Source organism: Chrysemys picta, chromosome 25, assembly GCF_011386835.1.
Source record: "Chrysemys picta bellii isolate R12L10 chromosome 25, ASM1138683v2, whole genome shotgun sequence".
In the NCBI taxonomy this organism is placed as follows: Eukaryota; Metazoa; Chordata; order Testudines; family Emydidae; genus Chrysemys; species Chrysemys picta.
In genome coordinates this window covers 12204886-12345838 of record NC_088815.1, presented here as the reverse complement: position 1 = coordinate 12345838, position 140953 = coordinate 12204886, and the positions used below count along the sequence as shown (strand labels likewise).

General features: G+C 52.7%; 3 protein-coding genes and 1 long non-coding RNA gene across 8 annotated transcripts; 1 reads left to right on the top strand and 3 right to left on the bottom strand.

Moving 5' to 3' along the window:
• Positions 1-10479: 10479 nt before the first annotated feature.
• On the bottom strand, positions 10480-16706 carry ATP5F1D (ATP synthase F1 subunit delta). Its single transcript, XM_005302333.4, has 5 exons — positions 16460-16706; positions 13553-13706; positions 12731-12819; positions 11597-11724; positions 10480-10601 (listed from the first exon to the last, which is right to left on the bottom strand). Exons 1-4 carry the CDS (start codon positions 16601-16603, stop codon positions 11602-11604), a joined length of 510 nt encoding a protein of 169 aa, XP_005302390.2. The 5' UTR covers positions 16604-16706; the 3' UTR covers positions 10480-10601; positions 11597-11601.
• Positions 16707-19246: 2540 nt separating this feature from the next.
• LOC101934254 (uncharacterized) lies at positions 19247-23900 on the bottom strand. The gene is made up of 2 exons (XR_010594927.1): positions 23771-23900; positions 19247-22059 (listed from the first exon to the last, which is right to left on the bottom strand). It is a non-coding gene; the product is annotated as an uncharacterized LOC101934254 (long non-coding RNA).
• A 7896-nt stretch (positions 23901-31796) lies between these two features.
• On the top strand, positions 31797-58125 carry CBARP (CACN subunit beta associated regulatory protein). Of its 2 annotated transcripts, none has more exons than XM_024101001.3 (10): positions 31797-31924; positions 41539-41611; positions 46732-46877; positions 48697-48758; positions 49467-49632; positions 50542-50716; positions 51114-51266; positions 52390-52597; positions 53250-53433; positions 55013-58125. In XM_024101001.3, exons 2-10 carry the CDS (start codon positions 41564-41566, stop codon positions 56139-56141), a joined length of 2271 nt encoding a protein of 756 aa, XP_023956769.2. In that variant the 5' UTR covers positions 31797-31924; positions 41539-41563; the 3' UTR covers positions 56142-58125. The 2 variants fall into 2 exon arrangements, with proteins under 2 accessions (XP_023956769.2, XP_005302389.2); XM_005302332.5 differs by lacking the exon at positions 31797-31924 and adding an exon at positions 40822-41082.
• Positions 58126-60717: 2592 nt separating this feature from the next.
• Positions 60718-134991, bottom strand: STK11 (serine/threonine kinase 11). Of its 4 annotated transcripts, none has more exons than XR_010594925.1 (11): positions 133196-134991; positions 110927-111010; positions 104573-104662; positions 103710-103817; positions 102451-102583; positions 101522-101658; positions 100892-101019; positions 88451-88508; positions 77535-77728; positions 65175-65404; positions 60718-61142 (listed from the first exon to the last, which is right to left on the bottom strand). XR_010594925.1 is itself a non-coding variant. In XM_042861902.2 (11 exons), the coding sequence occupies exons 1-10, from the start codon at positions 133483-133485 to the stop codon at positions 65201-65203; spliced, it is 1431 nt and encodes a 476-aa protein (XP_042717836.1). In that variant the 5' UTR covers positions 133486-134989; the 3' UTR covers positions 60718-61142; positions 65175-65200. The 4 variants fall into 4 exon arrangements, 2 of the variants coding, with proteins under 2 accessions (XP_042717836.1, XP_005302388.1); XM_042861902.2 differs by having other exon boundaries at positions 65175-65409; positions 133196-134989; XR_010594926.1 differs by lacking the exon at positions 103710-103817 and having other exon boundaries at positions 133196-134989.
• Positions 134992-140953: the final 5962 nt, after the last annotated feature.

The window sequence follows — 140953 nt, the reverse complement described above, 5'->3', positions numbered from 1 at the left end:
ACCCCATGCCCCCTGCCATGCACCCCCCTAGACCCACACACACCCCATGCACCCTGCCATGCACCCCCCTAGACCCACACACACCCCATGCACCCTGCCATGCACCCCCTGGACCCACACACACCTCATGCACCCTGCCATGCACCCCCTGGACCCACACACACCTCATGCACCCTGCCATGCACCCACTAGACCGACATACACCCCATATACCCTGTCATGCCCCCCCTGGACCCACACACACCCCATGCACCCCGCCATGCCCCCTGCCATGCACCCCCTAGACCCACACACACCCCATGCCCCCTGCCATGCACCCCCTGGACCCACACGCACCCCATGCACCCCGCCATGCCCCCTGCCATGCCCCCCCTAGACCCACACACACCCCATGCACCCTGCCATGCACCCCCTGGACCCACACACCCTGCCATGCACAGACTGTACCTACTTACAAGTGCACAGCTACATGCGTGCGTGTGTGTGTGTGACCGGAGCAGTGTGCCTAGATCAGCCTGTGTAGGTGGGTGCCCACTCAGAAAAGCTTCCAGGCCCAACCTACCCTCCTCACACACAGCAGACCTCTCCCTGACCTAGTCACACAGATGCAGACACACACTAATACACTCCTGTGTGATGGCATCCCTACATATTAGTGCATAAACATCCATAGAAACACTCATCCTTTGCAGGCAGACGACAAGCACGCAGCTACCCTGGTAAAACACCCGCCACCCGCCCCTTTGGCCTGGCTGCTCCCCTCTCAGATGGAGTTGGGTTTTTTCATCAGGAACCCGTGTGAGTCATCAGTCCCTTTGCTAGCAGCCAGCCAGGGTTCACCTGGGGGCTCGGGGCCACAGCCCCTCTGGCAAGACAGGATGTGCCTCTAGGAATCAGAGATGGAAGGGGGAGACAAGGGGGGGGGAAGCCACAGGGGTGGGGGACGGGAATAGGTAGGGCAGCTTGCAGAGAGCACAGAACGAACTAATCCCGGCACACCCAGAAACCACCCCCTCCCTTCCTGGAACCGGGTCCAGCCCAGAGCCCATCAGGCCTGGTCACAACAGCTCCCCCTGGGCCCCCAAACCAACCAAGCCGCCTTCTCTAGACACTGGTTCCAGAACACAGGCAGGTTCCCGGCCACACGGGGGCTTTTAGAGCCCCCGCCTGGGGCAAGGGGCACCCCTCACCCAACACACCAGGTGCATACGGCCTGGGTGCCCACAACCCCGCCAGGTGCTGCACACACAAATCCAGCTCCTCCCCTCACGGCCAGGTGCAGCACAGGGGACTCTCTGCCCAGCTTCATGCCCCCCTGGCAGGAGAGCACAGGAAGCCCTTTCCATGCAGCTGCCTGTCTGGGGGTGGGTATCTGAGCGGTGGGAGCCTGGTTGTCAATGGGACAGGAGTGGAGCTGGGCCCGGGGCGCTGGAGCTGGAGCTGGCGCATCACCCTGCCCCAGCCCGCGCGGGTGTGGCCAGCGAGGCTGCGGTGTAGAACCCAGCCCCAGCTGCCGCTCCGGCTGTCTCGCTGGGTGGCAGCAGCGTGAGTTTATCCGCTCCACCCCCAAAGCAGGCACACCCTGTCATTAGCCAGAACACCCCAGAGCAGCTGCTCCACTCTGCCCGGGGAGGGGAGGGGGCGGCAGAGCCGGGGCAGACCAACACGGGCACTGAGGAAGCTAATGGGGGGGTGGGGGGAGAAGAAGAGAGAGGTAAGATGGCATCAGGGAGCGATTTCACCCCCGGCACCAGGAGAGGCAGCCTTGCCAGCTCTAGGGGGCAGCTGGTGGGAGCTACCCCCCCCCAAGGGGCCACCCCTCTCCAAAAGTACAGCAAAGGGCATGTGGGTTACAACAGCACAATGCCCCACAATATGTGCCAAGCCCCATAGAAGGGACCCCTTCCCACAGGGCAGAGCCCCCCATATCACATCCTATGAGATACCTGGCCAGGGAATGGCACCCCCCTCCAACACCCTCCCCACAGTGGGGTCAAGCCGTTCCCCTCCCCACAGCTCAGCTTGGCAGGCGACCCCAGGTGCCATTCAAGGCTTCTGTGGGTCTTAGTGCTGCCTGCTGCTGGCCTCGACTCTGGTAGGTCCCAGCCGCTCAGGGCCCAGCCCACCCAATTACCTCATTCAGGTCCCCACAAGGGGAAGGGGAGCAAGGAAGGGCCCGGGGGTGAGGACAGAGAGCAGGCGCAAGCCTGTGCGATCTCAGCACTGCCCCAGGCCTCCAGCCCTCTATTTATACCCAGCCCACAGGAAACTGTTACTCTGCGCAAGGGCTTTTAGGAAGCCAGGAAGAAAGAGCCGTGTGGCCCCTCTCCCGGTGCTTATTTCGGGGGCATTCCTGAGGCTCCCCCCCTGCCTGGCACCCCAGCCTGGCATCAGCTTTCACACAGCACCAGCAGCCAACCGCCCAGCCACCACCCACGAAACAACTGCCGCTTCCCCTGCTCCACGGCCCAGGAGAGAGCGCAGAACCTGCCCAGCCGCCCTGCTCTGGGGGGAGAAGGCAGGGACCCTGCAGGGCAGGACCGAGCAGGGATGGGGGGAGCAGGGGATGCTGCAGGGAGGGCATGAGGAGGGGAGGAGAGCATTAGAGAGGATGAAGCCGTTGAGCTGGGGGGACCGGGTGCCAGGACTCCTGGGTTCTATTCCTGGTTCTGACTCCTAGCTTTAAAGGGCTTGGTGTCTCAGTTTCCCCTCCCAGTAGCTGCCTGGGAACCTCCCAGCTTTACCAAGGGCAACGCACCTGGAGATCAGAGCGGAGGGCGGCGCCGGAGCAGCCGCCTCCTGGAGATTCTTTGCTCCAGGTGGAAGCTGCGCCCTTCCTGCTCACTTCACTATTTGACCTTCCCCAACGGGAGTGGAGCCACAGATCAGAGCCACCAGCACCCCAGCGGGCAGATGGGCACATGCAGCCTCATCACTGGGGTGCAGCTCCCCAGCGCTCAGTCTGTCCCCCCTCCCGCCCACCCCCCACTTTGTGAAATCCACGCTGGTGAAACCTGCCGCTGGGCGCACCTGGGGCCGACCAGCTCCCCCGTGGCTCCCGCCGTGGCGTGGCAGCCGGCCAGTTGCCATGGCAACCGCCATCAGCTCTGCGTGTGTTTTCTTAACCGGGGCCTCCGTGGGAACCTGGCCGGCTGCCATCTCATTCCGCTCGGGCTTTGTGGCAGGCAGTCAAGCCCGGCCGGCAGCCATTTCCTCCGCGCGTCCCTCCCTCCGGCCCTGGGCAGACCGCTGGGCCCCTGCGGGCGCAGGCCATGCAGCGTCTCTCTGCCCTGCCACCTCTCCCTCCTCTGAGGAGGGATAATCTCTGGGTGTTTGTTGGTTCCCACTCCTTTGCTCCCATGCCAGCAAGGCACGGAGCAGCCAACCGCTACCAGAGCCTCACCCGCTCCTCACAACACACCCCTGACGTACCCAGCCAGGGCACCGCCACCGTGGGCCAAGCTCCCCTGGGCTCCCACTTACAGCTCTGCTGATGACCCTCAATCCTGAGCCGTATCCCCCTGCAGCTATTCTAGCCCTGGGCTCCTGTCCTCGCCAACGGCATCCCTCTACCAGTCCATGCCTAGCTTGCTTTGCACCCCTACCGACGCCCCGCAGCACTGCTCCAGAAAACTCCCGCGCTTCTGCTCCGGGACCCAGCCGAGCCCCCTTCCCCTGGGGCTTGCTCCAAATTCCAGGCAATGAGATCACGAGCTACTGCAAAAGGCTCCTTAACCCTGATCCACAACCAGCCCGGCTCTTGCAGGCTTTCCCCGCACCCCCTCGCTACACGACTCTGGCAGTTCAGATCTTCTGTCTGGTGCTACCCCGGGCATCCCTGCAGTGCCTCTGCTCTTCTGGTGCACCTCAGTCCTGCCCTACAGCGCCTCCTGCCTCTCCAGAGCCACCCCCACCCCTGATCCAGATGTTCATGCATCTGTCCAGCATCCCCAAAGTAACAGCTGGCAGGATACCTCCAAACCCCAATTCGATATCACCAGCTCCTTGCATGGCAACCTCCTGCTTTGGCATGGATGCATCCTAAAGCCCATGCATCAGAAACGGGGTGATGCCCCTCAGTCTTGACCTGCACCATCCCCTAGTGGGAGAGCCCCAGTGCCCAGGAGAGGCATGGTGATTACAGCAGGGAAGCCAGGACTCCTGGGTTCTATCCCCACCTCTGCCTCAGCATGTAGCCTTGGACATGTCCCATCACCAATCTCTGCCTCAGTTTCCCCAACTGGATAATCACCCCAACCCAGAGGGTTTCCAAGGTGTTGAGATCATTGGCCAAAAGGCATTCTACAAGTGCAAGTCGCTTTGGCAATGGCGCTTCCCCCCTCCCCGCCCCCCCACACACACATGCCACCGACAAAATCCAGCAGGAAGGGTGGGGAAAAGAAGGAAAAAACCCACAATCTCCTCACTTTAGCAGCTTAACTGCTGACAGGCTACCAGCCTGCGGCCTTGAAACACTACAGCTCCAGCGCCACCTATGGGCATGGAGAAAAACCAACACCAAGGGAAATCCAGTGACCAGAACCAAGAATCCATGGGAATGGAAAACCGAGAGCATGGCGTTCAGAGCCTCGTATTAAAACGATCGCAGGCAGACACACACGCAGTGTGTCCAGGTGACGAGCTTCCCTCTCCGTCCCTGCTTTGCAGGGCCTTTCAAACACCGCCTGGGATTTTCCACTGGGCTCCACTCCACCACCGGTTCCCAGGAACAGAGGCCTTCTGTGAAGGTTTATCTCTGTCCCCTGCTGTGTGGACAGGGTGGGGTGTGTGGGTGGAAAGGGGGGAAGCAGTATTTTCCAGGGCTGGAAACAAGGCAGCAAGGCTACGTGGATGGAACAATTAACGAAGCAGAGGTTAATCATTAAAGAAGCCAATGGCCCATGGAATAGCAGAGCCCAGCATTCCCTTTGGAGGAGGGAGTGCCAGAAAACTCCTTCAGAGCTACCCAAAGGTGCCTGGGGACACAGATACTGGTTAACACCCTAACCTGGCCTTGCTGTGCCACCGCACCGCACACCTGGCCTTCCCAAACACACCAGCCAGCACCATGTTTTGCTACCCCCAAGAACGCAGAGGCCCCGTTGCTTGGGCCTTTTGGAGCAGGGCTGCGCTGGCCGGCGGATGAAGTAGGAATTTGCCCTGTGGAGTTACTATGAAAAGCCTCAGCCACGCACGGGTGGAAGGGCTGCCACTGGGGAGGAAGTTTTCAAGGGAGAGCAGGGTCCTGAGAACAGCATTCCCAGACAGCCTCCCAGCCCTCCCTGCTCCACACCTCATTACGGGAAAGGAGCGCCAGTCAGCCAACATCACACTCAGCTGCACAGGGGAGCAATGGATGGGGGGGGGGTGCATAATAGGCACTCCCCTCGGGGAGGCTGCGATCATCATTGAACTGCTCCTGTCCCACACAAGATATGCAGGCGGCGCTCCCAGGGTCGGTGCATAGACACTGGAGTAGGAGTACTACATAAGAACGGCCAGACCGGGTCAGACCAATGGTCCATCTAACCTAGTATCCTATCGTCCAACGCTGGCCTGTGCCCAATGCTTCAGAGGGAATAAACAGAAGAGGGCAATTGTTGAGTGATGCATCCCCTTTGTCCAGTCCCAGCTTCTAGCAGTCAGAGGTTTAGGGACACCCAGTGCATGGGCTTGCATCCCTGGCCATCTTAGCTAATAGCCATTGATGGGCCTATCCTCCAGGAACTTCTCTAGTTCTTTTTTGAACCTTCACAACATCCCCTGGCAATGAGTTCTGCGGGTGGACCGCGTTGCACAAAGTACTGCCTTATGTTTGTTTTAAACTTGCTGCCTGTTAATTTTATTGGGTGATCCCTGGTTCTTGTGTTACCGGAAGGGATAAATAACACGTCCTCATTCACTTTCACCAAACCACTCGTGATTTTAGAGACCTCTGCCCTATCCCCCCTCAGTCATCCCTTTTCTAAGCCGAACAGTCCCAGTTTTTTTAATCTCCCCCCATATGGAAGCTGTTCCATACCCCTATTCATTTTTGCTGCCCTTCTCTGTACTTTTTCCAGTTCTAAAATATATTTTTGCAGTGGGGCGACTGGGTCAGAGAGGGTGTCCCCTTCTGAAGCGTACAAGAATGACAGGACGCGGCAGCATTCAGGGCTAGCACGGAGAGCACGGCGGGTGCGGGGAGAACGTAGAGGAGTCAATCCAACAGCAACCGGGGAGTTCTGCTAAAACCACCGCAGCCACAGAGCAACGGTTCTGCCTGTTCAGCCTTTTCCCTGCATTGGAAATCTGGGTAGAACCAGGGAAATATCTTCCCCCCCCTCACCGTCGCTCCCAACTACAGGGGTGGGGAAATCGGGTGCTTTGGAAACATTCCCTAGCAGGATCCACCCCGTTGTAAATTATTCCCTGCAAGAAGGGACGCCAAATCGGCTGCCACCAGGCCCTTAAGAGACGCTGATGTTTCAGTTTCCAACCGTTCCCTCTCCGCTGGCTCCCCCATCCCTGCGCAGCAGCCATCCATCTGGCTGAGATATGCAAGTCATGACCGAAAGCCCCTAATGGAAATAAATGACATGCTCTCCCTGCTGCTCCAGCGTGCAATAAATTCCTCCCCAGCCGCCCCACCCCCACCGCTGCTCAGGCTTTTTTCCAGTCAGCCCTTCATTCCTCATTAACATTCCCCTTTCATGCCCACGTAAAGCCCCCAAGGCAAAGAAATTCCAACCCGCCCCATAACAACGATGCTTTTCATCTATCCACCCCACAGTGCTCTACAATCTTTTACAGATGGGGAAACTGAGGCAGAGCAGGGCCGTGACTTGAACAAAGTCACACAGCTGGCCAGAGGCAGGACTAAAACGCAGGTCTCCCAAGTCCCAATTCAGTGCCCTAGCCCTTGGGCCACGCTGGCTGACAGCAAGGGGGGCCCCTTTTCTCCCTTGGACCAGCCTCTGATCCCTTCCCCTTGTCCTCATGCCCATCCCAGGAGAAGCTGAGACATATTTTGCTGGAGTTACAGCTATCATAAGCACCTTGCCTGAGCTACCGCCTGTCTTCCTAGGAACAAAGGAGTCCCATGTCCCCACCCCCCGCAGCAGCCAGCAGCTGCCGCCTTCAAAGCAAGGTGTCACCACTTCTAACAGGGCCTCCACAGCTTTTCTTTAGCATGGATCCCATCGTCCAGCCAAGTTGTCTCATGGGCACCCCGGCACTTGTCTCCATGGGGAAGGAGTTACCCTTTAATGCAAGTCAGCAGCAGGAAATTAAGAGAACCATGAACATGCTTGCCCCCACCTCTCTGTCCCATGATCCAAGCACGTACAAGGAAGGAGATTTTAAACTCCCTGCCATGCCCCCACTCAGTTTAGACTCCAAAGCACTAGGGCAGGTTCTTTGAGTTTGGGTAAGATACGAGCGAGATCGTTGAGCAGAAGAAATCAGCCGTAGCTCCCGGGCAAGCAGCAGCCAGCGCCCGTGGCAGCAAAAGGATGGGACAGATGCTGGCTTCCTACGTGGGCAGAAGGCTCAGCTGAGAATAAGCTGGGGGACAGGATAACATTGCTATATACATAGCAATCCTGGCAATCAGTGCTGACGGGGAAGGAGAGACAGGTTAGCAGAGCCTGGGCCGGGGGGGCAGCGGGCTATGGGGGAAGGGGCAGAGGGGTGGCAATTACTCCCAGGGGACAGAGAGAGTGGGGGGACACTTTTGCAAGATGCAAGGTGACCAGTTTATGGGAAGACAGCTTCCAGCACTGCCCGCAGGGGGCAGTAGTGAGCAAGGTGGGATGTACACACCATGTGGCCGGAAGTATTTCTGGCCAACCAAGAGAGCACACAGATCTAGTACTGCTCTAAGGGCTGAGAGCCTTCCAGTCCCCAAGCAGCCCAGGCCAACGTTTACCGGGGCAGCCCGCTCATGGTGCGCTAAAATCCTAATGACCACACACCCGGAGCAAGGCGCTCGGACCAGCACGGAAGTTCTCAGCTCCCCCTCTCCATTGTCAGCCATCGCAGAGGGATCTGGGGCCTGGCTGGTCAGGTTCCTGGGAGGGCGTCGCTTGTCTGATAAGACGAATGGAGCAAGCCGCAGCTGCCCAGAAGTGCAATCTGCGGAGACTACAATTCCCAGCATCCACCGCTTTACGCAAGAGAAGGGCAAGCGCAGAAGTGGACGCTGACCATCCTCAGCCATATAGAGAGGCACACACCTCCCTGAGTCTCTATCTCAGACAGCCCCTGCGCCCACCATCACTCTGCACCTTGGCCATTGCTAGCCGGAGCTGGCAAGAGACGCTCTGAATAGCTAGAGGGGTTGCTGATGGAGACGCTTTTCCAGTCCTAAAAATAGCAACTGGCCATTTCCACAGCTTCCCGGCCTCGCCAATGCTCTTCATTAGACGGAAAGAAAAGAAAAAAAAAAGCCACCTTCCGCTGGAAGGAGAGATGCAGGCATGCGGCAAGCCAGGCACACACGAGCCACAAATAGAAGCAGGGGAGAGAGCGCGGAAGAGGAATCAAAGCGTTTCCAGCCCCAGTTACTCCCGAGACATTTTAATTAATACTCCTTCTGACTTTGAGTCTTTTCTTATGCACAGCGCAATGCCTGACCTTTAAAAGGAGCAGCGAAAGGGAAGGGAAAAACGCACTGTAGCAGCACAGGGAAGTGGAGAGGCTTTTAATAAACCACAGTGAGGAATTTAACACCATCGGCACTATTTCTGATGAGGGGGGAAAAAAGAGGAGGGAGGGGAAGAAGAGGCGGCAGTGCTGAAAATAACCATGTTACACTCAGGCGGCATTACTGCCCAGAGTGCCAGTGGGGGGCACATCGCAAGGAGGGGAGTGAGCCGTTCACTCTGCCGCCCACTGACCTTTCCTAGTCTCAGCCAATGGAGATCACCAGCGACATGAGTTGGATGGTCTCCAGGGGGTGGCAAAAGACTGAGAAAAGGTGATGAGAGCACAGGAAGAGGGAAGGCCGACTGTGTGGGCGTCCTTGGCCAAGTCACTCCCCTCTCTGTGCCTCAAGTGGGCTTCAGGATACTCCGCGACCACCCAGGAGGCTGCGAGGCCTCACCGAGAGAGGGCTTTGCGATCCTTCCCCCGAAAGAGCTAGGAGGTCAGTATCAGATTAAGACCCTGGAGGCAGATGGTGCCATTTGTGAGACGGGCTTCCTAGCACAGGCTCTGGGACAGGAAGGAGGAGAACCAGATTTTCCCCTCTGTTCCAGCCCACTCCTCCCCCTAGGTGATGCTCATCTTCTCCCGAAGAAGTGGGCTGTAGTCCACGAAAGCTTATGCTCTAATAAATTTGTTAGTCTCTAAGGTGCCACAAGTACTCCTGTTCTTTTTGCGGATACAGACTAACACGGCTGTTACTCTGAAACTCATCTTCTCTGCCATTTGAGGCGGCAGGTGGGGCTTAGCTAGCCCTGGAGGGGGGGGGGGGGAAGGGGGAGACAATAAGCAGCTCACTCCTACTCCCAGCTGGAAGGCGGAGCACAGCCCCAACCCAGCCTCAGACACTGGCCTGAGCTAAGGAGCCTTCATCAAAAATCCCAGGGATGGGCCACGGCCAACGGCCACCCCAGTACATGTAAATATAGTGTGTACTCCCAGGCCATTCAGGAAGGATCCCTCTCCCAATCTGGGAATGAAACCACCTCAGAGCTCCCATGTTGGGAGGATTGGGAAGATCTCGACTCACTCGCAGGATGCCTGGTGTCCAGGGAAGATGGAGCAGCAGGCTCCAGGGAGGGGGTCAGACACTTTCTGGGCAGCGGCACGCTCCTCCCAGAAACGCAGACAGTTGCAGGAGCACGGACAGGAATCCCTCCAGCCGTATGCAGCCGACCAGTTCACAGGGAGGGCTGAGGTTGGTGATCAGGGCAGGTGAGGAGCAGTGGTTTGGTTCTAACTCCTTGCGAGCCATTACCACGCAGACGGAGATAGGAGCCGAGGGTACGTCTACACTGCGCAGTTGTTGCCAAAACGTTTGTCTTTCGTGGGTACTTAAAAAAGCCCCCCCCCCCCCCCGCGAAAGACAAAAGTTTTGCCGACGCGGGGCTGGAAGTATTTTGTCGGCAAAAGTGTCGACACAGCCTTAGCGGTAAAAGCTGCCTAGTGTAGCCAAGCCCTCAGGCTGCCCCACTGTGCCGTTGGCACCTAGGTTTGCACAGCACTAATCCTTCCATTCAGACGGATTGTTCCACACGCCGGTGCCAGGGGGTGAAGAACGTGACTTAGAAGAAACCTTCAGCATGGGTCTCCATGGAGATGCAACCGCCTAAGGGGACCCCTTACAACCCTACACACGTCTGGGGCGACCGCTCCCAGCTTCACCCGGCCAGACCACAGCTGGGACAGGAACTTCCCCACAATTGGCACGTCACCCGCAGAGGAGCACTGTGCAAACCATGGGCTCCGCTCCACAGGTGGAACCTGCCTCAGAAGAAGGTCACGCTCAGCAAGTTGGGGCTTTTGTTTTCTTTAATTGATCAAAGCGAATGTGTCTCACGCCATCTGTACAAACGGGTGGTGGGGGGAGGGGAGCCGGGCCCAGCCCCAGTCCATGGCTTCTGCACATCGACACCCTGCAATACAGACAAGTGGAAAGGTTTGATCCAGGCTCAGGGAGCAATGAGGAAGGCTTGGAAGTTGTTCACGGCCGACAGGCATTTTGGGGCCAATGTGAAACAAGGCACTGAGGACCACGAGCACCCTTGACAGCCCCAGGAGAGTGGACAAGGAGCAAACCGGCCATACAGACCAAGCGCTCCTCTCATCCATGAAGATGACCAGGGGCTAACAGCTGGGCAGCCCGCCCTCTTATACCCACTCAGGTGGTCTCCGGGGCTGCCAGTGCAGCCCCTTTCAAACCCAGCAGGCACTCAGCCAAGCGCCAAGGCCCAGCATGCCATATGCTGGGAGGATCGGGCACTGAGCTCAGGGGGCACTGGGAGCACCAGAGACAGGAGCAATCCGTTCTCACTGAGGAGATCAGTGTCAAAATGGGAGGGGGGGGGAGGCATGTGTAGCTATTTAGCTTAGGATGGTGCAGCTTGCCATACCCCCCACCTGTAAGTCAGACTCCCAGTACCGCCCCAGCCCCGAATTTGCCCTGCCGGGTCTGAGGCTATATCTAGAAGCCTTCAGACCCCACAGCGAAGTCTGTTAATAGCAGTGACATATTAACCAGAGTGCCACTATAAATGGGGAGACTCCAGCTTGGGTCAGGAACCGACCGTGTCCAGGCATTAGCTACCTTCTAGTAATTTGCTAACCAGGCACCTTCTCCTGCCCTCAAGCCGTGATCAGAGACTGACCTGGCCCATGCTGCCATCTAATGGCAGAGGCCTGCTATGACAGGGGCATACCCCCAACTGCTTTAGTGTCTGCCTCTGGTTGCAAGTGGGTTCCCTCCTCCATCAGGGCAGTCAGGGAAGCTTGGCTGTGGAGACACCAATCTCCCATCGGGCTGAGTAGCCCTGCGCAGCCTCAGTCCTTCTAGATGGGGCTTCAAAGAGGACTGAGCTAACAACAAAGATCGGGAGCTCCCCACCAGGCCATGTTACAGAAGACGCTTTACCCTAATTACTCCAGGGCTTTCACAAGGGCCTCACTGGCTTCCACGTTAATCTGGGCTTCTACTTTAGCCGTTTCGTCAGGTGCTGCAGCCAGTTGGGATAAGGCCTTATCCAGATTCGACTTAGCAGTCTGTAAACACACAAGCAAGGGGGAGAGCGGGCACCAGGGGATTAGGAGCAGGAAAGTACGTCAGAGCACAGCTGCCTCCGGCACCGCCGGGGATTCTGGGGCTGGAACAGCTACACCCTCAAGTGCATCACTGAGCTGAGCAGGTGGTTGTTACTACGGGGGCTGGACTTAATGAGCTGGGCCCCCCAGCGGCACTGGGTGCCCAGGGTGGGGTGCTCAGGGACATGCTGCTCGTTCAAGTCAAGCCCCTTTTCAAGCCCACAATACCTACAAGAACAAATTTGTCTCAGCCCAGGCCATGGAGACAGACCAAGTGACCTTCTCAGTCGGGCCATTGTCTGGGGTGTCCCAGGGCAGTGGTTCGACAGGACCTGCTGCCCCAGGTCAGCCAGCCAGGCCCCTTTCCCCAGGGCAGCTGGCACTTTAAAAGAGTCAGTAGCGCTGCAGTAACGAAGGGTGAGGGCGTACTCAGCAACGCCACAATAGGCAACTGCTGAGCCAGCAGCACTGAAAACCTTCGTGGGAGGGCACCAGAGAGGCTTGTCCTTGGAAGCTGGAGCAAACCCCGTAGGCCAGTCCTGCATCCAGATGCAGAGTGTGTAGAGAGGCCTGGTCCGTGGGTCTGAGGCCAGCCTGGGCATTTGGACAGCCCATTAAAGGGCCCCATGATTAAAAGAAGCAGGTGTGGAGTTGCGAAAGATCACTAAACACTCCAGGACAAAGGGATGCAGCTTGCAGGGGGGGCTTAACTCAGCTTCCTCCCCCTGTATCCTTTAAGGAAGGTTTAACTCTATGATCCTGGGCAGTGGGTGGAGAGCTCAGGGTGAGGAAACAGATCTGCGAAAACCGTCCTTGGCCACAGGCAGCCCACGCAGGAGGAATAAGGAGTGAATCTCCTGCAGCAGACCTCAGCTTATAGCCAGATTCCTTGCCCTGCTAGCGAGCGGGGCCCAGCCCAGCCTGTTCCTCACCACCCAGCGCAGGCAGGTGACCGCAGGGTACTCACAGCGAGATCCAGCATGTCCAAAGTGGCCACCTCTTCTGCCAGCAGCTGCACCGAGGAGTCAGCATTGACTGTGATGGAGCCACTGCTCACTGCAAACACAACAGCAGGGGACTGAGTCAGCGGGTGCGGCGGGCGGCCCACGGGCCCCAGGTACAGGGCAGGGCTGTGAGCTAAGCCTGGTTTGTGGGGCCAGGTCACAGGATAACGGTGGCGGGAAGGAGTCCCAATGGCTGGTACCCCCGTCTGTACCTAGTGGAGCTTACACATTCTTAGCCCTCCCCCGCAGCAGCATTGCGAGGTCAGGTCTGTTGTCAGCTCTCACCGCCCCAGGCCTCAGGCGCTCTAGTCACCAGGACAGACTACCTGGACCTGCCAGGGGACTGGCGCACGCTCCAGTGGTGAATCTTCACTTGCCACTCACCCAGTCGTAGGACTCCTACAGCACCCGCCAGCTGAACATCTCAATGCACTTCGCGGAGGTTTCGTAAGCCTGCCAGACTCCCTCCCCAGCCCCAGGAAGGAGAGATTAGCCCCATTTTACTGACAGGAGGGCTGAGGCAGAGAGATGATGTGGCTTGCCCAGACTCACACAGTGCTAGAGCCATAAATAGGACTCAGGAGTCCAAATTCCCAATCCTCCATCCACTGGACAACAGCCCCGTCCCAGACCCACAGACAGAACCCAGGAGTCCAGGCTCCCAGGATCAATGGTGAAGCAAAGATTCTCCCCCATGGTAACCCTTAAGGGGAGTCCTTTCCAGACAACAATTCCTCCCTGCTGCCTCCTCTCACACTTTCAGGGCCCCACCCAGTTTCACACACCAAAGTACTTGGTCGCTGTGCCGTCCTCGGCAAAGACCGTCACAACTCCGGGTTTAAGGACCTGCAGGGTGGGAACATGAGCCGCCAAGATGCCGAAGGAGCCGCTCAGCGTGGGGACATCCACCTGCTTCACGGTGGCGCCGTTGTACAACACCTGAGAGACGGGAAGGGCAGTTGGAAGCAGTTCTCTACCCCGACAGCAGGAGGCAGTACCAGGCAAAGGTCCCTTCCCTGATCCTGCAGCTCATTGGTTGAGCAAGGGCCAGAAGGGACCCAGGGAATCTGCTCTCACAACATGGGCACGACCTGCTGAGTTAACAGAATCCCTGCCCTGCCCTCCCAGGCTGAAGGGGCGAGTGGGTTCAGTGTAAGCGTACAGCCAGAATGCTTCAGAAGGGTGGGACTCGGGAGGTGGGGAGGGAGTGGGCCTGGCAAACGCTGACTGGGAAAGCGCTCCAAGCGCAGGGGGGCGGCGTGAGGAGTCATGGAGTCGGGAGTGGGCGAGAGAAACAAAGGGAGCGGTTTGGAGAAGCTTGGGAAGAGCGTAGGGAGCCCTTAAAGTGAACCTTGGCCGAGGAGGCTGATAGGAGAGAGATAGCGAGGCAGGCTCCTCGCAAGCTTCCCACGCAGCTCTGCCAATGCAGCACAAGTCCTGCCTTGCAGGGCTAGTGCGCTGTTCCAGCCCTGCGGATTCCCCCCCAGCGCTCTGCCCAGGCAACCGCGGATCTGAACTGCAGCACCCCCTGCTGGCTCAACACTTGGGCTCCCACCCCACTCCACCCATGCACCTCAATCCTAACCTGCAGCACTCCTTGCTAGCCCAGCTCCAGGACACCCCTCTCACAACTCTGCCAGTGCACCTCAATCCCAACCAACAGCACCGCAGTTAGCCCAGTCCTGAGGCCTCATGCTAACCCTGGGCACCTCCATAGCAGGAGACGCACGCCATGCCAACACATGCACCATTAGGAATCAGACAGACCAAACATCTCGCTTGTGAGCCAACCCTGACCACACAGGTACAGGGAAAACAGCCGTCACAGCAGCTCCACAAAGGCAGGACGGGAGCGTCAGGAATGCTGAATGTAAGGGGTGGGGCAGAGCGGAGAAGTGTGGGTGCAGAGCTGACATAGCAGGGGGTGCTGCAGGGTGGAGAAGGTACTTAGGCTGCAAGATCCCCAGGGAGGAGCTCACCTTTTCGTTGTGTGTGCGCGGTGCCCAAAATACTGGGGCCCTGATCTATGCCTGGGGTCCCCAGTGCTACTGCAGCACAAACAAACAACAGAGCTGGGGAGCTTCAGAGCTGGGTGCTGAAGGGTCAGGTTAAGGTGTCCTGGGGGACCCAGGACCAGGCTAAGGGTTCAGGTTCAGGTCGGCGGCCTGGAAGATTAGGCCATAATCTGCTAATCCAGTGTATTGTGCCTGAACTACTGTGTCCGGCTCTTAAAATAAAAACACTTCTAAATCCCTTCCATCCTCAATGGCTGCTCCTTAGGGCCTGACCCCTGCCTTCCCCCCTGCTTGCATTGGGCAGCCGGGGCAGATAGTTTGCCCAGCACCTACTCGGGCATTTCTCCCCCTTTAGCAGAGAGTTTGTGCTGGATTGAAACAGGCCGTGGACAACATTTCTCTACCAGTTGGACACTCTTTTCAGGGTCTGTTATCGCTATGTAACAATCCACAAACAGAGGTTAGATGCATAAATGGCATTTTCATGGCTCCCATCAGAGGCTCGGGCTATCCCCCTCCCCCCAGCCCTGTGAGAGCCCCTTGCTCTCACAGGGCTGGCACCGCATCAAGCTTCAGAGGGATCAGACACAAATCGTTGCCATCACACAACACCAGGATATAACATTCAGGAAACCACCTGCATTTAATGGTTCGAGCAGCCCCCTGTCTGCCGTGGAATGAGCTGTGCAGTCAGACAGACACTGGGCCAAGAAGAGGTGCCCTGCACCATGCTCTGAAGGTCACTACACCCAGGCTCCTGTGTGTGTGTGTGTGTCTGTGTGTGTCGGAATTCCACATCTGGGGACTCTTCCTTGCCATCCCCACATGGCACAGCCCCCGCACGCTCTAGGATGGGGCGGCATGTTCAGGCACAGATCTAACTGGCCCATACCAGCACCCTGCAAAGAACACCCCTGTGCCAGCCGCAGGGCAGGCTCCAAGGGGAAGCTCAGAGAGGAGACAGGAAAACAAACAGCCCAGCCTCGAAGGAGAAGAGACCTGCCTGGTTGGGGACGCACATCACCAGCTTTAACACTGCCGGTGTAGGCCCAGCCTAAGACACCCCCCCACACACCCTTCGTACCCCACCCACGCACAGCCTAGGACCCCCCCACACACACCCCTGGTGCCCCCCAGGCCCGGCCTAGGACCCCCCCCCCACACACACCTGCTGCCCCCCAGGCCCGGCCTAGGACCCCCCCCCACACCCCGCTGGTGCCCCCCCAGGCCCGGCCTAGGACCCCTGGTCCCCCCCCAGGCCCGGCCTAGGACCCCTGGTGCCCCCCAGGCCCGGCCTAGGACCCCCCCCCACACCCCGCTGGTCCCCCCCCAGGCCCGGCCTAGGACCCCTGGTGCCCCCCAGGCCCGGCCTAGGACCCCTGGTGCCCCCCAGGCCCGGCCTAGGACCCCTGGTGCCCCCCAGGCCCGGCCTAGGACCCCTGGTGCCCCCCAGGCCCGGCCTAGGACCCCCCCACACACACACCCCTGCTGCCCCCCAGGCCCGGCCTAGGACCCCCCCACACACACACCCCTGCTGCCCCCCAGGCCCGGCCTAGGACCCCCCCCCACACACACCCCTGCTGCCCCCCAGGCCCGGCCTAGGACCCCCCCACACACACCGGGGCCCCCCAGGCCCGGCCTAGGACCCCCACACACACCCCTGCTGCCCCCCGGCACCTGCGTGGGCGAGGCGAAGGTGAAGGACATCTGGGCCGGGCCGGCGGCCGTCTCGGCGTAGGAGCGAGCCGGGGCCCGGAGGCCGGGCAGGCGCAGGCGCAGGGCGCGGGGCCCGAGGGCCAGGAGGCGGCGAGCGGGCAGCATGGCGGGGCCGGGGCGGGCGCGGAGCGGGCAGGCCACCAAGGGCAACGGGGCCAGCGCGGGGCAGCCTGGGAGACGAACGGACTGCAACTCCCACAGTGCACCGCGCGGTAGGCCGCAAGAGCTTGTGGGAATCGCAGGCGTGATAGCGCTAGAGACCACAAATCCCATAAGGCACCGGGGCAAGCTGGGGGGCGGGGCTGTCGCCGCGAGGGCTCATGGGAATTGTAGTCCTGAGAGCGCCACAAACTACAAATCCCATGATGCACCGGGGGGCTGCTGCCGCGAGGGCTCGAGGGAATTGAAGTACTCATCAAAATAAAACTGAGGCTATGAAGCCCACAATGCACCGGGGCAGGCCTCCACTGCCTCTAGGACTTGTGGGAGGTGTAGTCCCATCGCTTCTCGGCTCTCTATGAGCTAAGATCAAGCGTAGTACCTGTTCTTATCAGTTTTCTCCTGCGCCCCACTATTTACTTCCCACCTGTTTGTTTATTGTAGGGTCATTTTTTTCTCCTATCTCCCCACAAAACCACGCCATAGTATTTATGACCAGTGCTCCTTGTCCCAGCACCCCCATCACCTAGCAGGTAGCTGCATGCACGGGGACAGATGCATGCAGAGCAGAGCCCATTTTATTAATAAAAGCAGGTAGTGGAGTTATGTATAAAGAAATTCTGTGACTTACAGCCATGGAACAGGACTCAGCCGGCTTACCCTGCCAACTCTCTTGGGAGGGAGAGTCCCTGTGCCATTGTTTTGCATTCATTTTTAGGCAGTGTTAATAATATTAATGTAATTAATTAATAGATATACTTAGCTCATGTCCAGTGCTTTTCATCTTTAGCTCTCAAAGCCCTTTACAGAGGAAGTCAGTATCACTATCCCCATGTTATGGATGGGGAAACCAAGGCACAGGGAGAGAATGACTTGCCCAAAGAAAAGTATCTCCCTCTTGTGAGGAAAGCTTTTTAAGTGTGTGTGTGTGTGTGTGTGTGTGTGTGTGTGTGTGTGTGTGTGTGTGTGTGTGTGACAACATCTCTCCGGTATATTTAAATCTCACTGTTTCTGTCTCTTACATCTCAACAGCCTGGAAACGCAGCCCCCCATAACCAAAAAAGTGCAACAGGGAAAAAAATATCAGTTTAGTTTAAACTCCACCAATTCCTTCGCTATTGGTCCAATATTCTCTAGAGCCACCATGCCCCTAACAGTGCCGTGAGACTCAGCAGCTGCCATCTACCTGTTCAGAAACGGTCACACGGAGGGACTGTGCTCTGTGCATGTTATCAGCTCTTAGCATGGAGGCCTGAGAAATAGCCGTCTTTATGCCCAATTCTGAATCATGATAGAATGAACGGAGGGGAATGTGAAGAGGGCCTCACAAGGAGAGAGAGAGAGAGAGAGAGAGAGAGTGTGTGTGTGTGACCTTGCAGTGTATACACAACCACCCTATGGCACCAGAAGAGGGCACTCCATGCATGGAGATACAATCCATTCAATCTTCTTGCCCAGTGCCAGGCATTTTCATATACCACAAGGAAACATCAACAGGAAAAGCTCCATCTTTAAAAGGAAACCCAGTTTGCCCATGCATGACTGACTGGTGGGAGTGTTTGAGGGCATGTCTCTAGGTATGAAGGAATCATAGAATATCAGGGTTGGAAGAGACCTCAGGAGGTCATCTAGTCCAAACGCCTGCTCAAAGCAGGACCAATCCCCACCTAAATCATTCCAGCCAGGGCTTTGTCAAGCTGGGCCTTAAAAACCTCTAAGGGTGGAGATTCCACCACCTCCCTAGGGAGCCCATTCCAGTGCTTCACCACCCTCCTGGTGAATAGGTTTTCCTAATATCCAACCTAGACCTCCCCACCTGCAACTTGACACCATTGCTCCTTGTTCTGTCATCTGCCACCACTGAAAACAGCCGAGCTCCATCCTCTTTGGAACCCCCCTTCAGGTAGCTGAAGGCTGCTATCAAATCCCCCCTCACTTTTCTCTTCTGCAGACTAAACAAGCCCAGTTCCCTCAACCTCTCCTCGTAAGTCACGTGCCCCAGCCCCCTCATCATTTTTGTTGCCCTCCGCTGGACTCTCTCTAATTTGTCCACATCCTTTCTGTAGTAGGGGACTCCAAAACTGGATGCAATATTCCAGATGTGGCCTCACCAGTGCCGAATAGAGGGGAATAATCACTTCCCTCAGTCTGCTGGCAATGCTCCTACTAATGCAGCCCAGTATGCTGTTGGCCTTCTTGGCAACAAGGGCACACTGCTGACTCATAGCCAGCTTCTCGTCCACTATAATCCCCAGGTCCTTTCCTGCAGAACTGCTGCTTAGCCAGTCGGTCCCCAGCCTGTAGCGGTGCATGGGATTCTTCCGTCCTAAGTGCAGGACTCTGCACCTGTCCTTGTTGAACCTCATCAGATTTCTTTTAGCCCAATCCTCCAATTGGTTTGGTCACTCTGGACCCTATCCCTACCCTCCAGCATATCTACCTCTCCCCACAGCTTAGTGTCATCCATGAACTTTCTGAAGGTGCAATCCATTCAGGGCAAGCTTTAGGAAGTGCGGGGCCCAATTCGAACATTTTCAGTGGGTCCCCGGCAGGGATAACTAAAAAAAACTATGTAAAAAAACCCTCTCATTTCTTCCATGTATTATTTACTTTCCATAACTCTATCAATATCAACATTGTATATTACGTACATTGCATCATATATTACAAATATCAAGTTGGTTAAGAGGAACTTTATTGTACACCTCACCTATCTGTTTTTAAAACTTTATCTTCCTTGCTTTTTGTTCAGCAAAATCTTTCAGTATCTTGCCTAACTGTAAGCTCTTCATTACTTCGCATTCAATTGACATGATTGCCAAACTGTTTAATCGGTCTTCCTGCATTGTAGATCGCAGATATGTTTTAATTAGATTTAACTTTGAGAAGCTCCTCTCTCCTGAGGCTACAGTTCCTGGAATAGTCAGGAAGATTCGAATTGCTATAAATAAATTTGGGAATACTGTTGATCGGTTATTATATGCAAGAAATTGAAGCATTTTTAGGGGGTTTCTACAATCAGACGGAAGAATTGGCTTTAATGCTTCCAGTTCTTCACAAAGCATGTAGCCATTTATGTCAACTGATTTTACAGTTGAAACTTCTTCGTTTTCCTGCACCAGTTTCACCTCTGTCAATGCGAGTTCCAGATCTGCAGCAGATTTTCGTAGGGTGTCCTTGGGAAGATTTTTGAATTCACATAAAAATCCAAATAAACTCACATGCTTTTGTAACTGTTCAAACCTCGGTTCAAGTGACTCTAAAGCTTTGTCTAAGACTTGATTGAAGCATTGTACTCTGTAAGCTTCTTTTGCATCAGAAAAAGGCTCGTCTGCAGATTCGGACTCCAATTGTTTTCGTTTGCGCAAGCTTTTAGTCTGGAATACTGGAGTCACATCTAGATCTTTGGCGAGTTCATTGGCACCAATTAACACTTCTTGAAAACCCTGCTCTCGGTACGTTTTTAACCAGTTACAAAGCTTTTTGAATGAAGAAATTCCTGCAGAAATATCCATTGGATCACTCTGTAGCTCTTTGCTCACAAAATTCACTTGAAAAAGTAAATCATGCCAGAAAACTAGTGAAACCAAAAACTTATAATTCTTCATTTGAATAGCCAGCCATTCAGCTTCATTTTTTGCTTGAGCATCATCAGTTGTTTCTGCTACCTCTACGAGGGCATCATAAAACTCCCCTGCTTGGTTCCGCAGAGCCTTAACGCTTTGCATTGAACATTCCCATCGTGTTTCGCAAAGAGGCTTTACAGAAAAGCCAGTAACATGGTTTCTAAAAATAGTCCATCTTTTAGTAGATGCAGAAAAAAGGACGTAAATACGCTGCAAGGCTCCGAAGAAACTCATCACATCTGGACATGTTTTGGCCACGTCTCCCAAAAAGAGATTATAGTTGTGACATGCATGACACGGTGTAAAAAAGGCTCTTGGGTTTGTTTTCAAAAGTCGTGCTTGTACACCTGACATGTGTCCCTTCATATTTGCGCCGTTGTCATAGCCCTGCCCACGAATATTTGCAACGTCCAATCCCAGGTCTTCGAGTTCACTTAAAAGGATATTGTACAAACATTCACCTGTGCTGTTTTCTACTACTATGAACTTAATGAAATGTTCGTATACTCCTGCCGGAATATTTGGTGATACACCATCGGCCACATACCTAATTGTCAATGACATTTGTTCTTGGTGACTAATGTCAGAAGTGCAGTCGAGTATAATAGCAAAATACTTAGCAGCCTTGATTCGAGCTATTATTTCATGTTTAACAGCATTCCCTACAATACTAATAAGTTTGTTTTGAATGTTTTTCCCTAAATAATGGTCATGTATTTCTTTGTTCTTGATTCTTTGTAAATGTTCCTCCATCACTGGGTCAAACTTTCCCAATAATTCAATAACTCCAAGAAAATTTCCATTGTATGATGTTCCCAGCCGCTCATCAGATCCATGAAATGATAACTTTCGTTCTGCTAGCAACTGAACGACAGCAACTAGTCTCTCAAAAACTTGATGCCAGCGTTTTGCTTCTTGGTCAATAAGTTTTTGTTGTATTGCATCAATGGTTTTTCCAGCAGATAACCTTTGCTGAAGGTCGCAGCAACTGAGCACAGCTTGTAAATGTCCTTTTGAGTTTTCGTGCTCGGCCAATATTGTATGAATATTAGACCAGTCATTAAAGCCATTAGATGCTAATGAACTTGTCACATTATTGCAAAAAATCTTACAGTAATAACAAAAGATCTTGTCGGCTGACACGGAGTATATCACCCACGGACGAGGTACAATTTCACCATTTGAAAGTTTCCTTTTGCAGTGAAAGTTTGAAAAGTGTTGCCCAATCTTATTTTTAGGGAAATCTTCTCCAATAATTTGAGGCGGCCCTTGTTTTACTAAATACTCCCTGATATGCTGGCTAATGTATTCTGGCCAAGTTGCAGGATCATCAGATATTTCTATTTGGTCAGCCGAGTTGAAGTTGCCTTTCTGTTCTGGATCTAAACCACTCGCATCTTTATTAGCAGAAAAGCATTCTTGACCCTCAGTACCTTCAGCATCAGTTACAACCCTTTTTGCAGTCTTCTCTTCACCTTGCCTGTCTTGAGTGTCTTCTTCAGACTGATCTGGCTCTTCGAATTCTTCGTCATTGCTGTCGTTCTCTGTCTGTGTCGTGTGTTCTACTGGAGACTTTTCAACCATAGCTGCATCTTCACGGAGCTCTTCTGTCTCAACAGTAGAATCGGGTCTGCTAAAATACTTGCTTAAAGCACCCTTTTGCTTCTGTCTTTCAAATGCCTTTGCCTTGTATAGGGCTCTTTTCTTACTCCCACATGGGTACTTTCTACCCATGTCTCTTGATCTCTTACCCATATTGATAGACGTCACCACATTCTAAAAGAATATTAATCATAGATTTTCACTTTCATATTAGGAAAATAATTTGTGTTTTGATAGTTGGCTGGCTGCAGGCAGGGCAGGGGGTGTGGGGCTGGCTGCAGGGGCTGGTGCGGGGCTGGCTGGGTGCGGGGCTGCAGGCAGGGCACGGGGTGCGGGGCTGGCTGCGGGCAGGGGGTATGGGCAGGGGGTGGCTGCGGGCAGGGGCTGGAGGTGCAGCAGGGAGTGCGGGGCTGGAGGCAGGGCAGGGGGTGCAGGCAGGGGCTGGCTGTGGGCAGGGCGGGGCTGCGGGCAGGGGTGCAGCGGGGGTGCGGGGCTGGGGCGGCAGGGCAGGAGCTGTGGGCAGCAGGGGGTGCGGGGCTGGGGTGGCAGGGCAGGGGGTGCGGGCAGCTGGGGCTGCTGTGGGTGGCTGCGGGCAGGGGCTGGCTGGAGACAGGGGCTGGGGCTGCAGCAGGAAGTACGGGGTTGGAAGCAGGGCAGGGGGTGCGGCAGGGGCTGGCTGCGGACAGGGCGGGGGTGCGGGGCTGGAGGTGCGGGGTTGGAAGCAGGGTGGGGGGTGCAGGACTGGCTGCGGGCAGGGCGGGGAGTGCGGCAGGGGCCGGAGACAGGGGCTGGGGCTGCAGGGGGTTCAGCAGGAGGTGCGGGGCTGGAGGCAGGGCAGGGGGTGCGGGGCTGGAGGCAGGGCAGGGGGTGCGGCAGGGGCTGGAGGCAGGGGCTGGGGCTGCAGGGGGTTCAGCAGGAGGTGCGGGGCTGGAGGCGGGCAGGGGGTGCAGCAGGAGGTGCGGGGCTGGAGGCAGGGCAGGGGGTGCAGCAGGGGGTGCGGGGCTGGAGGCAGGGCAGGGGGTGCAGCAGGGGGTGCGGGGCTGGAGGCAGGGCAGGGGGTGCAGCAGGAGGTGCAGGGCTGGAGGCAGGGCAGGGGGTGTGGCAGGGGCTGGAGGCAGGGGCTGGGGCTGCAGGGGGTTCAGCAGGAGGTGCGGGGCTGGAGGCGGGCAGGGGGTGCGGGGCTGGAGGCAGGGCAGGGGGTGCAGCAGGAGGTGCGGGGCTGGAGGCAGGGCAGGGGGTGCAGCAGGGGGTGCGGGGCTGGAGGCAGGGCAGGGGGTGCGGCAGGAGGTGCAGGGCTGGAGGCAGGGCAGGGGGTTCGGCAGGGGCCGGAGGCAGGGGCTGGGGCTGCAGGGGGTTCAGCAGGGGGTGCGGGGCTGGAGCCAGGGCAGGGGGTGCAGCAGGAGGTGCGGGGCTGGAGGCAGGGCAGGGGGTGCGGGGCTGCGGGCAGGGCAGGGGGTGCGGCAGGGGGTGCGGGGCTGCGGGCAGGGCAGGGGGTGCAGCAGGGGGTGCGGGGCTGCGGGCAGGGCAGGGGGTGCAGCAGGGGGTGCGGGGCTGCGGGCAGGGCAGGGGGTGCAGCAGGAGGTGCGGGGCTGGAGGCAGGGCAGGGGGTGCAGCAGGGGGTGCGGGGCTGCGGGCAGGGCAGGGGGTGCAGCAGGGGGTGTGGGGCTGGAGGCAGGGCAGGGGGTGCAGCAGGGGGTGCGGGGCTGCGGGCAGGGCAGGGGGTGCAGCAGGGGGTGTGGGGCTGGAGGCAGGGCAGGGGGTGCGGGGCTGGAGGCAGGGCAGGGCAGGGGGTGCGGCAGGGGGTGCGGGGATGCGGGCAGGGCAGGGGGTGCGGGGATGCGGGCAGGGCAGGGGGTGGGGCAGGGGCAGGGGGTCGCGGACTCACCGGGAAGGCGCCTTGGAGCCGCAGGACGCAGCCGGGGACCCACCAGGCAGCAGCGGGAGCCCTAGGGCAGGCGGCGGCCCACGTGGCTCCCGCAGCGCAGCGCCCCCGGCGGTCGGAGGAGGAATTACACACAATCCCGGCCGCAGCCCATCAAAGCCGCAGCGCCCCCCTCGCAGGGAAGCCGGTTAACAAGCGGTTCTAAAACCGCTTCCAAATGTAACAACCGGTTCGTGCGAACCGGCTCCAGCTCACCCCTGGCTGAGGGGGTCGGAGCCGGCCCCAGCCTGTAGGGGAAGTGCCCCTCCGGGGCAGTGTCGGCAGTAGCCCGGGGCTCCGGCGGCTATTTAAAGGACCAGGGCGGTGGAGGCAGCTGGAGTCAGGGGCCTTTCAATAGCCCCTGGAGCCCCCCCCCCCCCCCCCCGCTACCCCAGGGCTCCAGCAGTGGGGGGTCCATGTTGACTGTTTCTGATCACTTTCCTCTCCTCCAAATGCTTCAAAATGGATTCCTTGAGGACCTGCTCCATGAGTTTTCCAGGGACTGAGGTGATGCTGACCGGTCTGTATTTCCCTGGATTCTCCTCCTTTCCTTTTTTAAAGATGGGCGCTATATTTGCCTTTTCCAGGCGTCCAGGCCCTCCCCCGATTGCCACGAGTTTTCAAAGATACTGGCCAATGGCTCTGCAATCACATCAGCCAACTCCCTCAGCCCCCTCGGATGCATTAGATCCGTCTCCATGGACTCGTGCCTGTCCAGCTTTTCTAAATAGTCCTTAACGTGTTCTTTCACCACTGAGGGCTGCTCACCTCCGCCCCCTACTGTGCTGCCCCAATGCAGCACTTTGGGAGCTGATCTTGTCTGTTTCACTCTATATGCATCCGAAGAAGTGGGTTGTAGCCCACGAAAGCTTATGCTCTAATACATTTGTTAGTCTCTAAGGTGCCACAAGTACTCCTGTTCTTTTTGAGGATACAGACTAACACGGCTGCTACCCTGAGACCTTGTCTGTGAAGACCAAGGCAAAAAAAGCTTCGAGTACTTCACCTTTTTCCACATCCTCTGTCACTAGGTTGCCTCCCATACTTTCCCTGACCTTCTTTTTGTTGCTAACATACCTGTAGAAACCCTTCTTGTTACCCTTCACATCCCTTGCTAGCTACAAGGGCAGGCAGATGATCAGATTAGATGGGATGAGTCCCCAGGACAGTCCCAGCCATTGGGTCAGATTTGTATGAGTACAAATTAGATTCGAGAATTTCATATGAATTTCAGATACGTGACATAGCCTCAGAACTGGCCCCCGTGCTCCCTCCTGCCCGCCCATCCTTGACCCCAGAAAACCCCATCCACGCCTTCATCAATTGTCATCCGCTCCCAACCTCAGACCCAGCTCCTTAGCACCCTCCCTCTGCACCCGTCAGTGCCTGGGTTTCTATTGGTATTTGTTAGATACAAAGAAAATAGACCCAGTGTTTCCAGTCAGAGAAGAGATAGAGAGCGCTATAGATCCATCAAGGGAGTTTAGCTGACACCATGGCAATAAACCAAAGCCCCAGTGGCTTGCAGTGGCATCAGAAGGCAGAGCTGTTTTACTAGCCTGATTCACAGTTTTCTTCCCCTGCTGTTGCATTCTGTGGGCCTGAGTCTCTGTCACTCCTATCCTGCACTTGGGGTGCTCTGTTGCATTCTGAGGCCCTGCCCAGCCCCCAGTGGAAGTAACTTGTACTCTGCTTCCCTTTGTCCCTGAGAAGCAGAGAACAGCTGTAATGCAGTGCGCTCTGGCCACACACCCTACATGCACCCCACGCCAGGGAGCAGGGACAGTGAAAAACCCTTGTGGCCATTCCACACTGGCCAGATTCAGAGAAACCTGCCTGGGCCCCAGCCCCCTACACCCTGACTCTTCCACACGGACCGAGCCAGGCCCTAGCGCCAGCCGCTGGCGCCCCCAGGCATCAGGGCAGTCCAAACCCAGATCCCAGTCTTTGGCGAGACTCCGTTGGAGTCATTGGGGTGGTACCAGGACACGGGTTGGACACAGGAGGATCAAGAGGGACAAACAGAACCAACAGGAGTAAAGGTTGCAGGGGGTTAAGTGCAGGGCCGGCTCCAGGCACCAGCTTAACAAGCAGGTGCTTGGGGCGGCCAAGGGAGAGGGGCGGCACCTGCGGCAATTCGGGGGCGGCAGGTCCCTCACTCCCTCTAGGAGCGAAGGACCTGCCGCCGAACTGCTGCCCCCAATCACGGCTTTTTTTTTTGCTTGGGGCGGCAGAAATGCTGGAGCCAGCCCTGGTTAAGTGTTTAGACCATGCTGGGGGTGGGGGGAATTGGGGCATCAGAGGGGACTCAGCCAAACATGCAGTGAGACCACAGGGTGTCTGAACAGGACTGGCCTATCAGGGCCCGATCCTGCAAAGTGCTGAGTCCCCTCGACTCCCAGTAACTGATGGGAGTTCTCGGCGCTGAGCCCCTTGCAGGACTGACCCATGTGCCAGGTAGAGGATTCCTAACCCAGTTACAATCCGGAGGAACAAACCTTGATTAACCCCCCGCCCCCTACATGTAACTGAGTGTATGGGGTGGGGGGAACCAACTTCTATCCCAGCCCTAGAACCTCCAGGGTTGTCCCTAGAACCAGCTGGGTGCTACACCAGTGACACCCAGCTGGTGTCTGCCTCTGCCCTGCCCTGCCACCACTGCCTCCAGCGGGCAAGAGCCCAGATCTGTCTCCCAGGCCCCATCCTGTTGATTGCAGGGTATTCCTAGAGGTGCCCATCACCGGGGTATCTGGCCTCTAGGTCTGTGGTAGCCTGGGCCTCTCTGCAGGGGCGAGAAGATGGAGCTGAGCGAAGGGAAAGGAAAGAAGACACCCCGGAGTCTGCTGGGAGAGGGTCTCTGCCCCCTTTCTGCCAGCTCTGCCCCACCCCTCGAGTCCTGGCTGATTCCTCCCAGGGCAGCAGGCTAGGGGGAAGGGGGGCTCTAAGGGCAGAGGCTAAATCCATTGAAGCCAATGAGAGTTTTGCCAGAGACTGCACTCGGGGCGGGCGGGAGGCTGGGGGCTGAGCAGGCTCCCCAGGGGGCCTGGGGAAGGGGGCGGCTCAGCCCAAGGAGGAGTTTATTTCCCCCCCCCCAGGCAGTGCTTTGCCTCCCGCCTGGGCCCCCTGCTGAAGCCAGCTTCTGGCCGCCTCTTAACATTCTCCTCAGCGCCAGCTCCTCCACCAAAGGCATCTGGAGGTGTCGGCATCACTGCGTGGGCACCGCACGTCAGCGGGAGCCGGGGGGGAGCGGGAGCCAGGCTGCCAGGCCTGCCCACCCCCTCTCATTAATCCTCTCCTTCCAGCGAGCCCCTCCCCCTGCCATTAATCCCCTGCCACCCCCTCCTCTCTCCATTAGCCTCCTCTTCTCCCCTCGCCCCTTGGCTTTCCCATTAAACCTCCTTCCCTCTCTCCCCCGGCTCTCCTTCCTCTCCTTCTCCCCGTCCCCCCCTCCCCTTTTCATTTAGCCAGGAAGCCAAAGGCCCCCCTTCCCTCTCCAGCCCCACTTGGGGGCACAAACACTCAGCCTGCTCCGCCAGGCTCCTGGTTTGTTATCAAAGGGCTGGGGGAGGGGGTTGATTGTCTCCCCCCCACACCCCTACGCACACATGCACTCTGCACTGGGGGCTGGGAGCCCTGTACTGGGGAAGGGGGCATGGCCCAGCGGGACCGGTCCAATGGCTGAGTTATATGCTGCCTCCAGCACTCTTTGAACCTGCTGCTTTCGTTCAGGAGCATGTCGCCACCTAGTGGTCAAGCTCACAGAGACGGTAAAGGACCTACTACGACTGCCGGTGCAGGGAGAGCTCCCTGCGCTCAAGGAGCTGACGCCTGAGTTCGGAACTGCAGGTCAAGGGCTCTCGTCCCAGCTCCCACGGGGACAGGGGGGCTCAGTGGGAGGGATGACCTGGGCCACTTTAACCAGCGCTGTGCCTCACTTTCCCATCCAGCCCAGCCCTTGTTATCTCTCAAGCCAGGCCCCACACCCTGGCCAGCCGGCTGGGACAAATGGAGGAGGAGCAGGTGGTGCTGTTGCTGCTCTGAGCCGGGCTGATTTATTTGATGTGGGGGACAGGCTGCAGAGCCGGGCGGCGGGAGCACCCGGTCAGTGGCCAGACCACTTTTTGGCTGGGGTAAGCCTGCATGGCACTGTGACCCCGGGCGCCAGGTAACAATGTCACTCACTCCGATTTGGAAGGGGCGGGTATAGGGGTGAGACTGCTAGTGGAGGGCACCGGTGAAAGGAAGAGGATGGTCAGGTGGGGGGGGGAGCCCTAATCTATGGCTCCCCACTTTAAATGTTGCTCCACAGCCCCTGTGCTGGGGGCAGGCGTTCCCTAATGAGTGCCCGGGCTCGGCTCCCATGGGCTCCCCTTCCTTCTGAGCCCCTCATCACCGAACGCTGAGGGTGGGCGGGGAAGGGGCTCCCAGGGCCTGGAAGGCTGCGCCCGCTCCAGATGGCTGGCAGCGCATAGTGCTTCCCTGAAGCATGGCTCCTGCAAGCCCCTGGCCAAGCAGGTCTCTTCCTCCCCAGGGCAGGGGCCTTGCTAGCAGCTTCCTACCCACTGTCTCACACTCCCTCTGGGGCAGGATTGGCAGCCTTGCGGCGTGCTGGGGAGCAGAGCTGCAGCCAGTGGCTCTGGGCTGCACCGGGCTCCCTGGGGAAGGGAGGTGATGCAATCCGTGTGATTGGATTTAGCCACAGGGCTTCCAGTTGGCAAAGGGAGGGGAGCCTGGGTGGATGAGGATGATGCACTCATTGAGGGGGATGCTGGAGCCCTGCCCCCTCTCCAGGCTGGTCGGTTACTTGTAGGAGGAAATGTGACCTTGGGGCACGGCACCCTGGGAGTCATTCTCTTCCTCCCGGGCCGGGCTCCTCTCAGTTCAGCCCATAATCGCCATGTCCAGGCTGCCTGGGATTGCCAGTGGGGCTAGAACTGAGGGCTGTTGGACCTGAAAGCCCAGGCCTCCCAGACCTTGAGCTAAGGTAAGAGATTTTGCTTCAGCTGAGCCCCCATCTACACTGGGTGTTTTGTGCACTGAAGTAGCGACACCCAGTGCCAACACCCAGCATAGACAGGCTTGCACAGGTGTGAGATGGGGCTGCACGGGTGTGACATGGGGCTTGCACCAACACAGTGGGCCTATGTGAGGGGTGTAGTAGGGAAGGCACAGTGACTGGGTCACACCAAAGCCAATTCTCCTAGTCTAGACAAGCTGGTTTTCCAGCAGCCAACACACCTCCCCTGGGGATGGAATCAAATGTCCCTGTGCTGTAGCTTAACCCCTGGGATGGGGCAAAGGGAAAAGCAGCCAGTTCACGTTACACAATTCCAGGCTGGGATATGTTGCCAGAGCTGTGCCTAGGTTTGTGCCAATGTCATTCACTCTCCTTGATGCCCCGGCAATCCCAGGATCTGCGTCCCAGGGGAGGGTTGCCTCAGTGCCTCCTGGAGCCAGACATGTGCAACCCATGCCATTATATTTCCAGCACCCACATAGAAGAATTAAATAAAACCCTACAATCCTCTTGCTGGAAGGTTGTGATGTAACACAACTTTATTTCGTAGAATCCAGAATGATAATACAGAAGAACCTAAAACAGAGAGAGAGAAAACAGGCTGCTCCCGAAAACAGAGCGGCACAACGCACCCCCACCTTACACTAGGCTGTCTGTCTATAGACTGACTGCTGCTAGTTGAGACCCAGATCTCCCACTTCCCTACAGAGCCCCTAGCTTGTCAGCAGGACCAGGAAACTCCCTGACACTTAAAGTGATAGCTTAAAAATGTAACAGTTTCTATACTTCCCATTCCCAGCTCTCTCTCTCTCTCTCTCTCTGTTCCTTTTGTGACTTCAGGCCTGGTCTACACCTAAAACGTAGGTCAACATAGCACTGTGGCTCAGGGGGGTGAAAATTCACACCTGTAAGAGCCATCATTAAGCTGACCTAATCCCTGGTATAGACCCCACTGGGGTGACTGAAGAATTCCTCTGTCGAGGGGGTGGATTTACTACAGCACTTGAAAAGCCATTCCTGTCTCCACAGTGAGAGTTTATACTACAATGTTCCAGCACTCCTCCCTTACTGCAGCCCCCCAAACCCTACTTCGTGTCTGTATCCATGGTTATTAATGATCGCTGTAAGGGTTTGCCCTGCTGTCCTCTCCCTGCACATGCTGTGTGCCTGTTGGCTGCTGCACTCCTCCCTAGAGACAGCCGCATTTCCCTGGTGCTGGAGCTCCATCTAGATTAGGAAGCACTTTGGGATCCTTCTGGGTGACAGGTGCTTATAGAATATTGTCGCCCTCCTGAGAGGGTCTTCTTCAGCCCCTTGCTCAGGGGATCCCTGCAGGTTATAGACATCTAACCGGTGAGATATGGTCTGGGCAAGGAAGTTTGCAATCAAGGGGAAACAGCTTCCAAACTGCCTTGCCCCTGTTGCATTTTCACCCCCGCTAGCTAGTGCAGCAACCACCCCAGCGCTGCCGTTGCCTTTGATTTATTGGGTACCTGCAATCTTCAACACCGTAGCGCAAGGCTCCATCACTTGAGTTAAAGGCCAAACTCCAGGAGCAGTAGAAGGTTGTTATCCTCTGTGTAGCCCACCACACCCACCCGGTGCGGCATCTCTAGCGGTGGCTGGGATGCGTATAGAGGCTGACCAGCCTGCTACCGCCTTGGCCCACAGAGATGGCGCTTTGCTGCATGATCCTCAGGCAGCAAAGGCTCATGCGCTTAGATCCAGAGGGCCCATGTTCCATCCTTGCTACTAGTGTTACAAGCGGTGGCCTGTACGGGGATAAAGCATTGAGCTGCAGGCACCCAGCCACTAGGGACGTGACACACGCTGCCGGCGAGTCACGCCATCCGTCACGGCCCCTCACAAGGGTGATTCTATTTTTGCAAGCGGCCCCCAAAAGGCGTCCTTCCCGCCGTGCTCTCTTGCGGCTGAGGAGCTGAAATCTTTAGCTGCTGCTGACGTCCAGGAAGAGCCCTGGCAGCCCCAGCCCAGCATCAGCAACTTGTCGCTGCTTATTTTGCAATAGAGGAACCAGAGTCAGCAACGATTCCAATGAAACCCTGGCGGCCTATGGCCCCAGCCTAGCCAGCGCGGAACGGAAACCCGAAGCACATCTCGCCTAAAGGATTACGTGGCGCTGGGAACACGGAGCCTGATTCTCGGTTACCGCGTCCCGCACTCGGCACAGGGGTGAGGGGGTGCCTTGAAGCCACCTGTGCACTCTATATTCAGGGGCCATGCAGAGCCCCTCCTGGCTTCGGGGCTGCCCTGGCTCCCTGTGGGCACTGGGATGCAGAGAACTATCCCAGTGCAATGCACTCCGGTCACTGGGCCCAGGCCCAGAGCAGAGCCTTTGCACCAGCTGGGGACGCCCCCATGGGCAGAATGGGCCTCAGAGGCCCTTTCCACTCGCAAGGCCTCTTGGTGCTGAGAGAATGGCATGCAGCCGAGAACAGGGCCCACGGGGGCTGAGGGAGTCTCCGAGCTGGGTCTCCTGACTCTGGCTGGCATGACAGGACTAAGAATAGCGGTGTAGACGGTCCTGCTTGCACTCCAGGCTCTAAAACCCAGCAAGGGGGTGGGGAAGGGGGGCTCCCGTGGGAATCCCCAACCCCACAAGCCAGAGTCAGATGCCCCCGGCTCTGAGACTCGCTATCATGGGGTGGTTTTTTGTAGTGTAGACGTACCCTGGGCCTCCCTTGGAGTGGAGTCATGCTGGGGTGAGGGAGAGAGGAGGACCATGGTTTATACAGCTGGGCAGCCGGGATTGTGAGGGGAGAGGCAGAACATCCATTATTCTAGGCAGGTTCTTTTGCAAAACGGTTGCGCTACATAATGGGGGGGGGGGTGTCTTTTATATAATTTTCTCCTCCCCCCCCCATGATGTGCAATGCTTTCAGCATCCCCCCTCCTTCACCCTCCCGCTGCTGTTGTATGAGCGTTCCATCACGTGACTCTCCCCCCCCTCCCCTGCTCAGAGGTGGGTGGAACCCGTTTCATTCATAAATCCTCTGGCTTTTAAATCAAAATTAAGGTGCTGGGGATCGTTGGGAGCTCATTGGTTTTCCCCGTATATGGAGCCCATGAATTGCAATTAGGTGAGTGCCTCCCTACCCCGTCCCCCAGCCGTGATTCCGACCCGCGGTCAAAGCTGAGGTGGTTGTCGCCTCTTTGCAAACAGCGATGCCTCAAGACTGTGATTTTCTCTCTCTCTCTTTCAACCATCGGGCGCTTTCCGTGGACGAAACAGAGTTTAAACAAATGGGAAGGCAGCAGGGTCCTCTCTTGCACGGATCAGGTGTCTGGCTGAGGAATTGCATGCCTTCTTGTGCGGGGGGTGGGGGGAGTAACCAGGCAGAAATGTTGTTTACAGAGGGAGGGTGTGTGTGTGTGGGGGGGGGGGGGGCTGCATGCCATTCCTTCTGGCGATCGCCTTGTTTTTAAAAGCTTGTTTGGACTCGAGGGTGACCCTAAAAGGGGGGAGGGGGCTGGCTCGCCCCCGTCCGAGCGATGCTGACCGGACTCAGCGCATGAACCCGATTTCCGTGCACACGAGCAGGTGAAACTGACTCACAACGCTCAGGACGGGCTTTCTCGCCCACCGCCGGGCAGAGCAGTTTGGGAAGATCCCGGGTGACCGCGATGGGAAAAGATCCCGAGGGAGCCGGGGTGGACAGGGAGCAACGCGGCTTGTGCCAGCTTAAAGAGGGGGCGAGACAGAGCAGCCGGGGGCGAAGGTGCCGCGGAGACCCGGCTGTGTCTGTTTGGTCTGCATGCTGCAGGGCGAGTTCGCTCTGGGGGGGTTTCACCCCTCGGCCCGAGGGACCAGACCCAGATGCAGAAGTGTTTAGTGACACCACGACCGACCCGCCATCATCATCATCTTCATCATCCTCACAGGCAGCTGGCGAGACATCCCTTATACTAGTACATTAAAAGAAAAGAAAAAAAACCCCTCCAAGCCCCAGTGAAAAGATAGCGCATGGCTGGCAGAATTAATGGATTAAGATTCTGATCGGCTGATTGTATTACTACTGGTCCTCTGCGTGGGTGATGCAGTCACTTCCGTGTGTGTGGGTGAGAGAGAGAGATGGGAGTCGATCGCTTTTGTGTGTGGGGGGGAGAAAAACCCTCCAGGGGTCCTGCTGGGGCTGGGGCGAGCCGGGAGGGGTGGGAAGCTGCCTGGCTTTCAAAAATTCCCTCTGTGAAAGGAGACCCTGTGCAGCAAGAAGGCAGCCCCCCCCCCCCCCCCGCCCCAGCATCTCGCGATTGATTTTTGACATCTGGCGAGAGGCTGTTTAACTATCCGCTGAAATCATGGGTACAGAGGAAGCCGCGGAGCAGGGAGTCGGCTGAACGTAGGTGCTGGAACTAGGGGGGCTGCCCCCCCCCCTCCCCCGGCTTGACGTGGTTTTCATCCTAGCCAGGGTTTTCAGTTTGGTTCAATGGCTCTCAGCCCCCCTTCCCCGCTCTGAGCGAGATGCTATTTCTGAACCCTCTCCCCAGGGAGGAGAGATCGCTTTCTTTTTTGGCCATGACGCTAATGGCAGCATATTATTTGTAATGGTCTGTGACCGGCGTCTGTCCACCCCTTTCCTTATTAGCGTACTCGGTTATTTTGGTCTGGTTCAAACAAAAAAAAAAACCGGCAAATACGTCTTCGCCTATATTCACCCTGTCAGCTGACCTCGATTCTTTCTCTCCCAGCTGGAGAGAAAAACGAAATGTCAAGTAAAAACCTATCAGGAATCAGAATGTTAAAAAAAAAATACGAACACAGATTTGTATGTGTTGGATTCATTTGCTAACACAGAGAGAAACCCGCACACAGAGGAATACATACTCAGGTGCAGACACAGAGGGACATATGCACACAGATCTGCATGCATATCACACACAATACGCAGAGTCACTACACACACACACACAGATCTGCATGCATATCACACACGATACGCAGAGTCACTACACACACACACACACAGATCTGCATGCATATGACACACACAATCTCACAGTATGCACTGAAGGCCACAGACACAGTTCCACATTCATGTTACACACATTAACACAATACACTCAGAGGGACACACACAGATCTGCCTGCATATTACATTTAGTATGCATGCATATTATAGACACACCATACACATGCTTACACACAGACACGCATGCATGTTATGTCCCTTTACTGCCTGTCACTCACACCACACACACGTGTCCACAGGCGCACACACACTCCTCCTTTACACATCCCCTCCTCTGCCTACATCCATGCTCACGTTCTCAGGAAGGAATTTTGCTCCTCTTAAGCCCTGAACTGCTCTGCTGGGAACCCCTTGCACACAGCTCTCCTACCAGACCAAGCAACCCCGGTTGCATCATGGCTGGTGGCGCATAGTGGCTCAGAGCTGGCAGGATCAGCCTCCTAGCATGAAGGTGTGTACGTGGGTATGAGTGTGTGCGCATTTGCATGTCTGTGACTTTGCTCCTCCCTTTGATCTGTCCATGGTTGAGGTTATTTCACACCCCCGCGAGCGTGTGATGCCTCTGGACAGGAAGTGAGGAATCTTCCACCCTCACCAGTACGGTCTCAGAGGCAGACTGGACAGGTGAACCAGCTCCCCACACCTACCTCATAGGGGGTGTTAGTTCCCTGAGGCTGGTACAGGCCTCCCTTCTGGCCCCATTGCTGAAGGAGGGCAGGCTATGAAGTGCCCCCCCTGCTGCCAGACATGGGGAGCTTCGGGATATGAGTTGTGGCCCCTTTTGATCCCATTACAATGGAGGTACGGGGTGCATGAGCACTGAGCTGTCCAGGCTACAGGAGTAGGTAGGTGGATAGATCCACCCATGACAAGCAGACCCCAAACTCACTGGCCTTGCATCTCTCCTCTGAAGCCCCGTTGCTGGGGATTGGCCTGGGTCTGGAGACCAGTCTCATACACGCAGCACTGATGCTCCCCTGAAGATGATGGGGAGTTCGGGTTTGCGCCACCCATGGCCTCTTGGAAACCAGACCCCAGAGGCCATGCAGTCCCCAGAGAGCCCAACTGAGCTGGCAGCTGGCTTGGTGCATACACGGCCCTTTGTGCGCGTAACGGGTTTTTGTAGGCCGGCAGAGGAAGCCGTCCAAGGTGCTGGCGGGGGCGGATTGTAAGGAATCAAACAGCGCCGGCTGCCTGGCTGGCAGGATGCTCCCACGGCAGATGCAGCCCACCATGGCATGTTTACTTCTGTTTATCAAAACCTGGGCTGGCCTTGGAGAGAGATGGTGGGTGTGTATGAAGGCCCCAGTGTGGGATTATTATCATCTGCACGATGGTAGCCTCTAACTGTGGCTAGGTGCTGTACAGACAATGTTTTGCAATAGTCCCTGCCCTTAAGAACTGACAAGCTCAATAGACTAGACAGAATTATCCCCGTTTCATAGGTGGGGAAACTGAGGCATGGAGCCAGTAAGTGACTTTCCCACAAGTGTACAGGGTAGGAACTGAGCCCACATCTCCAGAGTCTTAGTCCAGCACCGGAGCCACAGCTTTCTCTCCGTGCTCAATCCGCCCCATCTCTCACCAGCTGGCCTCAGCTCTATAGGAACAACCAAAAGGCTGGAGTCATGGGCTCTGCCACTGGCCAGTTGGGTAACCTTGGGCAAGTCACAGGCCCGCTCCGTGCCTCAGTTTCCCCACCTGTAAAATGGGCGTAGCGATACTGACGACCTTCGTAAAGCGCTTTGAGAGCCACTGCCAGATAAGAGATACTGGATCCTTGGCTGGAATTCTAGACAGCCAGATTCAGGCTGGGCGTTAATGGCCAACGTGACTCCACAGCAGTTTGGGTCAGGAACTGGAAGATCCTCTATCCGAAGGATCCTGGGTCTGCCCAGAGCGGGACTGAGAGGAGTAGGATTTAAGCAGGGTGCTGTCGTTAACGCTCAAGAAGCATGGGGAGGGATATTTAGTTACCACGAGTGGCCAGAGCCTTGGGGCGAGGCCCCCTTTGAAAGAGGGGTGCTGGGCCCTGGTGCTGTCTTCATGGAAGCTCAGAGCTGATGGCAGTTTGCAGAGCGAGCCTGGCGCCAAATATACCCCAACCTTGCCAGCCACAGGAAACCAAGAACCCTTCCAGTCAGTAAGCACCAGGGCTCCTTGCTTATCATTGCCAGATTCCTTCATTCCTCCTATCCCCTCCTCCTCCTCACATTCCTGCAGCTCCATCTAGCCCTCTGCACGGAGAGGGGATATGCTGGAGGGACTTGGGGTTTGCTCAGCCCCAGGGCTTCCAGACAGGCAACGTATCCCCTGCCCCACCTTGCAGCCCGTCTTGGCAACCTGCCCTGCTTCAGGCTGAGGGCTGTCCATGCAGCCACAGCAATCTGTGTGTTGGGGGGGGGGGGGGGAAAGTCGCTTTGATGCCCCAATGCCCTGGTGATGTGCTTGTTAAACACATACAGTGAGAAGGAGATGGCCAGAGCCTGTTTTATGTATCATCCACATGGCACTGGGGTCCAGCCATACCGCACGCTGGAGTGTCTCTGAGGATCCCCACCCACCTTGGGTTCCCCAGAGCCCAGCTGGTAGGGGGGCAGCAGCCATTCGCTCACTAAGGCATGGTGGGCCCAGCCCAGCCCCAGGCTCCGCCCTTCTTGCCCCACCAGCTCGTCCTTTCTCCCCCCCGGCCCCTGCAGCAGGCGGCGTCGACTGAAGCCTGGGTTTCCACTTGCAAGAGTGTGAAGCGGCCTCTTGCCACGCCCCCCGCCCGGGCCCCTTTCATCTGGGGCCAAACATCTCCCGGGCGGCGCCAGCCCAGGAACCTGTCTCCTTACAGCGTCCGGGCCAAGACAATGGCGGCCTTGTTCCCCCTTTCTGTCACCATGGAGACAAAATTCCTCCATGATGGGGGGGAAACAGGCCTGACATTCTTCCCATCTGCCTTCAGCTCCCTGGTCACCACAGCCCCCAGGCCCTTCCCCAGCTGCCCCCTTGCATGGAGGAGCGGGGGGCAGGCCAGCCCAGACCCAGCTGCTACTAGGATTGGGGTGGGAGTTTGGCACCAGCTCAAGATGCCCTGGGCATGGGTGACCTCAGGCCAGTTGAGGCAGGGAGGCCCGGTCCTAGCATGCTCCACAGGGCTGGCTTTGCTGTCTCCACCACAACCTGCCCTCTCCCTCCATTCTGCTCTCTTCCTTTCTTTCCAGTCCCTTCTCTTTCCCCTTTTGCTGGGGACCCCAGGGTTTTGGGGAGTCAGGGGGTGGGTGGGAATCTTATTCTCCAGCACAACCTGAAAGCCCAAATCTCTCCGACCCCGCTCAATACTAAGTTGACTGGAGCCAAGGGTTGGATGGGAGGGCAGCCAGCCCCTCCCCCAAGAATCTAGAGCCCTGTGCTGGGGGCACCAAGGGAGTATGGCCAAAGGGGCACAGTGAGCGGATGCTCCCACTGGCACAAGCCCTCCACCCGGCCCTTGGAAGCTCCTGGCACTGACCAGGATGATGATCCGGGCAGTTCGAAGCAGCTTTCAGAGCTGGGAGTGGGAGGCAGCTGGGATCTCCCTCCTGGGGGCAGGGGAGGACCTTGCTTGGCTAGGCTCAGGGTGCATCTCCAGGCAGGGATGGGGCAGAAGGAGCAGCTCCCTGATCTGGGGCCTCCTGCACTGGGGCTGGACTCAAGAGGCTCAGAGGTGCACAGCAGCCACCCCCAGGATGGCCCATCGCTGGCTAGTAAGTGCCTGGCTGGTGGCACCACTTGGCTAAGAGAGTGGTGCTGTTTAACTCGCTAAGCTGCTGCCACCTTTATGGGCACCCCTCCTGCATGCTCCCCCTTCCAGGATGAGTGGTCTCATCCACGCATGGGGGGAGGGGGGAGGGAGGCAGATGGGAAAGACCCAGCCCCTTCTCTCACCCCACCCCCTGAGCAGCTGGTGGAAGAAAGGTTGGTCCAGTGGCTAGAGCAGTGGGAAGCCCAGTTCAATTCTTGGCTCTGCCACAGACGCCGCGCGTGACCCTGGACAAGTCTCATAGCCTCTCTTTGCCTCAGTTTCCCCATCTGTACAATGAGGATAATAACACCGCCCTACCTCGTGAGGGGTTGGGAAGGTACATTAGAGATGGGGAAAATGCACAGGTGTGATAGTAATAAAGACCAGATAAGTAGCAGAGACAGATACTGACATTGGGTTGGGGAGGCCTTTCCCCCCCTGTTGCTCATAGTGGTACACAAATAGGTGCATAACTCCTTCTGAAATATCCAGGATTGTCCGTGGGACATCACCACAGCCTAGCTGGCCCAGCTGTTCCTAAATATCTGTACAATGATGGAGTCGTCCTAGGGGAGGTAAAGGCCTCTGTGGCTGAGAATCCCAATCCGGCTCTACCTGAAATCAGAGATCTGCCTCTTTAACTGTTACTATTTGTATGACAGTAGCACATGGAGACCCATCCAAAAGGGGAACCCTGTTGTCCCAGGTGCTTCACAGACATTCAGAGAGAGTCCGTCCCGGCAGACAGGACATACGAAAGATGTGAGGGGAAACAGTACCAGCTGCTCGATGAATATTTTATTCCTGATCTGATTTCAAATGGATTTTCAAATAGCCCCAACCGTCACCAGAGGAGAGCAGAGATGGGGGAAGAACTCCCTGTGGTTTGAAAACTCCTGTGCCTGGCAACAGGCCACGTGGCTGACGAAACAGACCCGTGGCCCCAGGGAGAGGGAGTTCCAAGCCTGCGCTGATTGTTAGAAGACAGTTCTCTCTAGGGAGGAAGGCTCAGGTACAGATGTCTGTATTTTAACACTCAAAATCCAATTCAATCCCTGCCTCCCATCAAGCATCTAAATACCCCCCTCAAGTCCCACCCCCACCATACCTGCCAAATATCCCAGAGATAAAATTAACTTTGCAGCATGCTCAGGAGTTTAACAGGGCCAGGCTCCGCTTGTGCACTGAAATGCAGCCCGCTCTGGGGTAGAACGTTAACAGCACACAGCAACACTATACATCCGCTTTCAAGGAACTAAGGAAGCAGAATGTAATTGCAACCACGGAGCCAGGTTCTCTCACCCCTGTGCTTGTGGAAAGCACCAGCAAGTCTTTAATGACCCTGAGCAATCAAGACATCTTAGTTTCCAATCTGATCCTAAAGAGGGCACCAATATCCCATTGACTCAAAGAAGGGCACGGCTTATTGGCACTGAGTCACTCCCACCACTCCCTTCCTCTGCTCCGCTCTAGGATACAAGCAACATCCACTGACAATTACAAGCTACAGCAGGAGAAGAGGCTACTGTGTTTCTCCTCTACAGGTCTCCTCTTCCAGATCTGAACAGGCCTGATTCTACTTAGCTTATGAGAACTGACAAGATCACAGTCAGGTGGCAGCCGTGAAAGCTACAGTGCCCCTCTCCCTTCTGAAATGTTGTCTGGTTCTCTTCAGAAGTCACCCCCCAGCAATTAGCTGCAATGTTCTTCCTTAACGTTGGATGCAGGCTTGGGAGAGGCCCGTGGGGTGGTGGCTAAAACACTGCCTGTGAACCTCACCGCGGTGACAGCTAGGGCAGTGAAAGCAAGGAGACCCAATTGTGTTAGGTGCTGTACACACAGATAGCGTCTAGACAAAGGGCTCATTTTACAGGACGGCAGCTAAGGCCCAGAGAGATTCAGTGACTCTCCCACGATCACGCAGAACCGGTGGGAATCAAACCCAGTCCCGCCTAAGTTCCAAGCCAGTACCTGAAGCACACAGACAGTTTTCCTCTCCTAGCTGGGCCCCCTGAATGCCTTTCCCTTACACTGCCACCCTTGCTGAGCCGGGGTGGCTGTAAACCAGGACGCCTGAGAATTAAATCTCCATGGACCATCACCAGTACCCTGAGCCATCCATTTCTTTCCTTTCTGAGCCGCTGACGATGGCCGGAGTGGTTCTACAATCACCCGCCGTTTCAGCTTTGCTCGTGGTAGCATTGGGGGGACCCCTACTGAACAGAGGGCTCTGGGGGCAGCTGGTGGGGCTTCATGCACCAGGCCGGGGTGTTTCAAATGCTGGCACCTTGTCTACTGGAGGGCTCCTCCCAAGGCTGGTGCCGTCGCAACTGGAATGGAGGCTGATTGGGGAGCAAAAAGCCAAGTGCGGACAAGGTCGGAGAGGGAGTTTGTGTTGGCGTGTGTTGCTGTGTGTGCATAAGGAGGTGACCTCACCATGTAGGATGACCAGATGTCCTGATTTTATAGGGACAGTCTGGATTTTTCGGTCTTTTTCTTATATAGGCTCCTATTACTCCCCACCCCCTGTCCTGATTTTTCACATTTGCTGTCTGGTCACCCTATCACCATGTGACTCATCTTAACCTTTGATCATCCACGCCTGGGGTGTGGAGGCTACTGTTTGTGTGCGTGGAGCAGGGACAATGTGAGGATGGAGCGTGAAAGAGAACTGGGAAACTTGGTATGCCCCATACAAAGGAGAGGAGGCCATGGGGTCTAGTGGTTAGCGCAGGGGGCTGTGTCAGGACTCCTGGGTTCTACTCCCGCCCTGGGAGGGGCGTGTGGCCCCACCCACCTGCTATCCATGGCACGTCTAGCTCCCAACCCAAAAGGGAAAAGGTGGCCCCAGGACCAGTGAGTGAGAGTGGCTAAAGGAACTGCTGAGGTGTCCTGGGGACTCACCCGTGAGATGCTGCAGCTCCTCTCCCTCCACAGGGCGGATTGCTCCCGGGGAGGAGCCGGGGCAGAGTGGGAGGCAGTGAATGGGTCAGTGGGGGCCGCTTTCCCCAGATCCATTCATCCCCATATGTCCCCCACCCTCTCATCCCCATCCCCATCTATACACCATCCATTCCTCCCTCCGTCTCTACTCATCCACCCCATCTCTCTCTGGCTTGACCCCATCAAGCTGTCTCTGTAGCCTCCCCCCAGCCCAGACACTCCCCCTCTCTAACCGAGCACCGTGCCAGCCCAGCCCCCCGGCCTCGCCCTAGGGCCCGGGTTAACCCCTCCCCACGAGCCCCGGGGCGGGTGCCACACGCCCTGGCCAGCGATCTGAGCTGGGAGCACCCGCCGCCCCGAGTCACTTTCACGCGTGGGCTCGAGTCAGGGCTCTCGGCTTGCAGCGGCTGGGTGGGCGGGTGAGCTCATGGAGCCGCGTGGGGAGGGGACGGCGAGGGGGAGCCGGTGTCTGCGCCGCACCAGCCTTCAGAGCACAGGGGCTGGCGGCTTCCCTGCCGGGCAGAGGATGAGCGAAGCCCCCGGCGGACTGGAGCAGGCAAGAGGAACTGGGGGGTGGGGAGGGAACCAGAGTGAGAAAGGGGACGGGGGGGGGGGCGGGGAACCGACCCCATCACACCCCAGTGTTAGGAGCCCCCTGACTCCTACCAGCCTCCGGACGATCCGCCTTGGATCCGATTCTGCCTCCCTTTTCTAATTCGATTTACCTGGGCAGGCATTAGCCGAGAGGAAGTGCAGGGAAGGGAGGAGACGGTGTTGCGATGGGGCGGGGGCTGGACACAGGCAGCATCCGAGCCCACCCGCGATTGGTGCTGCCGCCCCAGCCCGTGTGAACGGGGGGCGGCGAACCGGGATCAGATCCGGAGCGAGGCGGGGACGGACCTGCCCAGCCCAGCCCCAGCGCGTCCCCTTCACTTCTCGCCTCCACGTGCGGGATTTTCATTCTTTTGTTCCCGGGGTGTCATTTTTGCCTCTTGCTCTTCCCGACTCCCAGGAGGATTTTCCAGCTGGGACAGACCATGAGCAATGACTTGACTGCCTGGGACAACACGACCGAGAGCACAACGGTACGTGCCCCAAGGGGGTGGGGTGGGGGGGAGCTGGATTCCCCACATCACTCCTGGCCCCTTGCCCTCGGGCCCCTTGTCCCCCCTTGCACTGGGGTCCCCATGTGAGGCTTTGCACCTGCCTCCTTCCCAGGCAGGAGACCCAGGTTTGAGGCTGTTTGAGATCCATGCCATACCTGGGGGGCAGGACGGCCAGAGCCCCTGGCTTAGCTAAGTCTTCCCCTCCCCGGCACCTCCTGGGAAGCTGTTCTGCTCGGGAAGCTGGAGGGGATCTTCCCCTTGTTCTCGGGAATGGGGGGAGACAGATCTCCCCGTGGGCATCCCAGCAGATTATCCCGCAGCACCTGTCTCCCATGAGCCGCACCTGCTGCTCAGAATCACTCCCTTGCTGTTCCGGCCGGCGGGATGTGGGGCCGGCTGCTCAGGGTGTGGGTCTGAGAGCAGTGGGAGGGAAAAGGCCAGGGGAAGCAGCAGGTCTGGGAGCTTTGGTACCTGTCGATATTATTCTTTGGGGGTGGGGTGGGGGGAAAGGGACAGGTCATTTAACAGAGCTTCCCCATCCGTGATAGACACAGCCCTTCCTCTGGGGGTCAGCGAGTCACACACTCCGGCCGGTCACTTGGTGATGGATACGGACATCAGCAGCTAAGCCACCGAATGACCATCAAAGTTCATGCTCCAGGGCCTTGGATGGGCATTTGACCACAGGGGTCAGGAATCCCTTTAACCCCTCCACATGCAACATTGTCACAATAGGCCTAGTGCATTATGGGAAGTGAGGGCCTTTCTGTGATGCCCGGGGTACTGTCCTACCAGATGGAAGTGGCCAAGAGGTGGGATTCTGTCCGTCTGGCTAGCCAGGTGCAGTTCCCATGTCCCTCTATCCATAGAACCTAATAGCAGAACTCCCCCAACTATACCAAGGCCCGGATTTGGCCTCATAAGAACGGCCATATTGGGTCAGACCAAAGGTCCATCTAGCCCAGTACCCTGTCTTCTGTCAGTGGCCGATCCCGGGTGCCCCAGAGGGAATGAACAGAACAGGGAATCATCAAGTGATCTATCCGCTGTCGCTCATTCCCAGCTTCTGACAAACAGAGGCTAGAGACATCATCCTTCCTTCCTACCCTGTATGAGGATAGCACCAAGCTGGGGCAATCTATACCTGCTTCTGGTACCTCCTGTTAGTCTCATTTGCACCATGACCTGGTGCTTAGGTAAAGAGGAAAATAAGCTTAAAGCCCCCCACCCCTACCCCGCAGTACCTCACCCAGGTACATCCCACAATCAATGGACATTGCTAGTGCAAGGACTGCAGGGCTGGGCCTTCTACCTTCCATCCTGGGCTACGTCGGTCATCGCTCTGATGAAGGACCGGGCATGCCACCCCGATGTTTTACAGACCCCTGAGGCTGGGATCAAGGGAGGGATTGATTCTGTGCCTGGTTTTGTCAGCTCTGCTGGGTTATAAAGTCACGCCGCGAATGGAAACACCCCACATCGGGCGTTCTACACCTGCTCTGCTGCTAATAATCAGTCTGTGCTCACGGGGACCAGATCCTGGTCTTTGACCAGAGTAAATCCAGTTTGGCTCCGATGATTTTAGTGGGGTCACTCCGGAGTCACCCTGACGTAGCTGAGAGCAGAGCCTGTCTTCCGTGAGTGTTAGTCGAGGGAGCAGCCAGGGGTCTCCAGACGAGGGGGCTATTCCAGCTTATGCTGGAATCCGGCCCCTGCTCAGATCTTGGGGGCGGCTTCAATGTTCTGTATCCAGCCGGAGGCCCCTGGGGTTTTTCCACCCCTCCCACCCCAGGGCTAGCCCACCCCCCAGGGTATTGGGCACTCCCCTGCCATGACATCAGAGCAAGCCCGAGAAAGCCAGTTGGCTGCCTGTGTCATGTCACACAGCAGCTCCCGCCCAGCACAGAGTGCCACCTGCGAGCGGGTATTTCCAGGGCAGGAAGAATTCGTGTAGCCAGACTGGGAGGCGGGTGGCGCGTGGTACTGGGGTCACTGGCTGTCCTGGGAGAGAGGGAGGAGAGGCCAGACTCTGCCAGTGACAGAGAGACTCAGGGGGAGGAGTGAAACAGTGGAGCCAAGGCACAGGAGAGAGAGATGATGGGGGTGAAGATACCCAGGGCCAGGCGAGTGGGAGAGGGAGCCGGAGGCCGTAAGACACAAGGGGAGCCGCAGCAGCGGCCACCCACTCCGCAGTGGACATCTGCTCAGTGACTGCAGTAGGGAGTTTAAGAGCTCACAAGCAAAGTCCGTGAGTCATCCACCTTCATGCTGGGCCCTGGGGAGATGACTCTGCAGGAGCCACGGAGGAGGGCTGGGCCCAGATGGGTTCCTAGAGCTTAGCTAGATAGATGCGGGTGTATCGCGACGGGTGGGTATGCTGGGGGAGGGACAGACTGAGGGAGGGAGGGGTGGGGATGTGGGGAGATGGATGGATACACAAATAAGTGTGTGTGGGGGTAGAGGGATGGATATACAGATGGGTGTGTTGGGGAAAGAAGGGGTGGATGGATACACAGATGGGTATGTGGGGGAGGGATGGACCGAGGGAGGGAGGGGTGGGTATGTGGGAGGACAGACCGAGGGAAGGAGGAATGGGTATGTGGGGGGGAGGAACGGACAGAGGGAGGGGTGGGTATGTGTGGGGATGGATGGATGGATGGGTGTGTGGCAGGAGGGAGTGGTGCATGGATACACAGATGGGTGTGTGGGGAGGGATGGATAGATACACAGATGGGTGTGTGGGGAGGGATGGATAGATACACAGATGGGTGTGTGTGGGGGTAGAGGGATGGATATACAGATGGGTGTGTTGGGGAAAGAAGGGGTGGATGGATACACAGATGGGTATGTGGGGGAGGGACGGACCGAGGGAGGGGGGGTGGGTAGGTGGGAGGACAGACCGAGGGAAGGAGGAATGGGTATGTGGGGGGAGGAACGGACAGAGGGAGGGGTGGGTATGTGTGGGGATGGATGGATGGATCGATGGGTGTGTGGCAGGAGGGAGTGGTGCATGGATACACAGATGGGTGTGTGGGGAGGGATGGATAGATACACAGATGGGTGTGTGAGGGAAGGGTGGGGTGGATGGATATACAGATGGGTGTGTTGGGGAAAGAAGGGGTGGATGGATACACAGATGGGTATGTGGGGGAGGGACGGACCGAGGGAGGGGGGGTGGGTAGGTGGGAGGACAGACCGAGGGAAGGAGGAATGGGTATGTGGGGGGGAGGAATGGACAGAGGGAGGGGTAGGTATGTGTGGGGATGGATGGATCGATGGGTGTGTGGCAGGAGGGAGTGGTGCATGGATACACAGATGGGTGTGTGTGGAGGTAGAGGGATGGATATACAGATGGGTGTGTTGGGGAAAGAAGGGGTGGATGGATACACAGATGGGTGTGTGAGGAGGGATGGATAGATACACAGATGGGTGTGTGAGGGAAGGGTGGGGTGGATGGATAGATGGGATGAATATCCCATCATGCCTTTGTCCGTCTCTGCCAGGGCAGGGGCTGGAGCATCAGACTGGCTGGGCAGGAGGCCGGGGTCCCCTCCCCCATACCATGTGTGATTCCTGGTACCCCCAAGATTCTCCCTTGCACCAGGGCAGCTGATTTCAAGCTACGCCTGGCCCAGCTTGCTCAGAGCCCCCCCGGGCAGCAGCGAAACCCTCAAATGTGAGGGTAGGAAACAGAACAGGATTAGCCAGGGTCACCCTCAGCTGCGCTGCAGTCTGTGGCTGAGAGCACTGGGATTCAGTTACCGGTCCCCCCCGGCCTCCCCTCGGCCCAGAGGAGTGGCTCCCGGGGGCATGCAGCTCGGGTTCTCTCTCTGGCTGGTTATCATCCCATTTTCCAGCTGAATTAAAAAATAGTCACGTGACTTTGGTTTCCTCCTGACATCACGATGCGTTGCCATGGCAAAGGCTCCCCTGTCACCTGACCAATTTAATGTTATGTTCCTCTCCCCCGCCCCCTCGGCCTCACCTCCCCTGACAGCCCCAGTGCTCCCCCTTTTCCCACCCCCCCACAGCTGTCACTTCCATCCAGTGAAAGAAGCCCCAACTGATCCACGCAGCAGGGATGGGCTAAACTGGGGGAAGTCCAAAGGGGGAAGCCCCAGTGTCCCCCTGCCCCCTGGGTTTGGATTAAGGGTTAATGGCCTCGGTCTGGGATGCAGGACTCCTGGGTTCTATTCCCCGCTCTGGCTCTGCAGGGAGAGTGTGATCTAGTGGTTACAGCAGGGGGCTGGGAGTCGGGACAGCTGAGTTCTAGCCTTTCCGCCCACTGTGCCCCTCCCCACCCCACTGCATGCTGCCTGCCCTCAGTGCATGCATGTCCTTGGCTAGGGCCCAGAGGCTATGGGAGGGAATCTCATCCCAGCCAGACTCTGTTCCCAGGAGGGCACATGGGGACCAAGGGGTGAAGGGAGGTCAGTAGGGATCATTGGGGTGAAGTCAGGTCAAGTGAATGCTCCCAGGATCGTGGCTGGGGTGAGACTTCGGCCAGGCAGGAGTCACTGTTCCCTAGGAGTGTCCTGGCTGCAGCCAGGGGGAGACACTGGCACCTGGGAGCAGGGATCAGTGGATGAGCCCCCTGGGAAATCGCAGCCATCGCTCTATGGAGCAAACATGCCAGGGTCTGGGGGGAAGGTGGTGGAGCAAACTGGGCTTCTCCCAATGCAGGAGCATCAGCTTTCCGAGTGTGGGGGGGATAAACCTCTAAGCCCCTGGGGGAAGAAGAGACGCCTTCAGTGAGCAGCTCAATGCAGAATGGCCCATGCACGGCCAGCAAGGACTGGACGCTGTCAGAGATGGGCCTCTGCTCTGCCTTCCCAGCTGCCCCCGTGAGCCTCTTCCACACACACTTGCACACGGCCATCTGCTCGTGCCACAGGCGTGTTTCACGAGGACCCACTGCCGCCCAGCTTGGGGGGGCGAGGAGCTGTCAGAGCGTGGGCCCTGCTATCCTCGCGTGCCCCAGGCCTGTGAATGCCTTTACCATGCAGCCACTGGGGAGGCGCCTGCCTGAGCCCAAGGGAAAGCCCCTGCACCGCCGGTGGGAGTGCGCCGGCCCCGTGCTCAGTCTGCTCTGCCCACAGACAGTGCCCGGCGAGGTGAACACGCAAGATGGGTATGTGCTGCTCCTCGTGCTGCTCTCCATCTTCATCGGAGGGACCCTGGTCCTGCTGTCCGGGATCCTGATTATCTGCCGCCGGTGCTGCCAGACGGACCGCAGGCACTCCAGGTAAGGGGGGGGGGGCTCTGCCATGCACTGCACCACCCACAACCCCCGGAGCCCGTCTGCTTGGGTCGGAGTGGCCAGAGCTTCTGCCTCGGTCCCTACAGTGCCCCCTGGTGGGAGAGGCTGGGACTGGCGTAGCTGGGAGCTCAGTAGCTGGGGTCTCATTTTCTCTATAGTGACTGGTCCAGCACCAAACATCTGAGTTCAGCAACCGCATTGCCAGAAAACAGTGCGAACGAAGGGGCTTCTGATCAGGATCCATCATGGCTGCGGAGACGCCAGTGGAGCAGAAGAATTTAATTCCCTTGATTAGCAGCTCCGTTTCGCCCAGCGACAAACAGCCCTGGCCTCTGAGCTGGAGAGACGGGGAAAGCACCTCTCCCAGCTGCCAATGGCTTGAAGCCAAGCCCCGTGCTGAGCCGTCCATTGAGCCCGGGGCCTATCCCTGCACCCAAGCTGGCACCCTTGTGCCCCTGCACTGACCCCAACCCTCATCCCTTACACCCAGCCTAGCATCCGGGACCCGTGCCCCCGCACCGCGTCCGCCCAGCCTGGCATCCGGGACCCGTGCCCCCGCACCGCATCCGCCCAGCCTAGCATCCGGGACCCGTGCCCCTGCACCGCATCCGCCCAGCCTAGCATCCGGGACCCGTGCCCCTGCATTGCGTCCGCCCAGCCTAGCATCCGGGACCCGTGCCCCTGCACCGCGTCCGCCCAGCCTGGCATCCGGGACCCGTGCCCCTGCACCGCGTCCGCCCAGCCTGGCATCCGGGACCCATGCCCCTGCACCGCGTCCGCCCAGCCTGGCATCCGGGACCCGTGCCCCTGCACTGCATCTAGTCCCCAACCCAGGTGCCCCAGCGTTTCTGCTCTGCACCCCAACCTGCTCTGTACCTGACCCAGCACCCCAGGCATGCACCCTGTACCCAGCCCAGCACCCCAGTTCCCTACATCCAACCTGAGCCTCGTGTCCCAGTCCCTGTCCACAGCTCTGCACCGAGCCCTGTGCCAGCCCGGGTCCCATGGACCACAGCCATCCTAGAGACAAGCGGGTTTTCCTAATACAGATTAAATCCCTGAGCAAAGGCCTGAAATCTCCCACTGTCTCCTGGGATGAGAGACCCCCCAGGGATGCCAAAGTGAGATGCCCCAGAATAGCTTCCCCCTCCCCTCCCAGGGACAGCTGGACTCCAGAATCCAGTCCTAAGACCCTGTGCATGGAGATGTGTACATAATGTGTGTGTACTGTATAGACCGGAGCATGGTGTGCATGTGTGTGCCATATGGGCTGGTGTGTGTGGGGGTGCCATATAGACCGGAATGTGTGTGCAATGCACGGACCAGCACACTGTACGGCCTGGTGTGGACCAGTTTGGGGGTGCTGTGTAGACTGGCAGTGGGGTATGTGTGCACCGTGCCGACTGGTGGTGTTTTTGCACGTGGTATGGACTAGCAGAGGTGTTGGGGTGTGCGCTGTATGGACTGGCATGGGTGTGGGAGCATGGATGTTCCCTAGAGACTGGCGTGGGAGCTGTACTGAGTGCACCAGTCTGTGAATGTGCAAAGCCAGCCCGAGTGCTGCACCGCACTGACTCCCCTGCCAATGGGGCCCGTGGCCCGGTGTCTGGCTCCCTGCCTGTGTGTGCATGTGAGGGGGGCAGTGATGGCTAGAACAGCCCCTTGCACCATTGGCTTGTGGGGTGGGGGACACTGTGAATAACCCATCTCCTCTCCTTTCTGTCCATCCTTTGCCCCCTCCCCTCTCTGGGCCCTGCTCCCTCTGTCCCTCCCCATGCGTCTGTCTCTCCCCCTCCCTTTGCAGAGCCAGTGATGACCCTGAGAAAACCAATACCACGTACCTGGATGACTCTCAGCCTCCGCAAGGTGAGCGCCCCCCCAGCCCGGCCAGCCCCAGCCCTGCCCATGGGGTCGCTAGGGCTGGCTTTGTGTTGTCATGGAAACCGTTTCCCTACATCTCAACCCCCATCATGTGCAAATATACTTGCTGTTCACTGCGGGGGGGTGGTGGTGTAGGAGGCTTTGGCTGCCCCCATGGCACTGAAGGACAGGGGTGTGGGGAGTCCCAGGAGCTGCCATCCTAAAGTCACTGGGGCCCTCCGTGCCTCCCCCTGCAGCCCAGACGCCAAGGCCAAGCCACGGGGGCTGTTCACCCCAGTCAGCTGCCTAGAGCGATCACTAAATACCCGCCATGGGGGAGCAGTGCCTTCTGCTGGGAGGGGCCGGACCGGGCACATATATCCCCTGCCGACACCCCCCTGCCCAAGCGCTGCTGGCGGGGACCTGAGTGTGCTGGCCCATGGGCTGCTTGAGCTCCCCTGGGTGGAGCGAGTTTGCCGAATCTCAGCCCAGGTGTCCCACACCAGCCTCCCAACTGTTGGCACTAGCTTGTGCTTCTTCTGCTTCACCCCCTCCTCTCTCCACATCTCGCTGCCCCTCAGCCGTGGGGCCGCCAGCCTGGCCTCCTCCCGAGGCTACTGAACCAGCCGGCCCCTGTGCCCACCAGAGGGGGTTCCCCCGCCACCCCCCTGCCTGGTGAATGGGGTCTGAACCTCCCCTCCCCCGTCTCCACAGAGATCACCATCAAGGTGGACGACCCAGACTGCCTGTCGGCCTCCAGCTACCGGGATGTGGAGACGGAGCGTTTCCTCTCGTCCAGCTCCTCCACCGGGCGCCGCGTCTCCTTCAACGAGGCCGCGCTCTTCGAGCAGAGCAAGAAGACCCAAGAGAAGGGGAGGAGGTATGGGCGGGGAAGAGGGGGAGAGGCTGGGGGAGGGAAGAGGGGTGCAGCGGGGAGAGGGAGGGGGTAAAGGCTGGGGGGAGGGGAGGAGTGGAAGGGGTGGGTCAGGTTTGGGGGAAGGGGGTGTGAGGGTATGGGTCAGGGTTGGGGTGAGGGAAGGGTGTGGGGGATGGGATGTGGAGGAGTGGAAGGGGTGGGATATGGGTGAGGTTTGGGGTAAGGGGGTGTGGGGGTATGGGCATGGGGGAAGGGGTGTGAGGAATGGGTCAGGGTTGGGGTGAGGGAAGGGTGTGGGGGGATGGGATGGGGAGGGGAGGAGTGGAGTGGAAGGGTGGGATATGGGTGAGGTTTGGGGTAAGGGGGTGGGGGTATGGGTCAGGGTTGGGATGAGGGAAGGGTATGTGGGGGATGGGAGGGGAGGAGTGGAAGGGGTGGGATATGGGTGAGGTTTGGGGTAAGGGTGTGGGGGTATGGGTCAGGGTTGGGATGAGGGAAGGGTATGTGGGGGATGGGAGGGGAGGAGTGGAAGGGGTGGGATATGGTCAGGGTTGGGGTGAGGGGGTGGGGGTGGGGGACTATGGGTCAGGGGTGGGGTGAGGGAAGGGTGTGGGGGAGGTACGGGGCAGGGCAGGGGAGGAAGTGCAGGTTCCCCAGGTGGGCACTGAGCCGGTGCCCCCTGCAAGGTGGGGTTCAGTCTATCGCCCAGCCGGATGGCCCAGCCTGTGCCCCGGCTCCGTGGGGACAACGCGCTCTGAGGGGCAGGGCTGAGGAGCTGGGCCAATGAGGGACTAGGCTGGGCGAGCGCCTCGGGTTGGACCCGTCCTGGCATGTGTGGCACCGGGGCTGAGGGGAGCGTTGGGAGCAGGGGGCCGGCTCCGGCGACTCCCCGTCACCCAGTGCCCGTGGCAGGTACACGCTGACCGAGGGGGATTTCCACCATCTCAAGAACGCCCGGCTGACCCACCTCCACGTCCCGCCGCCCGCCCTCAGAATCATCACCATCCACGAGTGTGAGTCGAGCGAGAACAGCCTGGCCATGTCGCCCCGCCTGCCCCCACCCAAGCCCGGCCTCGCCATCTTCCAGGTGAGCCAGGGCTGGGGCAAGCACCCGCCCCCGGGGGGCAGGAGAGGGGGGATCTGGAGGCAGTGAGGGCCCCTCCCAGGGGGGCAGGAGAGGGGGCTCTGGGGGCAGTGAGGGCCCCTCCCAGTGGGAGAGTCTGGGGGCAGTGAGGGCCCCTCCCAGGGGGGCAGGAGAGGGGGGCTCTAGGGGCAGTGAGGGCTCCTCCCAGGGGGGCAGAAGAGGGGGGCTCTGGGGGCAGTGAGGGCCCCTCCTGGTGGGGGCAGGAGAGGGGGGCTCTGGGGGCAGAGATGGCCTCTGCTGGCATGGGGTAGGAAGCACCTTGGAGGAAAAGACAGCCCAATCCCACCTCAGGTTCTGTCCTCTGACCCCCCAATGGTTTCTCTGTGTCTCTGTCCCACAGCCCCCAGGGGGCACCCTGCCCCAGACAGCCCTGACCGCCCACGCCATGTGCCCCAGTTCCGCCCTGCCTGGCGACACCTACAACTCCACCGTGGACACCAGCTTTGCCGAAGCCAGCCCATCCATCTCCTCCTCCTCTGGAGAGAGCCCTTTGGTGAGTGCCCCCTCTCCCCCCCCCCCCCCCCGCAGACTGGGAGAGAGATCTCAGCACCCGTGGGTGCTGGGGGAGCCGGGGGAGTGGGGGCAGGAGGGTGGAAGTGGGGGCAGGAGGGTGGAAGTGGTGGGGTGGGGACTCTCTCAGCCCCTTTGCACCCCACACAGACTCAGCGTGCCCTGGAGGGATGACTTAGCAGGCCAAGCATTGGGTGCCGCCCCCCTCGGCTGGGGATCCCAGGCAGGGCTGGCTCAGCTCTTCCCTGTCCCAGCTGGAGACCAGCCCAGGAAAAGCCAACGCCCCTCTGGAACCGTGAGGGGGAGCCCTTGGCCAGCTCCCCCCTCCCCCTGCCTGTTGTGCTGGGCACTGCCTGGCCCCCTCCCTCTCCAGAGGTGGCTGCATTTCTAGAGTTATGTACAGAGTTAAGCGTTTTGATGGTCTTTGGGAGGCAGGGGCATTAGTTGGGGTAGCGACCTCCCCCCGCAACCTGAAGGTTGTGGGACCATCCCAGTCTTTATCGCAGTGTATGGACCCAGGGCCGGCTCCAGGGTTTTGGCCGCCCCAAGCAGCCAAAAAAAAAAAAAAAGCGGCGATCGCGATTGCGATCTGCGGCGGCAATTCGGCGGGAGGTCCTTCGCTCCGAGCGGAAGTGAGAGACCGTCCGCCGAATTGCTGCCGAATAGCTGGATGTGCCGCCCCTCTCCGGAGTGGCCGCCCCAAGCACCTGCTTGCCAGGCTGGTGCCTGGAGCCGGCCCTGTATGGACCCCCTCACACACACTGGGGGACCCTCGCTCTGCAGCAGGGTGAGCTAAGACCCCTTTGCTGGCGCCGAGGGGAGCTGGGAATAGACCAGAGTGGGCTCTGCCTCCCACTCCCCTTTGTAGGCCCGTGGGGGGTTGGAGACTCCAGCACTCAGAGCACTCCGGGAGCGGGCCGGGGCAGGCGGGAGCTCTGAGGGCATTGTTCACGGCTGGCTGCCCAGGCGGCCCCGGCATTGTGCGTGTCCGCTGTGCCGTGCACGGCTCCCTGCCGCCCCGTCGCCTCCAATCGCTCTCTGTGGCACTCACCCCCAGGAGTCACTCCTCCTGCCTCCCTCTGTCCCTCCCCTTCCCCCGCTCCCAGTTTGAAGGGGCTGCCAGGAGTGCGAAAGGCACCGGAGCGGGCGGCGCCGGACCCGGGGAGCCCCCCCCACCCCCTGCCCAGGGCACCGTGCTGCAGTTCTTCACCCGCCTGCGGCGTCACGCCAGCCTCGAGGGCGCCAGCCCCTACTTCAAGATCAAGAAGTGGAAGATTGAGAGCAACCAGCGGGCGTCCAGCCTGGACACCAGAGGTAGGTGCTCCCCGCCCAATCCTCGGGGGAGTGAGGGTCAGTCCTGGACCCCGGTGGTAGGGGCCACCCATCCCCCCACCCAGTTGAATCCAAACTCAGTGGCCACTCAGGGGCCCCGATGAGCCTTTGGCTTCTCCCCGCGGCTGCCAGCCACAGGGGCCGGCGGTCCCAGTGTCAGGGGTGCTCATTTCTGTGCCTCATGCGCCCGTCTGCCCAGCTCCCATCCCCTGGCACCCCCTGGGAACGGCTCCCGGTCACTGGCCAGGTGGTTCTGTCTAAGGCCACCTCCGCTGTCAGGAGTGGATCCCACAGCCCAGCTGGGTCCCTGGCACATGCCTGAAGGCGAGTGAACAAGCCGCAGGAGATCAGCCCTGTCCAGAGGGGTCAGAGGGGTTAGCCTGGGCGGGGTCCGTTACCCAGCATGCCTAGGGCGCGAACCCCATATTTGCCACGGGAGGTGCTCAGGGTGGCGGCTGTAGGATTAGAGCAGTGAGGTGATTCCTGGAAATGCCAACGAACGCAGCAAAAATGACCCAGAGCCCATTTTGCCTTGTAATTACGTCCCCCCTGCTTCTGCCTCCACCCCCCCAGCCCCTCCCCTCTCCTGGTGCTCCCCCCTAACATCTCCCCCTTGCCTTTGCCTGCCTTTCAGGCTCACCCAAGCGGCGTCAGTTCCAGAGGCAGCGGGCGGCGAGCGAGAGCATGGAGCAGGAGGACAGAGACGCCCATCAGACAGGCATCATCCAGTACATTGCCCGGACAGATGACATAGCCTTCCGCCCCATGGCTGGGCCCTTCCTGCCATCCCCCTCCAGCCCCCCACCCTCTCTCGGCAGGTATTTTTCAGTAGATAGAGGGGATAGGGATGGCTGGGGCAGGGGACACTAGCCCAGGGGGTGGGATGGATGGTCTCATTCCCAGATGTCAATGTCCACCCCCAGGAAACCAGGTCATAGGCGGAGAGAGATTTCAGCCCCCATTCACACTTCCCTTTGGAAGGGCCCTCTCATAGGGCGCTCCTACCCCCCCCCCCCCCCCCCACTTCAGGGACCCTCTGGCATGACAGGAGCGCCTGTCTCCATTTCCCCTCATTTCAGCCGTACCAAGCACGCAGTCTCTCACTGTCCCATGCAAAGTTGCACCCCTGGGCGTATTTTATTGACAGGCACGTACAATCGTCCGGAGAGTGCTCACTGTGAAACCGCTCTCCCAGTTCCCACAGAGGAAGATACTGCAAAAAGGCGGGGAGGGATAGCTCAGTGGTTTGAGCATTGGCCTGCTAAACCCAGGGTTGTGAGTTCAATCCTTCAGGGGGCTATTTAGGGAACTGGGGTAAAAATCTGTCTGGGAATTGGTCCTGCTTTGAGCAGGCGGTTGGACTAGATACCTCCTGAGGTCCCTTCCAACCCTAATATTCTATGATTTTCCACACACCCTCTCCAGGGCCATCACTTCCAGGTTCCCACACCTGGGAGTCCCCCAGTGCTCGGTGCCTGGTTCCTCTCTGCCCTTGTTCCAGAGCCCCCCGCCCCTCCCTGCAGCCCATCACCCTCAGAGTGACCAATCTCATGACTCCTTGCCAGCCCCCTGGCTCTGATCCTGCAGCAGGCCAGCCCCTCTGCTGGACACCTCCCCCTTTGCTGTGCTCCTCCCATCTGCCCATGCCTGCCTCTGGGTCTCTCCCTTTGCATGGCCCACCTGGTGCACTGGCCTCTTATTTCTTCAAGTGCCAGAGTCGCGCCAGAGTCGCCCCATGACAGGCCCCCCCATAGGTCTGGGGTGAGGCCCCCAGTCCACCCAGGGAGACCTGGAATTCTTCCTCAACAGCTCTGGGGCAGCAGCTGCCTGGGAGGTGTCATGCTGGGTGCAGGGCAGGGGAACGGGCTTGGCAAGGAAAGGGATGCTGGCGCCGGACACCCACCCTCCCTCCAGGGTGACTGCCCCCTGGTGCTCTTAGTGCCATCAGGGCCACGCAGGGCAGAGATGGTCATTCCCTTTGCCCGGCTGTAAATGTTGGCACATGGAGCTGCGTAGCGGAGAGTCAGTCCTGCCCCCAGGCGTGGGATTGGGGCTGTCTCCTGCTATACCTAAACCCCAGGGTCAGCTGGAGAGATACCCAGGGCAACCTTTATCCTCTGCCTAGGCTTGGACGGGGCAGCAGGGTCAGAGAGGGAGGGGATGCTGAGGGGGGAAGGCGGGGTGGGGGAGATGGGGATAGGGGCAGAGAGGAAGGGGGCTGGGTGTGTGGGGACCAAAAGGCGTGGGAATTTCTGGTTGCAAGGACATGCAGTTGGATTGTAAGAAATGAAAATGTCCCTGGTGCCAGCCCAATGCTGGTCCAACGCCTGTCTGCTGCTTCCCGGGGCAGCCCCTCTGCCCTGCCCGTGCTATAACATTAGTGGGTTTTGCCCCCAGGTTAGAGCCAGCAGAGGCGGGCGGGGGCAGTGTCCCCGAGGCGCCCAGCACGGAGCAGCAGACCATCTACCACGACATCTGGAGCCTGCGGGCCTCCCTGGAGCTGTATGCCTCGTCCGAGCAGAGCAACGACCGGGACTCCGTGCGCAGCGACGGGGGTGACAGCGTCTGCTCGGCCGGGGGCGGCATCCCCGGCTTCCCTTCTTCCCTGGAGGAAGCTGAGGGCCTGGACGAGCGGCCGTGGGGCCGGCCCAGGCAGGAGAGTGCGGAAGCAGAGCCGGGCACACGCAAGCTGCTGCAGATGGACAGCGGCTACGCCTCCATCGAGGCGCCGAGCCGGGCGGGTGAGGACGGGCGCCCCAAGGACCAGACGGCCTCAGAGAAGCGCATCTGCTTCACCAGCGCTGGGCGCAAGGGCACCATCTTCGAGAGCTTTGAGGGGCATGAGCCCGAGGAAGAGGAGGAGGAAGAGGGGGCGGTGGGGGGGCCACTGCCCCACAGCCCCCTGGCCTGGTCCCCCTATGGGCAGATGTTCCCAGCTCGGGACGCGCTGCCCCGGCGGGACTACAGCATCGACGAGAAGACGGACGCCCTCTTCAACGCCTTCGTCCGTCACGACCCGCAGTTTGACGACTCGCCCCTGCGCGCCAAGCACCGCTCCCGCACTCACTTGCGCAAACAGTGGCAGCGCTCCAAGCAGTACAGCGACCCTGGCGTGCGCTACCCACCCGCCCTGGAGCGCCACCGGACCCCGCTGCGCCGGGGAGACAGCCTCAACTACCCACCGGACAGCCGCTACCACGGCACTCTGCCCCGCATCGTCAGCGCCGAGGAGGCGGGCGAGGCCGGGGACGGCTCCGCCGTGGCTGACGCCGACGCCAAGATCCAGGTGATAGAGGAGGAGCCGTCCGAACTGGCTGGGGACCCCAAGCTGGCTTCCGATCCCTATGACGAAGACTGCCCTGGCAATGGCCAGGGCCCGGGCTGCGGCCCCCAGCCCCTAGGGTCTGAGCTGATGGACAAGATCATGGGGGGGCTCGAGGACAGGCTGTACGGGCACTTGAGAAAATCGAGAGAGAGTCCGGAGTGTCTGGTGGCCGTGGCCTCTCCCGACCACAGCCCCGTCTAGGGGGCAGGGGAGCGGACCGAGCTCGCTCATCCACTGAGTCAGGCTTCAGGGCTTCAACCCCTTCCACAGCTGGCACTGCCACCACGTTCAGGGCGTTCGAAGGGTGGCAGGGGGGTGCGGATCTGCCTGGACAGACGTGCCCCGTTCGAGGGGATCGGGCTCTGCCCGGACGTTCCCGTCACCTTGGAATGGTCCAGGGCGGGGGGCAGGCTCAGCCCGCCCTGTTTGTCTGGAATGGGGGGTCCACTTGGATGTACCCACTGCATTCAAGGGCTTTGAGGGGCGCAGATCCGTACAGAGGTACCCGCCACATGGGCAGGGTCCAGGGGGGCACAGATCCACCCAGATGTACCCACCCCAGGGTCCTGGGGGGCACAGATCCACCCAGACACACCTGCAATGTGGGTGGGTTCCAGGGGGCACAGATCCTCCCAGACCCACCTGCCCCATGGGTGGGGTCCAGCGGGGGATCCCCGGTGAAGCAGCCCCTACCCCCGGGCAGGCCTGGCAGCCGGAAGGGGTTGTTACGGAGGGGAGGAATGTTTGCCAAAGCAGGCGACTCCTTTCAAGGCACCTGTATTAATAACCCCCCAAACTCTTACCTCACGCCGTAGAGCTGTGTAGCACATACGACACCCCCCCCCCAATCCTGGGGCACGGCCCCCTCCCCTGCACACCCCATGCCCCCCCACCCTCCTCTCTCTCTCTCTGATTTTTTACAAGCAATAACGTCTCTGTCCGGAATCGTCCTCGCACAGAAGGGACCGGGGCTGGGATCCGTGGTGCTGGGAGTGGATTGGGAGGGGAGATGGGCCAAGCCCCCCCGGAGCTGGCAACAGAGCCACCCCTGGGCTGGCGGCCTCCCCCTCCTTTTGATTTTGTCCACACTGAAGGAGGGGGAGGGCAGCTCCGAAATCGCTCCTGGAGGGAGGAGTCGCTCGGGGCAGCAAAGCATGGGGGGGGGGGGGGGGAGTTTGAGGGCTGGGAAAGCTGCTGCCCCCCTTGTGCCAGTCACTTCCCTCCTCCCACCCTGGGGTAACCTCGAGCCAGGGCAGGGCTCGTGGGCTCTAAGCTGGACGCTCTGGTGCTAGGACCCACAGGAAAGGGGGCACATGGAGCTGGAGAGGGGCCCAGGCGGTGATGGTCCATAGGGGAGGAAAGGGGGAGTGAAGCTGAGGCTTCCAATGGGACAGGCCCTTCAGCAACTGCTGCTAGAAATATCTCGTTCTCCAGGTGCCAAATTGAGGGCGGGCCGGATACCCACACAGTGCCATGGGAGGGGGGGTGCAGGAACTAGAGCCTATCCCAGATGTGTCTGCTTCCTGGGGGAGGGGGGAATGCTTGCTCCCCATTCCCCCCAAAACTAACCAGCTCCCCCTTTCTCCCTCCCTAAATTACTGGGCCCAAATGGGAGAGGGGCCTGGATCAAGCATGCCTCGGTGTGGGAGGGGGTGGGGGGGGGGAGGGAAGGAAGTGGTGGTAAGATGGGGCAAAGGGGGAGTCAGATCTCCTAACTCCCCTTCTCCCCCCAACAACCTTATACCTGGAAAGCCAACCCCCCCCCGCTCCTCCTTGAACTGCTCCCTGCCCCCAACTGGCTCCCCCCGATCTCCCCCAGGGAGCAAAGCGATGGGTTTTATTTATTATTTATTGATTTTTATAGAACTGGATGGATTTGCTGCTCCACGGGGGGCGGGTTCAGCTTTTTATTGGGTTTTGTTCATGTCTCAAAGGATGAGAAGCAAAAAGCTTTATTATCCATAAGACTCGGTCAGCGCAGGGGCGGGGCGGGGCAGGGCGGGGAGACGCCAGCCACATGTGTATCCCCCCCACCTTGGTGCTCTCGTCACCCCCGTTCCCGGCTGCGCTTCGACCTTTGCATGCGATCAAAGAGGCCGGGTCGTTCCTCTGCAGAGTCTGTCCAAAGCACTAACATGAAACCACAACTCAGCCTTTTTAAACCTATAAAGAAAGACCAAGTGTCGAGAGTTTGCCGCGCTCTGTTATTGCCTAAGCGCCTTCCTTCAGCCCCCCAGACGTGGCCAGGGCCAGCCCCTCGTTGGGCCAGGGGTGGGATTGGTTTTTCCAGAGTTTATTGTAAATGACATGGCCCACGCTCCAGTGGCCTCCAGGGCAGCGCGAGGGGCACCAGACGGGCTCCCAGGGCAGAGGAATTCTAGCTAGGACTAAAGTGCCAGGTTTTGACAGCAAGGAGGGGGAAGTCTTGCCTGGGGCAACTTCCTCAGGGCTGGGACCCCTGGAACTTTCCAGCCTGGAGGATCCATTTGCTCTTGTTGTCATTTACCCCCCTACCAAGGGGGGCAGGGGGCTGTTCTGCTCTGGGCATCCCCCACTGCCCTGGGGTGAATGATGGCACAGCAACTCTAGCCCTAAACCCGAGGAGAGGACGCCTTCCGAAAGACCCATTTTAGTCCAACCCCAAATTCCTGGGCCAGAAGCAGGACTCTGGCCTATGCTCTGGGGTTCAGAGTGGATGAGCACCCCAGGCCCTTTCAGCCGGCAGAAACTAGGACGTGCACATCCCCTCTCCCCTGCGACCCCTTCCAGAGCAGACAACACCAGCATTGGAAGCAATTCCTGCAGGCAGGTAGCAGCTTCCGCTCCTGCAATGGGGGCCCGGGAGCACAAGGCCTCTGCCTGGGCTGAACCTGCCTTTCTACGGACGACCCATCCTAGCAGAGCCTGTTCTGACAGCTGGAACGGAGCCCCGTGAGGCTCAGGGGCTGACAGCTCCTTCCAGGGCTGGCGGTGAACGCTGGGCACTCCACGGTGGGCCTAGGAGGGGTTGGGCCCAGCTCCCCGGGGCTACCCTCTCCAAGAAGCTGGCAACTGGTGAGCACCACAGGAGGAGACAGATGGGCAGGGCCCCCCGGCCCTAGGAGTGCAGCCGCTGAGGGAAGCTGGAGGGTGGGGCCAGGACTCAGCAAAGGCACCGGAAGCCGAAATACATCCAATGCATGGAGAGATCTCCTCCTCCAGGAGGATGGAGGACGACACAGGCAGCCAGAACCTGCAGAGAATTGGGGGGGGGGGGGGGGGCGGAGAGGGGGGGCAAATGACGACTATTTACAGTTCGCTCGACCAGGGGTCTCAAAGGTCATTGCATCACAACCCCCTTCTTACAACAAAAATTACTGCATGACCCCAGGCGCGGCGACTGGAGCCTGAGCTCACCCAAGTCCTGGTGAGAGGGCCAAAGGCTGCCCCAGGCAGGGGGGCGCATGAATGTCAAAGCCTGGGGCCGACGCCCCAGGGGGTGGAGCTTGGGCGTCAGCCCCAGTAAGTCTAAAAGCCAGCCCTGGCGACCCCCTGAAACCAGGGTTGTGACCCCCCGTTTGAGAAGGGCTGCGTTAGACCCGGCAGCAGGCAAGGCGCGGGATAGATGAGCAGCATTCCTGCGAAGAGCAAGTACAGGGAAGGCCAGGCCCAGCTTCCGCGGCAAAGGCTGATTGCAGGGACCAGCTGCCCTGCTACCCCGTCCCTTACATGGGGACAGCCCTAGGCCCTCAAGGATTCAGCAGCAGCACTGGCCCCTGCGGCTGGCTCAGGGCAGCTTTGGCATCAAGAACAGCCGCAGGTTGTGCCCTTTGCCTCCAAGTGTCCAGGGGGGTGCGTTCTGCTTGAGGAGCTCGGGCTGAGCTGGGGGGGCTCCCCTGCCACAGCCACCCCAGAACAGCCCCAGCCCCAGCCTTGTGCTGCAGGCTTTTCCACGAAGGAGGAAGCCAGAGAGGAGAGATTCGTCTCTACACCGGCTCAGGCCTGGACTCTCTCGGGCCTGGCAGGAAGCAGAGAGCGCCCGAGCGGTGCGGTGCCAGAGACACCATGTGCATTTGGGGACCAAACAAGGGCAATGCCAGAGCTTAGGGGGAAGTCAATGCTCCACCTCCTGAGACTCTGCCCATGCCACTCAAATCCCATCCATCGCTCCCCTCGGCCCCCTTGCTCAGCTCTGGTGGCAGCAAACTGGGCGCGGCTGCTGCAGTGGGAGAAGGAGCCCAGCCCAGAACGGCACCACTAGGGGCTGGGGCTGGGAGCCCAGGCCAGAGGGGGAAGACAGCGGTACAACCCCCTCATGCCGAAGGCAGGAACGGGGGGGGGGGTTGTGCCATTGAGAAATGCCTTCCCTACCTGAGGAAACCCCAGAGCTCCCAAGCTCTCCCTGTGCTAGCCCCTCAGGCCCCCAGCCTTCCCAGCACTGGGAACAGACTTCAGGAGACCCCACTCCTCCCCCCGGAGATAGACCAGCGAGCAGTGGCCACCCCAACCTATGCAGGCAGGACAGCTGGGTCTGCTGCCCGCAGCTGGACGACCAGGAGAGCCACCTCGCAAGATTTTTTTTTAAAAAGAAAATAAACCAAACTACTCCTACTAAAAGAAAAAGACGCCGCCGAGCGCAGTCCAGTCCCCCTCCCAAGCCCTGGGCAGCATGCGGTTCTTGGATGGTCTCACTCCCTGGTTTTTTTCCTCGTCCGGTTTATTTTAAACACATCACGATGTGTAGGAATCTCTAAATATACCGCAAATATAAACAAAACAAAAAAAAAAAACCAAAGAGGAAAATATATATATATGTATATCTAGAACAGTAGTCTAAAACATAAAGTGCACAGCCATGGCTTTACACAATTCTACTCAGCGAGGGTGGGCAGGGGGGAGACCTCCACCCAGGCCCTCCCCCACCCACCTCACCCTCCAGATCCCAAATTAAAACAGAGGTGGTGTCTTGATTGGCAAAGAGTTGATGCAGAGGAGGGGCCAGCATGGGCGTAGCTGGGGGGAGAGATGGGGGGCGGTCGAGGGCTCCTGCCAGCTTCGGGGGCCTGGCGCCGCTGAGAGAGGGTTTGGGAGGGGGAGGGGCGGGCGGTTCTGTTTTCCTCCAGGGTTTCTCTTTTTGGATTGCAAGCATAGTCCGCTCCCAGGAGAGACGGAGCTGGGGCGAGGAGGACGGGGTGTAGGCTGGCCCAGGCTCCAAGACAGACTCTGGGGAAGAGAGGAGAGACGACAATGTTAGAGGTGGATGGTACATGGGCAGCAGGCTGGTGGCACATGTCTGATTTTCCCCCAGAGCGGCTCCGGCCTGGTTCCAAGCCCAGGGGGAATGGCACAGCTGGTGACTGGGGGCTCCGGCTGACTACAGCGGGGAGCCTGGTGTGGGTTACACACACAGGGGTAAAGTGCCAGGCTAAGTCAGCAGCCACCCCGAGGCCTGGGCTTCACCCTAACGCTCTCCCATCACCCAGGCGAGAGAGGGAGGAAGGGTCTTGGGTGGGAATTCCCAACAGCAGCAGCCTCCCATCCTACACCAGCCCCTGCAGCCCCCACTTATCCAGCACGTCTTGGCATAGGCAAAGCCCAGCTGTTAACACACAGGCACCACGGAGCCTTCAAAGGAACGCGGACACAGCAAAGAAAAAACGGTGGCGCTGGGGTCTCTGGCTCACGCCGTGTAGCTGTCTGGGCTGAAAGCCTGGATCTGAGCGTCCCACTGCCTATACTGCTGGGTTTAACCCTGCAGCCCCAGCCAGATTCGGCGTGCAGTGCAGGTACCCCTAGACACTCCTTCCAGAGGCCGGCTCTCACTAAGACGCCCCCGCAGTGCCGAGGGTGAGCCCCACACAGAGCCCCAGGGACGGGGGTGGGTGGGTGATCAGGGGACCACAGCTAGGGCAGCCCCCCCTCCAGGCCAGGGCAGGAGCCCCTGCCCCCAGCCCTATAAAATATCCTGTGCTTCCATCACACCTTTCAGCCGTCAGTCTCTCCCAGCACTTCAAGGTGGTCAGTCTCACTAACCCCCCTGGGGACACTGAGGCACAGAAAGGAGAAGTGACATGCCCAGGGTCGCCCAACAGGCCAGTGGTAGAGTTGGGACTAGCACCCAGGCACCCTGACTCTGTGGCATGAGCACGGGCTCTGTGCCTGTTCTGTAAAACAGGGCTAGCGGGGTTTTCTGCCTCACAGCTAGGGGGTTAAATCAGATGGGGGAGGGTCGGGTCTAATTATGACACAGAATTAGATTTTGTTAAAAAAAAAAAAAAAAAAAAGACTATGAACCCCCCAGTGCTGAGAAACGTCCCTGTTCAAACCACCAGCAGAAGACACTCTTCCACCCGCCCCCGGCAGCGCCAGCCTGCAGGAGAACCAGAGCAAGGCAGGGTAGGAGCCTGACCACGTGGTTAATGAGCCCTCGGTTCGATTCTGCCACCAACTCTCCCTGTGACCACAGGCACCTCCCTGGCCTCAGCTGCACAATGGGGATAACCAACCTTCCTTCCTCTCATTAGCTGCCTTGTCTATGGAGATTATAGGCAGGGAAGGGGCAGTGCCTGGCACGCCAGGAGCCCCCATCCTAGAGGGGGCACTAGGCCCCTCCCCAATCACACTGATCCAACTCACTGCTCTAGTCTCCTCCAACATGAGTAGCAGGAAAACGAGTTCAAAAAGCTCCATTAAGGGCAAGGAACAGATGAGTTGGTTTGTTTCGTTTTTAAATGTTTCCAGGTGTTAACCGAAGGGGAAGGACAGTGGCCGCCAATCTGATTGTAACCTGCCCGAGCCCCTTTGATTAACCCTGGGGAATTATGCTTTGAGATCTGACTGCAAGGAGCTAGCCAGGCTGGAGGGTCAATCTCCAGCATGGGGGTGGAGGGAGGGAAAGGCTCCAGCACTAGGACGCTGGGCAGGAGGGAGAGGAAAGCCAGCCGAGATTTCTCCCCACAGTGCTAGTTCCCCGCCAGGTGACTCACTCCCAGCCATGAATTAAACATTAAAGTCGCCACATGGGCCTGGTACGTCGGCCTGCCAGCTGCAGGGGGAGGAACGGGCGTTTATTCCTGGCTTTTTTCACCCCCCAAAGCTGGTCAGGAGGCAGATACCAGCAGCCCGGCCCCATGGAGCGCGTGTGACGAGAGCGACTCAGCGCTGCCTACGCTTGTGTATTGGAGCTGCCAGAGTGGGTGGAGGGCAGGCAGGGCTCCGCAGCTCTGCGAGGACCACAGCCAGGAAGCATCAGCTGGCTGAGATGGGCAGTGGGATGGCACGGCCGCCAGCCCATGCGCCCACCGCCTGGGATTAGAGATACAAACCCCGGTGCTAAAGCCGCTTTCCCGGAGGCATCATGCCCCGGCCGTTTCAGGGGAGCACCAGCTCCCCTTGCTCAAGCAAGTCCTGCTCCACTCGGCCCCGACCCCTTCGAACTGCCTCAAATCCTATTCAGGAGAGGCAGCGACATGGGAACTTGTGGCTTAGGGTGTGAGCATGTGGTAATGGGAGCTGGCCTTGGGGTGGGGATAGGGGTTTAGCATGGTGGGACCTTAACCTGAGCCCAGGGGGAGGCATGGGGCAAATTCTGTGCTTATGCCAGCGGCTCTGGCCTGGCGTCTCAGCCGTAGGGCAAGGCTTCTTCTGACGCACCAGCTCTGCCGAAGCGGCCCTGCGGAACAGAGGCAAGGCCATGGGGGTGAGAGCTGAGGGTCAGGGCAACGCCCACTCCCTCCCCACAGCCACACGGCAGCAGCTGCAGCCCCTCTCGGCTCAGCCAGACGCTGCCGGGGACGTGTGCATTTGGCACGGTTTCCAGAGGGCAGCTCGGTGCTCAAGGCCCACGGAAAGCCGAGGGGAGTTGGGGACCACGTGTCTCTTTGGCATTCTGCCCCCGTCCCCTTCTGCAGCAGATGGTGGGGCTGCAGAAAGCAGGGGATCCATCACCCACCTTGCCTGAGCAGAGGAGCAGCTGGGGGATGGAGCCCTGGGCCAGGAGGGCTCAGCGGGGCCCCCTTGCTACACCAGCCACAGGGAGGGGGATTGACTTAACCCCTTCCTGGAAGGCAACAGGCAGACTCAGCCCATTCTCCTAGCATCCTGAGGGCACTGCCCATATGCCAGGGCTACACAGGGTGTGGGGACAGTGGAGGTTCTCCAGGGGTGAATACGATGGGCCTTCCACTGTCCCCCAGGGTTTCCTGTGCACCTCGGGCAGCGCCGCTCTGCAGTTGCCTTGCTGAGTCCCATTCACCCTGGGCCTGCTAATCGCAGCTAGCTGAACTGGCCACTTCCTCAGGAAGCAAGGGGGGGGTGGCAGCTGGGGGTGTGCGCGTGGTTGGGATTCAGGTCACGGGAACCTGAAAGGGTGTTTTGCTCGAGTTTGACCCACTGCTCCTAACCCAGGAGCCAGCAGGAGGGAGCAGGACAGGCAGGCTGGTGCATTTCAGGTATTTAAAAGGGTGTCATAAGGAGGAGGGAGAAAACTTGTTCACCTTAGCCTCTAAGGATAGAACCAGAAGCAATGGGTTTAAACTGCAGCAAGGGAGGTCTAGGTTGGACATTAGGAAAAAGTTCCTAACTGTCAGGGTGGTTAAACACTGGAATAAATTGCCTAGGGAGGTTGTGGAATCTCCATCTCTGGAGATATTTAAGAGTAGGTTAGATAAATGTCTATCAGGGATGGTCTAGATGGTATTTGGTCCTGCCATGCGGGCAGGGGACTGGACTCGATGACCTCTCGAGGTCCCTTCCAGTCCTAGAATCTATGAATCTATGAAAATGGAGGCAGGTTCTCGGCCCGGTTCCATCACTGTGGGACCCGGGTGCCGACAGTGAGAGCGGAGTGGTACCATCCCTGCCCCCCACACCCCAAGGGCAATGGATGCTGCCCCTCCCTTCGGCTTCCAACAGCTGCGACCAGTGCTGCGAAGGGCAGAGCCCCCAGCGCCCTGGGCCACCGGGACACAGCTGCAATGGCGGGGCTGGGGTGTCCCTGCCCGGGGTGCTGCTTCCCTCAGAGCTTGGCCATGGCAGATGGAGACACCCGCATGGAGGGGCCCCCCCACATCATTGGGGGAGGAAGTAAATCAGCCAGCTCCCTCCTCCCCCCAGGAGCTGCACTGCTCGTAACCCCCAGCAGGCTTGGCCGTACTCAGACAGCTCCTCCCTCCCCGACGAGGGGGAGGCTGCGGGGGTGTGTGTGTGTGTTTGCCAGTCACCCCCCATTGCCTACGGGCGGCGCAGGCCGCGTACCTGTGAAGAGCGCGCACGCGTCGGGCTCACTGCTGCTTGCAGGTGGAGAGCTTGCGGATCTTGCTGCTGGCAGAGCAGGCCTTGCGCGAAGGGTTGGACGAGGCGCTCGCCCGCCGCTCCGCTTTCGATTTGGTGCTCAGCTGTCCCGGCTCCGTCCCGTTCATGCACACCGGCTTGGGCAGCCCTTTGCCGCGGTTCTGCCCGTTTGGCGCGGCCTCCTCATCAGGCACCTGTCCTGGAAGGGAAGCAGGAACCAGGGTCAGGCAGGTGGGAGAGGGGCCAGAGGCGGGGAGGTGGCGTGCTTAGCTGAACACCAGCTCTGCTCTAGTTCAGGATGGGAGTTGCGCTAAGATCCACACGCTTCCTGGGATTGTCTCGACATCTGCTGTTCCTCACAGGGGCATAGGGTAGGGGTAGTGGCCCAAGCCTGGGGTCATTAAAGCAAGGGATTCCCAAGACACAGATGTTTGCAAAACTCACATTGTGGTTTTTTTATTTTTTGCACACACCTGGAGCTCAACTGGTGCCTCTAACCCTCCTAAGAGCAGCCGTACTGGGTCAGCCCAAAGGTCCATCTAGCCCAGCATCCTCTCTTCTGACAGTGACCAATGCCCCAGAGGGAATGAACAGGTAATCAAGTGATCCACGTGGGATTTCTTTGAGCCCGGTCCCGGTCCCCACTGCCCCCTTGGGGCAGGAACACGACAAACTTTCCCCGGAATAACGTTTGTAACTCCAGGTCGGCACAAGCTAAACCAAGGTGCCTAAGAGAGAAATGCGCATGTATAGCAAGGCTCAGGCTGTTACCAGCTGGAGGGGTTCCCCGCACTCTGGTCTCATTGAGCCTGGATGGCTCAGGGTTATCTCCTGTGGCCGCTGAACCTGGGTTACCCCCATGCCCTGCCCTCACCAGCTTTCACACATCCTGCAGCGGCTCCCTTTGGAAGCAGCATTTCGGAGCTAGGAACGCTCCCTTCGTGTCCCCTGGTGGGTCTGAGAGGAGCCGAACCCCACATCCCGGAAGCGTACGAGGCACAACCAGGCAGCCCTACCTTGCTGCAGGGGACAGACAGCTCGATGCACTAACAGCTCCCGCAGCAGGTTCCGTCATCTAAAGTGAGCGCCACTAACATGACATCTGGGACTCGGGGAGGGAAGCTGCTGACTCCCCATCTGGAAAAGGGGCTGAGCAACCCAGATCAGGAGAGGGTCGCAGGGGGGAACCAGTTTAAGCCCAGCAGCAGGAGAGGCAGCACGAACTCGAAGCAGTGAGGATGCAATTCTCCCCCACGCAGAGTCCTCTGTGCCACTTATGACCCAAGGGCGGGTGGCCGGGGCTTGTGCTGGCCCCTCTGCACGGCCGTGAACTGCACCCCAGCTGCCTTACAGAACCCCGACCGTGGATCACCTCCCCCAGGGCCGAGCGACCCAGCAGCAGCTCAGAGGAGTGACTCAGCACTGCAGAGAAACTGTTTCTAGTGGAATCAATTTCACAGCCTGGCCCCATTCCGGCTCAGGTAACGGGTGTTTGGCGGGGAACTGGGGGAGTGACATTAAACGAGAACGGCAAACACCCACCCAGCTCAGCGGGGCCCAGGGCGCTGAGGCGCGTACAATGCCCGCCGGCTTAGCCTGCCAGGCTGCTCACGCTACCCCCGTTGGATGCAGAGCTCGGGAGGAGAGGAGTTGTCAGATAGCTCGTCTCTCCCCCCTCCCTGCCTCGCCACCAGCCCCATCCAAGGTAATTTCCATCTCGCAGGAACGTCACGCTCCAGGGCCCTTCAGTTATGACTCAGAGGGTTGAGTGGAAGCGAAGGCTGGGAGGCGATTATGTGTAATTTTCTTTAAAAGGATGCGCAGATCCTTTCCCCGCCAAGGCCGTGTCACGTCAGCACTATGCTTGCGCCAACCATCACCCCACCTCTGCCGAGCCCCCCGGTAAGGAGGGGAGTGACAGATGGGGGAGGAGGGAGGAGTTGTAGTTTCCATGGGGGCGGGGGGTGGGGGGCGGGAAGAGGAATCTCAAAGGGTTCATCTGGAATGGCTTCGACTCTCCAACAGGGGGCACTGCAATGCACATCCCTCCCAGAAGGGGTGGCCCTGTCCTCACCTGGCTATAGCTCCGTTCGAGGCTGCATGTCCCCGCACTGGGGCAGGCTGGACAGCTCAGGGATTTTACTACGCCGGGCACAGGGCGCCCACCAAAGCGTCCAAGCCCCAGAGAGACGGGTTGCCCAAGGGCAGCACAGTGCATTCTGCCACACCCGGGCATGTGTCCAGCCTGTGCCAACCCCAAATTTCACACAGGGCAGCGTATTACCTCATAAGCCTGCTGAGCAGGTCTGCAAATCCCCCCCTCCCCCTTGGCTTCGCTCTGATCTCCCCTGCCTGCCCCCCACTACTGCACAGGCTTTAACATGTATTCCAGTGCTAGGCATTTCAAATCCTCATGGCAGGTGGAAAAAGCTTTTCATTTAGAAAAGCTGGACATGCACAAGTCCATGGAGACGGATCTAATGCATCCGAGGGGGCTGAGGGAGTTGGCTGATGTGGTTATAGAGCCGTTGGCCATTATCTTTGAAAACTCGTGGCGACTGGAAAAAGGCAAATATAGTGCCCATCCTTAGACAAGGGAAGGCGGCGAATCTGGGGAACTACAGACCGGTCAACCTCACCTCAGGCCCTGGAAAAATCATGGAGCAGGTCCTCAAGGAATCCATTTTGAAGCACTTGGAGGAGAGGAAAGTGATCAGGAACAGTCAACATGGATTCACCAAGGGCAAGTCATGCCTGACCAACCTGACTGCCTTCTGTGATGAGATAACTGGCTCTGTGGATATGGGGAAAGCGGTGGATGTGATGTAACTTGACTTTAGCAAAGCTTTTGATACGGTCTCCCATGATATTCTTGCCAGCAAGTTGAAGTATGGATTGGATGAATGGACTATAAGGTGGAGAGAAAGCTGGCTAGATTGTCGGGCTCAACGGGTAGTGATCAACGGCTTGATGTCTAGTTGGCAGCCGGTATCAAGCAGAGTGCTCCAGGGGTCGGTCCTGGGGGTGGTTTTGTTCAACATCCTCATTTAAGATCTGGATGATGGGATGGATTGCACCCTCAGCAAGTTCACGGATGACATTAAACTGGGGAGGAGAGGTAGATACGCTGGAGGGTAGGGATAGGGTCCAGAGCGACCAAACCAATTGGAGGATTGGGAAAAGATATCTGATGAGGTTCAACAAGGACAAGTGCAGAGTCCTGCACTTAGGACGGAAGAATCCCATCCACTGCTACAGTCTGGGGACTGACTGACTAAGCAGCAGTTCTGAGGAAAAGGACCTGGGGATTACAGTGGACGAGATGCTGGCTATGAGTCAGCAGTGTGCCCTTGTCGCCAAAAAGGCTAATGGCATATTAGGCTGCATTAGTAGGAGCATGGCCAGCAGATCGAGGGAAGTGATTTCCCCCCCTCTATTCGGCACTGGTGAGGCCACATCTGGAGTATTGTGTCCAGTTTTGGGCCCCCCACTATAGAAAGGATGTGGATAAATTGGAGAGTCCAGTGGAGGGCAATGAAAATGATTAGGGGCTGGGGCACATGACTTGTGAGGAGAGGCTGAGGGAACTGGGGTTATTTAGTCTGCAGAAGAGAAGAATGAGGGGGGATTTGATAGCAGCTTTCAACTCCCTGAAGGGGGGTTCCAAAGAGGATGGAGCTCGGCTGTTTTCAATGGTGGCAGATGACAGAACAAGGAGCAATAGTGTCAAGTTGCAGTGAGGGAGGTCTAGGTTAGATATTAAGAAACACTATTTCACTAGGAGGGTGGTGAAGCACTGGAATGGGTTCCATAGGGAGGTGGTGAAATCTTCATCCTTGTTTTTAAGGTCAGGCTTGACAAAGCCCTGGCTGGGATGATTTAGTTGGGGTTGGTCCTGCTTTGAGCAGGGGGTTGGACTAGATGACCTCCTGAGGTCTCTTCCTGCCCTAGTCTTCTATGATCTCAGAGCATTCATTGGTAGCAATAAGCCATGAAGCGGGGGAGGGGATGCTTTGCACACACACACACACACACACACATCCAGTGAATTCTTTTCTTTCCCTTGAACGTGCATGCAGATTAGTCTAGTGAAACGGCCACTGGCCTGCACATTGCACTGTATCGCTCTCACTGCCACGCAGGGAATGCATCCAGCCCGCCTTCCCCCAACCCCAGCATTTGCCTTTCACATGGCACAGCATGGGTAGAGGGGTGCCCACACGGCAAGGGATGGCAGAACCCACGCAGAGGCTCTGACACAGAAGAGGGAATGTGATAGCATACAAAAGCATGCCATGATCCAAGAGCTGGAAGCACAAGCTAGCCAAATCCAGGCTAGAATTAGGTGTGTGTTAACAGTGAGGGGTATTACCCACTGGAACATCTGACCTGGGAACGTGGCGGATTCGCCATCCCTTGAAGCCTTAAATCAAGATTGGACGTTTCTTTCTAAGAGAGACGCTTTGAGCTCAACCCCAGGATATGGGCCTGAGGCAGGAATGACCGAATGAAGGTCCCCGGGCTCCGTTCGCCGGAGATCAGACTAGAACAGCATCATGGCCTTACAAATCTACGGCTGTCAGAAGCAGGTTTAGCTCCTTGCTATCACAGCCACAATAGCAGTTGCCAGAGAGAGATGTGGAAACCACGGCCCATGGCTCTAGAAGGGACGTAAAGCAGGGAGGGCCCCAGTCACACTAGCATGGACTAGCCCTTTTGTTTTCTCTGCGGAGGGAGCACAGAGTGGGTAACACCATTCAGAGCAAAATGGTTTTTGCTCTTCCTCCTGCTGCAGTTCATTAGCTTGATTTTTTAGCAAGACAAATACCCTACAGCAGGGCCAGTCAGGAGATTGCAACCACTCTCCCTTTTCCTCATATCGTCCAATGGGGTGGAGGCTCCCGGCTAGATTTTGGCTACATATGATTTGGGGGGCACGGGTGTCCTGCTCTGGAAGAGATTGAGACCCACTTCTCTACAGCAGCCCATTTAAGACTGAAGACTGGTGCTGTGGGGGGAGATCTCCTAACCTCGGGGTGATTTCTGGACAAGCATTTGCCCACTGCCTGTCTGAAGGGGTCCTTCCTGCATCAGTTTCACATCCAAGGCCATTGTCCCAATGCCCCGCCTTACCTGCTGGAGAACGTCCCAGGAAGTTGGTTTTGTTTTGCATTCAGATTCTGGGCTGGCTGTGGGAGTCCGGTTTCAGGCCCATGTTGACATTTTCAGGGATAATTCACTACTTTTGGGTGCCCAACTTGACAGCCATTAGGGCCCAGCGCTGGGACTCTAGCTACCAGCTCAGCACCCCGTGACAATCAAGCCTCCAGAGGTTCAGGGTGAGCACCCAACCCGAGAGGCCAATTTTGGATCACATTGGTTTAAGCGCTTTGCATAGGAGCACACAGGGAAGACAGTGAAACCCAGCTGTCCCAGGTCACGGTTTGTGCCAAAAGCAGCGTGTGATTCTGGGAGGCCCAACCTGTCACACAACAGAAAGTGCTGGGCACCACCCCCCTCTGGCAAATGTGTCACGGTGGGACCCCCAAAAAATCAGTAGGCTTGGCCCACCCTGACAGACAGCGTATCACAGCCGCACCTCCCTACAGAGAGAATTCAGGATTTTAACTCACTTCTCGCCAAACCCCAATGATGTGGCTGCAGCACCTCAAATAACCCTGCTCAAAGCAGAGCTGAGCATTTAAAGCTCCCCCCCTTCCCTGTTCATCTGAACTCGAGCCAAATCAATTAACGCTTCCAACTGGAAAAAAAATCTGACTCGTTCATCTGTCTTTTGTGCAATGGCTCCCTGCCCCCCAAAGGATTCCAGAAAGCGTCTCTGGATTTTGGGGGGTGGGACACACATGAACATCCCCCAAAGCTAATTGTATCTCTTTCCTCAATAATTGAGTGTCAGCAGCTCTCAATGAAACTAAAAATTTAACACTTGATGGAGTTCGGCATCTTTCCGCCCACACGGAAGCCTGTGACCCACTGTGCTGCGGCTGTTAGAACAAGCATTATTCTGCCTTCCCATTATCAGCAAAGCGGCGGTACAAAGAGAGAGACGACAGCCACGGAGAGCGTGCGTGTTTGTCCTTGCCACCTTTCGGGCTTGCCAATCATTCGGTCCAGCTCACAGACACAAGAGCGGTTTCAAATGAAAACGCCTCTTTCGCAAAGTACTTTCGAACCGGCTGCACGCATGCACACAAAGGATAGAAATACACTTTTGCAAACACTTGAGACTTATTTTTAGACTCTAGTCTCGGCTTCGTTTTCCAGCCCCTTCCTGGATGTCAGGGAGTGAAAACAAACGAACACACACACACAGCGGCCATTTGTCTCTGCATGAACCACAGATTGCAGTTCAGACTGAAGAGGGTTAACAATGGGGGATGGAGGACGTAGGGCGCATCCCTTTTAACCTGAAGTTTTGAGACAAAGCCAGCAAGCAGGATCCCTAACCTCACTTAATGTCGCCCTTGGAGTTGAAAAAGGCGGACACCTCTGGAAGTGATGGTTTGTGATGTGCCAGACACCATAACATGCTCTCTCCAGCAATTTCCTCCGAGGAGACGTTTAACAGATATTGAGCGAGGGACACCATGTTTAAGGCTCTTTGCAGAGCAGCATAAATCTTTAAAGAACCCTTCAAAAATACAGCACATTGTTAAAGCCCCTTCTTCCTCTGATCAATGTAAGGTTTAATGAGGCTCCCTCCCTCCTCCCCCAACAGAGCTCCCACCCCCGCCTATGAGTCACTTGTTCGCTCGCTCTGCTGCCCGATGGAACCACAGCTCAATTGATCAGAGTCATTTACAAGTTTTCTATTTTAAATGGAATTTCACTCTTAAAAAGTGAAGGCTGGCAAAGCAGAGCGGAGTTCATGAGGCTGGGAAGGGAAGATAATCTGTTCTCTTTGCAAGCTGTCCCTTGATTTCGGGAACGAACACACCCACCCACCCACACACACCAGAGTCCAGCTTGTCCTCTCCCTCCTGCTCCCCAAACATCCATTCCTAGGGAAGGTTTCACTCACTGGAACTGCAATCTGCATGTTACAAGTTCACAGATGCCACGGCCGGAAGGGACCAATGTGATCATCTAGTCTGACCTCCTGTGTCTGACAAAGGCCACAGAACTTCCCCAAATAAGTCCTAGGGCAGATCATTTAGAAAAAAAAAACACACCCAATCTTGATTTAAAAATTCTCAGTGATGGAGACCCTGGTGAACTGTTCCAATGGTTAATTATTCACTGTTAAAAACGTACACCAAATATCCAACCCTTTAAAGCGGCTTCCCTGTACATGCAGTTTCACCGTATCCCAGTTCACTGGTACCATTATAATTGCCTTAAGACCCTTCAAATAGGGATGGCTATTAGGGAGCCCTGTGGACTGACCATCCCTCGGAGGGACTGATCAGAAGCCACGGGATAAAGTGGGAAGCAGGTCTCTTTAGTCATGTACCCAAACTTGGATCAAACCAGCTCCTGGCAGGCACACGGCGGCGGTCTGTATGTACTTTGCCTTCCAACCTTTGTAGGTCACACACACAGGAGGAGCCAAGCCATAGCTCATTTGTTTGACTTGAGAAGGGTCTGTAACATATTAATCAGGAAGGAACTGTGCCCTGTATTTCAGCAGAGGCATCTCTCCAACAGCTGAGCAGTCAGGGATGGGGCGTTTCAGGCAGACGCTCACACGGCGCTTTCCTGCGCCAGCAATCTGATCACCCCTGTACAACTCATCCGAAGAAGTGAGGTTTTTACTCACGAAAGCTTATGCCCAAATAAATCTGTTAGTCTTTAAGGTGCCACCAGACTCCTTGTTGTCCCTGTACAACTGTTCTTTAGGTAACTGAGGTTCTAGGAACATCCACACCCAAGTCTTAATACAACAGAAGATGTGTTACCACACCCAGGTAATTGCAGTGAGTGCTGCTCCGTGCAGCTGCTATTAACCCGAGCGCTCTATCCCTCTGAAGACGTACAAAGCATGCAAGAGAACTCCCAACATCTTTCAGTAATTTGCGTGTCAGCTTGCTGAGTGACAGCTCTTATTTGGGTTTAAATGCTGTTTGCATCAGAAGCACATAATAGCAGAGATGGCTGCTCCAGCTACAATCGTCCCTTGTTACAAAGCACCTGCCTGCCGAGGGCATAACATCCGCTGAGATGAGCGGAGGAACGCTGCTGTCAGGATAGCGCTGATGGAGGCGCAGCCCTGCCCAGCGCAAGGTGCTGCACATGCAAGGTAAAGAGTACTGAGCACGGGGACCGCAGACCTGAGTCCCTGCTGCGCAGCCACTGAGTGTACATCTACACGTCTACCAGAGATGGAACGCACACCTCCAGCTTGATGTCTGCACCCTAGATCCGATCGACCTAGCATGCTAAAAGTGCAGCGGCAGTGGCCAGGCGGACGCTGGGGCTACCTGTGCACACACCTAGGGGCTGGAGGGCTTGTCCTCTGGGTGGCTAGCCCATCATGCTGCTCATCCCACAGGCTACGCTTCTATTTTCAGGGCGCTAGCTCAAGCATAGCTAGCACGCGTCTGCCTGCTTGAGCTGGAAATGACACCTCCAGCGCCAGTGCAGTTGTACCCGAAGCAACTCCTATCTTACAGCAGGTAGGAAGCCTAGGAAGACTGGCAGAACTAAGGGGCACATTAGCAGGGGGGGCTGCACTTAAGACCGCGTCTCCTCAGACATATTCTAGACTTGGGGGCTTGAGGCTTATTGCCACTCAATGCAGAGCCTACACCTAGTGCTCGGCTTTACTTGCACTGAACAGAGGCAACCTTACGTGCCCTGCTGTGCGCCACAGAAGGAACCACAGGGCCATGACCTCTCTTGCCTCTGTACAGAAAAGGAACTCAGCCCTCCAGCCTGGCTCAGGGAGGTTCTGCAGACTTGTGCGTGACCGGAACCGGAGCACGGGCCATCCCTGTGAACATGTTAACGTGTGATTGCTCTCTACAGCCGCACACGTACGCAGAGCTGTACCTTTTACAGCACTGAACTGTAAAGGAACGAGAAGTTCTTCAGTATCTCAGCTGGGGTGACAACAGGGAGGGGAACCCAGAAATACTTCCGGGTTAGGCAGTAAGAATTAGCGAGCCAGGGGGCCCAGGCGGCGTGGGGAGCTGTACAGAAAGCAATCAAAGCAGCACAAGATGGAGCTGCCAGTCAGCGAGGGGCTTGGTCTCCCGCGGTGGCAACAGATACCCGGATTAAACAAACCTTTCAGCACTCGACTCCCGATAAACTTTGTTTTAAAAAAAAGGCTTCTGTATTAAAAATAAGACTCAAAATAGCCAACTGCAGCGTTTCACTGTAGCAACCTATCGACAGAACTAACTAAGAGGGCGCAAGGCTGGTTAGGGTATGCAGTAGTCACAGCAAGTGCCACTGGGACCTTCAATGCTGGTTCTCTCTCAGGTCACCTGCACTCTGGAACCTTATGGCTAATCTTTGTTTAGCAAAAGGAGCAGACTCCCTCCTGGAACAGATATGTGGCTTTTTTAAAGTAATGGTGCCCTGTTAGTGGCAGGAAAGATCCTGCTGGGGCGCAGAGAAGTTAGGAGATTCCAAGCCAACGCTATAGTTCAAGCATAAACGCAACTATCTGTTCTCTCCGGTAGCTGTAGCAAACTAGGCTAAACTTCGAATTCCTCTTCAACGTTCCCGTCCGCCGGCAGCTCAGCTTCCTCTCCATCTGGCTCGGCAAGTTCCCTCATCTGCTCTGCTCTGGCCTCGCTAAGCCCTGCCTCAGCTGCCTCCTCTGAACCTGGGGAATGCACAGGAAAGCAACAGACCGTGGTTAGAAAGAGACGCTTATTCTCTACACTGGACCCTGGGCAGTGATGACCCAAGGAGCTCAGCACGGTGGGCCCTTCGCTCGGCTGGTGTGAAGTACAACAGATCCATCAGGGAGAAGAAACGCTAATTTAGGGACTAAATGCACACGATTCAACTTCTCTGTCGAGGAGGAAGAGAGCTGGGTGGGAAGAGGGGAAAGTGGGGGCTCCGATTCCCACCATTCACTGCTCTAGTCCTCCAAGGGCTGCCACGGGAGCATGTGGCCCCATCAGACACAGGCAGGAGTTAGGGGGAAGAAAATATTGGCCAAGAATTTCAAACCTGGCTGCCTCAAGTCAGGCTCCTGTTGGAGCTGCTGGGTGTGTGTCAAAAATCAGGTCCCTCGTGTAGGTATCTAAATATGGCTATAGGGACCCAGCTTTAGACTTCCAGGTTTGAAAGCACTGACTGCAGCCTCATAAGGCCCCTCAAAGGAACAGAGGAGGCGCCAGCAGAATCCCTGTTCCAGGACCCAGACAGTACAGGAAATATTCTGGCAAATTCTCTTCTCTCCTCCCCACCACGCCTGCTGTTAGAAAGGCTCTAGAGAGGAGGCAGTTTCAGGAGCCTACCAAGTTTTTACATGGAACTGAAAGAGCCTCCATAAAGATACCCAAGGAAGCCCTGGCTTAGTGAATGGTCACCTTTCTAGACCCCAAACATTGGTCAATGGTACTGGTGGAGCGTGAGGACAATGGGAGAGAATGCAGCCTTCAGACTAATCAGAACTTCTCAAGGTGTTGAGAGCTCTGCGGTTTGCCCAGCTGGTACTGGTACACAAGTCCTTATTAGAAAGCCTAGTTATTAGGAATGACCGATTGTCACAGGGGAACCAGCACTTGAAAAATTTCACTCTGATGAAACTCCCTTAGTCTTGGAAAGCCAGGCTCCACCCTGCCCAAGTACACGTCCACTTGACTGGATGTTTGCATGGACACTCCTCTGCGGGGGATTTTACAAGGAGCTAAGACACTGCTGGCTTAACTCACTTTGATCACTTGCCAAGGCAGCAGCAAACAAAGGAAAATCTTGGGTATGTAGCTGCCTGAGAGGTCAACCTAGGGCTGGGTTATTACCCCACGCCTTTAAATGCACAGGCCACTCAAAACTAAAAGTTGCCAGGGTTGCCTTCACGGCACTGAGCCCCCAGGGATGAGTTCCCGGATCACACGCAGTCAGGAAGGACCCACAATCTGATCAAGGAGCCGAGGCACAGTTTGTCCTAAGGTCTAGCTTCTGCATTGAGGACACTGATCTCACCTTTATTCATACCATACTCAGAGGCGACGTGGGAGGGGGCGCATGTGGGGTCATGTGCCCCCCGGTTTGCTGCTTGGCTTGTACTGAGCATACTCAGTAAGACTGCTGAAGCCAGCTGCCCTCCCTCTGTCTCCCCACTATCGGCAGGCACAGGTCATCTCTGACCCTACTGAAGTCCATGAGAATTTGGCTCAGTCTGGCAATCCTACACCCCAGGAGCTGGAAGTCTTCCCAAGAGCAGAGATGACCTATCCTCAGACACTTAGGATCACCTTGTCGTAGAGGAAGTCATCTCCTGTACCCTCCCCCTTGCAAAGTGACTATCAGACTATCCATACCTGGATGAAGCAGAATGAAGACAAGGGGGCAACTGACAGACATTTATCATACATAGTTTGTAATTTATTAAGCAGGTAAAATAGGAGCAAGGAGGTTGAGCAACTAATTTGATCGCTGCTGGTGTTAAGAATGAAAGTGATCAAGCCAAGTCTTTGTACTGTGCCCTCCCAGTGCCTTGGCCTGCCGGCTCTCAACATAGCCTTCATTTCTCTCTCTCCAACCAAGTTCCAGGATTTATATGCACCCAATCATTGACATTTCCAAAGCCAACTGGGGTATTCAGCTACACAATTCCCACTGATCAGCGGGAGTTGCATGGTTAAACTGACTATCTGGCTCTGAAGATCTCAAGCTCTTTACCGATTTTTAGAATTTGAGATTTTTTTCCTGTAAGGCAATTCTGTAACTAGACAGTTTCAGAGACGGGGGCAGGGGAAAATAAACTGCAACAAAGCTGAAAGTTAAGCATAACTCTCTCAATGTCCCCTCCCGCACCCATCAGTACGCCATCTGCTATGAATACGGCGTCATTGTACCGGGCTTCAGAATAACTTTGAGATGGTCTTGTAAAATTGGCTGTGGAATGAAGCCTGCTGAACAATAAAATCCAGCGGGTAGCGGCTATTACTGGATGCAATGAAGGAAATTGGAAAGGGTATCCTATTTAAGAAATCAAAGACCGATGCATCCGGATCACTATGGCTGGCTCAAAGCTCGTGCATCATTTAATAATCAACAGGCTTCTCAGCTACTGAAAGCATTTGGCCATTCAAACCATGTTTTCTCTCCGGAAGGTTTTAAAATTGGCCTGAAACGTTACCTCCCCCTCCCCCATCCCATCACCTTCCTCTTGCTTACCTGGTACGGTGAAGTCCTGAGTGTAGATGATATCATCTTCAATGTCATACAAGTCATCATCCTCTTCCTCGTTGTAGCCATGGAGATCTTCCAGATAAGGCACCACCGTCATACTCCTCCACCTATCCTTTGTCTCTGGGCTAGGAGGTATGGGGACCAGAGCCTCTGCTTGAGTATGTTTCTTACGAAACCAGCTGCAAAGAGTCCAAGGCACAGAGTTTCAATGGTCTCCCTTTCGACAGGAAGCCCCAAGAGTCTGAGGTGCCCCCTACCAATCATATCAGAGCTATGTGGGTTTTTTTAATGAATTGAAAACATCTTGCACTGTTTTTTCCCCCTCGTAGGCTTCACCATAGGGCATAGTCTGGGGAGGCCAGTGGCAAAAAGAGGTGAATCCTGGGGCCTCTTGTCTCCGCTGCTCTGTGGCAGGAAATAAAGTACGAGGTGAGCGCGCCACTCCTGAGGGCACCCAGGCCACGGACTGCCATTGAGCTAAGGAGAACCGCTGATGGATCTACAAAGCCGTCTCTTGCGTTATTGCAGCAATGGCTATACACCGCTAGATACACATGACCATGACAAATCCCCACAATAGGATGGGGCTCAAGGGACCAGAAATAGGATACGAAGCCTTTCGCCTCTCGCTCACCGATTCCAACCTGGCCTGAATGAACATAGAGAATGAATTACCGCCACTGCATATATACAGGGGGCTTCTCAACAGCAGGGGTGGCACTGAGCAGTGTGAGGGAAGCCAGCACTCACTGCTGCTCTCTGAGCTGTACCTGATCTGTGGACAGACAGATTTGTGTCTTTAGTGCTAAGAATCCAGCACTTTCTCCCAGCTTTAGAGAGTCATAAAACAGCATAACAGGAAGAAAAGGGAACTTGCAGCCTATGAGTTTAAGGGCTATGGATCTTAACCCCAATCTCCCCCTTCATGGCAATATTCAGTGGGATCATGGCAAAGTCACTTAATATTTTATCCTTCCACCTCACCCCTGTCTTGTTGGAATTCTACCACCATTTCATCCATCACCCATAGTGCTGTTCTAACTTGCCATCTGCCCAGAGAAGAATCTCAGCGCCAAATGCCATTATTAATCAGATCAAGAGTCTAACGGTCTTGAATTACGTCAATATCTCAGGAGCCAGATGGGTGGCCTTTCCCATTTTTCACTGCCCTATAATAGACGTACTCCTGTACAGCTCTCAGAGCTGTGCAGCCGAGTTAAAAAAAAACATTTCCTAGAAGGACCATTGGAGTCCCTGTACACCTAATCTACAGCACAGAGTAATCCAATGCACTTGGGTTCTCGACTACATTCCAAATACCATTTGCCTGTAACAATTCATGGAGTCTTCAGCATGCAGGTTTCTCTGACACGCCTTACCCAGCCTTCACACATTCAGCTCTCCGTAACAAGTGCCTGTTCCCCCAATCATGCACCCTGATGACCCCACCAGCCTGAAGGATCAATGCCTATGGATTAAACATTCAGAAGGTCAGGCTTTGGTCATCCAATTGCTTCTTCCCACATCCTATGTGAATCATGCTGCTGGGCGGCTTCAAATCTGGCATGCAGAGCAGCACGTCCTCCCCGTTTCAACAGGCAGTTCTGTGGGCTTTGCCCAGGAGGGTGATCCCACACACAGGAAGTGATAGGGGAGTTCAAAGCATTCTCACCCAAGGAGTGTCGGGTGTAGAGCAGCTGGGTCCCCTGATGGGCTGCTATCCCAGCATTAAATATTAAACTCCTGCTTTTGTGCCATCAGCTGAATGGTAATTAATCCATGAAAGCCAATCCTTCCCAGCACTAGCTTGGTAAAGACAACTGTGCTGTTTATCAGGGGCTGCCTGTGAATAGCAGGGAGGTGCCCCTCACTTGCTGTGAAAGGACGCTTTGATCAATTTGTCATCGTAAGCGGATCTGGTCTAATGAAACTATACGATTTCTCCTCCAGTCTATTAGCGTCACTTTAGGGCTCATGAAAGGTGCTGCTTTAAGTCAGAGACTATGTTCTCTGCCCACAGAACGGGTATAGAATGGGCAGCACGAGCCCCCCCATCTCCACGCTACACCCCATTTTCCACCAACGTGCCTCAGTCCTGATGTGGAGGGTCCATGAGTTCTGCCTTCATCTCCCATTCAGTGCTCTGGTCTTTATCTGAGGCTGCTGCCAGGGGCGGCTCTATGTTTTCTGCCGCCCCAAGCACGGCAGTCAGGCGGCTTTTGGCAGCGCGCCTGCGGGAGGTCCGCTGGCATGCCGCCGAATCCGCGTTACCTGCGGGAGGTCCGTCAGTCCCACGGCTTCAGCATACCCGCCGCTGAATTGCCGCGGGACCGGCGGACCTCCCGCAGGCATGCCGCTGAAGGCAGTCTGACTGCTGCCCTCACAGCGACCGGCAGGCTGCCCCCTGTGCCTGGAGCCGCCCCAGGCGCGCGCTTGGTGCGCTGGTGCCTGGAGCCGCCCCTGGCTGCTGCCCCAAGTAGTACCAGATGCAATATGAATGCTTAGCTACTTGGTCACATATGTAGACATTAGAAACAGGTTTTGGCTACTACCAACCTGGGACGGATTTGAACTAGTCAAAGGGGACGGGAGAGCTCCAGAACGGGCTCTTGGAAACGTATGCCATCCTGTTTTGTTTTAAATCCCCCCCCGCCCCCCGACCTGGTATTAAGTTGGAACATAGATCTCCTCCACAACACAAATGCAATCATGATTGTGTTAAAGACTTAAGCTGGTTAGAGAGTAAGCCTAAAAAATGTGACGTTTTAGCAAACCTGTCCAGTGAAAACAAGCAGTTAATTACATTTTCACACACGTCTCTCGTTCTACCGGGACGGACCAATCGGTATTCAAAGGAGGAGCAAACCTTGTTCAAAACCCAGCTTTGTGAACATGGTTGAAAATAAAGTTATGAAGCAGCCTGAAGGGGAAATGGATTCAATATGATCTGTCTAGAACGATTCTCCCCCCTCCCCATGAAAAAGGGGTTTGATCTTTTCGCTCCTAAGACTGCTGTCATTTTAAACTGAGAAGATGACATTTGATATGTATGTACCACCGCTTCTTATCCAATGGTAGAATCATTTCCTAGTCCTGTTTTTTGGGGCGCGGGTGGACAAGGCAGACAAGCAGTTATACCGGAGACCGTGGAAATTGCCTCTTTGAAGTGTCTGGTGCACTGGTTCAGCATTTTAAGTAATTCGCACTGGCAGCTTTTCAGGCCAAGAGTTTGAAGATGCTTCTCAGAGGAGCAATGGCAGATGTGGGGTTTCACGGATGGGCAACGAAGTGAGCAGCGCTCCACAGCAGGAAGTACCAGCTCCATGACCTCCCAGCAGCGCTTCACATGTGGGCTCCATGCAGTTCTGAACCAACCGCACCTTGAGGGGGATGGGAGACCAGCACTGGCTGCTTGGAAAGTTAAGTAGCAGCCTATGCTGCCGCTGCATTGTGGGAAAGATGAGATAGGAGTACCAAATGCCGCCAAAGAGGCTGAAGGGGAATTCTTGGGTGAGCGCGGATGGGAAAAGCCCAGGTTTCATCATTCTGGAATTCTAGATACTGACTAAACTAGAGAGGAATGTGGAAGAGATGCTCATGTATCGGAAGTAAAGGCTCCAAGATCTCTCAACGGCCTGGGAAATCCACACTTCTTGTGAACCTTCAGACCTCTTGCACAGTAGGAAGATTGTTTCCAGATTTCCAGTGTTATATGGGAAGCTGGAATGCAAACACTCCTTCAATATATTGCCCATTATCTGCGTGGAACTCTTAGGTTTAAGATCAGTCTCTCACTCCCCCAAAGAAGAATCTCATTACCAATAATAGAAGATACTTAAATTCACTGGCTCTTTCCTGTTCCCTAAAGTGTTGCCGGCAGACTTATTTTTGTTGAGCGTTGACTTGCTCGGGGCTACGCAAGGTGTAGGATTCCTGCCCTCAAAGCTTGCTATCTGAGTGGAAGAGGCCACACAATACAGACACAAACTGCCCTGGATGACTGGAAGATTAAGGTGTTCCCATTTTGTATTGATGCAGGTCTACAGGTATTTCTACCTTAGGTGGAACAAGAGTGGCAGGCTTGATGGAAAAGGAGGGATTCGAACGCCACTTTGGTTTGTCAATTACGTTTAGTGGGCCAAATGGTTGTAACACCGCTAAAATGAACAGCGAGACTTCCAGGGTACTGGGCCACCAAAGCGAAAGTGGGCAGGTCCACCCCAATTGCATTTTAGTCAGCAGTTATGCCTAGCTCTGGGTATGGGGTCTCTTCAACGTACATTGCACACAAAACCCTGTACTGACTTGGTTGCTGGACTGTCTTTCCGTGGGAGACTGCTCTTATCAAGGAAGCGACTGTACAGATACAACTTCACTCTGGGCTGATATGTGAGGGTCATCTAGCAGAGCTACTGCAGAGCCATTGATTTTTGCTGTGAGCATTGGGGCTGGAGGGAACCAAGATATAAATGCTAGCCATTTCAGGAGAATGGAGAACAGGGGGCAGAAGTGAGAAAGTGGAAAGATGCTCAAGTTTGCCAATAACGAAGGAATTCTGAAAGAAGGGCTAGAAATTTCTAGCAGCTAGTGATGTTTGTTTTGCTGTATTTCAGCTCTGCCTCTTTCCTGCCTCCTGTCCTACTTTCCAGGAGAGTAAAAATAGGTTTTATTAACAACTGAAACCTGAATCACTGTACTGTAGTCATGTTGATTCCATCCTCTGGGAGATGAATTCAAACATTTACATATGTATCTATGCTAATCGGAATGTAAAGTGAGAGGAGAGATTCAATGAAGAACAAAAGGAAACCAAAGACCTGTTGGAAAGAGCCCCTCAAGTAATTTGACATGAAGAAACAGACAGTATTTCCTGTCAAGCCTCAGACTGGGCAGAGACAATTCTCTGACATGGCTCGAGGTTCCGCCTGTCACTCTGCATTTTCCGCATATGTCAGTATGTTGGTAGCGGGCAAAGGGTTTTCTATTGCAGGTCAGGCTACTGCTCCATCGAGTTTGAGCCTGGCTTGAGAAGTTATTGGCCACGGCTTTGTCGCGAGGCAACCACTCATTCTGTGCTAATCTAGGCGGGGTAAAAATCCCTGCCTGACCCTGCATTGATCAGCTGACACCCTGAAGTGTGAGACTGGATTCGAAAGCTTTTGAGAAGAGAAACAGGCTTTATCTCACTGCCTAATCCCAACCACCATTTTACTGCTGCTTTGTCGGGGGACTGCACCAGGACACAAAAGCATGAATTCACTCAGTGCTAAGAGGCTGATGCTTCAGTGACAGTCACATCCTCCCTTCTTGCTTCCCATTATGCGGGTGGGGAGGAGAAAAGCTTTTGTAGGTCTCAAAAGCACCACTCCCAGAAAGCAGAGTCTCTGGGAGACGCAGATTCACCTGTTGCTTCTCTTCCCCACCTCCAACAATTTGCAACCAAGTGCAGCAGCAGGAAGGGGAAGACACCCTTTCTGGCCATTTTGCGAGCGGGGGGGGGGGGGGGGGGGGGGGGAGGTAATACATGAAGCACAAACCTGCTGGGGGAGGAGCATTAGTGACAAAGCAGCCGGTTATGCGGAATGACGTACAGCAGGGCTGCTGTAATCTACAGGGAGCTAAAGAGGGCAAAACTTGAGGACAGAGAACCAAGGCTGGAATGAAAACTAAGGCTCTGAAGGCAGACTGGTGTTTAATGAGCATGCCTGGCTTGCAATCGGAGCTCTAAACCAAGCCTCGTTCTTAGCCGACTCATGATTCCCTGCTCCTTTCAAGTCACATTTTCTCTTTGCTTGCACCCAGACTTGTTAGGCATGGCTGGAGCTCTGAAAGTGCTTCCTGGCTAATACACTTCTTCTGGGTCACAAATATTTTAAACTTGCTTATTTATGATAGGGAAGAGACTCTGACAACCAGATGCCTAGCTGCAGGCTATTCAACCCTTATCAAAAGGGTAGGTTACTTGCATTTCCCTACCCTCTAGTCATATGGGCCATGAACACAAACTGGGTTACAAGAAGGTCAGCACCATTGCACAGAGCTACTAGCAGCATTCTGATTTCATCCCACAGATATTATGCAGGAGCTGGCTGGAGAAGGAAGTCATAAAATAGTTCTCTGCTAGGAATGGCAAGCTAATCAGATGTGTATTCTGATGGGGGGGCACTAGCTACTCCTACTTAACAGCCAGAAGATGTAGGGGGCAAACCCTGGTTTCTCCAGCCTCAGTTCAGTGAACACTGGAAGTAAGTAGAAAAGAAGAGGGGAGCCGTTTCCCTAGCTGATACTGGACACAGAGGTCGTACTTCAGACTCCAACACAAGAGACGTGCAGGAGGAAGAATGGTGCTCAGAGCACAGATGGAGGCGTTAATGCCTTTAACACGCTCGCGTTAAGAGACTCATTTGCAGAGCGTGGGTAGAAGAATTAAAAATTCCCACCTCTGCGCCACACACTGAGAAATAAGCGAGACCCAGAGGGCTGAGCAGGAGAAGAGGAGCAGGTGCTTTCCCATCAGTACCTTGCATCCAGGGGAGAATTTGGGGTTTGCATCCTCCCACACCACCACAGATGGGAAAGGCCTATTAGACCTCAAGCCCATGGCCCAGTGAGCGCTGGATAGCCCCATAGGATACCTCGAATATAGGCACATGCATTATCAAGTATGCTCAGAGCCTTTGAAGGGCAGTACTGTGGCAATATGAGAACAGATTCCTTAGGCTTTTAGTCCATGCATCCGAGCAGCAAGGAAAGCCTTTCCACAGACCCCCTTTGCATCTGCTGCTGAGGACGTTTTGGTGAGTGAGAGAAGAGGTGGCCCACTAGCCTCTGCGAGGTCACAGCGTAACAGGCCAGCTTCCACCAGTAAAGAGCCAAGTGCTCCCTCTCGCTTGCTATGAACCGTTGCAATCATATCTATGGCTGAACAAATTAAGCGTGACGCTTCTGGGGAAGAAGGCAAGATGGTTGCCTTGGAAACCAGGGGCAGAGGTAGGATTCTGCAGCCACTTCATCACTTTCGATTTTCTTTGTAAGTGCTGCTGCAGGGTCATTGAATTAAAGTTACCAAATGCAGTTTATGAGCATTAAGCCCTTCAGTAACAGCGCAGGGCAGAGGGTTAGCGATCCACAGGGAACCAGAGGCTCTGCCTCCCTGGCTCTGGGCAGCGTGTCTGCACTGGGCCATGTTTCTACACCAGCACTTGTCTGAGAAGCTTACAACAAAGGCGGTTTTAAAAAAAATTCATAAAGATGCACTACCAGGCTGGTTTTCCCCAACCAGCACTGCCCTGGAGGCAGCAGGCTCCAAGGCTCTGTCGTTAGTACTCGTGGGTCGACTATTGTCAGCTCAGACTGAATAATTTGCCCTGGCTGGCGGGCTAGGAGAATTTTAATTCATTCCAGTTCAGTTGATGGTTCATGAAACTGCAACGGAGAGCGGCTAGTTTTGAGAGAGCTGCTGGAGTGCGGAAAGGGCTGGGAAAGGTTAGCACGTCCCTGTTGAACTACAGATGAAACAAACCCCAACACTGTAAATACAAATGTAATGCAAGAGAATTAATTTAGTTTGGGGGAACGAGGGGAAGGCGTCTGGCAGAAACCAGAGAGTCTACGGCAAGCTCTGTTCCCATTCACAGATGTCATAGGCCTCTACTCACCCTCTCCAGGTCATGTGGTGTGAGGAAGCTGCCACGTTAAGGGGGAAGCAACAGCCTTGGGAAGAAAGTGTGGAGGAATGGCAGTGGCTGAGAGGGTGGACAATAAGTCTGCACCAAGTGTTACCAGGCCCTTTCTACCTCCATCGGCTCTGCCGTGTTAAGAGAATAATACCAGGCACTTCCACAGCACTTCATTCGATCCATCGTTGGTTCTCACATCTCCGCCCGCACCCAGGGGGCAAGTAACTGCCATTTTGTAGCTGGGGAAACAGTCCCAGAGAGGAGAATTGGCTTGTCCAAAGTAACAGCATATCTGCTGAAGAGCTGGGAACAGATCCCAGGTCTCCCAACTCCCAAGACTGTTTCAACCAGATTGCTAGTTCCCTTAACAGCATGCAGCTTCCTGCACCACTGAGCACAGAACAGAATGAGCACAAGGATGACTCAGGGAACATTTCTCCACTCTCACGCACGGATGGGAGCCTTGTTCTAGCTCACACCCGCCCAATTCCAAGCTGGAGAAAACACTGGCCTGGACGCCAGAGGCTATTCCTGCAGTCTTGTTGGAATGCCCAAGGACCTTTACCTTCTGCATGGGCAATCACCAGTGACATCAGTTCAGCTTCTCAACCAAAGGATCAAACTTCTAGAAACAGCATACCAGGGATAAGGAGAGATGCCAGCTATCTCAGGCTTGAGTTGGGATCTATTCCCAGCTCAGCTGTGGGGCTTTTGGGAAGTCACTTCAATTGCTCGATGCCTCAGTTTCCCACGTGTAACATGGGGATAAATATCAACTTGGTGGGCCAGGGGCCGGAGAGAGGAGGTGTAAATATCAAACCGTTACTGATTGTGATGGAAGGTGTTGGAGAGGGTAAAGTGTTATTCTAAAGGTCTGAGAAGACAGAGGGCCAGCCCTGCTCCTGGGGATTAAAACTGATTATTTTAGGAATGCACTTGAAGAAAAGCTGTCTGCCAGTCAATATATGGATGAACACCCACAGACTCACCACTGGCTATGGTCAATTGCATTTAACTTGATTGCAGCTTATTTAGAAGTTGGGACTAAGTCCTTCCATTTAATTTGTTAAAACAAAGCCAGGAGGCGTGAATTCTTCTCCAAGCACATGCTTTGCTGCCATGCCAGCATTTGCAAGAGGGCGATGGACAGACCCGCCCTGGGCCCAAGGGTGTCAGTTCGCGGTGCCCATTGTAATTATTGGGATTCACAGCAGGAGCAGGGAGGCATTTACTAATGGGGGCGGGGGGGAGGGAGGTGTTGGGAAGCCTGTTAAGAGGTACTGGCTAAGCCAACAGAAAACTAAGACTAATCCTTGGAAATACCAGCTACTGTATTTGCAGGAAGAGAGGCTCTTTACCCTTCCTCTCTATCCTGGAAGGGTTAAAAGCCTCAAGAGCAGCAGTTGTGCCCAGTTAGATGAGACGACTGCCATTTGAGCATGTGAGGTTTGCCACGGCCCTTTGCGCCCAGAGCTTGCTCTACTTTCTCCTCTCTCCTGCTTGCTCTGACTATCTGCAGGGTCTCTAGAGAAACTCTCTTCGCTTGCAGCCTAGCGAGGCAGACTCAAAAGCTCTTTGCCACAAGGGAATCAAGGGTACAGAGTCGGCTAAGCAGCTCAAATACCTGGCAGCTAGCAACACATGGGAGCCAGCGGCCCAGCCCCACGCTTGAAGGGCCCCACAATCCTGCAGTACAAAGTAGCAGGGACAATGGCAAGCAGTGCATTAATCCTTTCCAACATCTATTAGCCCATTTCACAGACAGGCCAAGACATGCTTCAATGCAGCACTCATTGACAAGGCGCTGGTCTGACTGCAGGAGCCTAGCACCAGCAGTGATGAACTAGCAAGAGAGTAGAACGGGAGGGGTCCTGAGATCAGCAAAAGCATTTGACACTGAAGGAGTCAATGGTGGACAGGGGAAGAGTGGCTGGTGGCAATATTAGGGTGCAGCAAAAATAAACTAGCATGGACTTGCAGGAGCCACTGACCCAAGAGTCATGGTGCCATAAAGTCAGATGCTTCCTGCTCGTGCAGAGTTCAAACCGTCACCCCAAAAACAGTCCCCTCTATGGCCCAGGACTAACCCGAGTCTCCTCCACTGCAAGTGCACATTCCTCTCTCAGACCCAGTCAGACAACCAGCATGCACATGTCTCAAAAAGGGGACGGTCTACCCTGCTAGTAAAGGGTCAGTGTGCCTGTTAATTTAACTGACCAGGCAGCTGTCTCTTAAAGGCAGCTGCTCTTCACACTTTTGCTCTTTCTAGGCATTAGGTTGATGTAGCTGTACAGAATACAAGTTCAAATCCCTCTCTGGTTCTGAGCCAAGGTTTCTGCAAGCCCCCTGCTCCACACTCCCTCATGACATTCACCAGGGGATCGAATGACAGCACCTGGTCTACCGCTTTAGCTTTTCCATAGGAAAGACCAGGGGACACATGCTTCTGGCCACAGTCACTAGGAGCAGACCACGCCTAGCGCCTTGCAGAATCGGATCCTGGTCTTTACAGGGTTCCCAAAAGTGTTCTTGGGCAAACTCATATGCAAGAGCTCTGCTGAGCAGCGGCATCCTAGCCCTCAGGAGCACTTCCTAGTCAAACAGGAGACAAGCTCTCACTGCCTCCTCGCTGAAGCATCCTTAGAGCACTTTTTGTTCTTGTACTTTTATCCAGCCAGGAAATCTCTGCTCAGAGGCAGCACGTTTGAACAATTTGTTAAAAAGGGCAGACAAAATATTCCCTGTCCTGGAATCCTTCCTCAATCTCTGGATTCCATATTGAGCAACCACCACTCAGGGTCACTTCTGCCACTACGCTGAAATCCAGTTGTTCCGTCTCCTGGACGTAAAGAGACGGAAAACATTAATCCAAATCCCTACTTCAACATCCTCAGCTTCAAGGATCCCCCCGAGCCCACCTCCCCAGCCCACGCTGCTACTATCTGGCCCGTGAAGCTCATTATTCGTGCTAGAAACACATTTTAAACACCTTCATTATTTACCAGTTAACAACTGAAATGCTCCAGCAAGACGCTTAAAGAAAAAAAGAACGCCAACTAGATTTACATGCAAGTTGCCAGAGCTCCAGCAGAGTTGGGGGAAGGATATCTAGGGACTTCCATGTGCGCTGTCAAAAGAAAAAATAAGTTCACAGCGATAGCACAGGTACATTAGCATAAGAAGCAGAAAGAGAATGACTAATAGGAAGAACTGAACACTCACTTGTGCTGCCTTATCTGCTGTATTGAAAATCTCTTGGCTGGGTCATATTCAAGCATCCCTGAAAAGGAGGGAGAAAAAAAATCCAGGTGTGATTCACAGGCGCTCTCAGCCAATTTAGAGGAAGGAAGCACAAAGCCCCACCCCTCCCTTTCCCCCCATAACGGCACCCATGGTTTCCAGTCCCCCTGGCCACGGGAGTTGAGTGAGGCCTTTAAATGACAGACAGCAGCATGGGATGGAGAGAGGGTCAGGAAAGTCAGTGTTTAACCCCCAACTCCACTGCCGTGCGGATCTGAGCAAGGCTGTGCCCCACCTTCAACGTGGGGCTAACCCTTCCCTCCTTTGCAGTGTGAAGATGGAGGTCAAGTTCTCTCTCCCATCCCCAGCCAGTGAAGGGTTAGGGGCTCTAATTTCACAGATCAACAACGTTGGGCAAACTTTACCCAAGAGGAGCCAACGGCTTTGGAGTGGTGCATACACAACTACGCAACAAGCCAGAGGCTGCATTCTAGACACAGATCTCCCTGAAGCCCCTCTAAGTGGGGACTCTTCAACAATGCTCTTCCCTGCTCGCCAGACCTCCTGTAGTCTGCTATCACTTATAGGAGATGTGGGCATGGGAAAAAGAGCTGGCCAATATATTCTCTCGCACCCAGACCATCCAGCAGAGAGGGGGATAGATTCCCTTCAGACACAGGTTGCCCCCCCATCCCCAGAGACTCATTTATTGCAACCTCTGCCCTTCAAACTCTTTTTAAAGAGTCACAGTTCAAGGGGAAGAGAAATAAAGTTCTCACACCACTCCCCGGAAACTGGCCAATGAGGCATTAACCAGTCCAGTGCCCTGCACCTCCATTAGCTGCATGCAAGATACAGGCATTCCCCATGGAAACCACCACTAAGTTACTAATCCTCTGAACACCAACAACATGCTTGGAGCTGTACATAGATTACAATACAGGGACATGATAGTCTAGGAACAGAAGCCAAGGGAACTATAAATAGGGTTCCAGGCACCATATGGTGGGGGATGCAGCTGCTGCCGCATTGTGCTTTTTTGGAGTGAGGAATTCCAAGCAGTTCTGTTTTCAAATGAATCGTAACAGTTCAAAGAGTAGAGGGTTAACACTGAGAACCTTGCAGCAGTAGGGCAGGAAGGAGGGATTTCAAAAGGAGGAAAGGACTGCAGAGGGCAGTGACTTCAAGCATTAAGGAAAGGGTGGGAGAAGGCTCTGAAATGAGAGTGGAAGAAGTGATGGGAGTCAGACACGCAGAGCAGAAAAGGCAAGAGGAGACTGAAAGTTCTGCTCTGGTCTTCTCTCCAAGGTCAGGACAAAGGGTACAGACTTGATGCAGAAGGCAAGGGAGAGTCAGAGTGGAGGGACAGTCAAAATAACAGCAGAGAAAGCACTTCTGGCAGTAGACTGCTGGGCTGACTACAGGGGAGTTGGGCAAGCCAGAGAAGAGGCTGCTGAAGTCCAGAGAAGAGGTTGCCAGGGCCTAGATTAGAAAATGGGTTTCTGTGGTACAGGTGGACAAAGGAATGGATTTTTGTGACGAGGTACAGAGGACAAGACACAGGACTGAGCAACAGCATGTACATGTAGCATAGAATGAGAGGGCCCCGAATGATAGATTTTACTGCCAGGTTAGATAACAGGGAGAATGGCTTGGTTGTCGGCAACAACAGACAAGGGATATTCTGTTGTATCAAGTAAGGGACACAACAACTGCCTTCAGCCGTCACTTGCATGTCAGTTGATTCCCCTCACACACACACACACTTTTTAAAAAAAAAAGACGCTTCCTGTGTGTAGGAATCATTTTTTTGCGAGGCTTAACCCAAGAAGAGAAATTTTTCCAGCAACCAGACCAAAGGTCACCTAGAAGAGGCACTTGAAACCACAGAATGTCCAGCCATGAGATACACACATTTGCACTTGCCTTTAAAGAAGAAAGGGGTATCTCTGTTCTGAGTCTGAAAAGAATCAATGCCCCAGGAGCCGCCCCCGCCCCCCAAAAACACCTACCTCTAGAAACACTGAGAAAGGTTAGCAAAGTATGCAATGAAAACTTAACCCACTGCTTCACAGCCAATGAGATTTTTAAACAAGGTATACACGGTGGCCAATCCCATTACAGTTTTTGCTAGGCCTAACGGGTTCTCTGAGCAAGAAGGGCACTTTATGCAGAGAGGACAAGCTAGCGGGTGGGCGGGGAAGATCCTACATTTCCCCTCAGAAATTGCAAGGTAGCATTGGGTGACCATTGTGCCAGAGCCATGCGGCCATAAAGTTTATTCCAAAAAGATGGGGGGAGATACCTATAATTAAAAGTGCTCCTATGCGCCACCTCCTCCACTTCCCCTCCTTCACCAAAAAAAAAAAAAAAACACCCAACACAACCATGAATTACAGCTAATGCCATCAGGGTTCAAGGCTCTAGATGGAGCAGAATGAGTATTTTTCATTTGCTCTGCTGAGACAATACACTGATCAGTAGTAGGCTCCCCTACATTCAGTAGAGCAGGGCTGAGGGGAAGCTATGCTAATCGCCCCCCGGCATGTGGGCATGCACCCTTGGAATGGATACCTCAGATCAGTTTCTACTGGGCAGGTGTCAGCCTAAGACAGAGTTTCTCAAATGCAGCCACCGTGGTCACATGTGGCCACCTGGGACTTTTCTTGCAGTGGCAGCCTCCTGGGCTGTGATGTGTGTGTGTGTGTGGGGGGGAGTGGCCCATCCCACTCCCTGGTGCTCCTAGATGCACAGCCTTGGTGTTGGCTGCTGGGGTTTCCAGTTGGGCCCTGCCCCGCTCTGGAGACACCTGGGGAACAATGCTGGAGGAGCAGACAGCTGGTGAGTTCCCCACCTTCCCAGGGGTGGTGGGGCTCAGGCTTCGGGCATCAGCCCAGGGGTGGCATGGACGGCAGGCTTTGGCTGCAGGGCTTTGGGCTCCAGCCCCAGGCTCTGGGTTCTGTCCTCCCACTGCCTCCCCATACAAACCCCCTGCTGCCTCCCCCGATCCCCCATCCAGGGCTTAACTGGTCCCCAGACTTGCTAGGGCTGAGTAAGTCTGCTGTGAAAAGTGATACTTGTATGTTTGTTAATATCACTTTTCACAGCAGACTTACTAGCTAGCAATAAATAAGTTACAGTGATTTGGATGTATAGTTGTGCATATTTATTTGTTTTTCCTAAAGGTAATTAAGTATTTTAGAAAAAAGTGAGAGAGCGGTCACCTGCAAGAGTTGGTGGCCACACTCTGAGGCCACCAAATAATCGGTCCTGAGAACCCCCGGCCTAAGAGCTGGTATTTTCCGTCAGAAACAGGCTGAAGCCATGCCCCGATCCCAAGCGCATTTTGAGGAGAAGGGCTCACCTTGTTCAATTTGGCGATACCTTCAAAGCTCCATTAGCCTATTATTTCTGCCCCTCTCCAGAAGAGTTCCTGGAAATGTAACCAATTCCTTCTTTCGGTGGTACGTGCAAAGAAGTAGGTTTTACTGGCAAAGATGAAAAATCCATTCAGAACCAGTCCAATGGGCTTTTTAGCCTCACTGAGTTAGGTTCATCCCTTGTGTAATGGCACTAAACCACGGAGGAGTTTGGCTCATGCACTTAGGGCACTAGCGTAGTGATTCTCACCCATGCTCTCCCTCTCCAGGCCTAGAGGGTCTGACTAGGCTCAGACAATTAATAGCTGCCTAATTAGAGCCAGAGTCTTAATAATGCCTACCCCTCCCTTCTCACTTGGGATATTAGCTATGGTTAAATTATGAGAGAGACAGGGAGGGTGAGGTAATATCTATTATCGGACCGACTACTGTGGGTGTAGAGATGAGCTTTCGAGCTCCACAGAGCTCTTTTTCAGGTCTGGGAAACGTACTGAGGGTTTGTACACACTAGCACTTATTTTGGTATAACTTAAGTTGCTCGGGGGTGTGAAAAAGCCACCCCGAGCAACACAAGTTACCCCGACTGAAGCGCCGGTGTGGACAGCGCTATGTCAGCAGGGAGGTGGAGTAATTATTCTGATGGGAGAGCTCTGTCCTGTTGGCATAGAGTGTCTGCACTAGCAAGTGATATATCGGCACAGCTACATCGATACAGCTGCACCGCTATCGCGATTCTAGTGTAGACTAGCCCTCAGAGTGTCACACCTAAACCCAAGGTGGAACAGATGGTTTAGCACAAGTAGTTAACAGATATTTCAAGGGACCATTCAAGGTGAAGCAACCCATTAACACCCCTCCAGTCATGGGGGGAAAGCAGCTGGGGGTATTGTTGGTGGGTTATAGATTTTGTAATAAGCCATAAATCCATATCCTGGGGCCGACATCTTTAAGCTGTGTCACTTTCCATGATCATTTTAAAGCTGTCGTGGGGCAGGGCCAGAGATTCACAGGCTTTCTGTGCCTTAAGAAGGAGTGTCTCAGGAAGTCACCAGGTCACTTGTTTCATCTTATCACTGCTGTTCCTAGAGAACAGCTCCCCCATGATGTGAAGACAATTCCAGCTTCTTAGCTACCGTCAAACCTGTTATCAGCTCAATATTGGATACAGACTTGATCAGGGGACTCTTTTGCCAAACCAGAGCTTCTTCGGGTGGGTATTTCCCCTTTCTTCTATAATCAGACATGCATATGTTACAGCAGAGCAGCTTTCTCCCTCCCTATTCATCTTACAAAAGTAGTAATTGGAAAAGCGGTTAAAAAACCCCACACCTAAGAAAGATTATTAGATGATCACTTCACAGCTGAACTGCCCATGCTGTTTTATTAAAAAAAAAAAAAAAAAAAAAGAGGATGATTGGGATGAAGGCAGATTGTACGTGAGGACCAGAGACACTGAAATCTGATACTGGCTGGCTTATTTTTTTAATGAAGTCAGAACAGGATGACCAGATGTCCCGATTTTATAGGGACAGTCCCGATTTTTGGGTCTTTTTCTTATATAGGCTCCTTGTACCCCCCCACCTCCCGTCCCGATTTTTCACATTTGCTGTCTGGTCACCCTAAGTCAGAAGGAGATACGGTCAGGTAAGACTCTATCGTGGAGACTTTTTTTAAAAAAAGGAGACCACCACATTTCAGGAGGGCATTTCTGGAGACCTGTCTGTCATCAATTTCAGCAGAATTTTCTGCAAGCCAAACTATGCAAAACTGCACAGGACAGCAAATCAAAGATCCCAGAGACAGCGGGATTGTCTCAAAGCTGCGGTGCTTTTTCAGAGCAGCTACGGGTCTGAGACTATTTTGCTGGGGTGCTGTGGCTTTTGGGAGGAAGCATCTTCAATTCCAGCCTGCTCAGATCTGAATAATGCACAAGCATCAACTCAAAGACTGCTTGGAAATTGCCAAGAGATTTACAGCATTTACTAGATGGAACAGGTACAGGAGAGGATGTGGGCAGGCAAAAGAGGAAGTAAGTGTCTAAAATAGGTTATAAAAAGGGGGAATAATAGCACTCGTTACAAGCAGCTGTGGCGCAATACATTGTTCTCAGACAGGGTCCAGAAATTAAAGGAGCAATGAAGGTAACTTGAGCCAAAAAGCCTTTAGTTAAAGGGAAAGGACTGTATTTTGGGCAATGCTAGGAGAAGAAAATCTAATCAATGGAAATTAAAACTCATGGATTAATCTGTACTCATATATAGCAGTTGTGTGGCTAAAGCCCAGCACCGGAGAGAGACTCCATAAAGGCAAAACATCATGTACTATTCACCAGTCAAATCATCTAAAAGTGTCTGCCCACAATAACCACACAGCTATTCTCTACCATTTACGGTAAAGATTTCCATTTATTTGGGGGGGGGAGAGATGAAACACTGGAGCAGTGAGATTCTTCGGATGGACGCCCAGCTCTCAGACCTCTGCTCCCACAGCATTTCAGATGGGTTAAGCGTGCCCATACCCAAGTCACTTCTGATCCTATGCCCAGCACAAAATACAGGTAGCATGAATCCCCTTTCCAGTAATGCCAAGGACAACCAGAGCACATAAGACCTTAAATCTGTCCTGCCTCCTTGCCACTGACAACCACCAGTGCACCTTTATATAGTCCTGGACAAGCACAAAGACACAGCAGGATGTGGTTGAGTAACTTCTGACAGCCAGGAGCCTCTTCAGGTACATGTTAATGGGCAAAGGAGGCAACAGCTGTAATTCAGGAACCTAGGTTCTAGCCGGGAGTGCCACTGACTCAATGCCACACCCTGGATGAGTCATCGCCCTCATCAATTCCTCCGTCTGTAAAATGGGAACAATAGTATCTCTCTCAGAGGTATTGCAAGGGTTAATACACATGCAATTCTGGTTGAAAGGGTGCCCTCTGCAGTACATGCAAAAGTATTAACCCATTAATGCTTAAAGGCCCTTTTTGTGAGGGAGCATGAAGAGAAGAGCTCTGCTCCCTCCACCTCCTGGGAACACCTCTAGAATCGCCCCTCCTCAAGCTTGGGCTCCCCTCCTGCACGCTGTGAGGCCAGCAGTCTCTCTCAAATGACAGACGCAGGGATCTAACACAAAAAGTGACACTGGACTAGTTTCTAGACACCAGTAGGTCAACTGTGGACTCTTATAGCCCACATTTCTATAGTATTCAAGCACCTCAACCTCTCATCACCCTTGTTAAGATCATGTCCTTTTTACAGGGGGGGAATTGAGGCACAAAGAAACTCACCCCAAGATCACACAGCCAGTCAATGGCTGACCTAGGAATTGAACCCACGTCTTCCAAGTGCCAGGCCAGTTCCCTAACCACTGGGCCGACCTTTCTTTGGAGCCTGGCTGTAGAAGCATATTTCAAAAGAGGATTTGGCACACAGAAGATTTTTAAAACCTCATTTTTCTTGCCCAGAAATGAATCTTATTGGGACACATAAGTTATGCAATGGTGATGTCAGAGCTTAAGGTCACTTGGGGAGGCTTATACCTTGACGAGCGACCCCCACAGACAATGGGGGCCTACTAGCGCTCTAGTTTCCATCAGTGAAAGTACGACAGATTCATTCCCATCTTGAAAAGCAGCATCCCAACTAACCTGTACTAAAATACTACAGTACTGCTCTTGCTAGGCGTTTGAAACAGGCCAGTGAAGGGGCTAGCAGCCCCTGAAACTCCTGGCCTTCAGCAATCTTGCTTCCTCTCTGGAAAGATAAAGGCTGGTAAAGACAAGCTCAAGGGGTGAGGGGAAAAACCACACAACAGCTTGAGCAGCTGCAAAAAAGTAGTCAACAGAAAAACAAAGCTTTAAAAAGCATCTTCTTGTATCTGCTTCCCAACCAAGCTGGCACCCCGCTCAATGCAGCACTTCCAGCCAGAGGGGAAACAAACACTTTGCAACATACTGTAGCCTTCTTTACGATGAAAGCAGGATGAGTGCTCGTGGCTCTGCTATGTGCTAGAAGAGTCCTCTTGAGGCAATGGAAGGGGGAGTGCGCCAAGCTCTGGGTATCTGCTGCTCATTCCAAAAGCTATCAGACATGCACTGGCAAGCCTGCAAACAGAGCACACTTGAGTTCAATTTCACCAGCTGCAGAAGATGCAGGAGCATAGCGGGAAATGGGGATGTACTGCATAGAAAAATAAGGGCCCGTGGCAAAAATCCTCTGCCTTTGTCACCAGTGCTACCCACGAGGGGACGTGGCAATGCTGAACGCTTGGATTCCCGCAAGCTGGGTTACACTTCATGCCTTACTACTGCGGTTTGTGATGCCCACGGTATCCCCACAGCAAAAGTGGGAAAGGACACCACAGAGTGAAAATCACCTCATATCTATTTGGTACATTGATCCCTATGGAAAGGGAAGGGGCTCAGAGTAACTCAAAAGCAACGTTGAGAGGCTCTAGCCAGCTCTGAAGCGAGCCTATTGCTGCAGGGAGTAAGCATGTGGAGTGGGAGGGGTGGAAGAAAATTGAAGAGCTCCCCAGGACTTCATCAAGGGGACAGAGGAAGAATGCTTGGTGCAGACAGGCAGGGCCATCTCCTGCACAGAAAGCTTATCTGCTTTAGCAGTTGCCCATTAGGTAACGTACAGTTGCCAGGAACTGAAAACAGAAGGCAGCAGGAGAGACATCAGCTAGGACAAAGGGAGCAAAGAAAATAGGCTGCCAACCTAAACCAAATCTTTTGAGGTTATGGGACCTCAGGGATGAAGATGCCTTTGCTGTTTAAAAGTAGCATAAAGAAAGGCAGGAGATCTCCAAGAGCAATGACAGAACCGATCATTACAAGGAAAAGGCAACTCAGCTAGGACAAAGGCTTAGCAGTTATTCAAGCCACATGCTTCAGAGCACAAGCGACTGCACCTGGACTCCGGAAGAAAATGCCACACCCACCACACTGGAGTTCAATACCAAGGGCACTAGAGAGGCTTATTGCCTACCTCAGAAGCATCCAGCAGTTACTGGAGATCCAGCCGGTATCAGACCGGACACCAGTCTAGATGGGCCAGTGGGTTTGCTCCAGTTGGTCAATTTTCATGCTCCTATGAGAGAGGCTGCTTTTCTGAGTTAGCATTTGCCGACCAAAATGCCACATATAGATCTGGACATCACTCACCAGCACATGTGAACACGACACGAGACATGCGTCGGTCACTAGCTCCAAGCCTTAGACAGTCGCCACATTAGTCTCGGCAGCATAGCCAAGATGCCAGCTGCACCGAGAGCAATCTCTAGCTATGCCTTACATAACTGTTTCTGAAGCTATTACAGCTGATTAACGCTTTGCAAAATGCAGGGAAATAAAACTTATTTCACAATCAGTATGGAGCCAGAGAAGTTAAAATCGTCTCCAGATTACTTGGATGGCGGGGGGTCAGCAACATCCTAGAAAGGAAGATCAAATAGGGGCTGTTCGAAACAACGGGGAAAAACATCTCCTCAAAATGCATTAAAAGCTACAACCTATACAGATAGCACCACCTACTGCACTACTACGGAAATGCAGCTGAGAACCGCACGCTTAGGTCGCTAAAAATGTCAACAAGATTATTTGGGAGTTTGGAACTAGAACTTTCAGGCCCCGTGAAAGGTGAATGCTCCGTCATGTAAGAGATTCAAGTTTGTTTTGTAGTTGTCGCTTGCAGCAGACGACCTATCCACACCACAGACACAACCAAGTCTGGGAAACTGGTTACAACACAGTGGGGCCCCCATGACAGGTTACAATTTGTAGCATTGATGACCACAGTTATGAAATGCTTCAGAAGGCAGCTAAGAGTCCATCCAACTACAAATTGCAACAGTGTTGGAACCAGGCCAGAGGAGAAACAGTATTGTAACCCAGGGCTGTATTTGTAGCGTGGGCAGGCTTGCAGTGCTCAACCACTAACCCACCCATGCTTTCCTTCTAGGCTACTTCTGGGGCTTGCGCCAGAGGAGAGCAGACGTTCAAGTGTGATCAGAGTCGTGTCTGAAGTTCGATCACTGTTATTCTGCGTCTTTCCCGTCACTGACTACTAGCAGTGTCTTTTGTACGGTAAGACAGAGGAGACGACAATAAGCCCATCCTATGGAGTGAGTGGTGTCCTGAGACGTTGCTCATTGTATCGTGGTAGCACTAGGCACAGGCCACGCTGCTCCTAAGCAGACACCACTGATTCAGCTGTTAAATTAACACGCAACTGCTCTCCATGTTGGCATCCTATTTTATGCAGGAGCAAAAATATCAATGATCATCCCAACCCTCAAAAGAAGAGGTTACACTTGCCTTGTGCAGTAACTGTGGTTCTTCAAAATATGTCCCCCCGATGGGTGCCCCATTTCAGGTGCACATTTGCTCCTGATCAGAGATTTTCTCTTAGCAGCGTCTGTTGGGCCTGCGGGTGCGCTCTATACAACCTTGTGGAACACGTCAAGGGGCTATTGACCTGCATGGGCACACTGCCCTCAGTTCCTTCTCTATCCAAATGTCCAACAAAGAACAGTCCAAGGCAGGGGGGATGGGAGGTAGGTAGTGGAACACCCAGAGGGGGACACATCTCAAAGAGCCCCAGTTACTGACCTCTTCTATGAGTCCCTATGGGTGCTCCACTTCAGGTGACTTTTAAGCAATATCCCCCACCGGGAGGAGGAAGCTTTGGAACGGAGTCTAAGACTGAAGACAGTACAGCAGCACCAAGTGCTGCATCAGATCTGATGGCATGGACTGAGGCATAGTGTCTAGAAAAAGTATATGCAGAGACCCACATAGTATCTTTGCATATCTCAGACACTGGAATGTTCTTGACTAGAGCTGTGGCAGCTGCCTGTGATCTGGTAGAGCGCTATTATCCTTTTGGGGGAGCGGAGCACCAGCTGCATCATAGCAAGCGATGATACACCCAGAGCTCCAACTCAGAAGTCTCCGAGTAGAGATCGTGGACGACGGGGATCTCTCTACGATGGAGACAAACAGTCTAGTCAATTTCCAAAATTGCTCAGTCCTATCTACGGAAAAGGCCAATGACCGTGATACATTTAATGTACGAAAGGAGGTCTCACACTGAGATTGATGCAGTTTGGAGATAAATATTGGTAGATGAATGAGCTGGTTAAGATGAAAATTCGACAGCACTTGAGCTAAGAATTTTAGCTGAGGCCGTAAGGAGACCCTGTCCCTGAAAAATACAGCAAATTGGGGTGCCATCCAGGCTCCGATCTCCCCAACCCTGCAAGCCAGCGTGATAGGCATTTGAAAGGCCATCTTCACAGATAAATGGAGCTATAGGTTCAAATGGAGGTCCCAGAAGTGGAGGTTCCCTAAACCCTTAATAAGTCTAGAGGACAGAGTGAGCAAATATTGAAAACCCTTCTAGTGGGGGATGAAATGCTAGTATCACAGCCAGATTAATCCTAACAGAGCTAATTAATACCTGTTGGATTTGAAGAACACATGGTAATTCAAGAAGGCGGAGAGTGAAGAGCTCTACATAGCCTTGGTGTGTGGCACTAGTTTGCACAGAGCGCATGTGCGGGCCGAACAGACACTGCTACCGAAAATCTCCGATCAAGGGCTTAAGAGGCACATGCGCACTTGAAGTGGGGCACCCGTAGGGGCACTACTCGAAGAACAACCTTCTTGCATCAAATGGTTGGAGCAGTGAGACTAGGACTCCTGAGTTCTGCTCCTAGTTCTTCCACTGATTTTCAGTGAGTATGGGCATGTTGTTTTGCCTCAGCTTCCCCACCATTACTCCTGTTTCCTGAAGGGGAAACAGGCCCAGAGAGGCAAAGGGACTTGCTCACATTTACACAGCTAGTCGGTGTCAGAAGTGAGAAGATGAAAAAGCTTTGCACAAAGCAGAGATACTCCCCACAACAGAAGGTCAAAGTATTAATCTCAGAATTTATTTTACATAGAAGCAGTGCTTTAAGAGCAGGAATATCCCACAAGTCAGTGGATTTGAAGCCTGCACACACAACTACTGTTTAAAGTTGATTCCCACCGTTACTTTATTCTACAGTAGTGCCAGAACCCCCAAACGAGGTCAGGGCCCCATTGTGCAAGACGCTGGACACACAATAAGAGACCATCTGTGACCACAAAGCTTACTGTCTAAACAGATGACAAAGGGTGGGAAGGGAAACAGAAGCTCACAGAAGGCAAATATCTTTCTCAAGGTCAACCAGCAGGTCAGTGTCAGAGCTGGGAATGGAACCCTGGTCTCCTACGTCCCAGTCAAGTCTCCTATACATTGAACAGTGCTACCTCTCCCTGGTCTCTACCACGGGAAGCTCAGCGGATGACTATACTGCTCACAAAGGTCTTCCAAAAAAACTGAGCTGCAGAAGGAAGAGCAGACTCACTCCTCAGGCCTGTATGTTGAGCACCAAGCAGACCCGAGAGGAGTCTCCCTCTGTCAGGAGCACAGCAGGAGGCAACTTCTCAGAATTAGTACACTTAATACCAAGTGAAGCATTTCATATGGCAACCCACAAAAGACAGTATCATTAACACCCTGTCTCAGGCTCCAAGGGAGGAAGTTCAGAGCAGACGCTGAAAAGAAAGCGAGAGCAGAAGCTTTGTCCTCAACGGGCACCATTATGCTTATGTCCTGCTTTATAAGGCTTGGGCAAGGATCTTAACTGACTAAGCTTGCTTCAGAGAGACTAGCATTAAAGCGCTGATGCTGCTTTAAATCCACCCTTTGGTGGGTTTGCTCTCAAGGTTTTAAAATCTCTCTAGAGCATATGAAATTGGAGTCATAGTATAGGACTTGCTGCTATAAAGGAGATGTTTGCAGCTCATTTCACTGGATTAGTCTATAGCACCCCAGAACATTCAAAACCTTCTCTTAAACTCTGAAAGGGGCAAAGGCTGATAAACAGACTTCTCTACATTCACAGAACGCTTTGAGTGGGGCACTTCTCCATTGGTACTATGTCTGCCGGGTATTCGTGGCATCCACAGTTTTACCCCTTTTCCTTCAGGTCATTTGAAAGAGATGCTCACCTCTAAGTAGGTCTGAGAGCGGAGGACCACAATCATCTGGAATCGTGTAGTCCCCTTTCCCGATGTTTTCAAATAACTTATAGATATTATCCCCCTCAAAGGGATAAAGACCCGTTGTAATGTTGTATCTGTAAATGCAGAAAGAACAGCGTGAGGATGAATATATGGAACACAAGTTCTAGTTCTTCAACAAGCAGATAAATCAGGAAAACAAGAGAAGCTGGATGACAGATGCTGACCCGAATGCATTCCTAACTTCTCTCTTAAGACAGCTTTCTTTCCGTAGCTTCACACACATATACGGGAACCAGAAACTTACCAAGCTACTTTTCCTACAAGCTGGAAAGGAAAAGACTTTTTTAAGCAAATACTTGGGAGGTGCTCAGATACTGCAACAACAGGAGCCCCAAACACACCTGGACAGACAGGGATTGAGAAATGGCTGGTATGGAACTACAAGCAGAGAGACTTGCTCAATTTCTCCAGCACTCTGGGCATTTGCTCCTGGATCTACCCACCATTCGAAAGGGAGTGGTAGCCCCAAATGCTCACACAGCACCCCCAGCTGCAGGTCCCAGAACAACATTGTGCCCGAAGCAAGTCACCCAGGGTTCCTGTGCAGGTACTTACAACGTGACCCCTGCTGACCAGATGTCCACTTTAAAGCCTGAAAAGGTATCCAGGCCATTGGCAATTTCCGGCGGCTGGAATGCTGGCGACCCTTGGCTCGTTCTGCACGTATCGTCCTCTGCAAACGGATGCAATGCCTGTGGCAAGAGACAGACATTTTAGTGACTCTCACGCTACTATCACAAACTCTTCAGAGATCAAGGATTATATCCACGATAAAACCTTTACCCTTGTGAGACTCCAGGCGAGTCTTTGTCCATCTTGTGGGTCTGACTACAATTTACCACAAATAGTAGTATATATTACAAGCAGAGCTGGTAGGGTCACCTATAGTTAAGATAGGCTAACACTTCCTAGTCTAAAGAGCCCATTTTCAGTTGCTTATAACCTTGCCTGACTAACCGTTTGGAACCAAGTTTTCTATGCTGTGTGTTTATCCCAGTCTGATTTTTTTAAGTTTCAGGTAAAACAGTTCAACCATTTCAGAGAATGAGATTGTTTTGCCCATGTTAAAAATGTTCTTACAACTCTTTTGTTGAGAAACTCTAGTACCTAGATTCTTGGATGTGCCTTTTGCTGTCCCTGTGAAAAGTCATCTAAACTCAGGCCAATTAGACTCTGAAAATCCCAGTTTTCACCTGGTCTAATGTGGGAAAAGTAGTATGCAATCATGTAATGAAAGTCTATTGTAACTATAGGTGAACTAATAATGCATAGCACAAGGGGTTGAACTAAAGTGGCACAGGCAACCTCAATACTGGAATTTCCTAACTTTTGAGTGCTTGACTTTTGCAACCATAAAGTTCTTCTGATGTACCTTTTTTGGACACACACACGCTTGCGTCCCTCCAAGTCTCCAGTGTGTATGTCTACAGCTGGTACGCTACAGAGGGAGACGGGAATGGGGTTCACAAGCCACTCTCACATACCTCTGCCACTCCTAAATCGGATATTTTTAGTGTCCCATTGGTTGTTAGCAGGAGGTTCCCCGGTTTTATATCCTTGTGGACAATCCCTTGGCTGTGCAAGTATTCTAAGCCATCTATGAGCTGGCAAAAGTACCTAGAAAAAGTCAGCGGGGAGAAAGATACTGTAAGTGATTCCTGTGACTAAAGGTCCATATGTGCTATTGCCAATATGCATAGTGAGGAAGAAGAGCAGTGCTCCAAGACCACATAGGCTGGGCCTACATTAGTCTTTTCTGCTGGAAAACTAGAGATTTAGGTCCATTGTATGTTTAGCACAGAAGTGACTACCTGCTGCACTTAGGCATCAGGGCACCCCCCCACACACACACACTGCTCTAGAGCAAAGCTCTCTTCCCATTCTGTATATTGCTGCAAGTTCACTTGATTGGCAGCATAGTACAGCTGCCAAGAATTTTTTTTTGCTTTGAGGCAGCTCAGCAGGTGTTTAAACACGCACAGTTCCACGTGGTGCGAGCCGTGCTGGACTCCTACCTTCCTTACAATCACTCTTAGCAAATAGTGCCCTGTAAACATTACAGGTTGCACCTCATGGGGTCTCAAAATGAGACACAAAATTGCGTTCCTTGCACTTTCATGCAGTGGGTTATCCAAAGCAGGGCACACAAGCAGGTGTCCTTTGATTTGACATCCACAGATGTCAACTCTTTTTAAAGTATATAAAGTGACAGAGCCTATTCACCTTTGCTGCTGGGGTGCACTGGGGAAAATGCACATCCAACCTCCGCAGGAACTCTGACCGGTAAGTGCTGCACCAAGGCAGTCCACTTCTGCATCTAAGCACAAACCTGAGGTGGCTTCTCTCAACACATCGCTAATTTGTTTAAAGTCCAGGTACGGGGCAGAATTACTCACTGGAAGCTACAAGGTTTGGCAGAAGCAGAACGAGAAAGAAAGGGAAGTATACAATTGACTGTTAGGAGAGAGCCCTTAGGAGAGTTTAGGGCAACTGAATTGCGCCTCATTTCAACCCCTACTTCGCCCCATAGCTAACGGTGCAGCAGCACCTGGCAAGCTGCAGACAAGCACTAAATACCCATTAAGTATTAAAGTTTCCTTAGCTGTGAGCTTCAAAGGAGCATGGAGTCTTAGACCTGGTCTACACTGGGGGGTGGGGGTGGTTGATCTAAGATACGCAACTTCAGCTACGAGAATAGCGTAGCTGAAGTCGACATATCTTAGATCGACTTAGAATCACTTACTTCACGTCCTCGGCTGTCGAGCTGCACCTAATGGAAGTCCCTGTTGCATTTTGGTGGCCTGAGAGGTCGATTCCTTCAGAACCCTTTCTGGTGTGATCAAGTTTTCCTCTGAAAATGAGATTCCAATTTGGAGAAGGGAAATAAAAGTCCCATCGCTAATCAATTGGCACAGAACTAAACATAAAAACTTGCTGATAAGTTAGATCCAGATTTTGCAGCAGGTAAAATGTATCCTCCTGCTGTTTCATGGTGATTTTGTTTTATTGGGGGGGCATGTTACAGGAGTATGACAGAAAATGGAGAGCAGCAGCAGTGTGACTCCTAATATCCTGCCCTGCACGACTGAGTGGGGCATTTGGAACCTAAGTGAAATCCTTTCTTCTCAGGCTGCTCTGCCAAGTATGGTAAACAAAAAGGAAAGACCTTTGGAGCCATTCAGCCAAGGACGAGGGAAATTGGGGCATTTTACTAATGCAACGGGGACTTCCACTACGTGCAGCTCGACAGCACCCAGCACGGCCTCAACTGTCTCTTTGTAGCTGCTAAGGCGCGCTAGGCAGAGCTTCAGAAAAGGGATTAAGGAGGCATCTCAGGCTGCTAAGGCACCAAAAACCCACAATAGAAAAAGAGCTTTTGCTTCCCAGAACCTCCCCCCCACCTCCACCCCACCCATCAGCTTTTAATTTTCTCCATGGATGGTACCTGACCTGATGTACTCTTTGCTCATAACAAGTTTTGCTTTAAAGTGCAGCCAGCAGCTTAAGTGACAGAGCAGAAGAACATCCACTTGAATTCAAGAGCCGTAGCAAGGGTGGGAGAGATTGATGGACACAACGTGGGTTAAGAACTGAAGCTGCACTTACCCGTGAGCCTGAAAGACTGGAAACCGTTTTTCTGGGACACTGTCAAGCATCTCCTGCATCCCACACACACAATATTCCATCACCATATACGTGAAGGCAGAGTTAAGGAAGCACCGAGGTTAAATGCTCACCCAAGCAAGCACTGTGTTACGACCACAGTTCCGATTCTGTGCTACTGGAGAGCAGCAGTACAGGCGGTACCCTTGCATGGTACGCGCACAGTTCATTGTACCACAAAGCCCACGTTTTGTTGGGTCCTCCCATTCTGCCTTTATTAGGAGAGCGTTTAAAAGGATGCCAGGGTCCAATTTTGAAGCTGGGGAAAGTATTTCCTCCTTTTGCTGCTTGCCTGTTTAAAGGGCAGGCTCACAGTGGAGGCGGCTGCATGCAGCAGTAACGTTCCTTAGTTAGGTCTTGAGGCATTCCCAAAGAAATGGCCTCTCCTTCATTTCCCTCGTCCTCTCCCTCCAGTTCTGATCCTAGGGAAGAGGAGGTGTCATCATCTAGCCCTAATATTGTTGGCTATGTCTGATTTTTGCCTCTCTCTTTTGAGACCAGCACTTTTGATGGGGCCCCATGATTCCTAGAGCACCTTTGCCATGCTGAAAGATAGCTGGACTCAGATTAAGAGACACGGAATTTGGGGTGGGGTGGCATTGTTTTAGGAAGAAATCAAGCATCTTTGCTTTCACCTTATGGCTTTTGTCCAAACCCAACAGAGACAGGGATATCAGAAATGGGGCTGGGGAATTTTTTCCAGAGTCAAGGTCTGGGTTTCCGTGGGATGATCTTTCCTTTCATTTGTCCCACTGCTCCTTTGATCTCCAGGTCCGGGCACTCACAGGCCAGGGCTGGGGGAGATGAGGGTAATATGGGCCAGGGTTCCTCTTCAGCAATTTCTGCCCAGAATGGCAAATCCCAGGGAATCAATGAGAACTGTGGTTAGCTAGTAAGAGGGAGAGGGGCTGCCATGGGAGAACCAGTCTCCACCACCTAGTACCCCACAAATATCCTAGGCCTGATGGACAGGAACGGCTAGTAGGAAGTCCTCAGAGAGAAGCAACGGTCCTGGCCCCTTTTCAATGGGGCATAAAAGCTTGGGGGCTTTTGGGTGCTAAATGAAATGAGACTGGGGATGGCCTTAGAGAGGAATTGCCCACACACCACTGCTTGACATGCTCCCCACCGTACGGGGAGAAGGGCACTATCCAGCTAGCTCAGCTTTCCCCGGCCCAAGAAATGGGGGCCTTGGCTGTCTATTCTTGTGCTGGGCAGATCTCACTCTCGAGCACGAGCTGCAGGACGCGCACGTTCTCTCTACCAGCCTACTAGCCATGCTAGGGTCAAGCAGGACACGTGCCACTGCAGCGCTCATGAGGAAAAAAGCCAAGAATCAAGTGGCTCAGCCCCAAAAGCCAGCCAACGGGTGTCAAAGATCCAGCTAATTAAAGCCCAAAATACACTAGAAATTTCACATTGTAGGTGTTGGTTTAGAAACGGTTTTGAACCACACACCAGGGTGCTCTGCAGCGAAGAGGTCTGTCCACCCTGTCTGCAGCTGCAGACGCAGAACAAAACTGGCAGGTCTTCACCTGAAGGTGTGTATCCCTAAAGCAGTGAATGACAGGTCTAAAAATACGCCAGCAGGCTGAAGTCCCAATGCAAACACTGTGGGCTTCACTATGCTGAAGAAGTTAGAGATCCCAGGACACCTTTCACAGGTCTAGGAGTGGTTATTCCCAATGCCCTGGACAATATTCCCTCCTGAAATAGCAGTGTATAAAAATCAGCTGTGTAACGAAGTGTGGTATTCTTCATTTCCTGTCCCAAATGTACAGGGTGTTGCCATGGGCTGTTTAAAAGCGGCAGCTTATTACCCCAAAGGTCGTAGCATTTCCAGGGTGGGAGAAAGCTGCTTTGGGAGCCTCTATATACTAAAACATCAGGCATTGTAAGTGGCTTTTGCCACACAGACACTTTGACATTTGTTCCTCTCTCCACCACTAGCTTTGCACTTGTGAGTTACCTAGAGGATAAACAACTGAAGCAATTTGGCTGCCAAAAGCAACAGTCACCTTTTCTTTTCTCCTCCCACTGGACTCTCAGAGGCAAACAGAAAACCCTACAGGTGCTTGCATTAAACCCACAGGTAGCCTGAGACATCGGGTGGCTATGCAAGGGCATAGCATCTTTGAGATGCAGACAAGGAAGCAACATAACTCTGGGAACAGGGGCTCTAGGAGTGCAGAGCATTAGTTTCCCCATTTTAATCACTCCTGGCAGATGTCTTTTGGCCTAGGCCTAGGCCAAAAAACAAGTTGCTGATCGCCACAGATGCCATGACAATTGTTCTGGGGCTACTGACGGCCACAGGAGAGACTGCTTGTTTTAAATGGGATCCTTATGAAGAAGTTGCACTTCTGTAGCACTTTCCATCCTGGGATCTCAAAGCACTTTGCGAGCCTATGAAATCAGCAATACTACATCTCTCATTCAGGGCTTTTTTCCAGGGAGCGAAACTGAAGTAAAGAAGATATGTGATTGATCCGCACAGCAAGTCAGTGGCAGAAGTGGGAAGAGAAACCAGATCTCTCAAGTTTCACTCTCTTGTTCTAACCACTGAGGAAGCAACCGGGCTGGTTGCATCAAAGAAGGGAATAAGTGGGAAGACAGCAACTTTCCCACCTTCAAACGAGCAATGCTAAAGCTAGCTCTCACTTCATGGGAGTCTCCCAGAGTGAACTCCAGCTATTGTTCCTTTTTAGAAAGGACAACCTACTCCCAGTTCAACTAGCTGCCAGACTGTGCCTTCTTTTCCCTGCTTCCCCCTTACCTGGAGCTGATCCTTCTCTGGCTGACTAACTAGATTAGAACCCAGACATAATTCAGGCTGGAAGGTTTTACTGAGTAGATCTATTACAGGCAACCATGAAAAGGCTGAAGCTCTCATTTTTTCCACTCAGTAGGGCTCTCCTCCCACACACAGTTGCATTTATTGATAATAGAAGCCATCAGGAGAGGGTGCCAGCCAGGAGTTTGCTTATTAAATTGGGTTTATTTTCTGCTTGAATGAGGCCCTCCATTCATCTCCAGTGCTGCCTTCCCATCAACAGCAGATCTGCTCAATGGCCTGTTAAATGCCAAAGTCTTTTTTTAATCCATTCATCATAGCTTTCCCGGTACCAAAAATCAATGAAGCCTGTGACCAGCCAAGCAACCTGTTAAACGGTGCATTGCCAAGCTTAAGCATGGCTAAAGCGCACATTTCACTTCTACCAACTTAGTGACCTCAAAGGTGGGTGACACTGGCAAAACCATGGTGGAGCACAGGTTCAAAATAGGTCTCTGCTGCTCTTCTGGAAAGTCACTTTTCAATAGCGAAAGCTTTCGCTTCAAGAGACAAAGATGGTCTTTTATAATGGGAGGGGGGGGAGAGAGGGAGGAAGGAGGGAAGAGACACCAAGAGTTGCTCAAATTCTACACTAAAAAGGATGATTCGGATGGATAATGTTTGTAGGCATCACATCTAACTGAAATCATTCCCCTCCCTTCAATCCAGTTCCCCAAAACCTCCAAATCCATGATGAGGCTTTGTTCACATGAGCTTCGCCACCGCCACGTTCAGACAGTTTGTGCTAGAACAACAATTTCCTTGACCTGAGAGATTCCCCCATCTGACTGCAGTCAGAGAGCCATGCTAGAACCCTGCTGACAACAGCCATGGATAAAATCTGACTATGACCTGGTCTACACTTAAAAATTAGATCAGCCTAGCTAGGTCGCTCAGGACTGTGAAAAACTTTGCTCTCTGACCACGTGAGTTAGGTCAACCGAACCCCCCGACGTAGACACAGCTAAGCCAATAAAAGAATTCTTCCATTGACCTAGCTACTGTCTCTTGGAGATGGGGATTAACTACATCGACAGAAAAAACCCTCCCACCAGTGTAGGAAACATCTGCACTGTATCGTGCAGCTACGCTACTACAGCATTTGTAAAGCAGATCTAGCATACCTGTCATGATGCTAATTCCCTTGTGGACAGGGCCTTAGTAGGTCTTGCTACAACGTGGACCTTTGGAGGCTGTCTACACTGGGGAAATTTTCTAACTGGTTTTAAAATTAGTTCAGCTACTTATCTGGTTAGTTCACAGTAAAATCCTAAGTAGAGATAAGGCACATGTACTGTTTACTGCAAGGTATCTAGGAGAGGTTAGCACTATACCCCAGCCATGGCTGACCTTGCTTAGCTTATGCCCCAGTAAAACGAAAGTGCTTTCTCTCCACTGTTTTCACAGTGGGATAGCTAACCCATGTTAATTACCCCGTGATAAACACATGCCTTTGTCAGTGGAGACATAACTTCTCCAGTGTAAAGACCCTTTCTGCAACATAAAACTTGGCCCAATGGCTGCCCTTGCTTAGTCTCTCAATGTAGCGGTCTACACATGGAGAGTAAGCAGGCATGGGAATAAACTCAGAAGCCTCACAGGCATTTAGAAATGGGAGAAAAGCAAATCCAGTGGACTGAACAAAAATAAGGCAGCTGGAACTTGGAAATTAAACAGTCAATTCCAGTGTTACCCAAGAGCATAGTGCTGGTGGAGAGAGGTCTTCAAAGATTATTAGGGTACAGAGAAGAAGGAAAGCAAAGGGGGAAAAAAAAAAATCACTCTCTCCGCCTTTGCTTATTGACACAAGCATTTCTGAATGACAGCTATGAGCTGTCAACACCTTTTACAAACACACGAGGTCCCCCTTGGGCTCTTTTTCCCTTCTCATTCGGAATTTCAGCTTCTTATTCAATTAAATGGCAGCTTTCTATGGACGGTAATTGAATTATCCAATAGTAACTGACCAAAGAGATAAAAATTAGGGCAAAAGTTGTGATGCAGTTTTTAATACTAATGACTTGGTTGCAAAGGCTTCGATCTAATTAAGTGCAGGATTAAATTAGCTGGCCACTGATGTACTGTAAAGGGAGCACTCCGTATGCAGAAGCCATTGTTGAAAATAAAAGCAACCATTTAACATGGAAGACAACAATGGTTCGACTCAATAAGGTCAAATTGGTTTAAGCCAAAAGGCACTTTGTTGGAGTGTAGCAGCCTCATTAGGAACTGTCTGGCTGCTCACTTGGTTTTGGTCTCCTTTTCAAAGTAAAAGAACAGTGTATTTAATTAATTAGTTAACGTTTGTGCAGTGCTTTGAGAATGCAGCAGGCAATAGAAGTGTCAAATATTATTTTGATGTCTTGGTGTTTCTCTTCAGAAATCACAACCCAAGGCTCGGTTTCAAAACCAGAATGGTTTGGTCTTGAAAAGTCAGGTTGCAAATTCCGTGGGAGTGGTACGCTTCCCATCTCTCGTGTCTATCATCAGGTTTAGTCTGTTTAAAGCCATGTCTACACTGCGCACCTTACAGCGGCACAGCTGTGCAGCTCCAGCCGTGCCACTGTAAGGTACGCAGTGTAGCTGCTCTTTGTCGGGGAGAGCTGTCCTGCCGACAAAATAAAACCATCTCCAACAAGGCGCGGTAGCTTTGTTGGCGGGAGAGCGCCTCCCGCTGACAAAGCAATGTTCACACTGGTGCTTTTTGCCGGTAAAACTTTTGTTGGTCAGTGGGTTTTTTTTTTTTCCCACACTCCTGACCGACAAAAGTGCAGTGCACAGACATAGCCGTGTCAAAGGACGTTGAAGGGATCTGCAAAAAATCCAAGGTGGTTTTAATCAGTCTGGGAGCTAGTTCTGACCTGTTAAGAACGAGCAGCAGCAAACTGCCTCTAGAGAAGGACTCCAGAATTCAGTAGTACACACTCCTGCACAAGGAAGGTAGAAGTGCTGGCAGGCATCTGTACTCTAGAGAACTGGATGGTTTTAAAAAAGGAAAGAACACCACACCTGAGGCCATGAGGGAACAGCATTACAAAAAGGAATTACTCCATTTTGCTGCACACACAGTGAGGGATCTGTTTTCAAAGAGGAAGGCACTATTAGCTAGTAGTAAGGGCAGGAGGTTGGGAACTAGGTTCTATTTCCAGCTCTGATTTACTTTGTGACCATCAACAAGTTCCAGTCTTTGTACCCCATCTGTAGACAATACTTCTACTTGACAGGAAACGTGGAGAACTTGAGGAAATGTGGTTGGATGGAAAGTGCTACCGAGCTGCAGAATGTTTGTTAACACTAGAGAATAATTTCAAGCCCAGGAAATACTCAAATGGGTGTTAACCAACTAAAGCAGAATCCTTTAGAGACACAGAACATCAAAGCTATGAGGATTTAGAACTGTCACACTCTAAGTAACAAGCATTAAAACCTTCATATCAACACCTGAGTGAAAATCAAAAGGATATATTTTCTGCTTCTCTTCATTATATAACACGTCTACCAGCTGGATGACATTTTTGTGTCGTAATCGTCGCAGGAGCTGAATTTCCCTGGGGAAGAAAGAAAAATAAATAAGTGTATTTCCCTACTATTGAGTGAAAATGATATTTTTCTAAAGTAGTTTTAGACCACGCTAATCCCAGCTGCTTCACTCCAGATTAGCGATAAATTCTGTTTGACAGAGAGCTTTGAGCTTGTTTTTTGGGTTTGTTAACCCAGGGTTAGAACCTTAAAATGTGTGTGTTCGTTGACTAGAATCAAAGGCAGGCGTCCTTTTCAGTTACGGCTGCCTGGCCACTCAATACTCCTGGTACGGGGATTCTAGTTCATCAGTGCACAAAGGCAGAACTATTCCCAAGGAACAACTGCAGCTGCCCTGGTGCACCAAAATCCAGAAACTCCACAGGACTGCAAGCTCCAAGGCCTAGTGTAGTGGCTGGACCTGGCGTGGCATTAAAACACCAATAATAGAATCCTGTTTAGCTGTAAATGCTATAGAAAAAACAGTCAGCTGCAGATATATGCTGCTTTCGTCTACATTGAGATAGCACAGTCGCTCGTTAGAAGCTGGGAACCCAGGTTCTAGCCCCACCTTTGGCTGTTTTTCAAAATATAGATACTCCCCACCACCACCAGAAATGTTGCATCCCATCGCCCATCCCATGCAAAAAGAGCCACATTACATACACCTGACCACCCATAGTCCCACACTTCCTCCACAAACATTGGAGAGGAATTAAAACAAAGCCTGGGGAACCGACACAAGTAATACGTTGAAGAGCTGACCCTGCCCAGGACCTACATATTCCAAAACTTTCAGTTACAAGTCAAACGATTGATTCAATTCTGATAGACAGCTAGCTTTCTTTGCAGATGTAAAAGAAAACTCTAGTCACGCAACTTCACCTGCTACTAGATCTTACAATAGATAAATCAGGTGCTTCTAGGGAGGGAATTCTGAGCTGAGGAGGGGCACTATCAAGATAAATCCTAGGTTTAAAATAAGCTCATGGTACTAAACACCAGAGTTCATTAAAACAGATGATTTTTTTTTTAAATCTCATTTACTTTCACCATCTATTGTTGTGTATTAACTTTCAATTTCCACACACAAAGTCCAGAATTTGGTCTAGGTAACTCCTGCACGCTGTAAAGCGACAGCAAAGTGCAAAAAAGTTAATTCGCTTAGGCAGGATCATGCGCCAGGATGGAGATCGGCATGACTGAGGGCAAGACACTCCACCTGTTTGGGCCTCAGTTATTCCTGCCCCCCTTCCGAAAAACAAAGATAATACTTTATAGAGTGCTTTAATATTTACAGACGGCGTTTTACACACAGAGAACTCTAAGTACGTGCATTGTTTCTAGGCAGTTTCTCTTGCATCACATGCATTAGACCAATGCTGTTGTGTTTGGCTCCCAACACAGCAAGAGGATGTTTAATTGAGAGTAAGGAAATGGTGGAATTGTTCACAAGATCCAGTTATGCCAGCACACAGCGTTGGGACGAACTGCAGCATCTGTCAACCTAAAAGGCTTGTTTTTCATTGCAATTTTCTTTCCAGGGTACATCTGGTAGCCAGGGTATCCATCAAGTTTGGCTAGGCTTATTTCACTCAATGTTTTATAGAGGAACACTGGGGGGGAGGTCCCCTCCCCATTTGTCAAGTAAGGAACAGCTGAGCAACTGCAAACTCAATAACAGGAAGAGCAATCTAATGCTATGTCACCCCACATAGGAAGCTGACTAGAGGGTTCCACTGGCATGTCATCCAGATAGAACACTGCTCGCTAGCAAAGGAAGACCGCGCACAGGGACATCCATGCCCTGCAGACTGCTTGCCTTTACAGGATATGTCTTTCTCCAGCAAGTGACTACAGATGGACTCTGCATCCTTTCCAGTCAATAGTTCAGGGCAGAAGTCACAAAACGACCCTGAATTTTATAATATGCAGGAAGCAGATTCATGAGTTTTTCCCAGATCAAGCACTCTTGCTAGAGACGCTAGAAGGCTAGAATTCACAGCTGGCCTCTGCATCTGAGCCTCTAGAGATGGACCATGAATTGTACAGAACCTCTACCAAACTGTTTGGATGCCCAGTTCTAAGAAACCCTTTTTCTCTGCCCTTCATGATTCTGAATGTATGACCACCATCATCTGTGGTTACATGAGCTAGGATAAAATTGCTAGGGCTATCAATGCCTTTATCAGCAGCAAGAGAAGCAAGAAATAGAGCTGTGCTGTGTCACAGCATAGGGCAACATTGCATAATTAGGTGCCTTACTCCTTTGGATGCAGTCTACATCAGGCACTGTAACAAACAGGATAAGAGACTAGATGGACCATCATTCTGTTTCAGGGGGACAATTCTTATGTTCCTCATTTAAGGGAGCATCAACTTGAAATCCAGTGTTTTCCAAAAGGAGTTAAAAAATCAATGCTAAGTACTACACCTTACCTTAATTCCTATGGTCAATTGCTGTTTTAGAGTCACTTTTAGGACTACTCTTTCCTTGTTCATCATTCACACAAGGCTTCCCCAAACCACAGGAAACTAATCAACTGACTGCATGATTTTAGGCAGATGCCAAAAATCAACTAAAGAAATTCAGTCTCATAAAATGTAAGACCAGAAAGGACCAATTAGATCATCTAGTCTGACCTCCTATCTAACACAAGATCAAACTGGAGTAAGATATTTCCCCCTCTAATCTGAGAGAGAGATAGATAACAGCTAAGATCACTGCAATAGTAAATAAAACAAAATTTCGAAATGCAAGGCTGACTACCGAGTGTCCCATAAGGTGTCCTGACAAAACAAGAATACTCCATTAGACAGTTAAACAGTAAAGAGTGCAACATGAGGTTAATCGGTTTGCAATTAAACATTCTATACTTCAGAGCAAGGTGTCAGCACCTCCACAACACCCTTCTCAGTCACTGCCAATGGGTATCCACATGCACTGAATACGTGGGGATGGGGAAGGGACAAGGACTTGTTACTTCAACTCAAGCTTTTCTTGGTTACTATTCCATATGAGAATTAACCAAGGAAGGTTAATTATGCAAAGAGAAAGCTTACACGTGCTACCGCTCTTCCTGGAGTGGTTATTCAAGGAGATACACAAGTCATCAAGGCTGCGCCTATGAAGGAAATCTACCATAATTCATTCCCCATCTCCCCCCTTGCTTTAACACAGGAGAGTTAGCTATCAAAGGTGCCTTGAGACTGAGCAACATCGTCACTGTCCAAGTGCATTACATCTCACACCGCGCATTGGATCCATAGCCATAAAAGGGAAGACAGACATCTCAGACTGCCAGGGGAGTGGTGAATCCCAACAGCATTGCAACAGCCCAGCAAGAGTTCTTCAGTGTTCAGGTTGTTCCAGAGGTCTCCACTGGACTGGAACCACATCCATCACCTGTATGTACTAAAACTGCAGATTCAAGAATTAGGTACAGGTGAATCGTGCTGAATAAAAATCTAAATTCCTCTTATGCAACAGAAAACTATCTGGGCAGCTCCATAGTGCCCTTGGCTGAAGTTCCGATTTGTTCCGAATTAATGTCAAACATTCAGATGGGCTTAAAGTGTTTGCAAAAAATATTGCCTTTTAATAGGACACTGGTATCTCAAGCCCTAATTTTAGTTTCTGAAGACAAAGATTTTTTACAAAACCATAAAATGGCTAAGTTCTTTTTTTTAAAAGTAGGTTTGTTTCCATTCAGACATATTCCTCCCCCCGGTAGCATTTGCAGCCCACACAAGGAAACTATTGTGTTAACACAGGAGGGCCTGAAAAGTGAAACCAACTAGAAACAGAGTGAATCTGACTGGCCTATTTTCAGTAGCCACAGCAAGCGAAGCACAACAGAAGATATGTACGATTTTGTGTGTGTCAATATGTGGGAATTTTTTTTAGAAGTCTAAAAAACACAGATCAAGAAGAGTGCATTCAAATTCAGTTTTCACAAGCTACAGGGTTAGACAGGAAGTCGAACTTTTAGCCTCAGGCAGAATCTGACACTCCCTTCCAATTCAAATATTTCCCCCCCCCGTTAGAACATAATCCATGTGGCTGGGCTTTTGTACGCCAAGCACACAGTTAAAATAAATAAATAAAGTCGTCAACATAACCGGGAAGGCAAATACAACTTCAAGTCCTTGGGTTTCTTTTCTTTTATGCTGTAGAGTTATAGTATGTGCAGAGTTCTTATTACAAGCAATATGCTAAGATAGCAAATGCTCGACAGCCACAGGCTTTGGGTGCTCCAGAACTGCAGAGGACGGCTAGACATTTCTTAGAAGTGGGAGGTAATCCACCCCCTCTCCACAGCAGTAGCACCAGCAAAATAACCTTGGGGGCCTCCCCCTGCCCTCTTATCAAGTGGATACTACTTAGAGATGGAATCCTGAGACGGCCTCAATGACCCCCCTCCACCCATTTCTAGCCCTGTTCTGTCTTTTGCTCCCTAAAACCAGCAGGGGGGAGGGGGCTTTGTGCAGGCAGCTTGCCCGCGCAAAAGGTTTAACCTCCAATCACTCAGTAGCAACACCTGCTGGCAGATTAGCTGAGGTTTTAACAGAGCTTTGAAAAGGTACAACAGCCGAAGGCCCAGAAAAAAAGGTGTTACAAGCGAAACAGACATATGGAAAGTAGGGGAAAAAAGTGAACAGTGAAGCCTATCTAAAGGGCCTCAAGGTTAGCCTGGACTCTGTCTGGAAAGAACATTTATTCTATTCCACATTCCCCAGGTTCGTGGATCATCTTCTCTGGCAGGGGGAGCCAGCCACCCATGTCTCCACTGTGCATGGGCTATTACAGTTCACAATGTGGATTTGTACACTGAACCTGTTTTCAGCACAAATGTGCCATTCAAGAAATGCCATTTAAACTAGACCCAATACTTTGAGAAGAAGAGCAGCCCACTTCTTTCTGGTGTTTTCACTGGACTACAAAGGGGACACCCAAAGTTGGACTAAGGGCTCCACAGGCAACTTGCTAGGAAGCAGAGAGCCAGATCCAAGCCGCAGTGTGACAGTTTGCAGCCTCTGTCACCCTGGAAAGAGGTGCTGCCTGAGAGGAGTAGAGAATGGAACGCCACTCTGGCCAAGCGCAGCATTGCATGCTGGGATATGGCATTGCAGACCACACCTCCATAGCCATATCAAAGGTTTCCATGGCCTCTTATTTTAAATGGGCAAGTTTTAGTTTGGCCACTTATGGTTGAGGTGAACTACCAGCTGAACAGAAGTACCACAAGTTCCACCCAATCTAACTGTATAGCTAATGTCAATGAGCCTCTTCTGGAGTGATCCAATGAAGCCAATGAGTTAAATGTAACAATTCAAGCTCCAAATAATCTACAGCATGGGCAGTTGATTTGGGTTTTTCCACCCAAACTGGATGACAGAATTATGCAAAATGATATATGTCTTCTCTAGAAGAAAATAAGTTTTTCCATTTTTGGATATTCCGCTGCAATATGCTAGTGAACATTTCTGATGAACCTGCACAAAGGCCCACAATATGCCACAAATTCTAAAAAGAAAAGCAAGTCTGCAATAAATTGGAACTGACACAAAGATGACATTATCCTCCCATGCATTAGACAAGTTGCTTGAATAGCTCCAACTAAGTCACAGAGACAATATGGCCCTCAAGCTGCAGACAGAGGTTGACAATCCAGGGGATTTTCTTTAAGTAGTCTGCATTAACCTTTCCAAGTCTATACATGGTAATGGTAAAATGAGATCGCCCTTAGTCCTATTAAAAGTTTGGAAATCAGCAAGTTAAGGGTTCTCTGGACATTTAATTTCATTTGCTGTAGGGGACATTGGGTAGAGTCAATAGACATTTAAAAAGTCTTCACCATGCAATGATTTAGAAATTATAACTCAACCACCTCCTTCCCTCATTTAAGAGTCAAGCTCTTTCACCCCACTCCAATACTAGTATTCCCAATCTGTCTATTAACATGGCCTACAGCTAAATCACCCTGTGCTTTGACCCTGCCAAATGTCCCAAGTGAAGCAAGACTAGATCAATATTTGGATGAGGATAAACAAGAACAAAGAACAAACAGGGATTTGCAGGAGGTGCTTAATAGCACTGAAGTACCCTGGCCTGGTGGTCTGGGAGCGTGCATCAGGTGGGAAGGGACTCCATGCTGCTTAGAGATACGCCAACCAAAAATCTGCAGGCCCTCATGTCCAAAGTTAGGCACCCAAATCAAAATCTGGGAACCTAAACAAGTGGCCTTATTTTCAACGGTAACTAGCACTCAACACCCAGGGATGGATTAGGGTTTTGTGGGGCCCCTGGGCCAGAGCAAGTGGGGTTCCCCGCCCTCTCCACTCCCCAGCATTCCTGCTCGGTAATTGGGATCAGGGCACAGGGGCTTGCTGGAGTGCCAGGCAGGCAGAGCGGGACAAGCCCCCGTGCCCCAGCCTCACTCCCCAGCTGGAGCACCAAGCAGACGGAGCAGGTCGGGGTGTGGGGTCGCCCATTTTCCCAGGGCCTCCAGGCATGGGCCTTGTTGGCTTAGTGGCTAATCCACCACTGTCAACTCCACCTCCTTTTGGATAAGGCACAACACAGATCCTGATCACCCGTCACTGTAATCTGCAACCGTACAGAGGTCTGTCTCTGTGGAGTCATTTGCAGACTCTGGGCCTAATATCTCACCAATGCACTTTTAAAATAAAGTAATAATACCACCACCACCAGCAGCACCCACTAGCTCTTATAAAGCGGTTTTCCTCACCACAGAATAAAGAAATTAGTCCCAGTGTACATCCCAACATTTCTAGTTACATCCCGCCTAAAATTCCCCAAGAGACTTTTGGACACAGTATTCTTTATATCCCGTTGTAAATTGCTGTGCTCTGTCAAACAGCTAATGGGTTCCACCACCCCAGCGGTGACTGCATTTCATTAGCAGAGGATGCAATTCTATGTTTCTGTATCAGTCTGTATAGTGCTTTGGGATCTTTTCAGAAAAGCAAGAGAGTTAAGATTATGAACAGAAGTTTTCCTTTTCATGACCAACCTAGCTGTAACACAGCTCTTTCATGGAGAGCACAACCCAGAATTCAACACATGGCTAAAGGACAGTTACTATAACAGCAGGTTTAATTAATGGGCAGCCGGTTTAAAACAAATAAAAGGAAGTTCTTCACACAGCGCACAGTCAACTTGTGGAACTCCTTACCTGAGGAGGTTGTGAAGACTAGGACTATAACAGGGTTTAAAAGAGAACTGGATAAATTCATGGAGGTTAAATCCATTAATGGCTATTAGCCAAGATGGGTAAGGAATGGTGTCCCAGCCTCTGTTTGTCAGGGGGTGGTGATGGACGGCAGGAGAGAGATCACTTGATCATTACCTGTTCGGTTCACTCCCTCTGGGGCACCTGGCATTGGCCACTGTCGGCAGACAGGATACTGGGCTGGTTGGACCTTTGGTCTGACCCAGTACGGCTATTTAGTGGGTGGGATAGCTCAGTGGTTTGAGCATTGGCCTGCTAAACCCAGGGTTGTGAGTTCAATCCTTGAGGGGGGCACTTAGGGAATCTGGGGCAAAAATTGGTACTTGGTCCTGCTAGTGAAGACAGGGGGCTGGACTCAATGACCTTTCAGGGTCCCTTCCAGTTCTAGGAGATAAAAAATAGGTATATCTCCATATATTTATTTATTCATTCATTCTTATGTTCTTCTTATGACATTTGCCACAACTTTGGAAGCTGGCAGCGCAGGCCACTAACACAAGTTCAATCAAAATGTTGTGTCAGGGTGCATTTAAGCCAGGTTCAGATTAGTACAAGTCTTCCTGATTTATGTAGCTTCCCTCCCTTCTAGAGTTCACAGTAGGTTTCTGATCTTGCTCCTCATTTCCTGGGCTCAGCATCTGAAAAGACAGACAGGACAGTTCCAGGAACAGGGGGCGAAGTGCCTTCCGGATCTCCCTATTAAGTTCTCCACAGCAAGTCTTTTGAGTGACTTAGCAAGTTAATTGCAAACCTTTATTTTCTACAGCATCCATTAACTTGCCATGTTTATCATCTAGTTTTATTTCTTTATACTGTACAATGGCCAAAAGACTGCCTAACTTATATAAAGCTACAGCCACATAATAATAAAGATGATAAAGAATCAGGTTATCAGTCACTAAGCAGTCAATGTATTAATGCTTAAAGTCAAGACAAGACTAGTAGCTACGAATATTCCATAAAAAACATCTAGTAATCCAATGTATGCTACCTGCAACTGACAGGCTTTAGGGCTAGTCTATACTGGCATCGTTAAACCACCTCCACGAGGGGCGTGGCTCCCAGCACTGGTGCACTGTCTACACTGGTGCTTTACAACGCTGAAACTTGCTGCGCTCAGGGGGGTGTTTTTTCACATCCCTGAGCAAGAAAGTTGCAGCGCTGTAAAGTGCCAGTGTAGACAAGCCCTTAGAAAGAAAACCTAAAGTACTCCCTTCCCCTCCCTACTGCTATCCAGAGATAAAAATCTCAATGCTAATGTCCCAGAACAATCCTGAAACTCCCTCAAGGGTTCACAAGAACGGAGTTGCATGACGTGCATGGAGATCCTCACGTGGAAGGTGCTAAGAAAGGGAAGACAGTTTTTTACCTTGAAAGGGTTATAGCACACAGTGCCTAGCAGACCTCAGATTCTCTCTTTCAGGAAAATATGTAAACATTGCAAGATGCCCGACTGATGCAAGCATGCAGAGAGCAATGCATAACGTCAGAGCCAGCTGCATTTTTTACATTCCAGCCACCTAGGGATTGCTCACTGAGATCAAAAGCCAATAAGAAAAAAATTATTCTTCTTCCATCAGATAAGACAGGTAATAGCACTGAAGACTTGAACTCTGCTTCAGATGGCTGCACTGATCCAGACAAAGCACCAGAGAGGCATGGAGAGAGATATTGCCAAGGCAGTTTCAACAGCTGGGGGGGCAGACTTTCTTTGCTCAAATTTAAACCCCAACCGCACAATACCCGAAAGGAGTCTAGCAGTGGCTCACCCGCCCTCCTCCCAAAAGCACAACTGCACAGTGGAGGATCATATCTTGGGGCCCATGCTGCTGCCATGCAGACAAGCAGTGCAACAATGGAGGAGACTTGTCCTGGATGTCCTTCAGCACGATAAAGTAATCGCAGTGCAAACCTTGGGAGTCACATTCCGTTCGGGTTGACTACTAGTGATGTGTTAAGCAAGAACACAAGAAGGACAAGCGAGGGCACTGGTAGCCAGTAGTTACTTCATCCCCTATACCGACCCCCTCAGTTACGAGTCATTAACCTCGGGCTAACGTGCAACACAGGTTAAAGAGTGGTTTGTGTCTTTAAAAAAAAAAAAAAAAGACACCAAGGAACCTTGCAAACAGAATATTTTGAAATAAGTCACTTTTATTCCAAAATAGTGTTCACAGGGGGGAATTATACTGGAATAATTACAGTGCAATAGTTATTCAGCTACAGTGACATCAGTCAATTTCCCCATGCAGAAAAACCCTAAGATTTTATCCTCTCTCACCTTCCAAACTTCTGTGCATGGTTACAGTAAATGGGTCCTGGTTTTGGGACACAGACTATTGCTTGCTACAAAGCCAGCTACAGAGAAAAGGCATCTTCAGAGCAACATTATGTACTGTAGCTTTGTTGAAACTAGAAAAGTGAGTAATTTGTAAAAATCAAAATGTTGCAATGGTTTCCTAATCATTTTCCAGTGTCAAAATTTGCCTGTATAAGCCTTAGGTAGACTCCAATGAAGAACACAAAGGTGCATCAGTACTACTCGCTGAGAAGAAGTGGGAACAAGCTAGCCTTACACTTCAACTTTTGGGGTTGGATATGAGAAAGAGCCCTGGTTTTGTTATCTGGGCAGTGTCTAGGCCAGGCTTGAGTTGATCAGAGCTGTAGGCCACGTCCCAACTCCAGTTGCTCTGAGATTTAGCTTTGCTAAAACAGTATATCCAGTAACCTACTTTTTTTAATTGTGTGCACTGCCAAGAGCAAACCAAGGTCAAGTATCATAGGGCACGTCTTCAATGGGAGAAAAGGTCTGTTCTTAGGTTGATGTAAAAAACACAAGGTAAGACTTGTAAAAACTACAAACTGCCTTGGCTTCACTAGGTTTTTACCTCACGTTAGTTATCATGCATTAGCTAGCATGAGGAAAAATAACCCCCCATACCGTCATCCCTGTCCCCAGTGATGATGCACCCTTACTTGCGACAGTGATTTCACATTTTTGCTTCGATCTTACGGTTTATACTGCTGTCCAGCACTGTAGTGTGAGAGCATTTTCCACATAAAAAAAAAAAAAATCAGAAGCAACAGCCAAGGCCCTAGTGAACTTTCAGAGTCTCTCCTCAGTTCCCCCATTTTCCTCCTTCTCACGGAGAGGTGGTGTCTGGTTAATGCTTGCAAAGCACAGATCTCCTCTGACAGAAGTCATTCAAAGGCAGGAAAGAGTTTGAGATTGTTGTGGAAAAAGCCATACAAAATACCTTCTGTACCCTTTCTGTAGCCTCTACCAAACTGTCGTATGTTTCTCCCCATCACCAGCCACCTGGAACTGTTAAAAATGTCGTTATATTTCAAGTGTCATGATTCTGAGGATCAGCATTGGAAGGTACCCAAGCAACCAACCTCAAAAGCCATACGCTTCTGCCTGAATACTACACCTGCACTAAAATACGTAACTCACCAAGAACTTAGGCAGCCACTCTCACTCCTTATTTGCAATTAGCCAGCTAGTAATAGCAATGACCCATCTACAGTGCAAACGAACCACTTAGACCTATTAATGACTCAGATTCTATTAAGGTACACCAATAACTGCCCCTCACAGATCTTTCCAAAAACCCCTAAGAATCAGAAGTGCAATCAGCTCTGCTTAAGCAGTGCTTCTTCTCAAAATCATGTCATTAACCGAGACATTTCCCTGCAATTCCAGGGCAGTTCTGGGAATTCCATCTGGGCCCTCTGTCTTTTACCACCACTACTTTAAAAAAAAACACAACCCGAACAACTAACCCATGACCGCAAGATAACCAGGTGAAGCTCAGAAGAGTCTGTTTAGTTTACATGTAGATAGATTTGCAAAGCGATTTAGCAGCTCTAATTATAGTCATGACCAAAAGGCTGAAGTAGATTAAATTAGCACGGAAACTGCAGTCAGCATTAGTGTAGGTCTAACAAGTTTCTTCATAATGAAGGGAGACAGGTTGAGAGCTTAGAATAAACAAGTGGAGACGAGGGAGCGAAGCCACATTCAAAAGACTGCTTGCTGGGAAGGTTAGAGAAAACTATCAATATTGAAGAGGCTCTTAAATGCCTGACCCAAGCGATTCACTCTCTCATACTTTCAAGTACTGCTACAAGTATTAAATAAGTCTGCCTCGATCAGGTTAATAAATATGGTACATTCCTACAGTGCTTTGCAGCCTGAAGCACTCCATGAACTGCACAATAAGGGCATGTCTATACTGCATCTGGGAGAGTCTCTTCTCGCTTGGGTCCATAGACTTGTATTGGACGGGCTCAAGCTAGTGCTCTAAAAATAACTGTGGAGACATTGTGGTTCAGGAAGGGACGTGGGGAGGGAGAGAGAGAGAAGGGGTGGACTTGAGAACCTATGTTCCAGCCCAAGCAGCAACGTCTATGCAGCTATTTCCTTTAAAAGGTACTGAAATGCAGCTATCTCTGGAGTGGAGACCAATCAAACAGGCCACTTCCCAGAGGAATAGTTATTCTTAAATTTAGCTAGTGGTGTGATCCAAAGTAGTAAGAAGAGACAATTGCCAGACTCTGATCCCCTCCAAATCCACTTCTGTTTCCCAACTTCACATGGGAGAACTGTCGGTAAGGCATTTGATCCATCCTAGCAATGCTTGCACACTTCATAGAAACAGTTAATGGCAATGGGAAAGAACTTTAGGGAACTGCAAGACCTCTGTACCTGGAACTCCCACCGACAGGATGGGCCGAGCTCATTCTGTCCTGCCCCTCAGCCAGGGCAGCAGAGTTCCCTACTCTATGATCTCCTTGTGCTTTTACATTAGTTTTAAAGTTTCCAAGCTTCCCTTTCAGTTGCTCTGGCTCCATGTCTCCCTCACTTGCTACCATTAAAAAAATATTTTAACATGCAACTTAAATGCATCACATAAGTTTTAAGTTGAGGCCAGAGACCACCACCAATGTTATCTGAAGTATGTGCACGTGGGGAGGGATTCCCCTCCTCTATGGATACTAACTAGGCCAATCTGTCCCAGGCTTATGAAGAAGAGAGAGGGTGAATTTTTGCTTTTGGATTGAACCAGTGGCATATTTTTTTAAAAAAAAAGGCATGAGGATATAACCAGACCATCTAAGAAGAATTTACACACCCCTTTTTCTCCATCCCTGGACACCAATCAATGGGGCTGGGCTATGTTCAAATCGTAATACAGAGGTCCCTTCTGTACGCATCCTATTTATCACTACTGCCTGGGAACAGTGGTTTATGTCACAGAATTTCCTCTTTAGTGTCAGATTTCCTGAAACCCGTAGATTTGAGATAGGTCCCTCAAGCTGTGAATTTGCTTTGTTTTTGAAGAAGTTACACATGCAATATCCTTATACCTAGCAAGTTCATGTGGGGGTCACCTCTGCTTAGTGTCACCATGACAAGGCAGACTGCAAGAATATGGGTTCATGCCAAAATATAACCAGGGAAGGGAAAAGACACTGTCTCTTCTAAAGGGAAGGTTTATGCTATCCCCAGTCAGACTTATTAGACTTGCCCAAATGGATAAGAAGTATCTTGCTTCCAGCTGTAGCAAGTATTTGATACTTCAGACAAAGGGAAAAACCCTGTAATGCAGCTAGCTAATTGTCTAGTGTACATGGTGGGAGGGGAAGGGGCAGGAAGGTGGTGGGAAGGGCAAATTCCTTCCTGACCCCATGCTAATGAACAGCATGAGATGTTAAGGTCCACTCTACAGCTAATCACAAGCAGCTAATGTGTTTTTAAACCCTAATATCCCTGACCACACCAAGAGCAAAAATCATGCTTAACACTTTAAAAACATGACATTTTCCCAGCATAAACAAGGTCCCAGGCAGACACCGATCTACGTGTAACGTTTACCAATGCAACCAGGGCCATTCCACCTTCTTAGGAAGAAGTTTGCAGAAAGTCTTGAATTCAAATCCTGCTACCTTCTAGGGTATAATTTAACTTAACCTCCAAGTAATGAAATTCCACAGATGAGGACCTTCCACTGAGGATGCCCTGCCCTTAATGAGTTCTGTTGGGCATCCCTGAACACAGGGACAGGTGCTGTTTTCCAGATAACTAGGTCCTACCCAATATAGGGTTTTAAAGGTAAGGGGCAGGACCCTGAAATGAACCTGTTGGATGGGGAAGCACACAGAGAGTGTGGCATATCAGTGTGATGTACTCCACCACTTAGCCTTATCTGCTGACTCGGTCAATTTCTAGGTGATCTTCAGGGGCACCCCAACACAGAGCACATTGCAATACTACATCATTCATAATAAGTGATAATGAGCCCACATATAGACTGACTGACTGCTGCTAGCAGACAACTATCTTCTTTCGCTTGCCCCTAGAGAGGTGGGAGGCCACTACTGCTCAGTTTAACACTAGCTTATCAAACTGGAGCTACAGGCAAGAATTGCCTTCAGATATAACAGAAAGCAGGAGAGAGGCAAATTACGCCTTTCCGCTATCTGGTCCACAAGGTTTTTCCGTTAGTTTATAAATAGGTTTAAGCTTGTTAGGATTTTGTTGTAAGGGGTTGCCAGTATTGATGGAGAATGATGAATCATACGTTTGTTTTTTTCACGAGTGCACAGCTACAGATGGTATTTATCCACATGGCTTTTGTGAGCCAATGAGGTCCCAGAAGATTTTGCTTTGAAGTACAAGTTAACTTTTCTTTTTCCTCTTGGCAAAACGAACTAAAGTTTATTGGCAACTAACCCAAAAGTTAACTAAAATCAGTTTGTAAAAAACATCTTGCTGTGGTTTTAAAAATCTATCTACAAGGACACAAGAAGATTATATATTTTAACATTTCACTCAGTTGAGACAATAATAGACTGGTCAGTGTTAATATGATTAAAAACAAAAGTCAATTTTCAATTTTCATGCACTAGTCTAGTGCTATAGCTTTCAGCCAGCAAACATGGGAGTGGAACATTTACAAATGTGCAAAGCTTCATTTTTTCCCTCCCAAATATATGTACTATCAATATTGAGTTTTCCGAGTACAGGAAAAGATTCTGACGTAAGCTGATAATTGTTACGATTCAAGGTTCTTTTGACCTCCTCTTTGAAGTTTTATTTCAGTATTATCCTTGGAATGAACATACACCTGCTAAAACACGGTAATCAAATATATGAAACATCCTTGCAGCCACAGTTTAGACTAGCTCCCTGAGCCAAAGTCCACTGAAGTCAATGGAGTTTGGGTCAGCCCCCATAAGCATTACTGAGCATTGCCATGTCCTAGAGGAATAAAGAGTGAATTGCTCCATAAAGTTGCAAAACCATCCTCAGAATCAGGAAAAAAGACAGACCGCACTAAACCAGAAGTGTCTAGATGTAAACATATAGGAATAATTTCTTAAATTAAAGATGAAAACAAGTAAAGAACCAAAACTAAATTTCTAATCTAGTCTCCATTTTCCTTTACAGATCTACCTTTACATTTTTTCTGGCTACTATTAAGTTTTTCTTGTCAGCTGAGTAAGAAATGGACTTTTAGCAAACATGAACAATCTTATGCAGAAGATGAGTGGAGGATCATACATGTTAGAGATGCAAGAGACTTCTGATCTCTAAATCCATATTCCTGAAAATGCAGGTAAAATCCTGATAAGGTATGTATTCAGATACTTCACTTGATCTTAGTCAAGCAATACTGAAGGGTCACAGTAGAGCTTGGTAGACTGAGGGTCTATCTACATTCTAAAATTTTATCGTGTTTGAACACGATTGTGAACAATCCAGCTAGTGGTCAGCTTAGACCAGAACAAATCATGTTCAGCATCACATTCTCTCTCGATCAGAAAGAAATGTTTTTGAATGCAATTCAACTTTTGTAACCTAGACCGGTCCAAAGAACACATTTCCACTAGATTTAGAATGGCTTTGCATGTGACTGTAGTGATAGAAAAACATGTCCGCCTCAGAAACTCGAATTCTCCATTTATCCGAGGAAGAAATACAGCTTGACGGGGGCAGTGCAAACTTTCTCACACTGCCAGCTGCATGCCTCAACCTGATCTCAAGGTGAGCCTGTGAATGAGAGGAGAGTTCAGACTCATTAATCCTTGGCTTCTCCCAAAAATCGCTAACAGGAGGACTGGAGGGGACAATTAATGACAATTGTGGAGACAGTTCATGACACATGGGACGTTTGCTTTCTAGACAGCCATTTGGCAAGTGTTTACATCATAAATACAAAAAGGAACACATTTTTCCTCCTGTTACAGGAGCTTCCAGATAAGATTCAATGTGACTAACCAGGCTGCACACCATCAGCAGAGCAGGATCAGTCACTTCACAAAAGCTGTTTTTTTTTTAAAAACCAGTTACCATCATACACAATCAGTTACACCATGAAGGATTTCCCCTCCAACCAAAGCAAAGTGCACCTGCAGCAAACTGCTTTTACCTATCCCCAGTGAAAGCCTCACCACTGAGAAAAGCTAAGCCTTGCAGAGATTGGCATTAGCCCCCCTTTTTGGCTGCTGCAGATGTGGTTAATGCAGGAAACCTTGAGACTTCTTTTCCAACCCCCCAATTCATCACTGCAGCTCACCACCTTTTGCTTTATTGTTTTTCTGCCCATTTTTTATGCTTCTAACATTTGGATAGGACCGATCTAAAGGCATGATAGTTCAATATACAAGGAGCCCAAGCTTGGGGACAACTGCAGGAATATTACTGCCTGTCACAGCGGGGGCTCAGAGCCCTGCAGAAACAGAAGCCCTCATCCTTCAGGAAGTGCACATCAGCGCCTGCTCGATGACCAGTTTGAAGCTGCAGAGACCTCAGAAGCAGCTATCGGCCTTCTAGGCCCCGGGCCACACTGCAGTACAACTGCGGATTCATTTTGGGAGGAGGCAAGAATAGAAGAGGCAGCTCAGGAACAAGGCCACTGACCTAAAAAACTTTGCTCTGGTTGAATAGGTTTGACTGATTAGCCCCCTTTTGGAGAGGGAAGCCCTTATCACACAGGTTCTCATGAGAGAGGGGGGATAGGCCAGGCTCTATTAATATGAACAGATTTAGCACAGGGGGATACTGTTTTGTATTGCACGATCAATATCCTCTTCCCAAGCTTTAGTCCCTCGCATGCTCCCTCTCCCCCAGCAGCCCAGGCCACGTTGTTAGTATAGCGCCATTGCCACCATCCCCACCCTCAACTGGGATATCAAGAAATACCCAAGGCTGTTTCTGTGCCTCTGTACTGAGCTGTATTTGGAGGCCTCTGAGGGGATAACACTGAAATACAGGTACGAAGTGTTCTGACAGCCACTGCTAAACACAGCGATCTGATCCCGACAGCTCTCATCTTCCCAGAAGTTTAAAGCACCAGAAACGCACCAGCACATAAGCCTGCACAAACAGATCAGCTCTTCAGAGCTCGACAGATTTCTCCCAGCTCTAACTTGAGTGCGCATCTCTGGGAGGAATCCTAGAGAAGGGTTAAGACAGTGGGATTTTTTTTCCCTTACTAACTGCAGGCACTGACACACCCCACACCCTCTGTCAGTGTTAAGTGTCGGATGTTACAGACACATGCTCATGGAGCAACCACCCCCATGAGTTCTTCTATAGACACACTAGCCAAAGGTTCCCACTACTTCACAGCTGAATCCAGGCATCTGGCTTCACACAGGTTGACAGAGTAACACATGCAGGCCAGGCACCAAAGCCTTTTCTGACTTACCTAAAGAACGAAACTTGCAATTTGACGGTGCATTACAAGCCAGCTTTAGACAGCCACTAAGCGCAAAATGCATGACCTACTGCAGGACGCTAACAGGTGCCCAGCCCCATTATAGGCTGCTGCCCACAAGACAGGGTTGACAGGCTCTTGATTTGTCAATCAAAGCAGCAAGTGGTCACATTGCTTGCTGACCTACCCATTTCAAACCCCGAGGGGTTTGTAACGAGCAAGGTATTCAAACCAGAACGGGATTGCCGAGAATGGTAAGTACCGTACAGGACGCCTGGGATATGCACAGAAAGTCCCAAGCACTTAATTAAGTGAGAGACTATTAACATTTAGTTTTATTAAACTTGTGCTGCTGGAGACAAGTAAGCATCTGGTTTTCTTTCACCTATTTTAGCATCCCTCCTAAGCTCACCTTTTGTATTAGCTGGGGTAGCAGCTAACCACAACACTGTCTGGCAGAAGAGGCCACACCAAACCTTTCCCCACACAAAATGGGATGCCCACTATTACCCAGAGAGACAACCATTACACACAGAGGAGTTTAGACCCTCAAGATCCCCACCAGGATCTATAGGAACCTTAAAAGATCATTTGCCATGAGCAGAATAATGAACAAGAGCAGGGGAAGGGCAAATCGCTCAAAAGACTCAAATCAACATCTGAGGTCACAACTTCTGGGCCCATGAAGCTCCTGTGGTAGGAGACAAAATTAAAAGAGTTATTCTTGCCACGTAAATGAATCAGGAACATGTATTAACCATGCTACAGCCTTGGAAGTTAGCCAGGAACCAAGAAAAAAAAACAAAACAAAACAGGGTGTAGACAGGATTAAACTGTGTGTTAACAGTCGGGGACTCGCATGTTGTAACCAGGTCCCTCTGCATCATTGTTTTATGATGGGATTTCAGAAATAGCTCTAACTTCACCGCAATTGCAGCCATGCTAGGGCACCAGGTTACAATATAATTGTGCCCAACTATAATAACATGGTTTGATTAGGAGTATCATGGCTCCAATCATATTAGAGGACAGAGCTATGGCTAGCAAGAAATCAGGGCTGGAGCATGGTCGGCTTACTCTTCACTGTGAGGACGGTGCCTATATTGCCACTTGGTGCCCAGACAAAATATGTAGAACAGATGGGCCCTTAAGACTCAAGCAAGTGAGGGTCTCTTAGCGCTGACAAGTCAACCGTACTGCAGGAGTGTTCTGTACAGGATCCCCAGGTCCCCAGACACCATGCCAAGGCACTTTCACCCTCACTCGCAACATCATACATTTAGAGCCCTTGTTCTAGCTGGAGCAAAGACCAATAACTCTGCCATCATGCAGCGATTCTGTGCTGGGGATAAACACCCAGCAGAGAGTCAACTGGGAGCACTACGCTCATTGACACTTCACCTCCAGTAAACACAAGAATGTCTGGACAAATGCAAGGTTTCTACAGTTCCAAATCGCCAACTTACTGCTTGTGTCACTCAGTTGTTACTTTGTCATCCAAACTCAGCTATGCTTGAATTTGAAAGTCCAGTTGCAAAGGGCCATATTATCTGCTAAATGTAATGCATCCATGTCAACCCTTATCTTGCTTGGAGGAGCCCTCTGTCTGCATGCACCACTGGGGGAATGGAAAGGGAGAGAGTAGTGTGTGGTGGTCTGGTCCTGATGGCAGAGAAAGAGAGAGATTTTGCTCTCAGATGGCATTAGCTAAAAACCAGGCTGCTTTAAGGTTAGATAACTAAAGTCACAGCCAGATCAAACTTTTGCCCAGCAGCAGACTGCCCTATGGTTAAGGAGACAAATCAGGAACCTCACTATGTACATTCGCAATAAAATCTGCGAGCCACTCACAACCCTTTGACCCCTCCTCCCCAAAATAGAAAGCAGTGATGTAGGGGTGAGGTTGGAAATACAATCCCTGCGCTCTATGAACACCGCATGTCTCTCATTATGACGAACACAAGAGAAATCTCAAGGCAACTTAATTTTAGACCTCCCCAGGATTAACAAATCACAATCTCCTTGATCTTATGGGGTCACACACTACAGCCACCTTTGACAACAGATGTTTAAGGACTATTTCTGATATCCTTTGACATTTTGGGAATCTGATCCACTATGCAGAGAGAGGCAGTGATCTCCACTGGGATCGGTTGATTACAAAAAAAGTTGTAAGGAATTTTAAGTATTAACTTTTTAATGACTGTTGTGCTGGTGAATGGTGTTAGATCAACATTTATCCCCACAACCGGTAAAGTACAAGAGAAAGTACACCAAGCCTCCCTCCTCCACCCCCCCAGTTATGTGCCTCAACCTCATCTGGAGGGTGCCATATCTCTAGGGAGAAGGGAGCTCAGTCCCTGTAGCCCATTCAATCTTGGGCCTCTCTGGTGAGGCCAAGGAGATCAGCTAATGCTAGTCACAGACGTGACTTTTGTGATGTGGACGCCTGCCTAATTGGAATTAGGCCAAGACCAAACTTAGGTCAAATCGGCCACTGAGCAGCAATCAGGCAGCAGCAAGTTTCAGGACATACCAAACTGAACCACATGCAAACTGTTAATCAGGAGGTTAGAGGCTCTGTATCCTAGGCTAACTGCTCAGAGCGATTCAGTCCTTTTTAAGCATTGTTGGCACATATCCAAAGGGACAATTACTCCTCAACTCAGAGCAATAAGGGGGAAGCCTGACTATTAACTATGGGCCGAATCACAAAGGGTCTGCAGAGCAAACAACTGCAAGTGTGCCAACAACACTGTGCCAATTGTGTTCCCACTGAAGTAAACCGTGCAGGATTAGGAGTAGGCCCCAATATATTTAAAGTTACAACTCAGACTATAGACAGCAGACTCATTCATTCTGATAATCTTGGAGTAAGGAAGTGGAATCTTGTCAGGTCATGTCAGAAGTTAGTTTTAGTTCAGAACGGGTAGTAGTCCATTTTCTATAGCATGTGAACAGCTCACTGGGGTAATGAGTTTAAAATCACATTTAAGTAAGGCTGCTCAAATCGGACTGCAGCAGATTGAAGTTTTAATGGCGTTTGGCTGGCCAGCACGACTGGAACCAAGCCACATTAGAACAGTGTTCAGATGCAGTGCTATCTGGGGTTAGGTCACTACTGGGATTTGGTCCCCACCCATGCTGCCCAGCCAGACCACCCCATATCTCTATAGGCTGCCACAACGAGCCTTGAGCACAACGGTTAAATAGGTGGAGACTTATCACTTATATTGCAGTAGTGCCTAGAAGCTTCCACTAGGGCAGGGCCCCATGGAAAGCCATGCCACCGACTCAAAGTTTGATCTAAAAGACAAGATGCAACAAGCCGATGAAATAAATGAGTGGGGGAGGGAAGAAAAGGTGATAAAAACAGGCCATTTTAGTACAGTTATAGAGCTAAAAGAGACCCTGGCTAGAAGACTGAAGTGAAAGCCTGACTCCGATAGAGTGCTTTGGAACTATGGCTAGTAATAGCCAGCTGCAACTGAATGGACAGCTCATGCTGGCCTCAGAAATTAAAATATCTTCTGGCTAGACTGCTCTGGTAACTAAACCAGCTAGATGAAACTGAACAAAAACATCCACAGAGAAGCTAAAAACAACAAACAGAACACAGGAGATTTCTACATCCAAGTTCCTTTCAGAACAAGACCTCTTCCACAGTCCCCCCCCTCCCCCCCAACACACACACACCCCATTAAGCTGATAGGTTAATTCAAGGAATTCTTATGAACTTGGAGGGAGGAGCTTTTAAAATAAGTTTTAATTACGGAGAAGGCAGCCTGTCTGTTTTTTTGGAGATGTTCTTGATGTAACTGGAGAACTTGGGGGGGGGGGGGGGGGGGAGAAGGGGACAAAGGGGGAGGGGGGGGGGGAGACAAGAAACACACTGCAGGAAACATTTTATTACACATTAACCAGCAGTTTACTTTTATAATGAACTGGAGCCAACACAGCAAAGTCCCCTCTTTGATTTCATTATTATGCTGTAGCTGAGCCGGTTCACTCTGTACTCTCAAGGTTAGAAGGTAAACCTGGAGAGCTAATTGACAGAAGGCCTAATACACCATGAAGTATCATCCAGCTAATCTTAAAAAACACAACACAAAACACACACCCCTCCAAACCAAAACACGAAGAGTTCACTAGGTCAGGGCTCGACACACAGCATGCAGACGTAACACCAGAAACATCACAAGAGACTTCTAAAACATCTTGCAAGTGTTCCTCCTGCTTCAAGATAAGCTGTTGCAATGAATTAATTCTTTTTGGCAGCAGAAGAGTCCTGGTCACTCCAGATAAACAAGCATATCTTGCATGGCTATACTGAGCAGTTTGTTGCAGAAAATGCAGTGGTCTCTGAAGGGTCATTGCACTTTAAGTGTAACATCAAGAAATGGTAAGAAAAATGAACAATGCTTGCTAATGAAACAGAACGGGTTTATCCCTACAACGTACTTTAACTGCTTTGCTGGACTGAGCTGTTTGTGCACAAACATCTATCAACACATAACTTCGCTCTTGCGTAAAGTGCTTTAACCATAAATCTTGAGTGACATTTAAAAAAAAATGGTGGGCAAGTATCATCCCCATTTTACAGATGGAGAAACTGACTGAGACAGAGATAAGTGACTTCCCAAGGTCATACTTATCAGTACCAGATCCAGGACTAGACCCCCATGTCCCCTGATGCACACTAGGTGCAAATGCACTGGACCAAGCTGCAACCTATATAACAGGTACCTAGAATGCACAGTCCCTAGGACACGGGCTATTAAGTACAACACACACTGATAATACTGCATATGTACATGACTATGCAGAGTTTGTTTTAATTATACAACCTTGGTTAGACCAAGTGAGCACAATGCAATTAGCCATGTGCCTCTTTTGTACAAGACTTTAGAAACTGAGGTTCTTTCTGCTCTGTGACATTAGGGAACCCGTAACATGCCAAGTTTTACACGAGTAGAAACATTTGCTTCACCATGCCTCTGAGATGAAGTTTTCTTTCCCTGTTCCCCACTGTTGTGTGGTATTTGAGAGCACTCTTTATCCCAGAGTTGGTTGCATTTCAAGGGGAAGCAACTCTCGCATGTATATAGTTCGAAAATGTCTTTCAAAACGCAAGACTATACACAGTGTTGTACAAAATACAGAATGCCAGCTGGCAAATACTGACCAAAGTTAACCTTTTGATTATTACCTATAGGAATCTCATACTCACTTTTTAACATTTGCCTCCCCATTGGGGATCCTGCGGAGTTTCTTCTTCTTCAGGATTTTGACAGCTCTCCTACAGAGGGTTTCAGAGTCCAACATCTCCTTGACTTTGCCATAAGACCCTTCTCCAAGTAAGTCCCCCATTAGGTATTTGCCAATGAGCTTGGCCCTTTTGCGCCGTGGCTGGTAGATGACTTCCGTGGAGTCAATGCGATGGATGAACGTGTCCATCCCCACAGACATCAGTTCACTCTCTGCAAACATACTCAACTCCTGCGGCTCCTGCACATCCATCCTGGATTAAGTTCCTTAACCTGTTTTCCTTAAGTGCTCAAGGTTTTAATCCAGTTCTTTAATTTCCAACGCTCCCTTTTACTCCTTCTTGAAATAAAAGTTTTCCAGAAGATTGTACGAACGTTAATTAAAAAAAAAAAACCCACTATGAGCTGCTTCCAGCCAAGGAGGGTCCTACAAATTCCAGTGCCTGGTTCCAACAACTCAATGTCTCGTTAATAAAAACAAAAAAGTCTCACCAGGTACTTTCTCAGTTTGGGATTTGTTTTACTATTGACCTGATCCCACCACTTGGGTTCTTTCAGGTCAGCTTGCTCTCGCTTGACCTTCTACTGGGTTGCAAATTGGTTCGTAAGTGCTAGGTCATCCTCTAGGGCTTTAGAACCACAGATAAACAAAAAGATGGTCAAGTCTTTTTCATGACTTTCCATTACTAGCAGATCATGGTTCCCAATTCCAAACTGCGAATTGCAGGGTCATTTACTCTCCCCTGCCACCCTCACCTCCCAGGTATGAGCTCGGATAATTTTCTCAGCCGTTGGGTAGCTGGAACGAAGTTTCTTGGAAGGTGATTTCAACACCTATTCTAATTTCTTCTCTTCCCCCCCCTATGAAAGTTTGAGGCCTTGTGCGCCTATCAATATCTCCCAGGGGCATCCTTCAACCACTCAGATTGTGCCTGACACATGATGTGTCACCACCACTGGTCCAGGTGTCAGGTAGGCAGACAACACAAATCCTACTAAAACTTCACCCAGCCTGTCCTCCCCTCCTTAAAGTGTGATTGGAGGAGCGGGCTCTGTCCCCCTTACAAGACCCCGAAACACACCCTTAGAGAGGGGTCACTCAGGAAATGCTAATGTTGCTGAGGCTTTTCTTCCCATTTACAACCCCCCAAGCCGCCCCACAGGTGTCAATCAGGAAGAACTGATCCAGCTAATTTCTTCCCCCCCCCCCCACTGTCACCACACAGCAAACGCCCCCCAAAAGGGGCAAAAAATGATCTCCCCCAGTATACCCAACCCAACAGGAGTCCAAGGGAGCTGACCTCCCCCAGCCAACCCCAAGAGGAAGGTGGCCCTTACCCCTCCCAAACGCACCCAGCCCCCCCCCCCTTAACAGGGGATCAGTCGGGGGGGAGTGCACCGTCCCCCCCCTTGCAGGACTCCCCCCCCGGCAGGAGATCAGTTAAAGGGGGAGCTGGCCCTACCCTCACCCAGAGGTCGGAGAGAAGCTGCGGTCACTTGTTCTCTCCCTCAACGGCCTCCCCTGAACGGGGGCCCCGCTCCCCCTACCCAAGCCGGAGCTCTGCCGGGGGGGGCGATCCCCCTACACGGCCCAAGGGGACCCCCCTCAGGGGGCACCCCGCAGCCGCCCTGTCCCTGTGGAGGGGCCCCGCTCTCCCCACTCCCGCCTCACTTCCGAGCGCTCCGGGCCGCCTCGCCCCCGCCTCCTCCAGCCGCCGCAGCTAACACGCCGCCGCCATTTTGTTTACCTCCCTCCCCCCCCTCTAGCTCCCGTCCCGCGGCCTCCCCTCCCCACTCCGGGGCCTCACGCCTCCCTAGCGACCGACGTGCCCGCCCATTGGCTACGGCCTCAGCCCCGCCTCCGCGCTCACCTCCTCTGATTGGCCAGTGCGGGTCGACCGGGTTTCCTTGCTTCCGATTGGATCGTTTCATTTAGCGTTCGCTCCCCACTCCGCCTCCGGCTGCAGCGGAGGGTTTTAATAGGCTGGGAGCGGCCTTCAGTCATACGCGTAGGGTGGGGCTCGCGTGGTGGACCTGTGGGGCGGGGGAGGTGAAATAACAGAGCGCAGAGGGCAAGGGTCAGAGGGCAAAGGGCAGAGGGCAAAGGAGAGAAGGATTTGGGTATTATCTAGAGAGACAGGTGGGCCTAACTAGGTGGGCTGCCCTGTAGGCCTCTGGGCTGGGCTTTGCTAGATCCCTGGCCCTGGGCTGCTGGCTCTCCCCATCCTGCCGCACACAGGCCTGCCCCACACCCAGCCAGCTCGCCTGGTCGGCCCTGCGTGCGGGGACGGAACCTGAGCAGGGCCGAGGTGATGCTGGCGGGCAGAGGGAAGCCCTTGGAAGCATTGGCGGCCTCTGAAGAGGCACACCCTCAGTAGGGAAACTCAGCACGTGGGCGAGGCGCGCTGCTGGATTCCCCGCTGTCCTATCGCGTAGCAGCATCTGCACATAACACTTTCTACCATCTTCAGTCGGCTCGGAGGGTCTGTCCCAGCCTGGTGGATGATGACCAGGCCTTTGGTATCCCGTCTACCTCTGTCTGGCTTGGACAATAGCAATACAACACTTGGCATGAAGCTATCAGCCCTTAGGAACTGCTGGTTAATGCAAAACACTGCAGCACATCTGATCAACATGGGGTACTGCAAGCACATCAGTCTTGTTCTCTGCTTTCTATGCTGGTTTCTTATAGAATATCAAGTGAGCTTCAAGGCACTCCATGGTCTGGGCACAGGGTAGTTAAAAGGGCCTAAAGCCCTGGAGTGAAAACCGTGGTAACACCTCCGTTCCTGTGGCACAATAGAACTTTCCACAATAAGGGTAAAGCACGTCTGTGAAGGAGACAGAGCTTTCTCAGGGCCCAATCCAAGACTAAATTGTAGAACAAATTCCACCAGGAATTAATAATCATCCCAAACATCACCACCTTCTGTTCCAAGAGCAAAGTGCACTTTTCCAACTTGCCTTCTTGAACATAAACCCAGAGCAGTGCGTATGTTAAAAAAAATCAAAACCCTACCAAAACAAAACCCTGGATTGCACACAGTTGTCTCACTGAGAAAAGAGCAAGAACAACTCGCACGTCAGATATTAGTCATACCGCTTAATGCATGACTAAAAAGTGCTCAGGTACTATGGTGATGAAGGTGGTATGAGAACCTATGTAGACTAGATAGCCTGTCTAAGGGCATTCCTGTGGACTGCGTAAGGCACTTGGATATGTACATCCATTTAGGTGATTTGGCAGGAGTCTGGAAGCCACACCTTAATCCCCGTTAAATAAAGAATGTGTCAGTAGCCAACCTCAACTTTGATACAGTGGGGACAACAGGTCCCAGCGTGAAATGTAGCATCTGCACAGAACAAGATACAGAGTTACCAACTCTTGGCATTTGGGTGCTTTTCTCAAAGCCCCTGCTCCAGGAGTCCTATGATTACATGAGAATCTCAGCTTTCATTTTTTTAAAGTAAGTTTGTAGCCAGAAAAAGTCTGACAACATGACCTCTAAAGGCTACGACACCAGAAGAAAAATAACAAGAACCCCACAATTGTTAATTTACAAGATCTCTATTTTTCAGGCCTAGCTGATGATTTTTTAACACTTGGGATTGCAATACTGAAGATATAGCCCTTCCTGCTGGGATGTGCATTGCCTCCATGCTATAGATGAACATCGTTCTCTTCTTATCCCGACTACTCTCCTGTGACTCCATCCTCTATGGTCTCCCTGAGTCCTAGCTTCCCAGGCTATGCAGGATGCTACATCTTACCTTCTTAGATGCACCAAAAACAATAATTCCATCATCCACAAACTCAAGCCAACTCTACTGGGATCACTGCAGCACTTAGTGCCTTACTTGTTTTTAAAACCCTCCACGGAGTTGCTCCAGCCAACCTTACGAAGGTTGTCTCTCTATATTTCCTCCCCTTTTCCTGCTGGCTGGCTAAGATTGAACTCATCTGTTCCTCCAAACAATCTGGCCACTGTTGGCGTGAAAGCCTTCTCCTCTGCAGATCTCACCACCTGAAACACCCCATATGCTGTTGCAGTAATTATGCATATGAACATAGGTGCACAATGGAACGCACTTTCTTTTTAACATGTTGTCCTATAAACATCCTAAAATGTCTTTGGGACCAATGTGATGACATCAAGGTACAGTATGTAAATAGGATGACCGACCAGCCAGCCAGCAAGTCTTTCAGTAGCACAGTCAGTGTTGGTATTCTCAGGCCAGGGCTGAAAGCCTTGTGGCCTTCAGCTCAGGGAGAGCTTTGTTTAAGTAAGGACTAAAGGCCTGATTCTGCTCTCACACTGCTGTAGGTTAGGAGTAACTCCAGTGAAGTCAGTAGAATTACATTGGCATGACAGGGGAATCAGGCCCTTAGGATTCAGCCAATAAAATGCATGGTGCTGCTGGGATTTTTGTCCTTTATCATGTGCCTGATTTATAGAGGCACATGTAATTAAAATAACAGACTGGCGCTGTAGACCAGAACCCCTCTATGGACAACCTAGGGACATCCGCTCTTCTGATTGCTGTACCCTGGCTCAGTGGCCTGTAGATTGGTCTATGCCCTGCCAAGAGGGAGAGCCAGGCACTCTGGCTTCACGAGCTATGAGAAGGTGGGGAGGGCGAGAGCGCTTGTACTGAGTCATCTGGGGTGGAAGGGTGCTTCACGTGGCTCGGAAAACATCACTTGCTGGCTACGAGCAGGACGAGGTCCTCCAGTGCTCCCAGGTGAGGGACAGGCATGCTGAGGAGAAGGTTTTATACAGGCAGCAGGGGGGCGGAGGAAGATCATCTTCAGGCAGGGCAGATTTGACTCTGACCCCAGATTTCATAGTGCGACCAGCACCCCCGCCTCCATGGAGTCCATCAGTACATCCTCTAGCTACCAGGCATTCAAGTAAGAACATCTGACCAGGTAAGTACAGAATCGGGGTGAGAGAAGGAAAAAGTTGAAATGCCCTCCCCATACTCTTTCTCCTATTGACAAACCCCTCTAATCCTTTTCCTTTGCCAACCTCTCTTTGACCCCCTCCCTGGTGAAGAGGGATCTCACCTCCCTCCTCCCCGCTCAAACAGCCAAAACCATCCTAACTCTGCCCACCCCAAGGCACCCCTGCCCCTCTCTTGTCTTTGCCTGTGGTCATTGACAGTATTACGCACACAAAAATACCCTCTCCTGGCAGACGTCGCATGTCTCCGCTCAGGAGCAGTTGGCATCAGCCACACCACACGCGTCCCAGCTAGAAGGACTGTTAGCGTGTCCTGATGTGGCAGTTTCCTTGTTCAGCACCAGTTGGTACTTCTTAGTGCTGGGGTATCGCCTGGCCCACTTCCCTTCCCTTCCTTCCTGAGGCATTGTACTGGTTGGTCCTCAGCCCATCCGCCTGCAGGGAAGCTGCCCTCCGGGGCGCAGGGTCCAGCTCTTCCAACACCCTAGAAGGGAAAAGCAGGTGAGAAGGCTGCTCCCCCAACCCCACCCCTGTTAGGAATGGCTAGCGGCTTGGCACTGCCTGTTTTAAGCATGATGCAAACTCCTTCGAGTCCAACTACATCTTCCTCAGGAACCTGTTCTGCTGAGCTGTACGTTTGGTACTAAATTTAACCTGTGTAAAACCTCAGCAATGCATGCAGGGGATCTGGTTACAGCGGCTCACTCAAGCAGGATACACTTTCCCTCCTCTTCTTTCTAATTCCTGGCCTGTCCTGGTCTTTCTGCTTTTCACCAGCTTGATCCCTCTTTTCCGTCTCTCCCTGCTTCACTTCACACCTCCGCCCATCCCCTGTTCTCTGCTGTCTCTACTCTCTGCCAAATACTCCTAATATGGCTGCTTCAGTTCCAGCTCACTCAGCCTCGTATTTTGCTCAGGGCACTGTCTTTTCACAGCGTCTAACTGTCTCCCTTCCCCCTCGGGGTAATCTTGGATGGTAAATAATTAAAGTATAATAATAATAATGACAACAGCGCAACACCTTTTGACACAACGCCCTCCATAGATTGCATGCACGCAGGGAATGCTTCATCAGCGTCTGAAATGCAGCCATGTTTGCGGTAGAAGGCAGCAGCTTGTTAACAGCATACGATGCTACACAACAGGAAGTGAAGAAGAATTCTGTATCTGATTTTAAATGCAAATGGGGAAGGATTTAGGTCAGCAGAAGTTAGTTACCTAAGTTGGAAACTACCCCGGGACACGAGAGCTCATGAATCATAACCTTAGAGTTCCTAAAATCTTCTGGTGATCTTTATTACCTTCACATGCTTGGGACCTTGGTTTTACGTATCATTCAAAACCAAGCGCCTCCTAGCCCTGTACAGTGGCATTGATTCAGCACAGACAGCAGGAAGAGCGTCCCAGGCTGAATCCCCCACACCACTTCCTACAGCACCTTCTTTAGTCCATGGAGGTCTCCTGTCTTCATACTGTCCTGGCCTGACCCTTCTCAGCATGGGAGAGCTGTAGAGATCTCAACACATGGTGTTACCTCTGCTGGCTCTGGTGGGTGGACTAGTTTTGTTAGGAAAGTTTGAGGGTCACGGGGCAGCACAAAGAGCCAGCCAACTTGCATGATTTTTACCATGAATCGCACTATTTTGGGGTTTTTCTTAAAGCCGTTAGCTGCTGGAATTGGGTGATCTTTAGAGCCCTCAGTATCATTGTAGGACTGGGATGATGGGCCGGGAGCAAGATGACTGCTTAAAGTGCCACTACTTTATAAAGACCTTTGGTGGTAAGCTCTTTGGGGAAAGGACCACCTCTCTGTTCTGTGCCTGAACAGCACCTAGTGCTGGGGTCTTGGGCCATGTTACCGCAATAATGTAAGACAAAAGCCCTGCAGATGGAAAACAAAGCACTTGCTTCCTTATCTTTATCCTGATGTCCACAACAATGAACATCTGGATTAACCCTGGCTCAGAGACTGATGCCAAGTGATGGACGTTATTTAGCAATCAGAAGAGACTGGTGGTGGGGGATTGGATGTCTCAAGGATGCGGACACTAGGCTACAGAGCACTTCACCTCTAAGTCACTACTTCAACTCCAGCCCTATCAGCAGTGATCAAAAGTTACTGTCATCTGAAGGCTGCCTTGGGAAATTCCAAGGGATTGTCAGTGTCTCTTTGATATTGATTAGCTGCTTTTAATACAGGGGCAACAGCTCGGATGTCGTTGGGAATCTCCTTAGCTATTTCTGTTTGGGTCAGTGTGGATCAAGGTTTTTGGAGTCCAGTCTGGACAATGACTATGAAACTACATTTCACACGTCTAACAGCTGCAAAATGCAGAGAGAATCTGAAATGATGTTAACTTACCATCTCGAGACATGGATTCGAAGTTATATCATTTAGAAGATACATGGATTTTGCTTTAAGATTATTTACAGCTACCATTATTCCAATATTTTTGAGTCCCACTGAGTGCCCCTTCACTAAGAAAATCTCTCATTCAGCAGGATCTTCAAATGTGTGGCTTTTCTTCTTTCTGTTGTAATTGACAACCTGCCATCATTGTAGGTGAAAGGGATTTGTGGAGACAAACGCAGTTATTAGCCGTGTTACTAATAACACTGCGCTTATTTATACAGACATTTTAAAGAATCACATTTACTTTTCATTCTGAATGCCGTTTGTTTATTATTTGTATAATGTTCCCAGCCTCCTCACCCATTTGTCAGCCTCTCTTGCAATCTCCAACTTATCTTGTCATT

What these genes read in the sequence shown, in the direction of transcription:
- CBARP (XM_024101001.3), top strand. Translation starts at nt 41,564, where the DNA reads ATGAGCAATGACTTGACTGCCTGGGACAACACGACCGAGAGCACAACG. An exon ending in ACACGACCGAGAGCACAACG is followed by an intron (nt 41,612 to 46,731) that starts GTACGTGCCCCA and finishes CTCTGCCCACAG; the next exon opens with ACAGTGCCCGGCGAGGTGAA. An exon ending in ACGGACCGCAGGCACTCCAG is followed by an intron (nt 46,878 to 48,696) that starts GTAAGGGGGGGG and finishes CTCCCTTTGCAG; the next exon opens with AGCCAGTGATGACCCTGAGA.
- ATP5F1D (XM_005302333.4), bottom strand. Translation starts at nt 16,603, where the DNA reads ATGCTGCCCGCTCGCCGCCTCCTGGCCCTCGGGCCCCGCGCCCTGCGC. An exon ending in CCTTCGCCTCGCCCACGCAG is followed by an intron (nt 13,707 to 16,459) that starts GTGCCGGGGGGC and finishes CCCGTCTCTCAG; the next exon opens with GTGTTGTACAACGGCGCCAC. An exon ending in TGGACATGCTGGATCTCGCT is followed by an intron (nt 11,725 to 12,730) that starts GTGAGTACCCTG and finishes GTGTGTTTACAG; the next exon opens with ACTGCTAAGTCGAATCTGGA.
- STK11 (XM_042861902.2), bottom strand. Translation starts at nt 133,485, where the DNA reads ATGGATGTGCAGGAGCCGCAGGAGTTGAGTATGTTTGCAGAGAGTGAA. An exon ending in GGGGAGGCAAATGTTAAAAA is followed by an intron (nt 111,011 to 133,195) that starts GTGAGTATGAGA and finishes TTTCTTCCCCAG; the next exon opens with GGAAATTCAGCTCCTGCGAC. An exon ending in TCAGGACTTCACCGTACCAG is followed by an intron (nt 65,410 to 77,534) that starts GTAAGCAAGAGG and finishes CTTCCCTTCCAG; the next exon opens with GACAGGTGCCTGATGAGGAG.